The 144,179-nt window shown below is 44.0% G+C and overlaps 1 protein-coding gene across 6 annotated transcripts; it reads left to right on the top strand.

Annotated features, from left to right (window-relative positions):
- The first annotated feature begins 61,519 nt into the window (after nucleotides 1-61,519).
- On the top strand, nucleotides 61,520-135,455 carry FAM107B (family with sequence similarity 107 member B). Of its 6 annotated transcripts, none has more exons than XM_054016886.1 (5): nucleotides 61,520-61,627; nucleotides 97,085-97,224; nucleotides 122,561-122,744; nucleotides 128,808-128,961; nucleotides 132,136-135,455. In XM_054016886.1, exons 3-5 carry the CDS (start codon nucleotides 122,617-122,619, stop codon nucleotides 132,250-132,252), a joined length of 399 nt encoding a protein of 132 aa, XP_053872861.1. In that variant the 5' UTR covers nucleotides 61,520-61,627; nucleotides 97,085-97,224; nucleotides 122,561-122,616; the 3' UTR covers nucleotides 132,253-135,455. The 6 variants fall into 6 exon arrangements, with proteins under 6 accessions (XP_053872861.1, XP_053872851.1, XP_053872842.1 ...); XM_054016876.1 differs by having other exon boundaries at nucleotides 97,082-97,224; XM_054016867.1 differs by having other exon boundaries at nucleotides 97,065-97,224.
- The last annotated feature ends 8,724 nt before the right edge of the window (nucleotides 135,456-144,179 follow it).

Genomic DNA, 144,179 nt, shown 5'->3' with positions numbered 1-144,179 from the left:
GGCATGGGAGGCATGCTCCCCTTTGTGACTCTTAGCCAGGAGCTACAGGTGAAGGAACCTGCTGATGGGATAGGGGGAATGACTGTGTGATGCAAATGCAGGGTGGTAAAACACAACAACGGACCTGGCATGAAAATGAGAGGAGACCCCCAAAACAGAACAAAGCCCTGATCTGGCTGGATTGCACCTGGTGGGGTCTATCTCTTTTGGTGCTTGCCATGTTAAAGTATTATTGAACTGAAAATGCTGTAGAGAAGAAGTGAGGTTTGAAAGAGGAAAAGGTAGATGTTCCAACTGCAGAAAGGGGGTGGGGGGAATACACTGAAGTGGGACTGGGAGAAGGAGACGTGGAGAACCATTGGGAAAAGAACAGCCCAGTGGGGAGTGAATCTCCTGGGGTTTTCCATGTAAGTTCTTGAAGTCATTAACACTTCACCTACTGGCAGGACCCTAATTGATAGAGCAATACATCAAACTTCTTCAATGAATTAAGTACAAAAAAATCAGTCGTGAGCGATGCACAGAATAGTCAGGATTCCTACAACTCATCATGCAGTAAATTTCATCCTGACCATTCAGCTCTCTTGATAAAAGGCTACATATCTTGGCTATCACCAATATATTCTCTCTGCAGCAACATTAACTCCCCTGTTGCTCCCAAAGGGAGCAGAGAAGCACTGTACAGATAAACTGCTTTCTTGTAAGGGAAGTTCAATTGGGGAGTCAATCTCCGTTGTTTATCCAGATTCTGTAGTAGTGACACCTGCTAAAGTACAGTGAAATACATGCAAGTCAAGGGCTCTTTTCTTCTTTGGAGAGAAATTGTCAGCAGTGTAATTAAAAAAGGGAAACTGGTTGCCAGATAAGAGCATCCCAACCAGCCCTTATACAGGCTTTCTCCACCATTTTGCATTAATAGAATTCATTAGCAAATCATCAGCTAGTATCACTTTCCCCAGTGAATAATCAAAGGGACATGCTGCCTGCTGATTGGCTATCCAGCCACTTCTTGCTAGGGAGCTTCAATCAAGGAGAATGAGTCAAAGTTAAAATTCCCCCCAGACCTATTATTTGCTATAATTCTTTAAATACTCTTTTTTCCCCTTGCATGTGCTTAGCATTTGTGAAGCCACAGGGGGTGGATTGGGCTCAAAGGGGGGTTGCCAAGTCTATACATGATTAGGCTGTTGTGTGCACATACAGGCCCAAATCCACTGATCCAGTGCACACCCCATGCATGAAACTGTGCACTGGTTACCACTGCAGGAGTTGGGGAAGAGTGTGTGTGAAGGATGCTCTGTCTCTGCCCCTCTAAGACTATGAATCAGCTGCAAGTTTTCTTGGCTATTAATCAGATACCACAATGATAGGTGCAGAACAAGAACCTTTACATAATCGAGGAGGGGAGGCAGGAGGCTCCCAGTTGCAGCAGATCCTCTGCTCTTTCTCGGATCTACCTATGATTGTTTTGCACAATCAAAGTGTGCAGCTGAGATTTTGCAAGACCCAGACCAAACTTCACAGAGCCAACGTCCCCCTATTAGTTTTGTAAATTCCAACAGTTGGAAAGAAAACTTGGTACAATGCAGCTCTCCCCTTACCCCCTGGACTCTGCCACCTCGACTCTCCTATCCTTTCTCAGTCACCCCTGAGTTGTTTGCATTATTCCCTGCCTGCACAGTTTGCTCCTGCCTCTTGGGAGGCACCTTGCATGCATCATTCTGACAACAGCTTCAGTTTTCTCCCTGGGTTTTGCGTGTTCATTGTCTTTCCTCCACCCTGTGGAGCCAAGAAATGGGTACCAGCTGACGCTGCAGTTGGATCTGGTCCCCAGTGTAAAATTCGGGTACTGAATCAGCCAAAGGAGTTCTGTTTGAGGAACATTATCCCAGTAGTTACAAACACATGCACGTACATTAACAACTGCCACATCTCTCCGCACGTTACCTCTGGGAGCTAGAAAGCTCTTTTAATGGAAGGCACATATGGATTTATGGGATGAAAATGGAGACTTTTTACAACACTTTCCCCAACCCCCCCGCCCCTCCTGGAGAGAACACTTCAGTTGAGCTCCTCTGAGTGTTCTGCCCTATTAATTCTGCAATCTCTGTTTGAATAGATGACAGTCAGAATGTATGACCTCTACTAGGAGCAAAATTTACCATAATGTTGGGGTATGCTTGTGAATGGTGATGTTTATACAGCAATAGAATTACAGCAGGTTGAAAGGTTTCCTAAAACCAGAAGCCAACACTTCCAAATCCAGGTTCCTCAAAGTGAAGCACTTAAATCCATATTTAGGTGCTAACATAAAAGTTTGCTTGATTTTTTTCAGAAGTCCTGAGTAGAGACTTTTATGCATGCTCTGCATTTCTGAAACACCAGCCATATTTATTTAGGTGCTTAAAGGTGTAATTTAGGAGTGTATCTTCAGGTACCCATGTTTGCAGCTTTTGGGCAGGGACCCCTTATTTACACAGATGTAATCCCATAGATTTTGGTGGGTTTGCACCAGCGTAGCTGGGAGGAGAATTTGGTATCTCTGCCCCTTAAAGATCTATGCCAGGGGTCTCAAACTCAATGTACCTTAGGGCCAGTGCTAGTCCTCAAATCCTCCCAGCGGGCCAATAATGTCACTGAAGATGGTTTTCAGAAAATAAAATGTTTATTGTATTTTTTTATTTCAAATTTCTTAGAAAGAATAAAACTGTCATAGAACTTTATACAATTCTTTGCCTGCCAGAGAGTTTTTAGTGTTTGCCAGACACCTAGCAACACTTCAGTTCTGTCAGTTTGTTGATGTTTGGCTGCAGTGAATGAGCAGTTGAAACCTTCAGGATTGCAGGAAGGTGTGCATCAGATAGTTGTGTTCGGTCCACTTTCCCACACTCCATGCTCTGCTGACTGCAGGACCTTGCTGGGCTGGGCCTCCTTGGGCACAAAAGTGGTTGAGGAGGAGGCACAGTCCTGGTCTGTCCTCTGGTCAGATGCAGGGGGTGAGGAGCATGGCTACTACCCTAAAGAGATGGGGCAGTGGGTGGTTCTAACCCTTCCTGTGTGTCTGGGATTATGCTGCTCCTGCTGAGATGGTCCTCTCCTACCAACATTGCATGGGACAGTGGGTAAAAAAGTAAATAAAAAGGCCCCATTTCATTACACAGACCTGCAGTGCCAACAGCTAGAAAGAACCTCTTTCCTTTCATCTTATCTTCACCTTATCTTATCTGCAGGCACCAGCACATTGCCTCCCTGCAGGCGCCGTCCCCGGAGCTCCCATTGACCATGGAGTTAGTGCTCAGGGAGGGGGGATGGAGGTAGCGTGCCCCCTTGCATTGTCATTGGAGCCACCCGAGTCACGTCACCTCCCAGCCCGTTTCCCACCCTTTTCCCTTGCTCCTTTGGCCTCACGCTGCCCCAGCTGACTCTGCCCGGCAACTAGTGATGGTATCTCTGTCCCTCTTCCCCAGCCAATGGGAGCTGTGGTGGAGGGAGGTGGTGGTGCCTGCAGCAGAGAGAGCCGGCAGCGTGGCAGCATCTCTCCTTCCCTCTCCCCTCCTGACCCCCCGCCCATGGCCGGCAGCCACGAGGGCTGGATGAAAGAACTTTTTAAAAAGTTTCCACAGGCCCCAGTGGGGAGGTTCTCATGCCGCAGATGGCCCGCGGGCCAGGACTTTGAGACCCCTGATCTATGCACTAAGACGACACAATAAAAAACACTCTGATACATAAGTGAGGGATCATTCTGCTTGTGTCTTTTTCGTGCGTGTGTCTTTCACAACTTATCTAACATTTCAATTTTCAAAGAGCTTGGGTAAGCTGCTGACAACCCTAGAGAATGAAATCCTCTGTTTGGGCCTGATCCGAGGCCCACTGAAGTCACTGGAAAGTCTCCCATTGACTTCAGTGGGCTTCGGATCAGGTGCATTTATAACACCGACAGACACCGGTCATAGACGGGCGGGATCGAACCTGGGACCTCTGGAGCTAAATGCCTGGCCTCTACTGCATGAGCTAAAAGCCATGTGGCCGTTAGCTAAAACTGTACAGCAGACTCATTAATCTCTCTCTAAGTGGTGTTGGTGCCACTCGATGGGACAGAACACCACACCCCGGAGGTGTGTGGGTTACACTCTATCCACCGTTACAGGAGTCAGCAGCACAAGCTTCCCCAGCACTGTGCCTCCACTCAGTCTTGGAGGGACCACTTCTAGGCATGATAGCGGAATTTGTTCCTGAGTATCTCTTGCTTAGTGTCTCTGCTCAGACTTTAAATGAGTTGCAGTTGCGATGCAGACATTCGGAAATGGACTGAGATAGGGCCGGCTCCAGGTTTTCTGCCGCCCCAAGTGACACAAAAAAAAAAGCAAGCCGCGGCAGCACGATCGCGCCGCTCCACTCTTCGGCAGCAATTCAGCAGCAGGCCCTTCGCTCCGAGAGGGACTCGCCACCGAATTGCCACCGAAGACCCCAGACGTGCTGCCCCTTGGTACTGGCCGCCCAAAGCACCTTCTTCTTTAGCTGGTGCCTGGAGCCGGCCCTGGACTGAGATCACAGTACATTTCCGATAGACTGCTAAGCAAATCTCATGGGAAGGTGCTACTGTCCTGGGCTGACTTTTAAGCTGGCAATCTGAAACGAGAGAGGCTCCATAACCCATTGCCAGACACTTGATTATTCTGAACTATATGCAATAAATAACACATCAAACAGAAATGACACATTAGGTGGTATAATAAATATTGTGTTAATATGAGGAATGCCCCTAAAGGTCATTTGAAATGATTGTTTCCCAAATAACAAAAACAGGACAATGCTATCATGTCTTTTACCTTTGAATCATATTTGTCACTGATGCCAAATACATGCATTTCTAAAAATTATGGGCTAGAAACTTGGCTCACGTAAGTCTGCGTAGCTCCTGTCTGTCCCATAAGGCACATAAGAAGACCTTCTCTTTTATCCCAGAAGTATTAAAATATGGATGAAGTTATGTTTGCCCAATGCACTGTAAATAACCTAATTGTATTGTGATGGGTTGGATCACAGAAACTCCCTTGGGAACTACCAACTGATATGCCAAGACTACTTCTGCCCCTGCTTTCCTTGCCAACCTGGGAATCCAGCACCCTGTCTTGTTGAGCCAGACATGCCAGTCTGCTCCAACACAGACCCAGGGTCTGAACCATGTGCCCCAAAGCTGCAGACTTAACTGAAAGCAACTTACAGAAGTGTTCCTGTCTTTAACACTCAGATGCCCAACTCCCAATGGAGTCCAAACCCCAAATAAATCCGTTTTACCCTGTATAAAGCTTATACAGGATAAACGCTTAAATTTTTCATCCTCTATAACACTGATAGAGAGATATACACAGCTGTTTGCCCCCCGCCCCCGGTATTAATACATACTCTGGGTTAATTAATAAGTAAAAAGTGATTTTATTAAATACAGAAAGTCGGATTTAAGTGGTTCCAAGTAGTGACAGACAGAACAAAGTGAATTACCAAGTAAAATAAAATAAAACACACAAATCTAAGCCTAATACAGTAATAAAACTGAATACAGATAAAATCTCACCCTTTCAATAAATTTCTTTCACAGACTGGATGCCTTCCTAGTCTAGGCACAATCCTTTCCCCTGGTACAGCCCTTGTTCCAGCTCAGGTAGTAGCTAGGGGATTTCTCATGATGGCTCCTTCTTTTCTCTCTTCCACCCACTTATATATCTTTTGCATAAGGCGGGAATCCTTTGTCCCTCTGGGTTCCCACCCCCCATGGAAAAGCACCAGGTTAAAGATGCATTCCAGTTCAGGTGACATGATCACATGTCACTGTAAGACTTCATTACCCACTTGCCAGCACACATGTATACAGGAAGACTTACAGGTAAAACAGAGCCAGCTGCAGACAATTCTCCTGGTTAATGGGAGTCATCAAGATTCCAGACCACCATTAATGGCCCACACTTTGCATAATTACAATGGGCCCTCAGACTTATATTTCATATTTCTAGTTTCAGATACAAGAGTAGTACATTTATACAAATAGGATGATCACACTCAGTAGATTATAAGCTTTGTAATGATCCCTTACAAAAGACCTTTTGCATGAAGCATATTCCAGTTAGATTATATTCATACTCATCAGCATACTTTCATAAAATCATATAGAGTACAACGTCACATGTATCTCATTGTGCTTTCAGTTAAGACATTATTTCATTTGTCTGGCACATCATTAACCACATAGTCCCATGTCAGTCCACTTCTAAGAGGAGGAGTACTCATGATTCTGGGCCTCTTTAATTTCCGTAACCATTTTATCTGATTAAGTCTTGCACATTATGACAGATGCAAGTACAAAAATCACATAGCTTGTGGGAGGAGTGTGGGACGTCAAGGGTTAAAGCAAAAGTTCATCTTTACATTTGGGAAGGATTAGTTGTCATGCTGTCACTGACAAGCTCTGAAAGATTCACTGCATCTGCTTTTGAGAAGTATCAGTTAGCTTTCTCTATTGTATATTTTCCACTTTCCACAATAAACAGTTGTCTCGAGACAAATGCACCAGATGCAGATGTAACCCTTCTGCCCATCTAAGTTGGCAGCAACAAAGGCCGGGCTCTGTATCTAGGGGTTCCGTTTCAATAACGCAATGCAAAACTGGCTCGAGCCCCCACCCAGTGACCTGGGACAATTACATACCACCCCCTGGGCGCCTCTAAGAGGCAATACTTCCCCTCTCGCAAGCACGGAGTCTGAGTGTAGCAGAAAATGTTTAATAACATGAGGTAAACAACATCAGCATTAAATTGGGAAAAAAACCACCACAAACAGGATTCATAACACAAACCATGAGCAAAAGACCCACCCCAGCAAATTGGGCCATGTCCTTTCCCTTTGGTTCTTGAATCCAGCAACCCAAAAATCACCCAGAGTCCCCAAAGTCCAACACACCCAAAGTCTCTTGGGTCCAGCAACCACCGAAAGTCCCAAAAGTCCAAAAACCCCCAAAGTCTCTGTCCCTGGTCAGTGCAGCCCCAGAGTAAAAGGGGGGCATGCAGAGTGTTAAGGGGCACCTTACGTGATCTGAGGCCGACCGGCCATCTCTCCGTGGGGTTCCACCGCAGCCTTCACCACAAGCCAGTCCACTTCCTGCCGTCCCATGAACTGCTCTGCTCTACGAGCCGCTCCAGCCATCCCCGCAAATGGCTCCGCTCCGCTCACCAACCTGTGAGCCGCTGCAACCGTACCCGCAAGGCTCCGCGCCGCTCTTCCAGCCATCCCCGCAAACTGCTTCACCAGCCGCTTAGCAATATAGCTTCAGGCTCCCCCATTAGTTAACACAGCACTCAGTGATCTCAGCTCTTAGTAACTTTAGCTCTTTTGTGATTTCAGATCGTAGTAGGGGAGCCCCAGTGCTGGTGCACCATTGGCCCAAAGTGAATTCAGCTCAGCAACCTGTAACTAGACTCCTAATAGAATCAAAGTTAGCTCTGACATTCAGCAGTGGAGAGAGGAGATGGTACAATTGGTGTTTCAGGCCCTCAAAGAGGGGGGCATACCATCAGGTACATACCTGTTCCCCATCCTCACTCAATGCACTGGGTTGTGGAACCCATGTCCCTTGCCTAGCGAGTGCTACTTAGGTGATGGTGAGACCCTCTATCATAAAACAGTTTCATTGTCCTTGATTCACATAATCAGGGTAACAACACTTTATTCCTCCTGCCCCAATAACAGAGAAACTGGGGATCCCACCCCATCCAAAGTAACCACTATCAGTTGCTGTTGTCTCATGCCGGGTGGGTGGGTGTGCCTATGCAAACAAGATCAGCCCCTGGAGTTCTTTTCCACACTCGCCATAATTCACCACCAGATGTCAGGGTAGAGCTCATCCTGACTCTGCTTACACAGATATGTGATGTAAAGAGAACCACCTTCTTCAAAGACAATGGAATGTAACAGAACAAGTTAAAACCGTACATCTCCACATGGAGACATAAATGGTGTCTAAGAAGTTTCAACCTCAAGACTCTGATGCTAATAAATTAATAGCTTGAGGCTAGAATCTGAGAGGTATTAAATATTCCCAGGGGTTAGGGTTAGGGAGGTATTAAATATTCAATTTCTCCTGAGAGTTTGAGTTTGAGGAGTTGGTAGCTCAGTGGGTTGAGCATTGCCCTGCTAAACCCAGGGTTGTGAATGCAATCCTTGAGGGGGCTACTTAGGGATGTGGGGCAAAAATCAGTACTTGGTCCTGCTAGTGAAGGCAGGGGGCTGGACTCGATGACCTTTCAGGATCCATTCCAGTTCTATGAGATAGGTATATCTCCATATATTCATCAACTGCTTCTAAAGACGCACTGGATCAGACCCATCTTTTTGAGGCTAAAGAGACATTTTGCAACACTGACTAGCAAGAGACTATACGAACATACAGCTTTTCTTCTTAGCCTGCCTTGCCCATCTGGTGCAACCTGTTTTCACATACATACAAGCAAATGGAGGAAAAAGTAGTGGTTGAAATCCTTGGCTTCTCCACTTTCTCAGCAAAAAACCCCCCAAAAATGAAAGATAAACTCCTCTCAGACTCAGCCAGTGGATCTTGACTTTGCTATTCTCCTATCCCACTTTTGCATGTAATTCCCATTGGCAGGGCCGCCCAGAGGATTCAGGGGCCCTGCTCCCCACTGCCGAATTGCCGCCGAAGCCCTGGCACTTCAATGGCGGGTCCCGGAGCAGAAGGACCCCGCTCCAGGGGCCCCGAAAAACTCTCGTGGGGGCCCCTGTGGGGCCCGGGGCAAATTGCCCCACTTGTCCCCCTCTCCCCCCGGGCGGCCCTGCCCATTGGCATCACAATCCCAGAAGATGAATGACATATGAAGTAGCCATGGAAAATACCTAGAGGAAAAACTTCTTCTATCTGAGCCACATGGCACATCACAACTCTGGGATTCTATAATTCCCAGTGAACTGAATGGAAAAAAGTTACACTGAATCAGGCTGTTGGCTCCCAGAAAGGTTGTAAATGGAGCGGGTTGAATAATGGATTTTTCAGTTCTTTGGCAATTTCCAAATAGAATGATTTTATTTTCTGGCTGAAATATTTTGTTTTTTGATTTTTCACCAACTCCCCACCCATTAATTTTCCTTGGGGTGGGGGGGGGGGAATGACAATTTTTTCCCAACTAGTTCTAATTAAAATCACAACCAATCATGTTGTCATTAGGCAAGTGTTACACCCACATTCTCAGCTTTCGGATGGAAGCCAAATAACTGGTTTGGAACTTTAGTGAAGGTGAACAATGGCAGATAAGCATGAAGCTGTTGGAGGGGGATTGGGAGGAGTGTGGTGTAATTTGAGGTACATGGGCTAGCTGCAAGACTACATTTGCTTTGCAGCTACAGTGGCTGCCATCACGACATTTCACATTGGGCCAGATCCTCAGCTGGTGTATGTCGACATCGGTCTATTGAACTCAGTGGAGCTTAGCCAAGTTACAGCAGATGAGGTTCATTCACAACTCAAAACTGAGGATCATATACAGAGGATGGGAACTCAGCAAACAGAAACTCAAGAAAATGTGCCCACAAACCAGAACTGTTCAGTTTAGCACAGCTCTAGTCGTTTCCAAGAGCACATGTATCTCCCCAATGTGTCTCTGTCCTCTACGCACTTCCTGTCTCTTTCCTCAGTTATCCCTATCACCTCGCTTCTTTCTTTTCCCAGTCTCAATACCTCCTCCCCCTACCTCACTCCCCTTCTCCATTGTGTGTCTCTCCCTACATTGTGCTTACGACATAAATACAGGACCTTATTCTCAGTTACACTATGGCCACTTGTCACCACCTTGGCATCGTAAAGATGCTTTAAAATGCATGAATGTGTAAAATGCAAGCCCAAAGTATTGCTTTGTACAGTTTTTCTCCAAACAATGCTGAACCAACCACATACCTGTAATTGAGTGGTATTTTTACAGGTTTTCCCTGTAATTACCTCACCCATCCTCCTCCTCTTTATGGCTATTAGTTTGTAGAAGCACTGTATTTGCTACCTGCAGAACGTTTCCTTAATACATCTCATCTGTCTCAGCTTTTTATGGTAAACGGGTCATTCTGAAGGTGAATCCTAAGGGTATGTCTACACTACCCGCTGGATCGGCGGGCAGCAATCGATCCAGCAGGGATTGATTTATTGCATCTAGTCTAGACGTGATAAATCGACCCCCGAGTGCTCTCCCATTGACTCCTGTACTCCAGCACTGCGAGAGGTGCAGGCAGAGTCGACGGGGGAGCGGCAGCAGTCGACTCATCGCGGTGAAGACACCACGGTAAGTCAATCTAAGTACGTCGACTTCAGCTACGTTATTCACGTAGCTGAAGTCGCGTAACGTAGATCGATTCCCCCCGCCCTCCCAGTGTAGACCAGGGCTAAGTGTGTGCCCTCTCAGAATTTTCCTTTTTTTTGTTCTGTAAACACCAATTTAAAAATTAAATGTGATTTTTCTGACTTCCAAGCAAGCTTTGCACTCTAAGGATGAATTATTTCCTTGTTGGGAGAGGAGTGAATTGGAACAGGTTTAGTTATCCCCATTTTACAGATGGGAAACCAAGGCACAGAGAGACTAACTGACTTAATCAAGGTCACATAGGAGGTATAGAGCAGAGCAGGGAACCAAAGCCAGGTTTCCCTAGGCTAGGTTTCCCTAACCACAGGACCATCCTATGGTTAGCAGAATACTTTGACATAAATATATGAGTGAACTGTGAGAGTCTGTTTATAGATTCCAAGGTCAAAAGGGACCATTGTGATTATCTAATTTGACCTCCTGTATAACACAGGCTAGCAAATTTCCCCAAAATAATTTCTGTTGAGCTAGAGCATATGTTTTAAAAAAATCCAAACTTGATTTAAAAATTGTCAGAGATGAAGAATCCACCACAATCCTTGGTAAATTTTTCCAGTGGTTAATTATGCTCACTATTAAAAATTTACGCCTTATGTCCAGCCTGAATTTGCCTAGCTTCAACTTCCAGCCATTAGATCATGTTATGCCTTTGTCTGCTAGACTGAAGAACCATTTATCAAATATCTGTTCCCCATGTAGGTACTTATAGACTGTCATTAAGTCACCCCTTAACCTTCTGTTTGTTAAGCTAAATAGATTGAGCTCCTATAAGGAACAATGGTCCCCAAACTTTTTCAATCATGCCCCCCTTCTCTGGTCCATGTCCCCCTGGGATCCAGGTATGGGGGGGTGAGTGGAGCAAGATGGGGGAGGGGAAGCTGCACTCCAGAGGTGTGGGGATGCCTGGGGCAGGGTGGGGGAGGGGGAGCCATGCTTGGGGCAGGATGGGGGGCAGCCGGTACCTCTCTCGCTGGAGCTGTTTCTGAGTGCTCCACTGCTCCTCCAGACTCCAGCAGCAACTGCTGCTCTTCCCGCCCCCACCCAGTGGTGGAGGCCGGTTACTGCGGGTAACCGGACATTTAGTGTCTGGTCAGCACTGACCAGACACTGCCAGGTCCTCTTGGCAACCCTAAGCCGGGGCCGGGGCCAAGGCCAGGGGTGGGGGCTGTGGCTGGGAGGTGGAGCTGGGAGAAGAGCCACAGCTGGGGCTGGACCGGAACTGGGAGCAGAGCAGGGCTCCCTCCCCACACCCCAGGGGGCTGGCTTGGGCCCACTGCACCCCCTGGATGTTTCTCTGTGCCGCCCCAGGCGGGCACGCCCCACAGTTTGGGGACCACTGCTATAAGGCATGTTCTGGCTCTTCTCTGAACCCTCTCCAGTTTATCAACATTTTTTTGATGCTGCTTGCTGATAATCTTGCCCCTCTCACCAGGTTACAGGAAACCACACATGCTCGCCTTCCTGCTTAAAACATCCATTTGCCAGCATTTGGTCGAGCCCAACGGTCTGTACCATGTGCTGCACTAGCACAGAAACCTCACTGCCTTCCCTTTGATAAGGGAAAATATGAGTAATGCAGTGGTGCGGCTGGTGGATGTGGTTGTGTATGTTGTGAGCCCTTTAGAATAACATTTGTTCTTCCAAACTTCCGTTACGAAACCAGAAGCTCGCCAGGTTCCATTGCCAACTCTAGGTCCAGGTTTGTCAAAAATGTCACTCTTTTAAATATGCAGTGTGGCGGTAGCCGTGATGGTCCCAGGATATTAGAGAGACAAGGTGGGTGAGGTAAATATCTTTTACTGGACCAACTTTTGTTGATTTGCTTACAGAGATAGGCCTGAAGAAGAGCTCTGTGTTAGCTCGAAAGCATGTGTCTCTCACCAACAGAAGTTGGTCCAATATAAGATATTACCTCATCCACCTTGTCACTCTTATAAATGAAACTTTTCAAGTTTTTTGTAAGTTTTAAATGACTCGGATGATGGCGCTTCCACAGGACACTATCCCCAAGATTTGTAGATTTTGCTGAAAGGATTTTTTGTTGTTGTTGCTCACCTGTTTAAATTTTACCTTGCTAATTTCATTACATCTAGTCTTGTCTTCAGTGGTTTGGCCTAAGTACCAAAGCATCTTAAGTACTTATATGGCACCTCACAGGATAGGTGCAGTCTTTATGAGTTGCCGAGGGTGCTCAACCTCTGCTCCGCCCCCACTCCACCCCTTCCCCCAAGCCCTCACCTCTTCCCGCCCCCACTCTGCCTTACCCTGCCTCTTCCTGCCCCTGCTCTGCCCCATTCTGCCCCCTCCCCAAAGCACGCCCTGCCCTCACTCCTTCCCCTTCCCCCCAGCGCCTCCTGCACGCTGCTGAACAGTGGCAGGGACAAGGCGCTGGGAGAGAGCGGGAGGAGCTGGTCGGCAGGGCTGCCAGCTCGTGGGAGGTGCTGGGGGGAGGAGGAGGAGATGATGGGGGTGCTGAGCACCAACTGAGCACCCATGGAGTTGGCACCTATGCCTCACAGTCTTTAATGTATTCTGCCTGTTAAGTAGGGAAGTGCTATTAGTCTTATTTTACAGGGCATGAGGCAGAGAGACACTGAGTGAATTCCCCCAAGTTACAAAGGAAGTCTGTGGTGGAGCAGGGACTTGAATCCACATCTGGGCTAGGAGTTGGCTAGTGTCCTACCCACTGGACCATCCTTCCTCTCTGCTGCAAAGAGTTTTAATACTACTACTTCCATCCTGTTGAATGTAGCTATGTGTTTACTGTTTCCATCGCTCCATACGTCTAGTTTATCTAATTACTCCTTTTATGAATCCACTCAAAGCCCATATTGAAAGAATGTTAGGAGTCTTTTTCTCAACTCAATTTTGGAAGATGACATTTTAGATCTGGGTGTTGAAAGATTTTGGCCAAAGTGATTTTATTTTCTGAATGCTGAAGCCACACAATTGCAAAAGACAGAGTTCAAGTGCACATTACTTTACTTGCAGAGAAAAATATTGCATTTTATATTTGGTGTTGCTGTCATGTTTAGGTTAACTGCGTTAGTATTTTAATAACTAAAGCTTGAATGAATTTACTAGTATTGTATTTTTGTTTTTTAGACATGGATAAATATACAGAGGCAGTGTATCAAATGGTTAGCTCATGGGACAGGCAGCCAGGAATCCTGGTTTTTGTTCTTAGCTCTGCCATTGACTTACTGTCTGGCTTTTGGCAAGTTACGTAAACTCTATGTTTTTCAATTTCCTGATATGCCATATGGGGATAATAATGTACTTACCTTTCTGACAGGGGAGTTATGAGGCTTGATTTTAATGTTAGTAATGTATTTTGAGATCCTTTGATGGAAGATGCTTTAGAAATACCTTTATTATTATTATTATTATTATTAATAATAACTATTCCACATCTTTCTAATTAACAGTTTATTTGCATTTTCTCTCTTTTCTCTTTTGGGGGATGTAACTTAACAGGAACAGCAAGAAGCAGTGGAGTCACAGAAGGATATAGATTTGCCAGTCTCGGACAGCGAGCCGTTATCAGGTAGAATGCATTAAGTGGCACTTGTAGTTTGTTTCCTGACTGCCATGCACTGTACAAAGCATAGCCTGGCTTTTCTAAATCTGCTTTAGACAATCCCCTAAGAAGTGCTGATTTTCAGATCAGCACACATGACAAATATACCTAAAATAGCAAATCTAAAAATCTGAGAACAGGTCTAATTCAGCTGTCAGTTCCACATCAAGTAACTACATTGGAATTACTCCGGATTTACTCTGATATGAGCAAAAATTGCCCCAAAATTTCCAGGGGTTTTCCCTGGCTGGTCAAAAAAATCCCATTCACCAAACCTTTTTCATGATGACAACTAGGTTTCATATTGGTTAAACTTGAGTCATGTTTAACATATGGGCTAAAGATTTTCTTAACTCCAGTGGATTACTAGATATGCCACATGAATAACAGACCAATTTATTAGTGTTCAGCTGCCATGAGTAAGAAAGATCCTCTTTTATACAATCTGACCTCTCTGAGGCTCATTACTGAACCTTTAAGATTTATCCAGGGTCCTGGCATCTCTTCAATGTAGCGTTACCAGATAGCAACTGTGAAAAAATGGGACAGGGGGTGGGGGGTAATAGGCGCCTATATAAGGAAAAGTCCCCAAAACCATGACTGTCCCTTTAAGAGAGGGACATCTGGTCACCCTACTTCAATAGGGGTAGGACAGATTTGTCTTTTCCTTTTCCTCCCCTGGTGTTTAACAACGTGAACACTATTTAGAACAGTGGTTCCCAGACTATTCAGACCAGTTGTACTCCTCCTAATACCTAAGGCTTTTGTGACTGGTATTCTAGGCTTGCCTTTCTTATCTTAATGGTAAGCCTTCGAACCAGGACTGTGACATGCTGAAGTTGTGTACCGCTTAGCACGAGTTATGGAGCATCGCAAGCATAGTGCATCAGAGTGCTTACATCTGACTAGGAGGTGATGGGCACTGGCTGCTGTGACCAAGGGCTTGTCTATACAAACATTTAGTTCGCAGGAAGCTGGGATGTGAATGTACCCCACACTAGCTGGCTGCCCCTTCTAACTGTCCTGTGGACCCTGCTCACACACACTACCAGTTCATTAATGCGCTTTGATCTTCTAGTTCCATTTCAGCGTGCCCTCACAGGGAATTAGTGTGTCATAGCTAGTGCACTTTAAATTCACACCCTACTGCACACTATTTTCCCTGTGTAGACAAGTCATCTGGTGGTTAGCATACTAGACTAGGAGACCTTGGTTCTATTCCTGTCTCTGCTGCTTACTCACTGTGTGGCCTTGGGCAAGACTTAGCCTCTCTGTATTTCAGTATCTTTAAAATGGGATACCTATGGGAAAAGTATGAGGCTTTATTAATTGATCTTGGTAACATGATGTGAGCTCTTTAGAGAAATGCAAAGCAGGGTTACTCTGACTACCTGACGGAAGGGCGTTTCAAGGCTTATAAAAGGGAAATGCCTGGACATATTTTTCAGATTGCATCTATTATTTGAAAATGCTTTTAAGAGCAATGAAACATACAGTCAGACCTGGTAATGATTCCTGGAACCCAATTTAATCTACAGCCCCACCCATGCTGTGGTTCTAGTATATCTGTTTTAGACACTTCAAAGACTGAAAACTTTTACCACAGTTTTAGGCACTTCAAGCCATGCAAGTATACTGTGGTTTCTTTAGACCCTGTCCAGCTTATGTTGTTGAGATGTTTCTGCCGCACCCAGCTGTGAAGAAATCACACTACTCGAGGAAATGGACTCTTGAGCGTAATTAGACTATTCTGGTGCAGTAATGTGCAGTACACATAAGAAAAGTCCAGTTTGTTGTCTGAAGGCTCAGGTTCCGAGCAGGGTCTCTCAGGAGGCTCAAGAGATGCAACCCTGGGAGCGGGAAGGGAGGTAGAGGTGGCTTTATATCACTCTTTCATTCCCAGATTCTGGGGTGGTATGGAGGCTGGAGGCTGCATAAGCAAGAGCGGCTCTAGAGGCTGTTCTGATTAACAGCTGCTGCCCAGAGCTGCCCATGGACTACTCCACAGCTCAGAATAGCTGGAATATTGAGGAATCTGACCGCTTTCCCTCCCATCCTCAACATGACTCCCCGCCCCCAGCGCGTCCCTGCATTGGGGGCTATGAGGAGAGTGCTATGTAGGGCTGTTGCACTGACGCTAAGCCAGCAGGGGAACCCCTTTGTGCTGGAGGAATTCCCAGCTGGGAGATCTAGTTGCTTTCCAGCCCTTGGTGCCACATGAGTGGCATAAAGGGGCCAGAATGAAGCTGAGAATCTGGGCCAGAGTGTTCAAGATGGTCTGTACTGCAACACCGGCTCAGGGTTACTTCCTCCAATGCGCCAGTGGAATGAGAGCATTAAGCACAAAGGGCCTGATCCAACTTCCACAGAAGTCAGTGGATTTCTTTCCACCAGGGAGAGTTGGATTGAGCCCTATGCTTGGGCCAGGATAGGGTATAGACCAGGGGTGGGCAAACTTTTTGGCTCGAGGGCCACATCGGGGTTGCGAACCTGTATGGAGGGCTGGGTAGGGAAGGCTGTGCCTCCCCAAACAGCCTGGCCCCCTCCCCCTATCCGCCCCCTCCCACTTCCTGTCCCCTGACTGCCCCCCTCAGAACCCGTAACCCATCCAACCCCCCACTGCTCCTCGTCCCCTGACCGCCCCCTCCAGGGATCCCCGCCCCTAACTGCCTCCTGGGACCCCCCTATCCAACCTCCCCATTCCCCATCGCCTGACCGCCCCAACCCCTATCCACACCCCCACCCCCACCCCTGACAGGCCCCCTGGGACTCCCACGCCTATCCAACCGCCCCCTGCTCCCTGTCCCCTGACTGCCCCCTGGGACTCCCTGCCCCTTATCCAACCCCGCCATTGCCCACCCCCTTACCATACTGCTCAGAGCAGCAGGAGCTTGCAGCCCTGCTGCCCGGATGGAGCTAGCCAGGAGATTTTTAAGAGCAGATTGGACAAACACATGTCAGGGATGGTCTAGATAATACTTAGTCCTGCCATGAGTACAGGAGACTGGACTAGATGACTTCTTGAGGTCCCTTCCAGTTCTATGATTCTATGACTCAGCTGGGACTAATAGTTCTGTTACTGAGATCATAAGTACAGGGAGAAAGGTGGTGTGTTGCTTGCTACTTCGAGTGGGGTTGTAGCTAGAAATCGGATTGACACTGTGAGGACCGCTGTGACTGGGAGAAGTTCATTGCCTTCATATGCTATACTCTGGCTGTAGGTAGCTCATTTGTCTTGAATTGTTGAGACAGACTCAGACCTTTAGGGTTGTTTCTCCTTCCCCTGATCTTGTGTCCCTCGACTTGTCAATGCTACAGACTCTCTCTGTCTTTCCCTGTATTCTTAAATTCTTATGGAACACCTGAAACATGGAACAGTGCTAATAGCTCTGGTATAAGCCCAGTGCTGTCAGGGCCGGCTCCAAGCACCAATGCAGCAAGCAGGTGCCTGGGGCGGCCAATGGAAAGGGACGGTACGTCTGGGTCTTTGGCAGCAATTCGGCGGCAGGTCCCTCAGTCCCTCTCGGAGGGAAGGACCTGCCACCGCATTACCGCTGAAGAATGGAGCGGCGGCAGTAGAGCTGCTGCTGAAGTGCCGCCGATCACGGCTTCCCCCTTCCCCCCCCCTGTTTCGGGTGGCAAAAATGCTGGAGCTGGCTCTGAGTGCAGTGCAGACAACACAGTCTGCAGCCTGGGCTACATAAGAACATAAGAACGGCCATACTGGGTGAGACCAAAGGTCCATCTAGCCCAGTATCCTGTCTTCTGACAGTGGCCAATGCCAGGTGCCCCAGAGGGAATGAACAGAACAGGTAATCATCAGGTGCTCCATCCCCTGTCGCCCATTCCCAGCCTCTGGTAAACAGAGGCTAAGGACACCATCCCTGCCCATCCTGGCTAATAGCCATTGATGGATTTATCCTCCATGAATTTATCTGGTTCTTTTTTGAATCCTGTTATAGTCTTGGCCTTCACCACCTTGCCATCTTAACCCTGACTCGAGCAGTCCAGCATTTCTCTTCCTTATGTAGAGGTCAGCAGTGATGCCAGGCTGCATGGGGTGCGTGGTGCCAGAAGAACAAATAATTCCAAGGACAAAGCTAAAATCATCCAACCCGCCTGTACAAAACTTGAAAGCAGATCACAAGAATTGAAAAACCAGTGGAGTAAGCCAACGTTATTTTCTCTGTGCTAAAGAAAATTCATAGGATGGTTCCTCGCCTCGCTGAGATGGTGTGGTTATGCATTACATCAAGAGCAAACCATTCATTACCTGCATAAACCATTCACTGGCTCAGTTTGCAGAACACACAGATTTGGAAAAAAAAAGACAATTCTCAGACTTATTGCAGGTAACTTGCAAACAGAAAAAGGGTCCCAATTCATTGAATAAATTGATCACTGAGAATAGCTTGCTGAGCTCTAGTACCTACCTATTTTGCAGCATGCAGTTATTACTTATCACAGGAGCATCAACCAGGATTTGGGCCCATGGTGCTATCCAAACACACAGTGAGACAGTCCCTGCCCCAAGGCGCTTACAGTCTAAACAGACAAGCAGTGGTTGAGAAACAGAAGCATGGAGAGATGTAATGACTTAACCAAGGTCACACAGCACATCAGTAGCAGAGCCAAGACTAGACCTCAGGTCTCATGATTCCCACTCCAGTGGCCTAGCCACCAAGCTGCTTCTAATGTTAAAGTAAATGTTTACATACCACTTTGTGAAATATAAAGTTCTACATACCATATGTGCAAAATACTATTATTATTGAGTGTTCCAGAATGATTTTTAGATGTTTTATTACTACTCCACTGCTCAAGGGCGTGTTCCTGCCCCCTGTGAAGTCAGTGGCAGTAATTGACTTTGATTTCAGCAGCATTAGGCCCTAAATACTTTCGCATAGCATTGTCCACAGGTAAAAAGAGCTGCAACCATGCTGGCAGTCATGTTTCAATCAGTCTACGTGGGTGCTTACTACCTTATCACTGTTTGGGGAATATCTTAGGCACTGGCTGCATCCAGGAGAAACTGCACTGAGGTACAGCCTCCTGTTTCAGCTAACATGGGGGGGAACTTTCTGTCAGATTGCTGATCGTTCAGGATCTTTGTTTTGTCTAAGATGTAGCAGCTTAACATGAAGAAAGCCGGGAATGTTCAATATGCTTGTTTCTGTGGTGTCACTGTAACTTGAGGTGTGATTGTAGCACGGGTGGGCATGCATGTGCTAGCTTCAATGTAGCCCACACGGGTAACTACAGCAATGAAGATATGGCAGCATGGACCTCAGTATGGGCTAGGAACCTGGATACATAGCCAGAGTTCCCAGCAGGCCTGTGCTCAAGTGGCTAGCCTGAACTAACCCCTGTGCTCCCATGTCTTCACTATTAGTGTTACCTGTGCTAGCTAGATTAAAGCTAGCATGGGTATGCCAACCTGAGCTGCAATTACTCCTTACTTTGCATTGTAGATGTACCCAAATTTGTCTGTGCCAATAATGGATAAGGATCCAGCCGAAGAACAACGGTTGGAATTGGGGCAAAATTCATCCCTGGAGGAGTTTCTCTACAAAGCGCAACATGTATCAAACTGCTTCTTCTTTTCTGCTTTTCATGAAGGCTTGGTTATAGAGTATTGTACGCTCCTTGTGAATGCCCAGGGCAGGGTGGTGACTGACCAGTGTAGTGTTATTGATGTAAGATCCATCCTTTGGGAAAAGGGAAAGAAAGATAGTCTTGTGGTAAAAGCATGAGACTATGACCCTACATCTCTCTCTGCTACGAAATATATGTGCAACTTAGGGCAAGGGCGCGTGTCTATTTTTAATGTCATGTAAAAATGGAAATACATAACTTCCTCTGATTTTCTGTATTGCCAATGTAAAAAGAGCCAGCTAGCGTCATGTGTTTTCTTTTTAAAGGGAACTTGACAAGGTTTATATCCGCATTAACCAAATGGTTTTTTCTTTTTGTTAACACTGAACTTTAACCTGCTGTTCTGCTTTGCGTAAGAGACTACAAGGAGCCTTGCAGAAAAGCAGTCCATTTGTTTGTGATGAAAACAAGACGATTTAGAAAACATTGTTTTTTACAGAAGCATCTACCGCACTCCTTGCATACTGAGTGCTATTAAAACATTATATATAACTTATTTGAAATACAATTGCTATATAACATTTTTATTTTGAGGCTCTGAGAGCATTTTCCTTTCTTTTGCCTGCAGTAGGGCTATCCCAGCGTCTGACCATCCCAAGAGCTAGAGCTCTTACAATAGCTCTTCTGAACGTGAACAGACAGAGGAAGTGGTTTCCCTAGCAACGGAACTATATAGAAGCACTCACAACCTAACAGCTCCTCCTCACTTGGGGTTTCTTTCCATTGTAGTTATTTGCTGTCATGGAGAAAGTGGCAAGCATGGCTTGGCCAGAAGCAAACTGCATTGTGATGATGTCTGTTTTTGGATAGTGGATGGGGGGCAGAGCTCCAAAGGTTTAGCATTTCCCTTCAGTTTGAAGGCTAAGCATCAAGAAGTTGGGGAATCTTATTGGTGCCTCATAAGCTGCCAAACTGGGCTGCAAACTTTGAGAGATTTGTTATTTCCTACTTCTGGTCAGGCTAAAAATAGCACAGGGACAACCTCTGTCATGGCATCTTGTCCCCCTTGCTGCCAGTGCTGGCGTGCAAACTGAAGGGAAGAGCCACACGAAAAACAAAGGATCAAAATGTGCTAACCAACACTTTTCTCATCTCTGTAAAGGGAACCAGATCATTCTGACAGTACAGCCTGGTTATTATTTTATCCATAGGGGTATCTAATTTTAGTCCGTGAACCTTTCCCCACCTCTATCTCCCATTTTGTAAAATGGCCTCACTGTCATTCTTTCCTTTTAGGGATAAATTCTCTACTGGCATAACGCCACTGACTTGCTAACAAAGACCATCCCAAATAAATGGAAATACTAATACCCATGAGACTGAATCGGCAAAACTTCTGATACATTTAAACTTTTTTAAACATACAAAGTTACTTACAAAAAGCAAAGTAAACAGATTTAAGCATGCACTTCAGGTATCTTCCGAACTTTAGCAAAGACCTTTGGTCATTGGACCAACCATATAGAAAGCCTCTCCTGGAAGATGGCCATAGCAGGGAATTTTTTGGTCAAAACATTTTTTTTGTTGGAAAACTCTGATTTGACAAAACCGAAACTTTTGTGGAAATGTACCAGTTTCGACAAAACTTGTGTCACAAAAGTTCAAATAGCCTCAGATCTGGGATGGAATTTCTAGTTAGAGAGAGAAAAACTGTGAAAGATCTTGATTTGTCCTACTGCAGAACAGGAACATTTTTCTAAATATCAAAAATGTTCACAGGAAGGAAAAACCATTTCCCACTCAGCTCTAATGCTCATTTCCATGGACAGTACCATGACTCTGCCACTCTTAGACTGGTTAAAATAACAAAGAAGGTCTACACCCATTAATCTTACCTAAACCTCATTCTTTTCTTCCAGATTTTGGGTCAGTTCCACTCAGCCCAGATGCCCTGCTCCTGGGCTGGCCTTGCAGCATTCTCTGTGTCTCTGTGTCAAAGATTCACCTCTAGTAGCTGTTGCCTGCTCTTTCCTCTCCCTCTCTAGCTGAGGTTTTTAATGGTTTAATGTGCTTTTGAGCCTATGCTGGGGAAAAACAAACTCACTATTTTATCTAGAATGAGGCTGGTGGGTATTTCTCAGTTAATAGTTCCGCCACTGTTCCCTTAAAGACCATAGGTGTTCTTTCTGGAGGTACCACACATCTGTCATTGTTTCATGATCTCCGAACAGTCTTCTTTGATTTAACTCCATGTGGCCAGGCAGAATAACAAGGAGGTAAACTGAGGCACACTCATACATCCCCTGTTTCATTTGGAGGTGTCAGTTTCCTAGACTGGCCAGTGAAGTCTACAACTACCTGGAAAAGCCTCATTTGGGGGTTTTAAAAAATAAACAAGAGTTGTGGAAGGGATATAAACCCTCATGCTTCAGGGCACAAGTCAACATCTAACTACTTGGGTGTAGGAAGAAACTTTCCTTGTGGGTAGAGTATTCCAGAACTGGCTACTACAGAGGGTTTTGCACCATCTTCTGAAGAATCCAGTACTGGCCAAAGTTGGAGATGGGATCCTGAACTAGAGGCACTTTGGGTCTGGCAATTCCTCAGCATGGTGTGTATGTATGTGGACTCTTGAGATTCTCTCCAGCCCCAGGTTTCTGTAATTCCTTTTTTGTTCCTTTCATGGTCCACATACTTATGGTACTTGAGAGCCAAGTTCTCAGCTGGTGCAAATCAACATAGCTCTATTGACAGTAATGGTGCTACATTAATTTATAGCTGCTGAGGATCTGGCCTTATCCGCCTCTAAACATGTGCTCAAGAAGCAGGATAGCTATGTCCTATAAGACTAAAATGTGTAGCTAGTCACTAAGGGAGGAAAGGTGGTTTATTGGATAAGGCACTGAGCTAGCAGTTGGAAGAAAGAGGTTCTATTCCCAGCTGCACTGCTGTGTTACCTTGTGCAAGTCACTTCCTCTCTCTCGTGTTTCCCTTTCTGCTAAGGCTATTTGAACTTTAAGCTCTTCAAGGCAGGGAGTGGTTCTCATGATGTGCATGTACAGTGCGTAGCACAATGAGGCTTCAGTCTTGGTTGGGGCTTTCAGGTGCTACTGTAATACTACTAATAATGAGCTCTATACAGGTAGGCAGAGGACAGTACAGTGAATGTTACTGATGTCAGCATAAAGGGCATTGTCTTCTAGAGTTTCAAAGATTGCTTTCCAAGTGCAAAGTTGTCACTGTTTATATTAGTCAGTGTTTGCTTTATTTCTGAAATGTGAACTGTAAACAGAGCAACAGATGTCTTCTCCGAGGGAGGGAGAAGGGAGGAAGACTGAATTTCCTGCAGATGGGAAAGTCAGACAGGTGGTGGCATCTTTGTAGAGAGATTTGTTTTGCCAACTGTAATGAAGCAAGATACTCCTCAGCCACCCACCGCTAAGTGAGTCTGCTATTTGTCATTTCAGACAGGAGATTAAAACCCAAAGCTTTTCCTGAGCCATAAGCCCAGTACAGTGGCTCCTTTTCTGCCAAAATAATGAATAGTAGAGTAGCTCATCCTTCCATTCAGCTTCTTATACTCTTCACAAAGGGCATCTTCGTAGGAGGGGAATACACTCACTCATATTAAGTCTCTGAGGTAAGAGGAGCCAATAGGAAATGAAAAGGAGTTTAAAAGGAATATTGGAAAACTAGTAAGCAGCAGAGACCAATGAAACAGAAATGATAGGATTGGATATGACATGAGGAGTGCTGAGAGAGCTAAATGTACATACTCTCTGAGTTGTTTCTATACAAACTATCTACATCATAACCAAGTGCTAAGGACTCCATTGTGCATGGTACATATTCTCTGTAGTCTAGTACAACAGAAAGGTGTACAGGCCAAATGTGAGTGAGTGGTGTAGTGACCTGGCACGTGGGGTCTCTGTGCTACTCAGATTTGGCCCAGGTGCCCCTCTGCCATGAATGTTTTTGGACTGGGGGGGTGAGGAGAGACTCAGTTTCAGATTTTGTCCTGGGTCCCAAAAAAACTTCTGTGCAGCCCTGATTAAATCCAGTCCCAGGCTAGTGCCATAACCATTGGACCAACTTTCCTCTCATTGGGGTTAAGTTCAATCTAGCAGAGAATGGTATAATATGATCCAATGCTGGAAGTTGAAGCTAGACAAATTCAGCCTGGAAATAAGGCGTACATTTTTAACAGTGAGAATAATTAACCGCTGGAACAACTTACCAAGAGTTGTGGTGGATGCTCCATAACTGACAATTTTTAAAATCTAGACTGGATGTTTTTCTAAAAGATCTGCCTTGGGAATTATTTTGGGGAAGTTCTCTGGCCCGTGCAATACAGGAGGTCAGATTAGATGATCACAATGGTCCCTTCTGGCCTTGGAATCTATGAATCCAATAATCTATAAGTGTTGGGTTACCCTGTCTCACAGGGGGGTCCAGGATGGATTCTGCTTCAGGCAACCAGAAGTCCTTTTGGAGTTCTGAAGTTGGAAGAAGCAAGTTTTACATCCCGCAGAGGTGAATTCCAAACACAGACTGATGGTGATAGGATTTAGTCTGGCAAACTCAAACAGGGCTGGAGCAGGTGGGTGTTTGCTTATTTTTTCCAACCCCCCTACCCAGCCATAGTGAGGATTGTGGAACAGAACAAAAGGTGATGCTGGGAGAAGGCAGCTGTGAGCTGGTGCCTGGGGTAGTTAGAAAAAGGACTCTGCTCAGTACCTGATGGGATTGGCTGAAGCTAACCATAGTACATCCAGGAGTCCTAGAAATCCTAGGCCTTGTCTAGAGTAGGATAAAAGGTATGTAGACAAGGCAGTGTATACTTCAGCATCATGGTCAAGTTAAAATCTAGGCTCCCTCTTAGGCTTTAAACCAGCTCAGGACATGTTAGAGGTTGTGGGGCTTTTGCTACATTGACTTTTCACATATGCTAGTTAGAAAGTGTTATCAAGTGCATTCTAACAGTATGCATTTTATCGTGCTCTAGTTAAGGTCCCTGTCCACCCAATAAATTTGTCTAGACTGCCAACCTTGTGAGAGCTATCTAATCCTTTGTGGACTTGAAGTAAGTCCCACACCCGACTCACCCTTACACCCAGAGATAATCAAAAAATACCATTCCACAGAGAGGATACCAAGGTGTAAAAACCTAGATGGAGAGACAGAGGCTAAGCAAGGGATCCAAATTCTATTCTATGGGTGATGTGAGATATTATCCCTAGAGAGGTAGCTGAGGCTTTGCTGGCACAAATAGGATGAGGCGCTGCTGGTGTATTTACAAAAGGAAGTGGGTTGGTACCTTAATAAAGTCCTTCAGTGAGAAGCTACAAGTTACAAAGCAAGAGCAAATTGGATCAAGAAGGCCTGCAGAGGCCAAGCACAGAGAAGAAATCCCAGCAATTAGATAACCAGAAGAGTTCTCAGTGGGGAATTCAAGGGTGCATTGTTCAGAATCAGCATAATGTGGCCATAAAGCAGCCATAAGTCACCTCATTGGAGAATTAGCCTGCACAGGGAGCCTTTCTAACCAGGGCATGTCAGGAGCTGACCGGGACCTGGAGGGGATGTGGCCTTATCTCTTCTGCAGTAGAACAATGTCCACAGGAGTCATTGTGGCTAAGGTGCAAATTTGAATCATACTATGGGCTGCTGTGATCTGCATTGGGGGGTGGGGGCTGATTTGGCTCCCAGCGGCCCCAGAATAAGGAGAGCCCCCTTGGTCCATGTACTTAGCATGAGTGCAGGCCTTGGTGTCTAGGATGAGTCTCTGGAGAAACAAATTTCAGAGTGGTAGCCGTGTTATTCTTTATTAGCAAAAACCACGAGGAGTCCTTGTGGCACCTTAGAGACTAACAAATATATTTGGGCATAAGCTTTCGTGGTCTAAAACCCACTTCATCAGATGCATGGAGTGGAAAATACAATAGGAAGATATATAGAGAGCAGTACATGAAAAGATGGGGGTTGCCTTACCAAGTGGGGGGTCGAGACAATTCAATTAAAGTGGGCTATTATCAACAGGACGAAAAATCACTTTTGTAGTGGTAATCAGGGTGACCCATTTCAAACAGTTGACAAGAAGGTGTGAGTAACAGTAGGGGGAAATTAGCATGGGGAAATTAGTTTTTAGTTTTTGTAGTGACCCAACCACTCCCAGTCTTTATTCAGGACTAATTTGATGGTGTCCAGTTTGCAAATTAATTCCAGTTCTGCAGTTTCTCATTGGAGTCTGTTTTTGAAGTTTTTTTGGTTGAAGAATTGCCACTTTTAAGTATGTTATTGAGTGACCAGGGAGATTGAAGTGTTCTCCTACTGGTTTTTGAATGTTATAGTTCTTGACGTCTGATTTGTGTCCATTTATTCTTTTGCGTAGAGACTCTCCAGTTTGGCCAATGTCCATGGCAGAGGGGGATTGCTGGCACATGATGGCATATATCACATTGGTAGATGTGCAGGTGAAACAAAATGAATCTAGACATCCCCAGTCTCTAATTAAGATGAGAATTCCCAGCTCTAGCAGGGTAGGTTGGCATCTTTTTTTTCCTTAAAGCAAGTTACATGCCGAGGCAATAGAAAGAAAGGATGGTCTGGTGGCTAGGGCGCTAGCTGGAGATGTGGGTTCAAGCCCCTGCTCTGCCACAGACTTTGTGTGATCTTGGGTGAGGCACTTAATCTCTCTATCCTCCGTTCCCCATCTGTAAAAACAGGGGTACTAGCACTGCCCCAATGCCTGGAATGTCCACCATTTGGTATCAGGCACAGAGATATAACCCAGGAGATTCCACCAAACAGATTGCAGGGTCCTTGGAGATCAGTCTGTACATACTACAACTGCCTGTGCACCTCTTAGTATTGGACGTCTTACAGGCACAATCCACTATACTGCCACCTTATATCTTTGCTTCAGGAGCTTTAAATCTCTTTAAAACCATATCTGAAAACCTCTTTGCCTCCTTGGAGCAGCTCCTCAACTGGTGGAAATCAGCATAGCTCCATGGAAGCCGACGGAACTGAGGATCTGACCTGCTAATGATCCTTCCCTCTGCTCTTAATATTGCTAAATAAGGCTGTTGTGCGGAATTCTGTGGAGACAGAACAGGCTGTTGCATTTTGCATAATGAAAAGCTTGTTCATGTTTATGCTTAAAGATGTCTATTCTTAATCGGGCTGCAGAACAGGACAGCCCACACGTGTGAGTTTCATAAAGAGTGAAAATGAGTTGAATGGAATCAGGAAGACAACTTATCTGGGCTTCAGGATAAAAGACAAAGGCCAGTCGCCTAAAGGTTGCTGGGAAAAGAGATTTTGAATGACAAATGTTTATCTTCCTTTGCTCACAGGCGCTCTTTTCCATTAGCGGGTGGGTAGGGAAGAACAATATGTTTTTTACATCCAAAGCCTGTGAAAAAGAAATAAATCCTCGTGTATGAAAACAACCCACAAGCCTTTGACTTTGTGCATCAGCATCCAGCAAGGAACATATTATAGAGGAAAGTGCTGGAAAAGAGAATAGACCTATTGGGACCAATCCTCACCTAGTGTGAATTGGCACAGCTGCACTGACTTCAGTGCTGATTCACACCAGCTGAGCATCTGGCTCAGGGGTGAAAGTAACTTAAAGGACTTACCGGTACGCCGGAGTCCTGAGCGGGGGCGTGGCCTCAACCGGAAGAGGCGGGGCCTCAACCGGAAAAGGCAGGGCCTTTCACGATTTAAAGGCCCTGGGGCTCTGGCTGTGGCTGGGAGCCTCAGGGCCTTTAAATTACCCTAGAGCTACCAGCTGCATCGGCGGCTGGGAGCCCTGGGGCTCAGGGGTGAATTAAAGGGCCCGGGGCTCTGGCCGCCACGGAGCTCCGGGCCCCTTAAATCACTGCAGGAACCTGGCTGCCGGAGCTCCAGCGGCACTTTAAAGGGCCCGGGGCTCCCCGCAGCGGCCGGAGCACCGGGCCGTTGAAATCCCCACCCGAGCCTGGCTGCTGGAACTCCGGCAGCGCTTTAAAGGGCCCAGGGCTCCCCGCAGCGGCCATAGCACCGGGCCATTGAAATCCCCGCCCGAGCCCAGCTGCCAGAGCTCCGGTGGCGCTTTAAAGGGCCCGGGGCACCCCGCAGCGGCTGGAGCCCTGGACCCTTTAAATCACCGCCATGGAAGCCAGTCCAGTCCGGCTCTTGCCGGTACGCCGGACCGGACCGGACCGACTTACTTTCACCTCTGATCTGGCTCCAAAAGTCCAAAGAGAGCAAACTCTCAGCGAGATGCTTAGCTGGTGTAAATCAGTTTACCTCTGCTGAAGTTGAAGGAGCTAGGCTGATTTCCACCAGCTAAGGAACTGGCCCCCTTTCTTTATGTCGTTGGGAGTCTAATGGAGAACACATTCCTGAAAGTCATTCTTAACTTAGCCAGGTGACAAACCTTAAGAGACCCTTAAATAGCAAGAATTACTACAGCGTTCTTTTTCTCCCGCAGAGAGGATGTCCCGTAGCAGATTTATGAAGTGGAGAATGCAAGGCAGGCAATAAAGGAACTCTTTGTAGCTGCAATTGTGATTTGTAACCTATGGCGAAAGGACAGTGAGGTCATACCCATGAAAGAATTGAAGTCTCCATATGATGTGCACAGTAATTGAAATAGTTGTGTTAAGAAATGGTTTCCATTGAACATAGCTTTCTTTTTTCCCCTTCACTGGATTTTTTTTATATATATACCTGATGTGAACGTACTCTCAGTTCAGACTCAAACACTGACACAGCAAGTTTAGTTTGGTTTAATAACGATCTCTTTCTAAGGCGCAGTAGAACTATGAAGAACTCTTTGCCATATTTGCAGCACCTCTCCCAGGAGGGTCAGTGACTGGTGCATGGAGCAATGCATTTCCTGTTGTGTGTGGCTGTAAATAAGAGATGAATGAAGGAAACAGATGTGGAAATTTCTCCCTAACTTGTCACTCATATGTAGCCAAAATCAGACTTGGCCTCTTTGTCTTCTGAGTGATCTGTGTCAGCTTCATTTATATTATCTATTTCTGCTAAGGGACAAAGGCTGCTATCCTGATTGTGGCATTATCATGTTACCATTTGAACAGGAGTGAACCAGGGGACCGAAGGACAGAGAAAGCCGAGATTTTGATTATTTAGGTTTCAGAACTGCCATCATTCAGGTAAAACCTGAATGTGATGCCTGACTTGGGGCTCTTGAGTCTTCGTCCTGATCAATGGACCTACTGTACAGCTGTGCCATCGATTGAAGTGTCTCTGCTGAATGTGACTACTGTGCGTTATTTCCTGGCTTCTTATGATGACTGCTAAAAGTCTACCAGCTAGGCCTAGGCCTCTGAAGTTGGCGGAAGCAAGTTTTCTATCCAACAGAGGTGAACATTCATTGCAGTCAGTTTCCATTGTCACCAGCTTAGTTCCCTTGAAGGAAATATATTAATAAAGAAACCATTTACAAATGCAGTAACCATGGAAAACCCAAGACTGTAAATCCTTAATCACTCATTGAAATCAATGGGACTTCCCATGCGTGTAAGGTTTTGCAAGACTGGGCCCATAGAAAGCAGGTTCCCTGAAGAAAGGACTTTGTTTGTGCAACTCTGAGCACAACTCTGCTCAATACATAGCTAGTAATTGCTACAGCTTATATGTATGCAGCCCTTTTCATCATAATGTGTAGCAAAAGATAGGGAAAGTAATTCTATGAAAACCTACAATTATTAGAGATACAAGTGCGGTAATATTTGTTTATTGAGTCATTTTGTATGAGGAATAGAAATCTTATCAGTGTTCTTTTACTGCATTAGCATGTATCAAAAGATACAAAACAAACACTAAGAAAAAATATAGTGTTTCTGTGACTCAGTCATGCTATCAGTGCTAGTAGAATATAATAATGTAATAATAATATATTATTATTATTTTATGGTAATGCATAGAAGGCCCATCAAGATTGGGGCTTCATTGTAAAAGTACATAATTAAGAGACTAACCTGCAGAGCTAACAATCTAAACAGGCGTAAGAAAGGAAGTAGCATTGATCCCATTTTACAGATCAGGAACTCATAGACATTAACGCCAGAAGGGACCATCATGATCATGTAGTCTGACCTACAGCACATTGCAGACCACAGAACCTCACCCACCCACTCCTGTAATAGGCCCATAACCTCTGGCTGAGTTACTGAAGCCCTCAAATCTTGATTTAAAGACTTCAAGTTGCAGAGGCAGCGAGAGATTGTGACTTGTCCAAGGTCACAGAAGACCTTGGGGCGCCCAGGCAGTGTGAATGGAACCCTGATCTCCTGAGTCTGAAGCCAATGCTTTGATCACGAGGGCATCTCTCCCCTCATAGATTTACCCTTTCAGTGGGTAGAACTAGTATCACCAACCAAAATGTCAAGTCCAGAGCCAGATGGAGTTAGAATCCATAGGCATTGCTCTCTGGAATAGGCTGTTGAATCTGATAAATAATGAGAACTGGATGTAAGCTTTGATCTGACTGTTGAAGCCAGTGGGAGTTTTGTCACTGATTCCACAGGAAGCAAGATAGAGTCCTTAATCGGTGTTTCTTTCTTTTTTTTAAAAAAAGATGCCAAAGTGCAGCCTTTGTGTAAGGAAAAAATTGTGCTGATAATATATAGTGGTTTTATCAGGCCCTTAATTGTTGTTGCCAAGAAAATGTATCCTCTTGGGTCAGGGCTAGTCCAATGAATAAAATGCAAAGAGCTTGGTTTGTGTCTAAAGACAGACTGAGACAAATGCATCCCTGGTGTAACTCAGTTGAAATCTGTAGATGAATTTGGTTCATTATCTAGCTAAAATCCTACATTAAAAAACCCTTCTCCTTAGGTGTGTTGCTAACAACACTTAGCTTTTTAAGAAGAAAAGTTTAGAAAATCAAATTTACTTGTCATCCTTTATTGCTGATTAACTGGCCTTTGCTTGGACAAGGATTCAGCCAATCTCTTCATGGTCAATTTCTGTTCTCAGATCCTATGTGCTAAGACAATGCTGCAAGGCTTGGGTTGCAAACTCTGCAGAAGAAATGTTCTAAATAAATAATACTCCTGATTTTCACTGAATTTGTTAAGGTTTCATGTAGGGTGACCAGATGTCCTGATTTTATAGGGACAGTCCCGATTTTGGGGGCTTTTTCTTATATTACCCTATTACCCCCTACCCCCGTCCTGATTTTTTACACTTGCTATCTGGTCACCCTAGTTTCACGTAATCATTTCTATAAACAAGCTGCAGTGGTGGTATACAAACTCCACCCTGGGCAACACAGGGTTAATAAGCTATTGTGGGCTCAGTTGGTCCCACTCTGCCACAACTATGAGAGATGTCAGTCCTGAAGGGAGGAACTTAAAAAAGAAAAATACAGCTCAGTTCATGGCAGACCAGACCTCCAGTTTTCAGCTCCACAGCTGGCTGAAGGCAAGAGCTCCTTGGATGACCACTGCCTGATGACCTCTATTAAGGGAGATGTCAGGGGTCACAGATCTCAGGCCCCAGGGTCCGCAAGTGGTGTCCAGACCACAACTGCCACCTGACAGCTCTTCAGAACCACCAAGGGAGGGGATTAGCAGAACTCTGGACCACCAGAGGCTGCACCTATGAAGCTCCTGATTGGAGCAGCTGTCTGGCCTCTCCGATTGGCCCAGATACACTACTTAAGCCAGAAGGAGGCACAGGAAGTTGTCTGAGCAACTAAGTGAACTCCCGATCTGCTGCTGCAGTGGACTCTAACTCCTCACTCTGGTTTGACCTGTGGTACTGCTATCTGACTCTGACTTCAGCTTGACCCTTGTACGGCTGTCTGACTCCAGTCCTGACCCTTGGCGAGACTCCTGACACTGATTCTGGCTCAGCCTTTTAGGTGACTCCGAACCCTGACTCCAGCCCTGACCCTTGGCATGATCCTGACTCTGACTCCAGCTCTGACGCTGGCTTTGGTTCCTGGCTCTGACCAACAAACATGACCACCCTTGCTCTGGTCCCTACAGCTTGCTTGAATCACTATTCCTCCAACTGGTCCCAGCCGAGTACGGATCCAGCAGAGTTCCCCTTACCCCAAAGAATATCAGCGTCACATGAGAAGGCAGCTTGGCTCCAGGTAGATAACTGAGCAATGGAGGCACAGATTGCACAGCTGGCTGCCGAAAATCAGGTATTGTGGGAGCAAGCCCATCAACTCCAGGCAGAGAATATTGCGCTCCGTGCCCGACCAGCCGCACCGTCACCTGAGCTGGGACTTGTTATCCCCCTCCTGGAGAACTACAATGGACATTGTTCAAAATTTCAGGGCTTCGTGAACCAGTGCCACCTCTTGTTCCTGCTTCGATCACAGATGCACTCTTCCAGCCAGGCCAAGATTATTAGCCTACTTGACTGGGGAGGCATTGGCCTGGGCCTCCCCACTGTAGCAAACCAGCAGTCCAGTGCTGTCTAACTGGGACTCCTTCCAGCAAGTGATCTCAGCCATCTTGGATGACTCCAACCATGCTTGCTCTGCTGGGGCTCTGCTTGACCCTAGGAAATGGGAAGCATGAAGTCGTGTCTCAGTGGTCACAAGCCGGGATAGCAAGGCCATCAGAGCTGACCACTGACCTCAGTTCTCAACTCCCATTCAAATATAGTGACTAAACTGACACTTGAAAAGAAAAACACAGGTGCCTTGCCCCCACACAGCAACTACAATTGCCCAGTTGAGTTACAAATGGGGTGAACTTTCCATTCTGTCACATTGACATCATGGCTGAGCCTGAACTAGTTACTCTCTGCACCTACATGCAGGACTTTATTTGCAAGTCCACCTCGCCCACCGGGGTGCCAGTGGTCTTTGAAAAAAAAAAAAAAAAAAAAATGATGTCAGTTTCTAACTTTGCGTGGACTCTTGGGCCCTAAAATCAAGTCACTAGTAGGTATCAATAACCACTACGCCCAATCCCCAAACTATTGGATCAGGTAGGGGCCTCTCAGATCTACACAAAGTTAGATCTCTGAAGGGCATACAACCTAGTCTGTATTAGACCTGGGGAGGGGTGGAAGACTTCGTTCCAAACCCCATTTTGAGTACTCCCATGATGCCCTTTGGTTTGATGAAAGCACCTGCCATGTTTCAACATTTTATTAATGATGTGCTCTGGGACATTCTGGACCAATATCGGGTAGTATACCTGGATGACACACTTATTTTTTCAGAGAATGCTAAGCAGCACATCCTGCATGTCCATTCCATCCTGAAGAGACTATGTCAACATGACCTTTGCGCTAAAATGGAGAAATGTGTCTTTGACCAGACCTCCACAGAATTCCTAGGGTTCATCTTATCAACCAATGGTATTGAGATGGATCCTTGGAAGGTGAAGGTGGTCCTCGAGTGGGCAGCACCCCATAATGTTCACAAACGATAGCACTTCCTGGAGTTTGGAAATTTTTACAGATGGTTTGTCCTGAGGTTCTTGGAATGTGTCACCTCCCTTCAGTGCCCTGCCTCATAAAAAGTATCTCTGGTCCCCTGAGGCTCAACAGGCCTTTGAGCAATGAAAACCCGCATTTACCACTATTCCCCTACTGGTTCATCCGACACTATGCACGCTTCCAATGTATCAATCGGAGCTGTGCTTTCTCAGAGACACAGTCCCCAACAGATGTTACATCTGTGCACCTTTTATTCCAGGAAACTCACACCCTTGGATCAGAACTAAGAGATTTTGGACAAGGAACTCCTGGTGATTAAAATGGCTCTTGAAGAGTGGTGCCACTATCTAGAAGGGGCCTGGTACCCTGTCCAGGTGTATATAGACCATAAGAACGCAGAATATTTGAATAGGGCCAAGGCCCTGGAACCAGTGACATCCTCGGTGGGCCCTGCTCTTTTCACGTTCAGTTTCCTAATCTGTTGCCGAGGAGCCAAAAATAACAATGCCAATGCACTGTCCCAAAGGGGGAAACTTTACACTGATCTAGAGGATTCAAACCCTGAAATCTCCTGCATCTTAAAGCCTCATAACTTCCTGGGTGCAGTGTCTCGCCAAGACTGGCTTACCTTAATATAAGCAGCCTCAGCCCATGAGGTACCTCCTGATGAAAAGGAGTCCATAAGAACCCCATGATGTCCGAGAAAAGATAATCTATGCGAAAGGGTGTATATATGTTTCCCCTGGACCTCTGAGAACTATGTAAATATGTCACATCTCCCCATGGGAGGACATTTAGGCCAGATAAAAATGCAGTGCCTTCTAGTGGCTTCTCTTGTGACCTATGGTACAGGCCTATGTTGACTTTGTTGTGTGCACCTTCTCTAAGATGTCACAAGAAACCCCTCAGATTGCTGCAATCTCTCTAGTCTCCTTCTAGCCCCCGGCCAGTCATTGTCCTAAATTTTATAGTAGAATTACCCGCATCCAATGGGTTCACAACCATTTTGATGGTGGTGGATAACCTCACAAAAGTGGCATACTTCATCCCCTGTACTGGCCTACTCTTCTCCCAGGAGACCACCCAACTATGGGTCGATTAAGTCATCCATCTCCATGGCCTCCCAGAGCACATCATCTGTGACTGTGGAGTGCAATTCTGGCATGAAGCCCTTTGAATGCTGGGCATTTGCTCTTGTTTCTCTTCTGCATATCACCCTCAGACAAATGATCAAGTGGAAAGAACTAACCTGATTCTGAAGCAGTATCTTCACTGCTATATAAACAACCTTCAGAATGATTGGTCCTCTCTGCTACCTCATGCAGAGTTCACGTACCGCAACGCGGAATATGTCCCTTCTTTTCGAACTATGGATTTCACCCTTCGTTCTACCCAGAGCTACCTGCAACTCCCCCTTCACAGCAGCCCTGGACTGGGCACAACAACTATGTCAAATCCAAGATGACTTAAAGATTCACTTGGAAGATGCCAAAAGGAGCTACAAACAATATGCAGCCCACCGTCGACAGGACAGGCCCGCCCTTTCAGTAGGCCAGATGGTATGGCTCTTGATGAAACACCTACACATGGACAGGACATCTCATAAACTGGACAACTAGTTCCTTAATCCCTACCAAGTTTGCTGCCAAATCAATCCAGTCACCTTTAAACTCCACCTACCTTAATCCCTCTGGATACACCCTTTCCCCCCATATATGACTCCTGAAGCCCCATGTACAGAATCCATTCCCTCACCTCTTCCAACCTCCTCCCCCCCCCCCACACCAGCATGTGTTCAAGATCACGATGAGCATATTGTCCATGAGATCCTCAACTCCACAATGAGATGTGGTAGACTCCTAGATTGGGAAGGTTATGGTCCTGAAGAGCACCCCTGGGATCCAGCAGAGAATGTCCACACTCTTGGCCTGGTAAAAATCCTCCAGGAGCGCCACCCTGGAAAAACCTAGCCCACTGATGCACAGAGGGCACGCTGGGGGGGGGGTGATGTGAGGGATCATATGTCTTGAACCTGAGCCCAAGGGTCCTCAAGTGATGCCCAGACTGTGACCGCCACTCAACAGTTCTCCAGAACCTCCAGGGGAGGGGCTTGCACCACTGTGGCCCACCAGAAGCTCTGCCCATGAAGCCCCTGATTAGAGCAGACATCCGGCCCCACCGATTGGCCCAGACACACTACTTATGCCAGAAGAAGGCACAAAAAGTTGTCTGAGTAACTGAGTGAACTCCCAATCTGCTGCTGCACTGGACCCTAACTCCTGACTGGCTTGACCCTTGCATTGTTCCCTGACTCCAGTTTGATCCTTGGTACTGCTGTCTGACTCTGACTTGACCTCTGGCACTGTTCCTTGATTTCTGGCTTGACCCTTGGCATGGCTGTCTGACTCTAGTCCTGACTTTTGGCATGACTCCTGACACTGGTTCTGGCTCAGCCTCTGACATGACTCCTGACCTCAGCTCTGGACCCAGTGCTTGGTGTGATCCTGACTCCCACTCCAGCTCTGACTCTGGGTTTGGTTCCTGCTTCTGATCCCAGCTCTGAGCACTAGGCTTGACCGCCAACGCCCGGTCCCTAGAGCAGGACCTGATGCTGACCCACCTTGGTTGTGAGCATTTTTCTGTACTAGCCTGTGAACCTAGTTGGGGCTGCAGCTCAGGAGAAGCCCTCTGAAGAGAGCCTTGTCCCACCCGTGGGACAATTAGTTTGTGTTTGTGTTTGCTGGCAATCCTAGAAGGGGCTGATTGTCTGGGGCTCACCTGGAGGTCTGAGCCTCTTACAGCTGGGCATCACAAAGCAGAGGCCTGGATGAGTGCAAGGGCATGGACCAGGGCATAGGGGGCACCCTGGGCAAGAAACCCAGTGACAAAACACACAGGCAAACTTCCCTTCATAATAATATTCTAGTAATGACTCCAAGTATGGTGTTGTTATGATATGCTTGTGGTGTTCCTTGTCATCCCTGTAAAATACTGTAGTGTTTTTTTAAAATAAGAATTTAGGTTTAAACTACTTCACAGCATACCCTGTGCGTGGAACATCTCAATTTCTGTTCATCAAGCCCCTATTCTTGCATGATTAAAATCACTGAGAGCTTGGCCATGGATTTCAGCAAGCATGATTATGCCTGCATAGAACCCGACTGACTTCAGAACTGGTTCTCATTGCCATCATATCCAAATATCTGATACCAAGTACTTGATTTCTTACGTCTAATGTTGCCTTAATGTTAGGTTTCTTTGCATTTCATTTCTCACATTTTTAAAAAAGAGGGAAAATAAATATATCTGTTGCTGCTCACCTTGCAGAGCTCATGGACTCTGCTGGTTTTGCCAGCAGGGCTTGTAATGTCTTGTTCCTGAGCTATTAAGGCCTTATCAGCTCCTCCTGCTTTGCTTGCAGAGTTTAAAAGTAAAGCTGGGGGGAAATTTTCCTTCCCAAAGTTTTCAGTGGAAAATGTCTTTTGCCAAAATGCAAATGTTTACAAAAAGTGTCACTTTCGCATTAAAATACAAATGTTTCAGTGTCTGCAAACAAAAACTAAAAATGGTTGTTTTAAAACTGAATGTTTTGGGTTTTTGATGAAACCCCCAACAATTTTCTACAAAGAAAACAATCATTTCAGCAGTTAAGGGATCAAGCCCCCGCTACGTTAAATATGAAAATTTGTTTTATGACCCACCGAGACACCTATCACAAAGCCCAGTCTGCAGCATGATAGTTGGGGACAAAACATTCTTGGTTGAAGGGATCTGGCTCTGGAATGAACTTCCAGAGCAGAGTAGGTGAATCTGGGGTCTGACCAGCTTTAAGAGATACTATGAAATCTTTATCTTCAAAAAGACCACAGCAAGCATGACTCTCACAGCTGACACTGTATTTGCCCAAACTCACCTCAAAATATATACTACTAACACTACTATCACGAAAAATAATTTAAAATTTTTTTAAATAAAAATTAGGGCTGTCAATTGCAGTTAACTCACATGATTAAATCAAAAAAATTAATCACGATTAATCACAGTTTTAATCGCACTGTTAAATAATAAAATACCAATTGAAATGTATTTAATATTTTTGGATGTTTTTCTATTTGGATGATTTCAATTACAACACAGAATACAAAGTTTAAGTGCTCACTTTATATTTTTCAGAGTACCAGCCGTGTTAGTCTATATCCACAAAAAGAACAGGAGTACTTAGTTTCTAAGGTGCCACAAGTACTCCTGTTCACTTTATATTATTATTTTTATTACAAATATTTGCACTGTAAAAATGATAAACAAAAGAAATAGTATTTTTCAATTCCCCTCATACAATACTGTATTGCAATCTCTTTATTGTGAAAGTGCAACTTACAAATGTAGATTTTTTTTTGTTACATAACTGCACTCAAAAACAAAACAATGTAAAACTTTAGAGCAGGCCTGCACAACTCATAAAGCGGCAAGGGCCATATTACTCCAAAGAAAACAGCTGAGGGCCGAAACCCCCCAAGTGCCACCAACCCCGCCCCCAGCGCCACCCAGCCCCCCCGAAACACAACACACACACCCCAGCGCCGCCTGCCCCACGGAAACAAACCCTCCTTCCCCAGCGCCGCTCCACCAAAACAGCGGTATTGAACCGCGGTAATATGTTATAGCGAGCCCCTAAGGTAGTATAATTAAGGTAAAAGAAAAATGTCTGTTTGCTAGAAGTAGAATAAGATCTTCTCCCCACTTTGTAATCAATTGCCCTGTTGAATGAATGAGGTGTGAATGAGGAAGGCGTGGAAGGCAGCAGCACTTCCAGACAGCTGCAAGCCTTGGAGAGGGCAGGGCCAGCTCTAGGATTTTTGCTGTTCCAAGCAAAAAAAATGTTGGCTTCCCCCCCCATTTTTTTCATGCCTCCCTACCCCTGGCCCCGCCCCCCGCCCCCGCCCCAATTCCACCCCTTCCAAACTCCTTCCCCAAATCCCCAGCCCCACCTCCTCCCCCGGCGTGCCGCTTTTCCCCCCCCTCATTGCTTCCTGTGGGACCCCTGCGACCTCCCGTCCAAGCTCTCCTCCACTCTGCCTGCTCCCCTGGGCGTGCTGCCGCTCCACGTCGCCCTCTCCTTCTCAGGCGAGGGAGGGCAGAGAAGCGGAGCAGCGGCGCGTTCAGGGGAGCAGGCAGAGCAGAGGTGAGCTAGGGTGGGGGGGGGCCGCAGGAAGTAACGGGGGGGTAGAGGAACCGCTCCACGCTCCAGCTCACCTCCGCTCCACCACTGCCACCTCCCCTGAGTGCCCGCCGCTTGGCTTCTCCTCCCTCCCTCCCAGCCTTGCTGCGCAAAATAGCGGTTTCGCACGTGGCAAGCCTGGGAGGGAGGGGGAGAAGCAGAGCGGCAGCACGTTCAGGGGAGCAGGCGGAGCGGAAGTGAGCTAGGGTAGGTGGCACAGGAAGTAATGGGTGGGGGGTGTAGAGGAACCACTCCCCGCTCCAGCTCACCTCTGCCGCCGCTCGGCTTCTCCTCCCTCCCAGCCTTGAGGCGCGAAACAGCTGTTTCGCACGTGACAAGCCTGGGAGGGAGGGGGGAGAAGCGGAGCGGCCGCAGCGCGCTCAGGGGAGCAGGCGGAACGGAGGCGAGCTGGCGTGGCGAGGCCACTTTTTTCCCATGCCCTGGAGTCGGCACCTATGATGACCGGCGCCAGAATGCCACCCCTAGAAATGTGCCGCCTCAAGCACCTTCTTATTTTGCTGGTGCCTGGAGCCAGCCCTGGGAGAGGGGATGGGAGCCAGACCAGATCAGTAGAACAGGTCAGCCACTGATTCGCCGCTCGCCTCCTCAGCCCCCCACCCCTCCGGCTCGCCTAATCACTCCTCGCCACTGCCCGCCCGCCTACTCAGCCCCCTTCCCTCACCCGCCGCTTGCCTACTCACCCCCCCCACGGGCCGCACAGTGAGCCCACGTGGGCTGCATGCGGCCCCCGGGCCGCATGTTGTGCAGGCCTGCTTTAGAGCCTACAAGTCCACTCAGTCCTACTTCTTGTTCAGCCAATCAATAAGACAAACAAGTTTGTTTTCATTTATGGCAGATAATGCTGCTGGCTTTTTATTTACAATGTCACCTGAAAGCAAGAACAGGCGTTCGCATGGCACTTTTGTAGCTGGCATTGCAAGGTCTTCATGTGCCAGATATGCTAAACATTCATATGCCCCTTCATGCTTCAGCCACCACATCAGAGGACATGCTTCCATGCTGATGATGCTCGTTAAAAAAATGCATTAATTAAATTTGTGACTGAACTCCTTGGGGGAGAATACTATGTCTTCTGCTCTGTTTTACCTGCATTCTGCCATATATTTCATGTTATAGCAGTCTCGGATGATGAGCCAGCATGTTGTTCATTTTAAGAACACTTGCACTGCAGATTTGACAAAACGCAAAGAAGGTACCAATGTGAGATTTCTAAAGATAGCTACAGCAATCGACCCAAAGTTTAAGACTCTGAACTGCCTTCGAAAATCTGAGAGGGACAAGGTGTGGAGCATGCTTTCAGAAGTCTTAAAAGAGCAAAACTCTGAGGTGGAAACTACAGAACCTGAACCACCAAAAAAGAAAATCAACCTTCTACTGGTGGCATCTGACTCAGATGATGAAAGTGAACATGTATCGGTATGCACTGCTTTGGATCGTTATTGAGCAGAACCCCTCATTAGCATGGATGCATGTCCTTTGGAATGGTGGTTGAAGCATTAATGGACATATGAATCTTTAACACATCTGACACATAAATATCTTGTGACACCAGCTACAACAGTACCATATGAACACCTGTTCTCACTTTCAGGTGACATTGTAAACAAGAAGCGGGCAGCATTATCTCCTGCAAATATAAACAAACTTGTTTGTTGGAGTGATTGGTTGAACAAGAAGTAGGACTGAGTGGACTTGTAGGCTCTAAAGTTTTACATTGTTTTATTTTTGGATGCAGTTATTTTTTTGTACCTCATTCTACATTTGTAAGTTAAACTTTCATGATAAAAAGATTGCACTACAGTACTCGTATTAGATGAATTGAAAAATACTATTTCTTTTGTTTTGTATAGCACAAATATTTATAATAAAAAATAAATATAAAGTGAGCACTGTCCACTTTGTATTCTGTGCGTAATTGAAATCAATATATTTGAAAATGTAGAAAACATCCAAAAACATTTAAATAAATGATATTCGATTACTGTTTAACAGTGTGATTAATCACACGGTTAATCACAATTAATTTTTTTAACTGCTTGACAGCCCTAATAAAAAAATGTAACAAGTAAACAAATCAACCAACACAAAAACAAAAATCGCTTGAAACAGAGTTTTGGGGTTTGGTTTTGGTTTTTTACCCTCAAAAGTGAGAACTGACAATGACTCCATGAGATCCACTGGGGACTTTGCTATTGCTATTGATTTTATGTGGAAGGTGCTCAGATAATTGAAGATGGGTGGGATTATAAAAGATTAAAATAGGCAGGCATATATCCTGACCAGCACTATTCAAAATACTTTGGGCTGCAGCAGAATTACTGTCCTGCACGGTTTAGGAGCCTGAGTATCACTAGAATCCATTTTTTTTTAGTCTAAAAGCCCCATCCCAGGACACTGACAGAATTCAGATATAACTGAAAGGGGAGAATGCTACTGAAATCACCTACCACTGAGCTGCATTTTTGCTGGAATGCCTTGTAACTGGTTTTTAAGCTACTGTTTAACTATCCCAGTGATACAAGAACACTGGAAATGTCAGTATGCAAAATACTTTGCAGTTTGGCTCCCAATGAGATATTTTATTTCGGCAATTTTGTTTTTGGTTTCAAGACACTCTTAAGTTTCACAGATACTGTCCTACAACATTTTAACAAAAACCACAATCAAATTAGGTTAGTCGTGGGTATATTTAATAAAAGTTCTTGTATTTCTTGTCAGACAAACAGACTCCTTTGCTCATGAATTTGTGTCCTACAGTCCATGCTTAATTTAATTTGCTGCCTGATTTCTTTTTATGATGCACAAAATGATATTATTTACCATTAATGATTTAAACAATGCCAGAAATATGCTGCGATGTGGGCAATACAGGAAAGAGGAGATGACATTCTGAAAATGAGTTAGCCGACTTAATTTTTGTCTTGTTTGGATGCTAACGGAACCACAGCAATGAATTAATAGGGTTCAGTGTTTGCACTGGAGCCTGATAATTCCAGGTTAATAAGGGGTTGTGGAATAAGGGTTCCATTAATCATCCAGTGAAAGGGTGGGTCTCCATTCAGAAGGGGACTTGATTAGCTCTTGACATTCGCAAGGTCCATTCATTGCCCTCAATTCACTGTATCACATGGGGTACATTCACCGCTAGTGGTGCCTCCTGCCGGCCATCCTGGGAATTAGCTCCACCAGGCTTGCACTCTCCCTCCAGTGGTGTCTTCCCCTGTCCTGCCTCGCTCTGCAGCCCCACTCACTCTCAGATCTGCAGTCTCCTCTTTGTGGCTTGGCCTTCCAGCTAGGTCACTAAGGTCCTCCCCTTCCAGGGAATTCAAAGTCCTTCCAGACCCACAGGCTGGCGTCTCTAATAGCCAGTGTCACTTCCCAGTGGCTCGTAGGGGAACCCAGACCTGCCCTCTACACTGGGTTCCAGCCCAGGGACACTGTCACAAGCAGCCAATGTCTCTGCATGGTCTGGCCCCTTGCTGCTGTTTCCTTGGGCTTCTTCCTACTCATCTAGCTTCTCCCCTTTCTGGGCTTGTGAGATTCCCAACTCCCTTCACTTAGGGGGTAACTGCAGCCTGCCTTCCTGCAGCCCCTTTTGTTGATCACTGCTCCTGGGTTTTATACTCAGTCCGCTTGCTCCTACTCAGCTGATCCCACTTCTAATTAGTGGCATGCTCTCTGGCTCCTCCTCCAAGTGTACCGGGTGGAGTTAATTGGCCTGTCTGGCCACCTTAATCACTTTTAACTCTGTGTGGGGCGGACAACCCCATCACACAGTGTTTGGTTCAAACAAATCCAGATCACTGTGCACTACAACAAGGCCTGCTGGGAGGAGGGAAACAGGATATAAAAAACAGGTCCTGTTTCTCAAGTGTGGAGAGGGCAGGGAGTCTCACCCTGAAGGGGAGTACCCAGGGGTGAAAGTAACTTAAAGGACTTACCAGTACACCGGAGTCCTGAGCAGGGGGCGGGGCCTCAACTGGAAGAGGTGGAGCCTTTAAAATCCTTAAATCAAGATTTAAAGGGCCCGGGGCTCCTGCTGCGATAGCAGTGGCTGGAAGCCCCAGGCCCTTTATATCACCCCCGGAGTTACCAGCTGCAGAGGCGGCTGGGAACCACAGGAGTAGGGGGTGATTTAAAGGGCCCGGGGCTCCCAGCCGCTGCTAGTGCAGCAGAGCCCCAGGCCCTTTAAATTGCCAATGGAGCCCCAGGGGCTCCTGGCTGCCACCGCTACCCCGGGCTCAGGACTCTGGAGGAGATTTAAACGGCCCGGGGTTCCGCTGTGGTAGCAGCGGCCGGGAGCCCCTGGCCCTTTAAATCACCGCCGGAGCCCTGCTGCGCTATCCCAGGGCTCCAGCAGCAGGGCTCTGATGGCAATTTAAAGGGCCCAGGGCTCCGGCCGCTGCTGGGAGCCCCAGACTCTTTAAATCACCGGCCTGGGGAAGCTGGTCCGGTCTGGTCCGGCATGGCGTACCGTACCAGGTTACTTTCACCTCTGGGAGTACCAGGAGATGTTAGTTCTCTCCAGGCCAGGGTAGAGACTGCCTGGCGCCCCACCACTAGGGATGAACCCCTGCAACACAGTGCAAGGACTGAGGATCCCCCAGGATAAGGGGAATTAGTCACCCTGTCCTCACGAGTGGGCTGTGGAGGCCTAAGAGACAGTACATAAAGGTTGGTGAATTAAGCCTGAAGAGAAGGTGTGTATGAGAGCAATTTCCAGATATATGCTGTGTGTTGAGACTTTATTAAACCAGAGCCCCGGGGGAGTGGAGGGGGAAGACTCGGTTTTAGAACTTTAGTTGTTTGTGTTTGATTACAGCAGACCCAGGAAGGAAAAAGAGTCATGGCTACACCTGAGTGCTTGAAGGGGAAGTAGCCTCCTCACACTAGGCTTTCATATGTTGTTATTAAAAGATAACCTTGAAAAAAAGAACAGAATGTAACCAGTTTAGAATGGTCTTCCTGAGTCTGCACAAAGCCTGAAAGAATAGCACTAAGAGATGTGAAGTGCCCCGTTCCTGTCATTGTGCTGTTAACTCTGAAACCTAAGGGTAGCAGTATAAATGTAAACATTAACTATTTCTCTGTTGATCATGTTAGGAGGAACATCCAGTGAATGGTTGAAATGTTCAAAGCCAATCAGGGGCTTTAGCCACACACATGCCCTTGAAACCAGTTCCAAACAGCTTCCCAGGAGATGAAAGTCTCAGCTGTTCCTTGGCTAACTGCCAAAACCTCCAGTCTCCCCCTAATAACTTCTGTGATGAAGATATAATGAGTCACAAAAACATGGGACATATTAAAATGTGGGAGAGCACTAAATGAATGGAATTTAGTAGTGTACTGAGTGTATCATTCATTTTCACATTTAAGCATCTCAATTTTAAAAGAATTTAAATGAAACTGCCATAGAATTTGCATTAGGCTGCACTGGAACTCTGCAGAAAAGCCGTTGGTATAATTTTGGATCAGCCATCTAAGTGGCACAAATTATGCCTACATGTAATTGAAGTAAAAAAATGCCCTTGAACAATTATTTGCAGGTGAAAAAAAGGAGCTCGGTTTGAAGCGCCAATAAAAATCAGGATCCAGATTTTCTCTTCATGAGTGGCTGGATCCCACTCTGCCTTCCACACTGCACAATCCTGTTGTGAGTCAGTTGTGTTTCACAGAGTGCAAGTCACTGCAGAGTTTGGCTGTCTGTCTATACCATTAGATCTGAACTGGAAGACACTGACTACACTGAAACTCATGCATGAATAGACTTGAAAGGATTTTTATCAGTAAATATTGGTGCATGGCAATTTCACTGTATATACACACACACAAACTGATGAAAAAATATTTCCATTAACGATGACAGAAATGTACAGAGAGGCGAAGTAAGCAAAACGCTGCTTGAGAACTTACTAGTATTTGATCTAAGATTATTTACTTTGTATATTTTGACATATGATGTTGGCCCCCACATAATTTCACACAACTGTGAATTTACGTTGATAAAAACTAAAAAAAAATGCTTAAAATAAATATCAATATTATGTCAAAATTATAAAAAAAAAAAAATTGAATTTTGCCAAGCCTAAGCATGAAGCACTTCTCTTCCCCCCCACTGCCCCTGCTAATGTTTATTCTGGCACATTGTGTTACAGCTGCATAGCAGGTTTAGTCCCTCATGTCTTCCTGCACTGTTTGCTCCCAGCAGAGTTTGCCAGAACAGAGCTCTAAATGATACAAGACCTTGGCTGGAGCAGTTAAAGACCTTGTCACAGAGCAGAGCCCAATGGCTGCTAGGCCTGCACGTGTTGTCGGAGTGTAAAAGGACACGCTGGAATGAAATGAGACGAGGGTGGGGGAAAAGAAGCAGTTTGGTGGCGGTTGGGAAATTGAGGGGGGGGCATCATTTCCAGACAGGAAGCAGGAGGAGGAAGGCAAGCAGAGAGAATAAAACGTGTGGGAGCAGCGTGCTGATTAATATACCCATTGTCATGATCGCTGCTATTGAAGGGATAGGAGACCACAAGCAGTTCCTACAGCTGATCCTTTATACATACAGTAAATGTATGGCATTTTACTGTCTATATTTTATACTGCATCTGTTGTGTTAATTCAAAATTTCCAGTCCTTTCACTCATTAAATTGTTAACCTGTCAAAGGCCAACACCTGTCAGGCTTGCAAAAGAGCCAATATTCTAGTCAGCAGGACTACCTATGTGTGAGGAACGTATGCAGGATCTGACCCAAAGTGTCTGGACCAAATTCAAAGGTGAGTCTGAGGGCAGGTCTACACTACCGCTTAATTTGACCTAACTTACGTTGCTTCAAGGTGTAAAAAGACACACCACCCTGAGCGATGCTAGTTACAGCGACCTAAGCACCGTCCACCTTGGTGCTATATCGGCAGGAGATGCTTTCCTGCTGACCTAGCTTCCGCCTCTCATGTTGGTGGAGTAATTCTGCCGATGGGAGAGTGCTCTCCCATTGGCATAGAGCGTTTTCACCAGACGTGCTACAGATACGCAACCACATCAGTGCAGCTGCTTCTAGTGTAGACCTGCCCTAAGATAGTGTCATTTATACTGTCTTCCCTTAACATTGACTACAGCCTCTGGGTGAAATTCACCCCGTGTACAGGACAAGCACAAGGGCCTATATACCATTCAATACCCCTGAAGCCTTGAGGCTCTCGATTCACAATGTGTTGGTTAGATACATAGCTCCTCCAATCACAGGTCAGAAACCATACCACACAACTTCTGTATCCAAGCAACATAGTGCATCTTGAGAACTGCAAATAATCCCCCTGAAATGTGATGAATGATTTATGGACCAAGAATTATTCTTAGAAGAAATTCAAATAATGAATAAATTTTTACATTTTGCAAACAGGAAAAATGCAAAATTTACAGATTAAATTAATCATTTCAAGTTTTCTTTACTTGGCTCTGTCTGAAGTGTATTTCCTATTCTTCTTTTAGTTGATTTCGTGGTTCGTTGTGATTTCTTCAGTGTTTCTTGTTATTAGGCACAGCTTTGCCAGAATCCTATGAAACTCAGTGGCTAGCCCTAGCCCTAACAAACAGGTCAACTTGCAACTCCATTTTAAAACACTTTTTGAGAAAAGCATTTGTTTGTTTTACTACAACTAACCGCGCTTTTCTTCCTCTCCCTCCAATCCCAGTTTGCTAACAAGCGGAGCCTATTTCTGATAGCAAAGGAGGTAACCATGAAGCCCTTTCGGTAACCCTTCAGATCTGCTGGGAATGCTACTGCAGATGTATGGAATACTTCTGGCTCCACCCTTTCCTTCTCTCTGCCCCTTTCTTTTCCTCCACTTCAGCACATTCCCATGATCCCAGGGACCCAAGTGAATTCTCAAACCTAAGTGCTGTATCCTGTTTCCTGCAGTAGAACCACATCAGTGGACTTATATTTTCAGTTCTATTTTAGGTGCAGGTTTATGATGCTTTAGTCGTGGGCCATATGAATGTGCATGCTATGCCCTCAGAACCTCTGACATGTTGTTGTAAAATTCTGTTAAGGAAATTAGCTGGGAATAAGTATTGCATCATACATGGAATATACCAAAACATGTAAAGAAGAAAATATAGGGGGGAAATAGGATGCGGCAGAGAAACCGCCAGCCAGCACGGAAGGGGTTAAAGAGACCCTTTGGGCCCAGCTACCCCTCCCTGCGATACCTGCAGCTAAGGCCAGGCCTGGAGGGGAGAGAAAAGAAGGGAACCTGGCTCAGTTTGGGGCTGACTGGCGAAGAGGCAGAAGCTAGCTGCTTCCCTACCTGGGGGAATGAGCACTAGCCTGCCAGCCAAGGTAGCCACCAGGAGACAAGCACTGTCTCCCTGGCCAAAGGAGAGTGTGTGGAAGAGGCCTAGAAGCACCTGGCCTTAGAGAAACCTGGGTGACCAAAGCACAGAGACCTTGGGGGGGTTGTGATCCCGCCAAACCTATGGCTGCCCCACCCAGAGGAAACAGGGGCCTCAACAGGATGCTGTCCAAGGTCCACGAGGGAGCGCTGCTAGAGACAAGCCGCCACAGTGACTTGGACTATGGGGCCATGCTCCAAACTGAAGGGACAGTGGTAGGAAGTAGCCCAGGGCAGTGGATGTAGACTCCCTGCTGGGGGGTCCCATACTCAGGGATTGACTTACACAGAACCCTAAATTGGGACCTGATGGAGAGGGAAGGCCTGGGCCTCAATTCCTTCCCCCCTCCCCCCGCACCTTAAAGGCTGAGGCACCTTGACCAAGCAGGGGGCTGGAAATCAAGTGCTCCAACTACTAGGCCGCCAGGCCCTCCAAGCTCCCTGTTAGACTGACTGATGTTCTGAAGTTGTGAATCACTTATCGGTCAGGTGCACCAGAATTTAATCTAGAGTAGCTTGAATAGCTCAGGATCGTTTTAATTGGGTTATGTATTTAGTCGGAATGATCAAAAGACGACTCTGAGCAGTGATTAAATAATGGGATTAACACTGGAGATGGGTTGAAACCAGAACCATTTCTCTAAACTCCCTACAATCCAGGAAAGTAGACAAAATGAGAATTGCAGCCGCACCATCCTCAGTTTGGGTAATATGGAACAAAAACCAGCTGATAAGGTTTTTGCAAAACCCAAACACACACACTCACCCGGCTCCCTGTTTTGTGCACTCATGCAGCACGGGGTCAGGATTTGGGTTTGCCTGTCTGTAGGTCTCTTTTCTGGCACTTTCTTCCAGTTATCTTCTCAACGTTCTGTCTTACCAAACGGGCACACACATTTACTGCCCTTTGCCAGTGTCCCAGAGGATTTCCAGGGCAAGGCTCAAACATATCCACCAGCTGGGCCTCTTCAGCATTCAGGGGGACCCTCCCATTCAATGCTAAGCATACAGCCTAGTTCCCTTCCCAGACGGAGCTTTCAAATGACAACTGAAAGCAATCGACATCATCTGCCTTGCCATCGCCGCTCAGGGCTATCCCAACATATTTTCAGGATCCAGTCCACCTTTGTCCCCACCTGTAATGGCTCCCACCAAGATTTGCTCACTCCACTCCTCCCAGGCATCTCTGGCTTGCCTGCAACTTTGCCTCATGCTTTGCCAGTTCATGTGGATGCATGGCCACTGGCAACCTCCTTCCCCATTTATGAATTGATAGGCTGAGCCAAAGCACAATTTATAGACTGAGGGAGCAGGTCAGAGTGGGGATTCACTACCTGCTTTCTGGCAGGCCACAGACAGGGCTACAGCTGGGGAGCTGAGAATGCACCTTGACTGGCGAATCAGGCATGTGTGAGATGTGGGGGATTTCTAGAAGAGCAGGACCCCATGTGACTGCATGGCTCACCCACTATAAACCTTAGGCTGCCCACCTGCCTTCTTGTTGTCACAGTCAGTGACATGAAATCAGTGTTCAGTGTGCAAAGTCTTTGCCAAATTTACTCCATCTACTTTATTGCTAACACAACTTATGACTTTGCTTGGCATGCCACGGGTCAGGTCGATGACATCAATGGAAGTAAGCAATGTGTTTTGACTAGATATTATCAGACTTATTTCCCCACCATCACCTGCAACTGATATATGTTTATTTTCCATAGTCTCCCTTGTACTAAGGAATATGGAGGGAAATCCTATAGTTATCTGTTCAGAATTTAAGAAGGGAAATATCCCTCCTTGCCCCAAACACCAGGAATACAGATGATGGTGTAGTCACTGGCGCTGTCCCGTGAGTAGAGTTGCCAGTTTTGGTTGGACGTATTCCTGGAGGTTTTCTCACATGACATTTAATTAAAGATTAATCTTTAATTCCTGGAGACTCCAGGATAATCCTGGAGGGCTGGCAACCCTACTCGTGAGTGACAGAATCAGAAGAGCTGGTGTAAAATTGCTTTTTCAACCAAAGATGTTGAAAGATATTGTCGATAAAAGAAAAAAACAGAAATGTTTGGTTTTAAACTGGAAAAAAAAATCAGATTTTCGGGTTTTCATTCACACTTTTTTGGCAGGAAAAAATATCATGTCCCAACCAACTCTAATAGTAAGACTAGAATTTGGCCTGAGAGTAAATGAAAGGAGAATTGTGTTCCTCTGTAAAGAAGAGCAGAACAGTTTATAAGTGATACTGACAGAAAATCATCCCATGACCTCACGTATCCAGTCACTTCACCCGTTGTTTTCACATGGAAGTCAAGGGGAGTTTTGTCTTAGCAGGTCAGTGTTCCCTTCTTCTGCAAGTTGTGGAGGGGACCAAAGATATGGAAATGCATTAGGAAGACTCTATTATTCTACAAAACTGAGATGCTAAATATTTCAACCATAACATTGTATTCGTGCTAGGATAATTTTTTGGTGTTTTATAACTATGTTGTATTTCCATAGGACACTCCAGGAATGAATTATTTCACTGATATCCCTCCAGGAAAAGCGAGCAGGAAGCTTTTTGTTTCCTTTTTCTCTCTGTGATTACAGGGATTTATTTATTACAATTGAGAGGCAGAGCTCCCTGGTGAGAGTAGGAATGAGGGCCCCCGGGGCTCGATTTCTAGCTCTGCAACTGACTCAACATAATAAAACAATATGAATGCAAAGCATACTGAATATGTATGGTGGATCTAGTGGGGGTGTATGTAACCTAGGAAAAGACTGAGGGGTTATATCCATAAATAATACACATACAATACAGTACCTTACTTTTCAGTCTAGCTCTGTACTTGTTGTTAGCACAATAAAGAATAGCTGATTTAAAAGATGATATAAATGTGAAGTAACTCCAGTGAGACCATCTGGCTTTACATCCAACATTGTAAAGGCCCAGAATGTAGCTGGATGGGAGCTGCGCCCGCGTCAATGAGGACAGAGCATTATATTGAAACTATTTGTTTCTGTAATTGCTCACAGCCTGGGCTGACCTGATTCACTATTCATTAGCATTTGTCATTCCTTGAGATATCTGTATGAATAAGATCCAGTTTCCAGGTGATATGAATATCATGGTGCTTTCTTTTAGACTGAGAAAGTATTACAAATCTAAAACACAGGGGAGCGTAAACCTTGCTTTGAGTAGTCACATTAAACTTTAGAGTCTCTATAAATATTCAGGATAATCTTATATGGCAGTGAAGAATATGGGCTTGATCCAAAGCCCATTGAAGTCAATGGAAAGGCTCCAGTTAACTTGGATGGGCTTTGTATTAGGCCTTATGGTCTAGCTCCTTCATCATTGAAGTCAATGAGCGGTTTCTCTTCCATGGCTGTAGGATCAAGATTTCCATGAGGAAATTTGTACTAAGTATTAGTATTTATTTATAAAAGCTCATTTCCTATCAGTAGTGGCAGATCATCTCCTCCCGTGGGAAAACCTGTAGAAGGAGATTATGACAGAAGAAATCTCCAGGAGGATTTCCTTTTGGAGATCCTGACCTCCCACACTATCTAATTGGGAGGAAATGCGGGGCAGGCAGGGGTATGCACAGGAATAAAAAATTGGCCGCTTTTGGAAGGGCGCTTTCTCTGGCCCCCACAGCCGGAGGAGCTGTCTTCCCCACTGCCCTGTGGCTGGAGGAGCTGCCTTTCCCCACCGTGGCCCTGGGGCCAGTGGAACTGGCTCTCTGTCTGTCCCCCAGTGGTTCCGGGGTCGGTGGAGCTCACTCTCCCCCTGGCAGCCGCAGGAGCTGGATCTCCTCTTACGGCCCCAGGGCTGGAGGAGCTGTCATCTCCTGCCCGGGCCGGGTCAGAGGAGTTCACTCTCACGGCCCCGGCCACAAAGGAGCTCTGTGCTCCTGCTGATTTTTTGGGGGGGAGAGCTGTGGCCCTGCTTGTCCCCCTTTGTGCATGCCCCTGGGGGCAGGGTTTTCTTCTTTGCAGAATAGGCTGTGGTGCTGAACCTGAAGGATCCACGGAGACCACAGCCATTTGGGCACAGTGGGTCCTACACAATTTCTTTGCCCCTGGTACACTGCTTCACTCCCTAGTGGGGTGAATCCATTACAACCATGCTACCAGGGTGTCTCTGGCCACAGCTTCCCCTAAGTGATCTGTGGGAAAGAAAATACTTGCCTTAGGCTGCATTTATTTTTTCTCAGAATCTATGCAGGGTAGGTGGAATTTGGAAGGATGACCCCTCCAAATCTCAGCCCTCCAATTCCTGTCCTCAGCCTGTCCCATCTCTGTCCCCTTCCTCAGTGCCAATCCTGGACCGACTGAATACCTTACACAAGGGATGGTGTCATGGAAGCAACTGAGCCTCTACTTCCCTAGGAGATGAAAGAGTCCACTCCATGTGTGGATCTAGGGGAGGGGGGGGGCATAATTCGATGGAAGAAGTTCTATGAAAATAAATATGTATTTAGGATTGTAATTTATGGTTGGAGTAACTTTTATCAATCATACATTGCATTAAACTCCTGTGGAACCCTGGTTTGGAAGAGTTCAGTCATGAACTTCATTAATTTGATTGCCAGAAGCAACTATCTCTAGTGTAGGATGCAAAAACCAAAAAACACATCATCCACCCACACGCACACACAACCAGGCAAACCCAAAAGCCCTCTCTACATTCTACACTTCTAACTGTACAGATAAAAAAGTTTAATCCTGCATAAGAAATACACCATGTACTAGAGCCGAAATATACATGATTGATTTGCAATAAAAGACAGCATAAAACTCCACACAGTCATAATTTGAAGGCTGTCTGAAAAAAGAGGTGAGTCTTAATAAAAGCTACAATACAAATGAAGAATCAGGGAAGTTTTATAGTGCTGACTCTGCTAATGAGTGTGGAAGGCAACAGAAATGAAAATGTTCCATCATATTGTTAGATTTTTTCAGGGAGTTATAAACTGGACCAATGGATTCTCCTCAGCATTGATACAGTTTCATCTCTTCTTGGATCAGAACGTTCCCTATACATTGCCGCCTGGGGTGCTATAATGTCAAAGAAGCTCTTTCTTTTTCCAGTTCCCTTCTGACATTCATTTGTCTCATAAATTAAATGCATTACTTGTAATTTGGACTGAATGTCAGGCATCTCTCAAGGCTTTATCCTGCCTGTGGTAGAGCAAAGAAGAAACAAACTGACCTTTGGAAGAGAGCAGCCTATCTAGTATTTTTTCCCTTGAGTTATCATTAGGGTATTGATTTGTCACACCCAGGATTCCTAGGAGCGGGAGTATTTGTTTGTGGGCAGCCCTATTGCTAGGCAGAAAGGCATCTTGTTTTTAACTCACTTTTGTGGTGACATAGCAGTCAGCGTGAATGGCACTGGTGATGTGTTATTTAACTGAAAGCTGCACCCGACTGTCTGTGATGGAGACCGGGTTGGAAGTGTTAACCCATACTCCTGAGCATTTGTGTTTACCATACTTAGTAATGTACCTCACTTGTGCTCATTGGGGATGCCACTTCTGAAATTGTAATCTTTGAAATAGCACAAACCATGCAGGATTTGATCAGGTTATATAATGAGGGGAGAACAGCCATGGGGCAGATGCTTGTAGGCAGAGGATATATTATTTACCAGCAACGTCAGCTGTGATATGCTCAGTCAATAGTAAAGCCTCAAAGGACCTAAGGATAGCCACAATATTGCTCAGCCTGCTGATTTCTTTATAAGGAATGTCAGCTGGTTACTAAAATGGTGGGAGGAGAGATAGAAACCAGGCAAACTGGGTATGATGATGATTAATTTCAAGGGGAAACCAGGAATGCATATTTAAAAACTGTTTAAAAATTTAGAATTTCTCATAGCTTCTATTATTATGGTGGCGCCGAGATCAACTGAGATCAGGGCCCAGTTTTGCTAAGTACTGTGCAAACACAGAGTATGAGACAGTCCATGCCAGAAGCATAGTTCATGGGTGAAATTCCCATGGAGTTCAGTGGAGCCAGGAGTAAAGCATTAGATCTCAAAGTGCTTTACTCAAGAGGTCATGTTCAAGTATATTTCACTGAGAACTATAAGGAAAGAAAAATGAAAACACACTGTGAAATATTTGTAAATATTATATGTGAGCACACAGTGAGTGGGGTGTGTGTCTTGTAGTTAGACTATGGAAGGGGTTCTCAAACTGTGGGTCTGGACCCCAATGTGGGTCGCGACCCCATTTTAATGGGGTGACCAGGGCTGTTGTTAGACTTGCTGGCGCCTGGGGCCGAAGCCCAAGCCCCACTGCCCAGGGCAGAAGCTGAAGCCCGAGGGCTAAAGCCTTGGGTGGTGGGGCTCAGACTTTGGCTTTAGCTCTGGGTGGCAGGGCTCAGGTTACAGGCCCCCTGCCTAGGGCTGAAGCACTTGGGCTTGTCTCCCTCCCCCGCCCTGGGGTGGTGGGGATCAGGCGGGTTCAGGGTTCAGTCCCCCCCTCCTGGAGTCATGCAATAGTTGTAGTTGTCAGAAGAAGTGCAATGAAGTTTGAGAACTGCTGGACTGTGGGACTGGGAGTCAGGAGTTCTGCGTTCTATTCCCAGCACTGTCACCAACTTACTGTAGGTAAACAAAACCACTTAGGGCCTAATTTCCACATGGACAGAGCTGTACAGCTCCCACTGATATCAAGTGGAGTTGAGTGTTCAGCCCCTCAAACATCAGGCCCTTAACCTCAGTTTCCCCATCTGTAAAACCATTGTTCAGATGCTGTGACGATGGGCACACTGGAAAGAAGTTAGATAGAAGTTATATACCTGCTTCGTATGAGTGCTGAGGTTTAACCAAGGTTTGTAAAGTATTTTGAGAGCATTAGATGAAAGATGCTACAGAGTCCTAATCCATCAAAGCACTGAAGTGAATGTTTAACTTTAAGCATGTGAATGATCCCATTGAAGTCATGGAAGCGTAATGGTTACACTGAGGAAAGGTGGGAGGAAGGGGACTCAAACTGTTTGACAGATGTTGTTACATTTTTTAAAACTGTGTTTTTAGGAGCGTTGTGGAGGGGGATGTTTGTTTATTTTCCCCTCCCTGATGGACTGAGCTGTTGATTGTTTGTTTTAGTGGGAAATTATATGAAATTGTCAATTTTAATTGCTGTAAAGGCACCCACAGCACATAGTTAATGAAGTAACATTTTTAATAAATAAAATAACCAGGAAAACTAACACAACCCCACGCCCCCACCCCGCCTGCATTACAGCCCAGATGTTTAATGACTAGATGTACAGATTGGAATTTCTCAGAGGCTACAGTGGAATATTAACATTTATTATTTAATATTTTATATTTTGATAGTACATAAAGGCCAATCAAGTGAAAGCCCTATCGTGCTATGCATTGTACAAACATTTAGTAAATGACAGTCTCAAATTGTAATGCATTGCAATTTACATATTACAGGTCTGGTTATAATGGGCACTCCCTTACCACATATTACAGTTCTGTTGAAGAACTTGATTTCATGATTTTATGAGTGTTCCACAGTACCATACCATTTATCGGATATGCATTGTGTCTATAGAGAGATCACTCATACATTCAGTACCAAACCTATATATAGTCTCAGAAATATAGACTTTCTTTATAAGAGTCTATCTCCATTTGTCATGCACAGTGTTACAATGTATGGTGCTATAACAATTTTAAATAATGACAACAAGAGAAGGCAAACATTAAAATGATTGTGTTAATGGGCAGTAACTAGATATGTACAAGTAACAAATACAAGATAAGAAGGAAGGTGCAGAAAAAAATTCACAGTCTAGATGGTATACAGGACCTAATCCTATGAATCGTAATACCCATCGCCTATATTGCACTCTTCAATATTAGATCTCAAAGTGCTTTACTCAAGAGGTCAGTATCATTATTCCCATTTTATCCCCCATCTAGTGGGGTCCTGCAGGTGTCTGTCCTGAGTCTAGTATTAGTTAATATTTTCATTAATGACTTGGATAATGGAGTGGAGAGTATGCTTATAAAATTTGCAAATGACATCAAGCTGGGAGGGTTTGCTAGCACTTTGGAGGACAAGATTACCGTTCAAAATGACCTTGACAAATAGAAGAATTGGTCCAAAATCAACAAGATGAAATTCAATAAAGACAAGTGCAAAGTACTACATTTAGGAAGGAAAACTCAAACGCACAGATACAAAATGGGGAATAACTGTCTAGGCAGTGGTACTGCTGAAAAGGATCTGAGGATTATAATAGATCACAAACTGAATAAATCAACAATGTGATGCAGTTGCCAAAAAGGCTAATATTATTCTGGTGTATTAAGAGGAGTGTTATATTTAAGACACAAGAGGTAATTGTCTCACTCTGCTTGGCACTTGTGAGGCCTCATATGGAGTGCTGTGTCCAGCTTTGAGGGCTACATTCAAAAAAGATGTGGACAAATTGTAGAGAGTCCAGAACAGGGCATCAAAAATGATAAAAACAATTTAGAAAACTTGACTATGAGGAAAGGCAAAAAGTCTGGGCATGTTTAAGTCTCAAGAAAAGAAGACTGAGGGGGGACTTGATAACAGTCTTCAAATATGCTAAGGGCTGTTATAAAGATGATGGTGATCAATTGTTCTCCATGTCCACTGAAGGTAGAACAAGAAGTAATTTGCTTAATCTGCACCAAGAGAGATTGAGGTTAGATATGAGGAAAAACTAACTATAAGGATAGTTATGAACTGGACTGGGCTTCCAAGGGAGGTTGTGCAATTATTGGAGGTTTTTAATAACAGGTTAGACAAACAGGGATGATCTAGATATAGTTGGTCCTGCCTCTGCTTGGGAGGATGACTAATAGACCTCTCGAGGTCCCTTCCAGTCCTACATTTCTATGATTCTGTGATTTTACAGATGGGGAAACTGAAGCACAGAAAGTGACTTGCCGAACATCACCCAGCAGGCTAATAGCAATGCCAGGAACAGACCCTACATCTTCTAAGTCCCAGTTGAAGGAGTACTGACCGAGTAGCTGTTAAGGTTCTCAGCATAATAGAGCCCAACATGTAGGTAGTGGTCAGAATGATTTCTAAAACAGTTATCAAATAAAATTCTGCTGTCAGAAGGGTAAATAGTATCTCCCTTTGTCCTGCAGCCTGTGGAACAAACATATTTTGTATCTAGCTGTGTAGCATTAATCACAATATGGATTATTTGAGCTGTAGGTCAACCACAGGGTCCAACTATTAACATATGGGATGTAGCTGTTATCCCTCCTACATAAAGATACAGTATAATAGATAATTAAGCTTCTGAATGACTGCATGTGCAGTACTCTGGTTTTTCCAGTTCTCTTTGTGATTTGATCCAGAATCATTTCCTTTCACTGAATGCTTAGAAAAAGAGGAAACCAAGGTGGCATCCTGATCTTAATTTCAAATACACAGGAAAACTCTGAGGAAATCCTTTTATGCCCCAGGCTTTATGTAAAGAAAAAAGAGAAAACTAAAATTTCATGTTGTTCATATCCTGTATATATGTGTATAGCAGATGTTTGTTCAGATACATCACTGATGTCTCTGCTAAGTTGTAGCACAGAAAAATGACCATAGAAACCTACAGTCGTCTTGTTTTAGTTTATTAAAAGTCTAAACAACCATTTTAAAAATAAACAAATTTGAACACAGAAGACTAGATCCTCATCTGATGTAAATCAGGGTTGCTCCTTTGAATTCAATGGAATGACACTGGTTGACGCCAGCAGAGTCTGTTGCAAAAACACGGGGCAGATAAAATACAGTATGATTATTTAATATCTTATTACAGTAGCATCTAGAGACCCCAACTGAAACCAGGGCCCCATTGTTCTGGGCACTAGGCAGACATCCAGTAAGAGACAGTCCCTGCTCCAAAGAGCTTACAGTCTAAATAATATAATTTTTTTATTGTTTCTTTTTAACAAAATATAAACACAAACAGATAAGAAAAATCAAGATATTTAATAGAAACCATTTGATTTATAAGGTAACAAGCATGCCCAGTGGTCATATGACATGATATTTATAAAATGAAATGACTGTGTACTTTTGGCCATAAAAGTTAATAAAAAAGAAGGCATATCTTGTTAAATATTTCCAGTGTATCTTTCAGTCTGAGAGATGCTCTGAAGTGCAGCCAGCTCATTCATGGCTGGGATTCCAATAAACTATTTTTGGTAAAAAATGATCTCTTACGTTTATATAGTGCCTTTTATCCAGAAGGATCCCTAAGAATATTGCCAGTGCTGTGTAGAGTTCACTACACATTACTTCAAGAGGCAGTGTAATTTAGTGGAAAAGGCACTGGACTAGGAGTTACGACAGTAGGGCTCTGTTCCTGACAGCTGCAGATGTGCAACCTTGGGCAAGTCATTTCACCTCCTTGCACCTCTCCCACCCTTTGCCTGTCTTGTCTGTATAGACAGTGAGAGCTTCAGGGAAGGAACTCTCTCTCACTATGTGTTTGTGCAGTGCCTAGCACAATGCAGACCCAATCTTGGGCCTCTAAGTGCTACTGAAATACTAACAATTATATACAAAAATTATGTGAAAAGGATATTAAGGTTGCAAGTCAAGTGCTCAAAAGTTAGGAAATGCCACGGTTAGGGTTGCTTGTGCAGCCTTAATTTATTACCCTTGTGCATATGCATTACAAGAGTCTTAATTACATGATCACATACTATTTTTCCACAGATATCTGCTTCATTCAGTGCTCCTCATTCAGTGCATCCAAAGAAGTGGGCTGTAGTCCATGAAAGCTTATGCTCTAATAAATTTGTTAGTCTCTAAGGTGCCACAAGTACTCCTGTTCTTTTTGCGGATACAGACTAACACGGCTGCTACTCTGAAACCTGTCATTCAGTGTGTGGTCCCATGCCATGTTTACTGCATACTATTCAAACCCTGCACTCAATATAGAATTGTTAATTTCCTCCTAGACATTTCTATGGTGCTCTCTCTGTAGTGTATGAGTGCTCCAGAAACATTAACAAATTTATCTTCACAATGCATTGGTCATGGTATTATCAGCCCCCTTTTACAGATGGGGAGCTGAGACATTGAATGACTGAGACTAAAATTGTCAAAATTGTCCACTCATTTTGGGTACCCAACCTGAGATTCCTGTGGGCTGATATTTCAGAGGGCATAGTATTTTATAGTACTTTGTTCACAGCACAGCTCCAGTTGACTTCAGTTGTAGTTGTGAGCATTCAGCACATCTGCAAATCTGAGCTTTCATGTCCTAAGTTCAGAAAATAAAGAACACGCAAGTCATGGCCTCACACAAAAAATGTTTTCAGTGACTTGCCCAGCATCACAGCCTTTTCTCCGAGTGAAGACATGGCCTCACAGAAAGTGCCAAGCAATCCTTAATAACCACAAGTGGTCAGGGCTGCAGCTTTACATCTTACCCTTGAAAAAACAATACTTCCAACCACACACTAATGCCCATAACCATGTTGGGGCATTGGGTTCACTGTGTTGGGGCACTGACTCAGTGAAAAGAATGCCTTGCCTCCTTCTGAACCCCTGGAACCTTTTATTGTTGGTTTTGTTCTAGAAGGTCTCCCATATTCAAGTACTGTATTGCTTATTGCCCATCCCTGCTTAGCTCATGAGGTGCAAGCCTGAGGTGGCATGGCTGAGTGCCATAAAGGAGATGTCCATCATTTGTATGATTCAAGAGTCTGCTGTCATTGCAACCATCCTTCACTGCAATCCAAGTCATTTGCTAAAGAAAAGTTTCCTAGTAATAAATATACAGAGTGACTGGGTGAATCCAAATATGTAAAACATGTATTCCAATTAACTCTTCATCCAAGAAGGCTCATTTATGATTTGTGTGTTCTCAAAGTATCCGTACCATTGTTCCAAATTGTCTTTCACTTCTCCAGCATGTATTACTTGTACTGAAACAGATTTCCATCTTATCTTCTGCAGTTTCAGATACACTAAAATTATCAGTTACACCCTCATGCTACAGTTGGATCCACACGGATGTATAGGTCTGTCCGCAGGGATCCAATGGCAAAATTAGGGTCTCAGTTTACATTTAGTGATTGGCAGAAATATAAATGTGGGATGGGATGGAGTTGTTATGTTTTTGGATAAAGAAAAGAGAAGAAATAAAAGGGGGGGGGAAGGGAAATTAAAACAAAAATACAGTTAGGGATTACCCTCTGACAAAGAACGGAATGAGTCACTTTCTTGGGTGAATGAGGTCACCCAAAGGATTTAATGCCTTGACATCTTTAGAAAATATCTACAGTTAAAGCAAGCCCTGTTTCCCCCCACCCACCCCCAATTTGATTTGTTTCCTCTTTTAAGAGAGCAACAACCACAATATTAAGGAAGGAGCCCTAAATCACAGCACTTACCCGGTGTGTAAAACTGGAAAGCCTGGGAATTATACAATTGACATGAAAAGAACAGGAGTACTTGTGGCACCTTAGAGACTAACAAATTTATTTGAGCATAAGCTTTTGTGGGCTACAGCCCACTTCATCGGATGCATAGAATGGAACATATAGCAAGCAGATATATATACATACAGAGAACGTGAAAAGGTGGGGGTTGTCCTACCCACTCTAAGAGGCTAATTAATTAAGATGAGCTATAATCAGCAGGAGAAAAAAAAACGTTTGAAGTGATAATCGAGATAGCCCATTTCAGATACCTTGACAACAAGATGTGAGGATACTTAACATGGGGAAATAGATTCAATGTGTTTAATGGCTCAGCCATTCCCAGTCTCTATTCAAACTTGAGTTGATGGTGTCTAATTTGCATATTAATTCAGTTCAGCAGTTTCTCATTGGAGTCTGTTTTTGAAGCTTTTCTGTTGCAATATTGCCACCTTTAAGTCTGTTACTGAGTGAACAGAGAGGTTGAAGTGTTCTCCTACAGGTTTTTGAATGTTATGATTCCTGATGTCAGATTTGTGTCCATTTATTCTTTTTCGTAGAGACTGTTCGGTTTGGCCAATGTACATGGCAGAGGGGCATTGCTGGCACATGATGGCATATATCACATTGGTAGATGTGCAGGTGAATGAGCCCCTGATGGCGTGGCTGATGTGATTAGGTCCTATGATGGTGTCAGCTGAATAGATATGTGGACAGAGTTGGCATCAGGCTTTGTTGCAAGGATAGGTTCCTAGGTTAGTGTTTTTGTTGTGTGGTGTGAGGTTGCTGGTGAGTATTTGCTTCAAGTTATAGAACAGCTTATAGAATATCAGGGTTGGAAGGGACCTCAGGAGGTCATCTAGTCCAACTCCCTGCTCAAAGCAGGACCAATCCCCAGACAGATTTTTGCCCCAAATGACCCCCTCAAGGATTGAACTCACAACCCTGGGTTTAGCTGGGGGGTTGTCTGTAAGCGAGGACAGGTCTGTCTCCCAAGACATGAAATCCTTTCATCCATAGCCTCCTCTTTTCCCACTCGTCCTCCTTACCCTTTTTGTTGTGTATTATGGTTCTGCCTAGAGCAGTGATCCCCAAACTTTTTACCTTATGCCCCCCTTATCGCTGTCCATGCTCCCCCTACCCCTGAGCTGGGGCCAGGAGCAGGGCTGTGGCTCCTGGAGGGGGATGGGTGGAAGGAAACGCGGACAGGAGTAAGGGATATGGGAGCCGGGGCCAGTAGCTGAGCTGGGTGGTGCTCCCTCCCTGCCCCCTAGGGGGGGCTGGCCCAGGCCCCAGCTGTGCCCCCTCAAACATTCCTCCACGCCTCCCTAGGAGGGCGTGCCCCACAGTTTGGGGACCTAGAGACTTGGGCCCTACTGTGCTAGGACACCATACAAATACATATTAAGAGACTGCCCCGGCCCTGTCTAAATAGACAAGATAGACAAAGGATGGGAGGGAAAAAAATTAATCCCCATTTTACAGCTGGAGAAACGGAAGCACAAAGAGAGGAAGGGTATGTCTACATTGCCATGGCAGAGCTACAGTGCTTCAGCAGTATTGCTGTAGCACTGTACTGGAGATGCTTCTTACATCTTTCCTTCACTGTAGTTAATTTGCCTCGCCATAGGGTGAGAGGTAGGTCTGCGGAAGAATTCTTCCATCTAGCTGCATCTACAGTGCGGGATAGGTAGGTCGACCTAACCATGTTGCAGAGGGTGTGACATTTTTCTAGGTGGATCTAATTTTGAGGCATAAGTGATTTGTCCAAGGTCACCAGAGGGTCTGTGGCAGAGCCATGACGTGATCCCTTATCTCCTGAGTCCCAGTCCAAGACTTTAACCATGCAACAAGCCCTCTCCTGGCCTAACACCAACACAACACATCTCCTCTGAGCCACAGGGGCAGCCCCAGTCACACAAGGGCAGTGTGGTGTGGGACAGATGGGCACACAGGTTTTTTTCTCTTAGGGGGCATTGTGTAGGGTGACCAGATGTCCTGATTTTATAGGGACAGTCCCGATTTTTGGGTCTTTTTCTTATATAGGCTCCTATTACCCCCCCACCCCATCCCGATGTTTCACACTTGCTGTCTGGTCACCCTAGCATTGTGTGTTGGGCTCAGGCTCCTAGTCACAACTCCCTCCCTCCCAAACACAACCCTCTCTCACCCCCACTAGCCCCCTCCTTGGGAAACTCCCAGCAGCGAGTGAGCCCCCCCCCCTCTCTCTGCAGACCCCTTCCCCTCCTCCCAGGGACCGTGACAACAAAGGAGGCGCTGGCTGGCTAGGTGCAGAGCCACAGCACAGCCCGCTGGGCGGGGAGCCGAGGGGGAGGAGCTGTGTGACTCAGCAGCCAGCCCCCGCCCCGTGCAGCCGGGAGTCGGGGCTTGCCTGTGTGTGCGGGCAAGGCAGCACGAGCCGGAGGGGCTGCGCGAGCGCGTGTGGAAGCCCCTCTCCCGGGGCGGCGGGGCGCAGGGCGGAGCGCGGCAGCGGCTGGGGAGGAAGGTTCCTTTGTGGCAGCTCAGGGGCAGAGCCGCCCAGGGGGGCGAGGTAGGTGTTTGTGTCTGGGTCTCGCGCTCTCCTTTGCATTGCACACAAAGACGCTCTGCTGGGGGCTGGTTGGTTGGGGGGGTGGGTGTGCGCGTTTGCTGGGGGAATTGGGGGGGAAATAAAACGCAGGGTTTTGTTCTCTAAAGAGAGGCTCAGGGCGGCGGGGGGAGGGAACCACCCCCCTTCCCAAATTGTTCTAACTTAATGAAGAGCAAAGACAGATATTTAAACCGCCCCCCCACCCCCGCCGCCTTGTGCTGGAAATCGGCTCGTGTGAGTCAGGGAAGCGGCAGCTCCAGGGCTTTCATTGAGGAAAAGTTCCCTCTGGCAGCCCCATGTGGGGTGCAGATGCCGTAGGGTTCAATCAGAGGAGCTGGGCAGGGGGAAGAGAGACTGCCCCGTCTCTGCTCCCGGAGAGAAAACGAAGGGGTCTGTGTGCCTCGGTTGTAGGGGTTTTCTTAAGTGCCATTAAAAGAAAACAACCCCACGGAGAGTGAATTGTTCCTTTAAAAGGAAGGATGCATCGTGCTCGGTGAATCATGTGCTTCCCTGGACAGATACTGCGCTAAATCTGGGTCTGAAATCAGGGTTCTTGGCCATGAGGCGTTTTAATCTGGAGCAGAACAGTTGTGTTTTTCCAGATAATGGTAGGGTTTCCCTGCTTTTGGCTTCCACGCTTTTTTTGAGCTTGTGGGGTATCTTTGTTCGCCAGCATGTGTCTCCGAAGTAACTTCTCCTCCTCGTGACTATTTCCTGAGTCTCTTTCCAGCGTCTCTTTTCTGTGTTAACAGTTCATTGCTGTGCCATACAACTTCTGCCTGCTAAAAAGGAAGGTGTGTGCTGCTTGCATCCTCTTTCCATTATTCACAGACGTCTAACATGTCTAGGAATGTATGTATGTGTCCTTGGGTAGACAATCGGAGATACTGTAGGGTGGCAAGACCTATTAGATCATCTTAGGGAATAATTCTGCAATGCTATATTGTCTACCTTTTAAAATATGAAAATTGTGTTCAGCCTTGAAATTCTGATGGGTAGGGGGATGGGCTGTGAATGTCCTGGGCCAGTCATACCAAACCTCCGGTAAAAATTGTGTAGCAAACCACAGAGATTTGTTCTTTCTTTTTCTCTCTCCTTGGTTCCAACTCTTACAGCTTATGATTTTGTCAAAATTTCCCTTAGTGGCCTTGAGGCTGTAATTTACTAGATTTTCATAGTGCTTTGGGTTAAAACCCTGTACAAAAGTTACAGCCCAGATGTATGTTTGCTAATAAAATCTGTGTGTTCATTTGATTTAGAGATGGTGGGGGAAGGATATATATAACTTCACATGTAAAGTTTTTACTTCTGTTACATCATTTGATATTGTGTCATCAGATATATGTAGTCTGACTAGTCTACTGTACATGTGTTTTTGACTGGATTGTTAGGGTTTGTGGGACAAGGCACAGGATCTATTCTGCGTAATGAATCTCATGCCTGAAGTTTAGTATCCGTATACATGCATGTATGTTTGTAGCAAACTCTCAGCTATGGGACAGGAACACATGAACATTGGGTTTCATTGAGACTTTGAATAGTAAAATTAAAACACAATAAAGAGAGAGGTATTTCTGAATGATATAGCTAGATCCCTACCGAATTCACGGCCATGAAAAACGCGTCACGGGCCATGAAATCTGGTCTTTTTTGTGCTTTTACCCTACAGTATACAGATTTCATGAGGGAGACCAGCATTTCTCAAATTGGGAGTCCTGACCAAAAGGGAGTTCCAGGGGGGTTACAAGGTTATTGGGGCGGGGGAAGGGTCATGGTATTGCCACCCTTACTTCTGCACTGGGCAGCCGGAGAGCAGCAGATACTGAGTGGGCACTCAGCTGTGAAGGCAGTGTCCCGCCAGCAGCAGCATAGAAGTAAGGGTGGCAATACCATACCTTGCCACCCTTACTTCTGCACTGCTGCCTTCGGAGCTGGGTGGCCGGAGAGTGGCGACTGCTGAATAAGGGCCCAGCTCTGCAGGCAGCAGCGCAGAAGTAAGGATGACAATACCATACCATCCTTACTTCTGTGCTGTTGCTAGCAGCGGGCTTGGCAGAGTCACATTGGCATGGAAGAACATTGTGTTAACTTGAATAGTTGCTCGTGGATCTCATGGGATACTGTGAAGGCAGTTGGAGCAGCAGTCTAACTCGTTAGTTTTTAAAAAGTCCCACCACAGATGATTTGAGCATGTTAAGTCTGACTTTCATTTACATGATCCAAAAAATTCAGAGATAAATTTTTTTGTATTATCCTTAGTGTTCAGGTATTATTAATGATTTGTATTATGGTAATGCCTAATAAACAGTAAAGTAGTGAACCGTGATGGAGAGTCATCTGATGAGACGTGCTAATTCTCTTCACTTTCTTTCCCTTATTTTTCTTTACTTGCTATCTCACTTTTCCAGTCTTGGCATCTTTCTTAATTCAGAAAAAGTAGTGGAGCGTGGTTCCTCTGAAAACCAGCTTACCTTGAACGCTTACAATTTTTGAGGTTGCTGACTGTACTGAAGCACCTGCTGGTAACAGTCCACGCTTTGGTAAGTTAAGAACTTAATGCCAGCTGAAGTTCTGAATGTCTTTTGCTGTCCCAAGAAAACACATATACAACTTATTTTTACAAGCTGATTCACGTGATAGCAAAATCTGTGTACATTTGCTAAGGTGGCAGATTTTTTTAAATAAAATTGCCTAATGTAACAGATTATTCCAGGCTTAGAATAGTTTGGGTGAGTAAGTCAAAGGTGCAATTCAGTGTATTTTTGTATAGCATGATGCATATAAGGTATCGATGCTTCTCAGCAAGGTCAAGGAGCAGTATTGGTTTACAGAGTTGGGTACAGTACAGTGTTCTTCATAAGAGCAGAGGCAGAAAAGCGATATACAAAGATAGAGCAGAGGAAGAAACAGTCAGCAGGTATTTTTGTATGTTAGCTACAGGAAGGGAAAGATGGAAGCATGTAACAGTGTGGCTGAGAATCAATCCTAAGCAAAATGGAAAAGGCCTACTTATATGGCCTCCCCGTAGTGAAGTATTTGAGCACCTCACAATCTTTTAATTTATTGATCCTCACAACATCCCTGTGGAATAGGAAAGTGCTATTTTTCCCCATGGGGAACTGAAATGCAAAGAAACTAAATGACTTACCCAATGTCACAGAGGAAATTGGTGGCGGAGCAGGTCTCCGAAGTCTTAGGCTGATGTCCTAACCACTGGACCATACTTTTCTCTCTCTGCACACCATGAGGAGTGAAGCAAAGAGACATGGCCAAGACTGACTGAGCAGAGGCGCACTTTTTCATTGGGATTTGGTGCCAGTTAATTCTGGTGTATGTAGTTGTTATGTAAGGTACAAATTTATGTGGGTCTTTGGTAGAGAGGCCATAAAACCAGGAGAGACCTCTAGAGTATGAAATGGGTTTATAGATGGGGGAGACACCCTAATATCAACACAGAAACCTGATTCTGTTCAAAATCTTAGGAAAGGAGCCACTCCACTGCCTGGCACTGTGTGTGTTCACTACCTGGGTGCAAAACACTACCACTCTCATTGGGTTTTGCACCTGCTTTGCGTCAGTGTTAACGAACATGCAAAGTGAGTGGTAGTGGGGAACTGAGTCAGTGACCTCCAACACGAGGGAAATAGCATGAAGATTAACTCAGCTTGACAGCAGAAAGTCCTGACATCTGTGGGAGGGGAAGGACCTGGTTTGACCAAACCAATACTTCCTCTCTAACTGTAATCTTAAAACCTCTTGGAATCTCCTATCCAGGCTCTTTGCTTGCTTAATGACTAGAAATTTTATTAAAGCTGTTAAAAAATTATATAATACACTGGTTAAGAAAAGAGTATCTGTGCATCTGGGTATAGTGCTTAGATTATCCACAAATTACTAAAGTCCAAAACAACATTTTCTTGCAACATCGAGATTGGTAGTTGGCAGTTCTCTGGGCAAAATTCATGTAATCCTGAATGTATTGTTTTGCACAACCCTACAATAACAAGTCTGTGTGTAAATGCAATGCAGAAAAGACTTCTTGATGAGGGAGCAGATTTTTAGTTTCAGGCTTCCAGCTGATGATGATAAATGAATAATCCAAAAGGGGTTTGGCTGCTGTGCGTGTAGAATCCCCACTGGGCCTTATACTTTTTTTTTTTTTTTTTTTTTTTTTAAAGAACATCTCAAATAGGCTGTCACAAATCCAGAGTAGGGTAAAGAAAATAGTAAGCATACCAGTGTTTCTGATGTTCTAGTGGAGTTTACATTCTAATACAGAGCCGAATCTGGCTTGCTTTACATTCAGAATGAGGGTTGTAGTCCATCATAAGCCTAGGCAGATGTGTCCAGAATTGTAGTTTCACAACCAGACCAAGGACTATTACAGGAAACTGTATGTCTCATTTCTTGGTTTTTCATATATTGTTTTCTAACATTTCTGGTTTCATGGTGTTAAAGAATGCACAGGTGCATGCTCTCAATGAAAGGGAGAAACAAGGCAGTCAGGAATTGAGGGTGAAATTCATTTTACCCACATAGCCCAAGAAACCAGGGTTCATGGAGTTGAGGAAGAGAAATTCCTCCCCTCTCCTTCCCATGTCCTTATTCCAACCTATAGGAAGCACCTTTGCTTCCATGATGTATCGCAGATTCGGTATTTCCCTCCCTTGGGATATCCTAGCTAGCTACCATTGCTGGCCTTTGGCACAATCCACATGGGAAACCGCTCTGTGGCATGAAAGGGTGTGGAAGAGGTTCTAACTATTGGGAGGGTTCAGTGGTTTCACCAGTGGCTACTCCCCTATCCCACACTCAGCCTCAAAGTGGAGAGATGGGAATTGTTTTGGTCCTCTGTGCCTGGGTGAATTTCACCCTTAGACAATACAAGAAGTTAAGAATCTGAAATCTACAGGACAGCTCTGGGGGGAGTATACTCAATGGGTGAGTGTGGAATGATTGGTCCCTCAGCTTCGCGGTCAAAGTACATTTGTTTCCGTGATATATTTGATCCTTGAAACAGCTTAATATAATCATGGGTTTCCCTTCATGCCCATAAGTTTGTTTGAATATTAAGGGGTTTCCCCCTCTGGTGAAGGACACTGCGTCACCACCCCTGTGCCAGCTGGGACTAGCTAATGCATGGAGTCCAGTTGCATCTGCCTCCAGAAGGAGGCTGTGCCAGTCAGAGGCAGCTTATAGTGATAACATCCACTAAAGTATTTTTTGATGAGAGGGAGGGTTCTGGGGAGAGTGTGTTTCTCTGAGGGGGAGATAATGGAATGATTCTTTCAATGCCTTGTGTGTACAGTGAATAGGCATTCATGTGACCTCATGTATATACACTGTCCTTTGTTCTACTGAAAATAATAAAATAGAATTAACATCCCTGGGTATTTAAGAGGACGTGACAAGAAGTGGGTCAAGAATGTTCTGCTGTACATAAACACAACCTAGATCTAGGCTGGCATGTATGTGTGATATTTCTATACACACTTAAATGATTCTAAGGCGCGAATTTACACTTTCTGATGTGCTGTTGGACCCCTGCCAAGCAAAGCACTTAAACACGGGGATCAAAATTGTTTAGTTACCTTTGAATTCAGATTCAAAGTAAAGTGGAAATCTTATTGTCAGGTAGCTCAGGAAGGCAAGGAACCTGTTTTGGACCAAGCGAAATTTTATTACTTACTTGCAGGTCAGGGGGCATGGATCAGCATTCATGTTGTACTCCCCATCGGTACCCGGCACGGGCTGGGAAAGCTAATGATCCAACCAGTGGACCAAATTCATTGATGAATCCTGGTCACGTGCCGCCTGAGGCACATTGCGCATATGGTAAGAAAAAGACTGGTAGGTTAGGTTGCTGAGCAGCACTTAAAAATAAATCCTATATAGATTGACTTGCTATTTAAATTGAAAATGGGCAACGGGATGGATGCCTTGACGATTACCTGTTCTGTACATTCCCTCTGGGGCACCCGGCATTGGCCACTGTCGGAAGACAGAATACTGGGCTACATGGACCTTTGGTCTGACCCAGTAGGGCCATTCTTATGTAAAAATTTTTTTGCTGCCTCAGTTTCCTTGTAAGTGCCACCAGGGAAATGGACGATTTACTGAACAGTCCTGTTAACTTGCTAAAGTCCTCTTCTAGGTTTTCTCCCTTAGTTGTGCCCAATAAGGCACTACAAGGAAGAGTGTACGTGGTTAATCACGTCTGTGCTTTCCCTGAGATGCAGGATGGGATACAGTTGTCTCTTGGAGGTCAGTTCATGAGGTAACTGAGACAGGAGACCAATGTTCACTTGCAGCATCAGGATTTTATTTTTTTATTTTGGGTCAGTTTGAGTATGATCATTTTGCATTATATGCTGCCTTTCATTCAGAAGGTTTCCAAGGCAACTTGTCCTTGAAGGAGGCTATACTGAATAATGGACTGAAAACAACTTATATTTTTTTAAAAAAACCCTGCTTGCTACCCTCCCATTCCAACACACATAATTGCCCAGCAAGAACTGTCAGAAATTTGAAATTCAGTTTTTCTTCTGACCGTTCCAAATACGGGAACACAGAAGAGGGGGAAAATTGGTTTTGTTTGCACCTTTTGGTTTGCTTCATTATGATGTATAAGGAGGCCTGAAAGATATTTTCAAGGGTGTTTTAAAAATGTTCAGTTTTAGAAATATCAGTAATGTCAAATCTGGTCATCTCCCATCATGCTGGAAGTGTCTGGATTCTCCAGACATACTCCTTGCGAGCAATTCTTAGGGTCCGATCCTGCATGCTTGTGCATGAGGATCTTTGTAAGATGAGTCCTAAATCCTGTTGGACTACATGCATATGAAAAGTTACTTACATGTTTTTGTGTTTCAAGGATTGGGCCCTATGGCCTTAAGTGAAGGAGTGAAAGTGACCATCCTTTAACAAAAATGCTTTTCTTCTAACTGTTTCTCGGGCCTTTGAGTCAAATGGACGTTAACAGGAATGCAAAATCCTAATAAAAATTGCTTCCCTTCTCAATTAACCACGTTTCACCTTCCTTTGGTGCTTGTGATGTCATAGTCTTACTAGTTCTCCAGTTGTCCCTGTATTTCAAGAAAAACAGGCTAGATAAGAGCTAGATTTCTAATGTAAAAGATGACCAATTCTCTTCCCCCCTCCCCTCCCAACCCCAAAAATTTCAGGCTGCCTTAATAGTAGCAAAAAAAAGTACAAATCTATTGTTCCCCTTTTGTATGTCACTTTTGTAAAGGTTGATTTTTTTTTTTTTTTTTTTTTTTTAAACAAATGGCTTACCTAAAATTGTAGAGTGGTAGTAGTCACTTCATAGGTAAAGCTGAAAGTGAAGTTGTCAAGCTGAACACACATGCTTCTTTAAGACCATTCAGAGCATACTACACTGTTGCAACTGAGCTGGGGCTGTGGTTTGTTTGGGTGTGACTGGCTTTTTGTAGAAGTGCAACCTTAACTCTAAAAAGAACAGGAGTACTTGTGGCACCTTAGAGACTAACAAATTTATTAGAGCATAAGCTTTCGTGGACTACAGCCCACTTCTTCGGATGTCTGACATCCGAAGAAGTGGGCTGTAGTCCACGAAAGCTTATGCTCTAATAAATTTGTTAGTCTCTAAGGTGCCACAAGTACTCCTGTTCTTTTTGCGGATACAGACTAACACGGCTGCTACTCTGAAACCTTAACTCTGAATTTCTTAGGTTTCAGTTTTCCTTTCTTACTTTTTAAAGGATATTAGTTTAACATACACCCCAAAAACGGAGATGCCTGAAGCTATAGCACCAGGTTTTGTGCAGTAAATTATAGTCATTTAATCATTTCTTTAATGTGTGTTATTTATTATTCACTAATTTACTGCTGTAAACTTATATGATGCTTTACAAACACAAAGCAAGACATAGTGCCTGATCTACCAAGGAGCCTGCAATCTACCATTGTAGAAGATGAGTAATAAGATGATGATTGTGGCCCTACTTATTTTCTTACAGTTTAGTCGTGTGTTATTCATATATAATCTTTTTTTTTTCTTCAGTTGAATATACAGTTAGCTCATCCCTAGTAGCTTTGAATTTCTTGATATACGTAGAGCTCAGGGGTCAGATAATCTCAGATTGATATTTGCTCATTTGTAGCTCTGAATGAATGGCATTTATTTTGGTGTCCAAGGATAACAAGAATGGGAACATACGAACTACCATACCAGATCCGAGTATCTAGTTCAGTATAATGTTGGTGCAGTACATTGTGTCCTAAAATGTAGTCGGGTTGCACAGAATTCCCTAATTCCTATTTCTCTGACAGAATAATTTTAATTCTCAGTATTTTTTCCAGTCTGTTCTTGAGCAGTTATACAAGTTGAAACTATATAGTGGGACATGCAGTTAGCTTCCCACTGTTGTTATAGAGATGAAAATTAAGAAGCCTAGCATACATTTATTTTGGTTCACCCATTCCATACATGCTTTCCTCTCATTTCCTTGTGGGGATCATTGTCAGTGCACCCGTTCTTTCATTGTAATTATATTTTTCAGCAAATACCTTTTTATATATATTAAAAAAAAGTGATTGCTGGAACTAAAGAATCCCCACTCTCTGAAAAGCAACAACTTGGTGCTCTATAGATAGGGGAATGTTTCCTTATGCATAGTTGAATTGGAAGGATGTACAAAGATACTTCTGTAAATTTCCAGCAACTAAAAGCAACACTGTCATTGGTTGTAAAATGAAAGAACTAGCTAGATACCACTTTCAGAGTAACAGCCGTGTTAGTCTGTATCCGCAAAAAGAAGAACAGGAGTACTTGTGGCACCTTAGAGACTAAATTTGTTAGTCTCTAAGGTGCCACAAGTACTCCTGTTCTTCTTTTTGCTAGATACCACTGAGCTTAGATTCTGGAGGGAATGTCACTTAAGATTTCATGCCAACTTTGTGTGTGTGAGGTTTTTTTTAAAAACAGCATTGTTTCCTATCATTCATAATACTCCTGCAGATCTTCATAACAAGGTTTTAGGGATGCCACTAGCTGCATTGTGTTATGAGGAACATCCAGCTGAGAAGTGTTCTGGTAAGGTGTGTGTTTCCTCTCTCTGCAATGCACTTGGTGTGTGTGATCAGTCCCTCCTTGTGAGTGATTGAATGAATGCATCTACAGAATGCCAATAATTTCCCAATTAAATGTGGGGATTGGTGAGCTGCTGGAACCCTGTAATGATTCTGAAAATGAAATGTTGTAGCTTAGTAACATGCCAAGTATGTAATACACTTGTATTATACATAATACCTTGGTAAGCTATTTTAATACATTGTCTCGTCTATCTTAAACCTTGCAGTCTTTTGAAAAACTTGTAAAGGTCCATGTAAATCATTTTTATGTGGAAGGTTTTATAAAAGGGCTATTATGCAACAAATCACACATTTGAGATGAGCCTGATCGCCCTCCCTCCCCCCTTCAGTTTTGGGAAAGTTCAGACCCAAGTCTCCACTCTTCAGCTTGAGCCAATTTCGACTTTCTTACTACATGTGTGGAATAGTGGCTTATCAACAAAAGTGACTTTTGCTGAAATTAAAAGGCAGCCTGTAAGTTCAGGCTGGATGTGTTTTTTACTTTCTGTGATCCCTTTTTCACTATGGCCGCATAATCCAAAGATTCATACCTCATAAATCCAGGAATTTACTGAGCATTAACTAGACTGTGCTTACTACTGGAATTGTCAGTATGTCAGAATACATAGTAAAAGAGATCGCTCTTGCTTTGAGGAAGGTAAAATCAACCAATGTCTTTGACTAAAAAATTTACATGCCAACTGTTAATAGTTATTTGCCTTACAGTATCGCTTAGAGGCTTTACCAGCCATCAGGGCCCCATTGTGCAAGATGCTGTGCAAACGCCGATAAGAGACAGTCCCTGTCCCAAAGAGTTTACAGTGTAACTACACAAGAGAGACGATGAGTGGAGGGAAATCGGAGGCGCAGAGAGGTGAAGTGACATGCACATGGTAAAAAAGTAGATAAGTGGCAGAGCCAGACATTGAACCCATCTCTCTTGCATCCTAGGCCTGGTCTATATAGTCTTTCTGTTGATTTAACTGTTTTGGTGTGGGCTGTGATTTTTTTTTTTCTCTACACCAAAATAGTTAAAGTAGTACAGGCGGAAGTAGTTACATTCGAATAAAGGTGCCTTGTATCGGTTTAGCTCGTTCACCATTCCTCACAGGAATAAGCTATACCTATAGTAAAGCACCTTTATACCAGAGTTACTATGTTCACACTAGGGAGTTGCATAGCTTGAACTATGCTGGTACAATTTTTTATGTGTAAACAAGCCCCTATTCTAGCACCCTCTCCGCTGAATGATGCTTATCACCGCCTCCCCATCACCTGCAACATTCTTGTTACCAACTTTGAAAATCTGGTACGAGATTTTAATAGAGCTCAGTACCCAGCAACTGCTGTGCCTTTCATTGGGCACTTCCGGGAGCTGAGTTTCTTTGAAAATCTAGCCCCTGTTGTGGATTCTATCCACTTGTGCCAAAGCTTAATGAGTAACGTTGTACAGTCCTCCTCAGAACTTAATGAGAATAGTTCAGAAGTGCTGGGTCTTCTAGATGAAGTATAATGAAGGTGCCAATCACTGGTTGTCTTTAAAGAGGCAGTTGCACTGTATGCAATAGTACAGGTGTTAGAATCCATATCCTGTGAGAGAAAAAGGGTTATGTTCAGTAGTTAGGGCATTGTTCTGGGACTCCGGAGACCGGGGTTCAATTTTACTGCTTCACCACAGACTCCTTGCATGACCTGGGGCATGTCACTTAATTTCTCTATTTCACAGTTCTTCATCTGTGAAATGGGAATAGCAGTATTTCCCTACCTCACAAGGGAAGTTGAGGATAAAATACATTAAAGGATGGTGAGACGCCCAGATTCTATGGTGATGGGCCATAGGAGCATGTCGCAGAGAGAGACAGAGGGATCCTGGCCGAATTGTAATTCAGGTATTTACATTGTGCCTCTCCAAAATCTGCTGCTTATGGTTTCCTATTGCTAAGTTATTCTTCCCTCCCTAAAAGCTGTCCTGGGTGTTGCTGGCACGGAATTGCTTCTGGGTGGAAAGTGCTAAATAAGTAAGAAAATGCCAACCTAATGAAGTGCTTCATGTCACCAATCTGAGAATCCCAATCAGATACGTATTTTAGTATTCAGTTGTGGGTGTGGTTTTCTGAGCTGTTTCTCTTGTTGTGCGGAAAACTCTACAATTGAAACTCTTTTTTGCAGCTGAAGCACAGCTTAACTCAGGGGTGGCCAACCTGCGCCTGAGAAGGAGCCAGAATTTACCAATGTGCATTGCCAAAGAGACACAGTAACATGTCAGCAGCCCCCTGTCAGCTCCCTCGCCGCCCCCAGTGTCTCCCACCTGCCAGCAGCACTGCTAATCAGCACCTAACCCCCTATTCCTGCGCCTCCCGCCTGCTGTTTTGTGGTGTGCAGGAGGCTCTGGGGGGGGGGGGGAGGCGGAGGAGGAGCAAGGGTTCAGCAGACTCGGGGGAGGTCGGGGGGGGGGGGAGTGGGGCTGGGGCAGAACCAGGGATTGAACCGTGAGCACCCTGTAGCACATTGGAAAGTTGGCACCTGTAACTCCAGCCCCGGAGTTGGTGCCTGTGCAAGGAGCCGCATATTAACCTCTGAAGAGCCGCATGTGGCTCCAGAGCCACAGGTTGGCCACCCCTCTCCAGAGCCACAGGTTGGCCACCCCTGGCTTAATTTATCATGTGTGAATGTCGTTTTTCATTTCATCCTGCAGTAATGGAAAGCTTTGTTATGACTTTACAACAAACTAAGTGTCAAAACTGAATAACACCCACTTGAAAGAAGTAGATGCAGATTTAAAGTACTATTCTGTGCATAAAAACACAGATTATTGTTAAACTTAGTTTTAAGTGTATATTTCTTTAAAGGGTTTATTTTTCCAAATGCTTAGAGAAATTGAACTGATAAAAGAGCGCTGTCAAACAGAACACATGATCTGTTTAACAAACCATGTTTTGTGAAATGATAGTTTTTAAGGAGATGATCCAACTCTCACTGAAATGTAAGTAAAGGTCCATCTGTATGCTGGTGCCCCTTTAGATGTACTATTAGGGTGACCAGATGTCCCGATTTTATAGAGACAGTCCCGATTTTTGGGTCTCTTTCTTATAAAGGCTCCTATTACCCCCCCACCCTCTGTCCTGATTTTTCACAATTGCTGTCTGGTCACCCTATGTACTATTCATGTTTGAAAACACTATAGATTTCAGAGTTCTTCTTGTTTTACTTAAAGAATCAGTCATTGATATAGCATTTTTTCTTTTTTAAAGAAACCTGGCTAGCTTTCTGCCAAAATGACTACAAACATGCAACATTTACTTTCTAAACCCAGACACTGAAAATGAATGTTGTTATATCAGGCAAAGATTGCACTTGGGAACAGTGGCGTAGCCAGGTCCTAAGTGCAGGGGGAGCAAACCTAAAAAAGTGCCCCCCCTTGGCTCCTCCTCTGGCCACGCCCCCCTTGGCTCCTCCTCCGGCCGCGCCGCGTCAGCCTCCCCCCCTCCCCCCCGGCTCCTCCAGCCACGCTGCGGCCATGCTGCTCCCTCCACCCCCCCCCACCCCGGCAGAGCAGCAGGCACAGCCTTCGGGGAGGCCGGAGGGCTCCTCATGGCAGAGGTGGGGGGGAAAGCCACACGGCTCCGTCCGCGTTCCGGGAACTGGAGCCGCCGCCCTGGGGCCGGAGACGTTGGGGCTGGGGGTGCTCGGCCGGCACCGCTCGGCCAGGGCCGGAACTGGGGCCTGCAACCCCAGGGCCTGAACCGGGCTGGAGCCACCAGGGGTGCTCGGCTGGCGCCGCTGGGGCTGGGACTGAGCCGGGCCGGAGCCTCCAAGGCCGGGAGCAGGTCGGCGCCGCAGGGCCCGGGCCGGAGCCGCTGGGGCTGGAGCCGCCAGGGGTGCTCGGCTGGCGCCGCCGGGAGTGGGCCGGTGCCTCCGGGGCCTGGAGCCACCGGGGTGCTCGGCTGGGGCCGAGACGGGCCAGAGCTGCCAGGGCCGGGGTGCTTGGCCAGCGCCGCTGGGGCCGAGCTGGGCCGGGAGCCGCCAAGGCCGGGAGCGGGCCGGCGCCACGGGGCCCGGGTCGAGCCGAAGCTGCTGGGGCCGGAGCCGCCGGAGGAGGGGGAAGTGAGCTAGGGAAGGGGTGGACAGCTGCGGGGCCTGTTTAGGCGCCGCTTTTCAAAAATGTGATGAGGGGAAGCGGCTGCTTCCCCTGCATCCCACTAGCTATGCTAGTGCTTGGTAAGTACCGCACTACCAATACTAGTCAAATCCTGTCGTGTGTGGATAATTAGGCATCGGTATAAAAGGAATGAAATAAAGAATTCCCATTAGCATTCTGTTGACCAAAAGGGGGACAAAAGTTACATGCTGCCAAGTACAATGATTCAGCATATGTTTAAGATTGAACTTCTCTGTAATCAATGCACAGATTTTCTAATGCACCCTAATTAAGATGTGCAAACTCAATTTAAAACAACATGGTTGGCTCAAATGAGAGACTCGGAAATGTAGTGTTGGAAACCATATATACAGAAAGAAAACAAAAAGATATTCAAGGTTTACAAACACCAAATAACTTTATTAACAGAAAAGAATGTAGACCAGAGTATTCATTACTTCGGACTTACATAGAGCTTTGCATATGTTGAAAGCTATTCAAATACAAATTAATCCCCCCAACATCCCTCTGAAGTAGAGAAGTATTGTTTTTATTTTGCAGATGGAGAAACGAAGGCAGAGAGCTTGCCCAAGGCCATATATAATTGGGGGCAGAGCTAACTAGAATTTGAACCCTGGACTTTGTGAATTTAGTAGGATTTTTTTAAAGGATTAGACCATTATATGGAAACAGAATGAGATAATATACAAGTAAGATAAAATCTTACGTTTCAGGGCATAAACCAACTGCTAACTGGCAAAGTGAGGTAGAAACTTATCTAATGGTCAGTTTAGGCAATTATGTGTTTGGAGATCTATCAGTTAGCATATATTAAATGCATTAAAAACTCACTATTTTGATTTTTATGTAGTACTAATTTTTAAAATAAGAATGTCAGGTTAGTAGAACATAACGACCATACTGGGTCAGACCAGTGATCTATCTTGCACCTTATTTTGAAACATCTGGTACCGACCACAGGCTGCTGGACTAGATGGATAACTGGTCTGACACAATTTAGTGATTCCGCTGTCAACTCTCTGCTTCTTACTCTAGATCATGTCACGCCTACACTGCTTATTGCTGAGTTGAATGCCCAGAAGGGAAAGTTAGTTTGTGCCATTCCTAAATTGCCTCGTTTGCTTTTATCACTTATACTCAAGTAAAGGAGAAAATCCCTGGAAATAGACATTTTTAGGAGGGGGTTCGCAAGACTTGACATTTTAGTTCACAGGCTGTAAAAGTTTGGGAACCACTGGCTTAGTAGATGCTAGTCAACACTTCACTAATGGAAAATCTAAGGTACAAAGTATATATATGTTGCATCATAAACTGTAGAGCAGTGTTTTTCAAACCGTGGATGGTGACCCACAACAGACAGAATGTAAGGTACTGGATCGCAGCGGCTCTGGTCAGCACTGCTGACAGGGCCGTTAAAAGTCCTGTTGGTGTTGCTGCAGAGCTAAGGTAGGCTGGTTCTTACCTGTTCTGACACTGTGTTGGACCTTGGAAGTGGCCAGCAGGTCCGTCTCCTAAGCGGAGGAGGGAGTACCACGGGGCTCCACGTGCTGCCCCCGCCTTGAGCACCGGCTCCGCACTCCCATTGGCCAGTTCGTGGCCAGTGGGAGCTGTGGGGGGCAGTGCCTGTGGGCGAGAGCTGCGCAGAGCTGATTGCGTGCCTCTGCCTAGGAGGCGGACCTGCTGCTGGCCGCTTCCAGGGTGCAGCACGCAACTGGAAGCCTGCCTCTGCACCCCGGCTGTGCCGCTGACTGGGAGCCACTGGAGGTAACCCTGAGTGCCTCCCCCCCCTCCCAAACCCAGGGCCCCTTCCTGCACCCAAACCCCTCATTCCTGGCCCCAGCCCAGAGCCCTGACCCCTGCCCACACCCCACTCCCTGCCCCAGCCATGAGCCCCCCCCCACATCCCCTGAACCCCTCATTCCTGGCCTCACCCCTGCACCATAACCCTCTGTCCCAGCTCTGAGCCCCTGCCACATCCCAGACCCCCACATCCGCAGCTCCGTTGGGTTGCGGGCATCGACAATTTTCTTCAACTGAGTCACCAGAAAAAAAGTTTGAAAATCACTGCTGTAGAGGACTAAAAGATCCTACAGTGATGGTGCAAGACTTTTAAAACATTGCATTAAATTCTTCGAAGAAATAGTTTGTTAGTTAGTAGAAATTTGGATAATTGGAATTTCTTGGCAATAACACCCAAAAGTTGGAATCATTAAAACTTTGGACATTTAGAACTCAACTCGTTTTGCATGTAAGGACTTTGAAGCTTATAATGGAGGGGGCAGAGAGTGGAAGGAAAGTATTTTTGTAAAGTGTATTATTGATCTCAATTTAGTTTTTTATAATGGATTGATTGATCGTGCTTGTGAAGGGTTAAAGGATGATCTTGGCATCTAGAGCACTAATACATAGGCCAAGTGTAGTGCAGACAGCTCAAATGATAGGATTTTTGTGCTGGGTTTCTTTTTTTTTTTTTAATATATTTTTTTTGGTGACACCCATGTGTTTTCAAGTTCTGCTATATGGTGGATTTTGCTTAATTGAGTACTTCCCCCCCTCCCCCTCCCCGAGTCATTTTTTGAAAGCATATCGTTCTTTTTATACTGGGGCAACACTTTTGAAGCTTAAACCCAAGTTTCAAAAGTTGAAGGCTCTGGGCCAAAATCTGGGTAGGTGTATATATGTATAGACAACACACCTTAAAAGCAAACAAAAATTTGCCTTGCAGCTGTTGCCCCGCCCCATTCTGGACTCCATATGTTGTCTTCGATAGGCAAAGCATAAAGCAGCATAGCCAAGGGCTGCATGTTATGGGGCAACATGTATGCATCTTCCAGGACCAAGCAATAGTTCTTATGAACAGACCCCTCTGCATTCTGAGCCTACCATCCACGTCAATAGACTAAACAAGGGGGCTAGCAGTAGTGGAATTTGTCAGGTCTTTTGCAACATAGATATGCATGCTTTTGGGGATTGGGCTGGATTTAAATCATTCTCTTTTCAGCGATCAGAATTTGACCTTGTTTGATCCAGTGGAAAGCAATTTTTTATATTTATTCACACAAAAATAAAATGTAAAATATATTTCACAGTAATGGTATTGTGTAGCTATGGGTCAAGGTTCAGAAATGTAGAATGATCAAAACCATTCTGGCAAAATCTGAATTAAGTTAATTGATGTAGCATTTAATCAAGGCAGATGAATATTAACAGTTTTAAACCAAAGTCTCCGTAATGGCAATATCTCTCTTCTTGTCAGCCTGACTTTGAGCATTTTCGGTGTCCTAGCTTCAAATACAAAAGAAGCCATAAAATCACATACAGGAAAAATGTTTTTGGCTGGATGGCAAGTAGATACAGGAAAGGATATATTACTACTGCTTAGTAAAGAAATGTCAGTGGCTTAAGACTCCCTCTTGTGAGTTCAGAAGGAGCATGGTTATAACAGTATGACTGAAATGTGCAACCTTAAAAAAAAAAAAAATTGCTATCTTTGTGGTGTGTCTGTATTTCCTCTTCCAGCTGATACTTGTACAAGCATGATCTGATAGCCCGGTGAGACGGGTGTGTGCGCACGCCCTTCCCACATCAGTTTAATCCCTTTTAAAAGTACACAACTAAAAACGTAGATCCTGTTTACACACACACTCGTGTGCCTCTGAGTGAAATGATTCTCCAGTCCTGCTCCCCCAAAATAGCAATGAGCTCCTAGGAGTTTTTGCTAACATTTAGCCTCCAAATTGACCATAGCACTGGCCACGATTTACCTGCTTCTGAAGAATCTTGCCCCTGCTTTCTTGTTACACGATCATTCCCCGTCAGAGATAGTTTATTCCTGGGTGAAGTTCATAAAAATAACTCTGTAGAGCAAACTTTTTGCATTTGGAATGCACCGAATCACCAAGTGTCAAGTAAATTTCTCAGGCGAGTTTATATTTGGAATCCCCTATAAAGTCTGCACAGGCCCTCCAGCCAATTCTCAACCCACTGTTCCAAGCTATGCAAGCTGAACATGGAGCTATCCTATTAATGTGGTCAGTATATTTCACCGGAAGGAAGTAAAAACAGTTCCAAGGAAGCACACTTAATATATGGTAAATTTGTTTGCCAAGTGGTCTTGCCTTCTCCCATTGGTGCCTACTCCTGCAAGGTGCTGAATGCCCTCCGCTCCCATTGGTGTCAGGAGGGCTTCAGAATACTCAGCACCTTGCAGAGCGGGCAGAATAGGAGAATGGGTCTTCATTAAAAAGAAAAATGAATTCATACATTCTCAGTACCTCATCTTTCTCTTCTGCAAGCAGATACACTCCCCATATGTGGGGTTTATCCCAGACTAAAGGGGACAATGTAGGAATCCTTGATTGAAATATTAGCAGCACGTTGTTTAGAAAATGTTCCTTTATTTGAATGCATGATTATATCAAACCTCACATTTGCTTCTTTGTTATGAAATTCTCTTTGTTTGCTCCTTCTCAGTGTTTGCGTTATGCTATATGTTTTATATATACTATATTAGGCCACCCAGAGGACTGCCTAATGTGGTTCTGCAATGAACCCTTTAAAGCCCAATCTGTACTACAACTAGGCAGGTTTAACTGAAATGTGTGCAGCTGAACAGTACTCCAGATTCCTTCTCTTCAGTCCCTAAACACTTTTCAACATGGTTGCTAACTTTTAAAAAATTGATTGTGAAAGCAAACCACATTAATTTCCTTAACACAGTTTAACTGCCACATGGTGGGTATCTGAGATGGGGAAATAACGACTACACTTTCATTTTAGCTAACTTTCTAATCTGTAAACCACACACAGAGGTCATGAGGCTGAGAGAAAAAAAATGTGTGTACACTTCCACTCCTCTCACACTCATTACTTATTAAGGTACATTGCTCATTTATCATTGTCCTTTATAAACGTTGTGTTTATCTGCATGTCTTATTCCTGTACTTCATTGACCTCAGATATCAAAGTCCTGAAACTTAAATGTTAGAAAACTTAGTAGGAAATGCACATTGTTTCAAACTGCCATGTGTGAGAGTGTAAGTGCACCTCATTTTGGTTCTTTGGCTTTTTAAAAAACTAACTACCAAACTAACTAGGTTGCCAGATGTTAGCATGATGAACAGTACAACAGTTTTAGCATAGGGTCTGTCATGGTATGTGGAATTGCAGTCCTTTCTTAAACTGAAGATATTGATTACAGAAAACTGCTACAACTACAGACACGAACAAAACGATTTCCCCATAGCTTGAATTCCAGCTTGGTCATTTCTGCTTACCAGGAACAATACCAAAAAGATACCTGGTAGCTGAATAATATATTGCAAGTAAAGATATCATCACAGGATCTGGGTACACTTGGCCGAGATGGTTACAATTGACATATTCCTATAAAATAGAGGAATCTAACTTTCCCACCCTCCTCATCCCTTTGAGTCTTATATTTTAAGTTGATCCATTTCTTCCCCCCTCCACCGCCAGTCACCAACTTTGGTCTTTTAGTGACCAACTCTGAGGTTCTAAGCACCCTCAACTTGTGTTGTGTCGGTTTCAGTATAAGCATAAGATGCTTCCCAATTTTCAGGCATAGTCTGCACAGTTTTTCTACTGGTATAACTATGTTAGTTAGCCGTATGACATTTTTATCAGTAAAGTAAAACTCCTAGTGTGGATGAGGTTATACTTGTAAAAAGGTGTGTTATACTGGCATAAGGGAATGGGGACCGAGTGGCTAGGCAGCAGTTCTGCAGAAAAGGATCTAGAGGTTACAGTGGATGAGAAGCTGGATATGAGTCAACAGTGTGCCCTTGTTGCCAAGAAGGCTAACAGCATTGTGGGCTGTATAAGTGGGGGCATTGCCAGCAGATCAAGGGACGTGCTCGTTCCCCTCTATTCGACATTGGTGAGGCCTCATCTGGAGTACTGTGTCCAGTTTTGGACCCCACACTAGAAGAAGGATGTGGAAAGATTGGAAAGAGTTCAGCAGAGGGCAGCAAAAATGCTTAGGGGGCTGGAGCACATGACTTATGAGGAGAGGCTGAGGGAACTGGTATTGTTTAGTCTGCAGAAAAGAAGGATGAGGGGGGATTTAATAACTGCTTTCAACTACCTGAAAGGGGATTCCAAAGAGGATGGATCTAGACTGTTCTCAGTGGTAGCAGATGACAGAACAAGGAGTAATGGTCTCAAGTTGCAGTGGGGGAGGTTTAGGTTGGATATTAGGAAAAACTTTTTCACTAGGAGGATGATGAAGCACTGGAATGGTTTACCTAGGGAGGTGGTGGAATCTCCTTCCTTAGAGATTTTTAAGGTCAGGCTTGACAAAGCCCTGGCTGGGATGATTTAGTTAGGGAATTGGTCCTGCTTTGAGCAGGCGGTTGGACTAGATGACCTCCTAAGGTCCCTTCCAACCCTTATACTCTATGATTCTATGAATAAGCTATAAAAATATAACCAGAGTTATACCAGTGTAACGATGCCCACTCTAGGGGTTGTACTGCTTTAACTCTATCAGTCTAGTTAAAATGGCACAATTCTTGTGAGTAAACGAGATCTCAGAGAGTCCTCATAGGCCTGGGTCTTAATCTGACTGATGCGTACGTGTATCTTTCAGGATTGAGAGTTAGGCGGATTTATTTATTTATTTATTTATTTTTAGTACATATACAGAGGTCTTAGGGCAATGTTCTCCCAGGAAGAATGGAGCAGTTATACCACTTCAGACTGTTTCTGATATTGCTTTCAATAAAACTTGATTTAACTAAATGCACTGTCTGGCTCCCTGCCCATGTAGTAAATAAAAATAGATGTATTTTATTAAGCTGTTACGGCCCTTTTTTAAAAAAAAATAGTGGAATGATAGCTGCTTTCTGAGAATTAAACACTTGGGTGGGGGACATTATACAACAAGGCAAAGATGGTTAGCAAATATTCTCTGTTCAAACAAATCGTGGCTATTCATGTTACATTGGTCCTTATTTTGTTGCTTTTTAAAAAGGGTTCCTCTCTTTCCAAATCCGATGAACATTAAACTTTCATGTGCCTACATATGATAAAACATTCTAGGATATTTGCATGGAATTCATTTCAGAGGACTTGGGCACTGTGTATTGTATGTGATGCCATCTTCAGAGTCTGAAAGCAACTTTTTTCTCTCCTGGTTTTGGCCTTCTTTACATTTGGCAAACCTTGAACCTTCCTCCTCCTAGTCCTGTGCAATGAACGTGGCTATTATTGATGCAAAGTCTTCCTCAACATTACTGGGGCCCTACTGGATTTAAAATATCTGAGCTGGTATTGGACAGCTGGAATCCCTCTAGCCAGAACAGGCAGACATCTGTTTACTCCAGGAAGAAACATCTCCTTGGTCAACATCTCCTGAAACTCTTCTGTGGGTGTGAGCCTCCTGTTATACACTGAAGTGGTCCTAGGAAAGTGCTTACACAGCTCAGGTTCAGCCTTCTGTTGCTTGGAGAATCGACCCTAATGCCATCTGTCAGATTATTTTTTCCAGAGCACAGAGTGAAGATGATGAATTAACGAAGGGGGAAAGTAATAACTCTCACTTCCCTCCCTGATCCCCTTCCACTGCATCTTGGTTCTATCTTATCTTCAGGCCCGTGGTGTAGCCACAGATCCAAGTACTGAACATCTTCCTCATGACTGTTGCAGAGATCTTGGAGAGATGAAATGGATAGAAGTCCGCAAAGGAAGCGGGTGAGGCTTGTGCCTGGTCTCTGCTTGAAATGGAGTGGCATTTGTTTCACTCCTCCAGTGGTTTCTTTTTTTAGGGTGATAATACACTACAATGATGTTGCTGCCTCAGGCTCGCCAACAGCAATTATGGGCCCCAGGGCCATGGCTGTGCCTGGGGGGGCAGGGCCCGGGACGCTGTCACTTCTGGGACCGATCACTGCCGTGCCTTTTAAATTGCCTGGGTCCCGGGGCAATTGCCCCCTTTGCGTCTCCTCCCCTTTCTCCCCCCCCCCCAATTGGTGGGCCTGTGCTGCCTGGATTCAGAATGAACGGTACCAAACCACTCCAGGGGATACTTCAGAGTGGCAAAGATGAAGAAAAGATGGCCAAGAATTGGAAGCATGTGAGGTATTTCCCATGTTATGTATAAGGGGCCCCATTGTCACACAGGTGCACAAGGCTATGGCACAGCGTCCCCCTCTTCTGCCCTAATCTATATTCTCCAACACAACCCTCCCCACCACTGCTCCACCCCATCCTTCTGATATTGAATTGGGGCTGGCAGAGCTCCACTCCTGGCTGGGTACCTGCAGTCACCTGTGCACGGGAACCCGGGCTGCATTCTTTTCCTACCGTCTTCCCCATGTGGGATGCCATGAAGAATGGCAGAGTGAACCTGAATGGCTATGGGAGTTGAGGTTGAAGGAGCCCCTCGGATCACCCAGTGTACCATCACCTAGACTCTGAAGAAGTGGGTGCTTAGTGCACAATGAGTGTCTATCTTGCAGCTCCAACCGCGGAACACACCTGCAGCAGCCATTGATGGTTGCTGGCTGCAATGGGAGCCGCAGGTTCCTGTTGTGCAAAGTCCAGAGTTCTAGCAACTGCCCAGGTAGTACATGAAGAACGCTATGCTCCCACTGGCATCTAGCTCCCTTCTCTCTGTAGTGACTCACTTCCATCAGCGTGCAGTCGTCCTCAACCTTTGAAGATGAGCATGATACGATACAGAATCCCTGCTGGCTTGTCTTTAAAGGAAAAGTCGTGTCTCTAATTCTTTGAGCATGTCAGCAAAGCTGTGCATAAAGGAGAACTAGATTATAATTTAATTGGACTTTCAGAGAACTTTTGTCAGAGACCACGTGGCATCTGTGAGCGGCAAAATGGCTGTTGTGCAGTGAAATCTATGATGGTTAGACTTAAGAGGCAGGGAAGGAAGAAAGGAAACACCAAATGGAAGTCCCAGTGTACAATATAGCAATCCTTCACCCAGCCCCTGGCAACTGAAATTTAATTGGGACTCTCTACTTTTAACTTTATCACACCATAGAAAGTGGGAACTTCAGCTGAGCTGTCAGCCCAGGGTCAGAGGAAATATCCATTTTTTTGCTCAAGCTCACTTTTTAATTTCCTGGCTTGCCTCTGAGTTAATTTTTATTTAAATATTGTTTTGATTTGTAGCCTTTAAAATGAGGAAATGCTTTTTTCAAGAGAGGCTGTTCTGAAAAAACAAAAGTCTGTGATTATTTAAGGAGTGGCCACTATGTCTCCTTTTGTTTTCTCATCCCCTTGACCCACCCTGGTCTGAGTAAATTGTTGTCTAGTTGCAAATTGCCATTCCTTTGCTGCAGTCATTTGCTAATTGTGGCATGGCAAGCAGTGAGCTCATACAGAGTTACTGGGCTCAAATTACAGTTGAACCAGTTCAGACCTCTTTAATGAAAACCTTCCTCCTTCAATCCCTTTTTGCAGTTGTCCTACACAAGCAATAAAATTTCTTGCATTTGAGACTTTTTGAAATAAAATCTTCACTGTTAATTTCATTGCCTACTGCTTTTGATCCCTTACCTGTTTTTATTTAATATTGTTACCTTAGTTCTGGAGGGATAGTTTCTGAGGAGGAAAAAACTTCTACTTAGCTAAACCATTTAAATTTTTCATAAAGGGAGACTTTATTTATAACTTAACTCATTTTACAATGAGTTAAATGTCCATTTCAGCTCAAGATTTAATGTGGAAGCATGGATCATTCCAAAAGCCAGCAAAGTTTTCTGGATGTAATAGAATATGGATGGGATAATATTTTATAGTGGGTGTGTAATAAAGGAACACATCAGACTGGCTATGGCAAAACTTGCATAATTTATCTAGGGGTGTATACACCTGATCTCATGACACAGAGTAAACTCCCACAACCACATATAACAATGAGTGGTGTGTGAGAACTTTGAGATAAAATGTCAACCAGTGCTCACAAAATTACATGACCAGTGTCACTTCACCACCATTTTTTCAAATGTGACTTTTTTTCCCCCTCAGGTTGAGATGTCAGGATCTACTGTAGACTTCGTTAACGTTAAATCGAACCTTTGTTTGGCTTTGCATGATATTGAAAGATCTATTAACTGTATTCTATTTATGGAGTGCCTTTGTTGCGTAAGTACTCATATGGACATTTTTCTGGGCCTTTATTCATATTGGTTGCCCATTTCTTGGTGACCTTATATTTCTGCTATCTTTTGCGTTGGGGTGGTGTCATTCTAGGGCATTGCTGTCAAAATGAGATTTTTTTTCCTTAGGGTGACCACACCCAAAACCGTACATTTTGGTGTCATCTGATGTCTCTTCTCTTCAGAACTTCAGTGAAAATCCCAGTGTCATGATACTGTAATTTGAGAAGAAAACATTCTTTCTGGCTGTTTTGTTTGACTTTTCCCATAAGCAACCTTACTGCCTTAAAAAAAAACAAAACAAAAAAAACTTACTGCCTTTATAATAATTTCAGTTCTAAAAAACTCCAGTACACTCTGTACTGCTTACACTTAACAAGCAGATATTTGATTTTGTTGTTGTTGTCTTGTTGCTTTTTCCACTCTCCGTTTTCAGGTGACTTTATATTCTTGCATTTCCTTGCATTCCTTAGGACAGGTCTGGGAGAAGTAACTATTTAATAGGGGACAGAGCCCAAAGAAACCAGTTCAATTTTCTCTTAATGTAGTAAAGCTGGCAGACTTGTCTAGGCTTTTGTTTGTTTTGCTTATGTAAACTGCTCACTTATGAATTTGTGCCTCAAGACACTGCCAGGCTTCTGTACCTGGCTTTTTTTGTTTGTTTTGTTATGTAAGTGCTCTTTTAGATTCTCTCTACCTTATTCTCTCTACATCATCTGTGTGTATGTGGAGAATTTTTATAGAGAGCTTACCAAATTGGAATCTTTGAAAAATCCATCCCATAGTTTTGACAACATTGCCGTAGTGACAGTTTTGGGGTGAATCTTCCTGGGAGGCAGCCACAAATGGGTGTACTTCATATCCCTGTGTCTGTGATAACTTTAAATTTGTCCCTGTAGGTGTGAAATACCCATCCTTAGGCTGGATTGCTCAGTAAGTCAGTCAGTCAGTCTCTTCACACTGCCCTACCTACTTCTAAAGCCCTTTGTAAGATATTTTAGTGCATGAACGCAATGGGTTCGTCTCTAGAATGTAAAGTAATGCCAGCTACAACTCCAGTGATGTATCTACTTGCTTCCTTTTTAATTGAGATTGAATAATGAGGGTGGGAGGGAATTAAATACCGTCAAATCATTTGCTTGTGATGTAAAACATTGAAACTTTCAGAGCTTGGGGAACCTCGATATACAGAAGTTCCTTCTAGGCCTGTATCAAGATATTTGTACGTACAGTCGGTAAACTGCTTCGACTTTCTCCCAAGGAAGAGTCACACAGCCTAAAGTGCAATATGAAAGCTCATTGTGACTCCTTCAGATGAGCTGAGTGCTTTGGTCTAATAGATGCTTAGATAAAAGACATCAATGGTCATCACAAGTAAGGTTTAAAACTGTGGTCTGGGTCAAATTTCAGAGGTAACTAAAGAATATTTTAATGCTTTAAAATCTTAACTCTGCTGGTGGAGACAAATCCAATAAGTTATACTGTAATTTATGATTCTGATAGATTTCCTTTAATTCATGACTTGATTTACAAGTTACAGCATCTGTATTGTTGAAGCATTTTAGGTGCATATTTGGAAGCTTTTTAATAGGTGTACCAATGGCAGGTGAAGGAATAATAGAAGTCAAAGATAGAAATAACCTGACAGGTCATTTCTATCTAGTCTGTCCCTATTACTAATGCAGGATTGTTTTTGTACCACACTATATCCTTCAGTTCCTTTTTAAGTGACTGGCCAAGATCCATATGTGCAATGGTTCGAATGCCTCCTGATCTTGTCCTGTTAGCCTTCTTTCTCCAGTCCCTCTGCGACACAGCGTGGTTACTGTCAGATTGCCATTAACTGAACTCCAGGGCCTCTCGCCTACATCTTTAGTTTGAAAGAGTCCCTCTGAGATCTTCTACCACTTTATAAGTCCGTCAGCCATGGATTCCCTGGCTGCTTCTGGGAGTTGCAGACCTTTAATCCTCTTTGTCATTTGTTAGCTCAAGGCAGCAGTGCAAAAATTATCATAAACTATGGCTGCCCTGAGAGGAGAGCATGCAGTGTAGAACAGTTGTTTCCTTGACTCTTCTCTCCACTGTAATCCTTGCCAGGTAAGGTCCTACGCTGCAGCCATGGATGGACTAGAGGTGGATAAAGCTCTTCTGCTCACATTAGCACAGTGGAGATGAATTTACGCCCTTTGGCATGTGTTTATTCTCCAGTATAGAACTGTTGGAAATATGTTTCTAGTAGATTTTTTCCCCCTTTGAAATAGTTGAAGGATTTTTTCCCCACTTTTTATGTATCTAAATATCAGATATGAAGTAAAAGTGTGTGTGTGTGTGTGTGGGGGGGTGTTTTACAGTGCTTGTATTTAGTGCATTGTACTATTCTTTGTAAGTTTGCTTCTCTAGTCACTGCCGGGCAGTGTTCTGAATCCAAGGCATTTCTACTTCAATAGAAAATCCAACCAGTGAGAGAGAGTGAATGTTAATGAGATAATGGAAAATATTAACAAATGGAAAGGTCTGGTATTGAACGGGGAGGAAAAGGGAGATACTCAAAGGCAACAAAAGCAAGGCCTTAGTTTGCATGTTAATTATGGATTAAAAATTTACAATTTAAATTATGAGATTTAATCTGGTAGCTAAATAACAGTTTTATAACCAAGTGTAGGAAATAAAAAACAGCGCCAAGACGATGCTAGAGGGCCTGATTCTGAAAGGCCTCAAGCCTCCAACTCCCATTGCAGAATTGGGCTTATGTTGTTGGATTTCTAAGATAATTCTCTCCCCACCCCCAAATATGTAGTAGGAAAGATGATCTGAGAAGGCTGTAATGCAGGTATTGAAAAGTGCTGGATTCAAAAACTGAGGCCTAGATTGCATTGAAATGCCAGTGGAATTCAGGTAAACATGTAAAAAACAGAGGAGGTTGAGGAGAAATATCCTGTTTGTCCATAAGACCTGTTGACTCTATGCACAGGTAATGAATATGGATTACTGCTTAAAGTTATTAGTAAGAATGTACATTTACTGTCCATTCAAAAAAAATGTACAGCACCAGAAAGAAATACAGGGCCAGAACCTCAGCTGTTTAGAATTGACATAGACCTATGAAAATTCATGGGAATTAAACATGTACTTAAAGTAAAATTATATCTTTTGATTATCTTCCTGTTTTTCATGCCTTCTGTATACTGAACATTTTCATTACAAAGCTAAGGGAAATATGAATTAAAACAAGAGAGGGAGAGTTATGACACAAAGTACTATATATATATAGAATGAATTGACCAGGACAAACCAAGAGGAAAACTGTAAATACTGTATTATGAATCTGCATTTACATTTCAGAAGCACTCGGCTTGTGATAAATGCAGTGAAGACCTGGGGTCTTGTCTACATCTTATCTGATGAAATTAACCACACGTGTATGTACGATATTAAATCTATAAGCCAACATAAAAATTGCTGTTAGGAAGTCTAAAAGTAACATGCATGGAAATGTAATTTCTTTATTATTCAAATAATAATAATTACATGTATTTTTGGATACAGAGATTAAAAAATGAATGTACAAAAGATAAACCTCACATTTGCAGATGCAAGTTCCAGAGATAGCAAGTCTCTGGAAATATGTAAGCAGATCAAATATGCTGGTGGTTCTTTTGTAACAAGAGGGGTAAAGTCAGAAAGAGAACCTTGGGTTCATATGGTCATCTAAAACCAAAGACAAGCTTGAACCAAAGGCAGTAGTGGGAATGTATCAGCCATGGGTCTACGTTTAATGGAGCCCTCTCAGACCATGGCATTGAGCATGCTCTCTGGAAACACCACTTGCATGATTTGAGAGTCGGTGGGATTTTCAACCTGTGGTCTGTGGACCGCGAGGGGTCCACAAACTGTCGAAGGGGTCCGCAAAAGACAGCTATGAAAATAAAGTTTGAGATCCCAGCAAAGGCATTCCTGTTTTCTGATCAATCAAAAGTATGTGAATACCCCTACCTACATGTCAAAGCCTGCAAGTGTAGTCATTACAACAAAAGCCCCATTTAGCACTCTTGCTCAGCACAGCATCTGACGTATCCTGAGAATGTGAGTTTTCAGTCTAAGTGGTAGGGGTCCGCGGACCACAGGTTCAATTTTCAAAGCGGTCTGCACCTCCTTTGAAATTTTTTTAAGGCTCCGCAGGCGAAAAAAGGTTGAAAACCACTGGCCTAAACTAAGCCACATATAATGCAGTCTAATAGAATAGTGATGTGCTCTATATGGACACAATATGATAAATAAACAAACAAACCTTGACGACCGCAGACATAACTCATAAGGGAACTGTGCAAACCTGTTATTACTGGTTTTTATTGGATAGACCACCTAATGTGGTTCCTAAGCACCAGAAATGTGAGGAGGGGATCTGCCAATGCTGAATGTGAAATGGCTTAACCAGTAAGTCTTCTACATGGGTATTGAATCAACAGACATGCAAGATGCATGGCTTTCTAATCTCCATAGCCTAGAACCACCATCAGCATCAAGATTTGCACTAGCTTTTCTGCACCTAGTGTCCAGAGACCTTCCCTTCAGACTGGCTGTCTTCTCAAGGATCTATATGACAGCAGGGAAGGGTCATTAGAGCAGCCCTACAGAACAACTGTTCATGGTTATGCTGGATGTAGGAGTTCCTGTTAGTTTCTTCAATCAGTATAAAGGCTTAAATTTGGTTGCCAAGTCTGATTTTTAGACCTGGAATCTTGCAAAAATACATGATCGATTTTAACTTTTTGAAATATGAATTTATTTCTAGCCTGGGATTGCTTCAATACAGCCAGCGTTTGGTGTTTGTCTTTACAGTGAGTTAATACAGAAGATAAAGGGTCTGATCCAAAGCCCAAAGAAGTCAGTGGAAAGATGCCTGTTGATTTGAGTGGACTGTAGATTGGGCCCATAGGTACGCTTGGTGAACAACTCATCCAGGAAACTCTTTTGTTGTCTTTGGAAGTCCCTGGAAGGATGATTAATAATGTTCATGCTTACTCCTTTGAATTTCAGGCTCATTGATGCAAAAATAACACTGCTAATCAACTGAGAAACTGCTCTAATTTTGTTTGCAATTAAATTGGCATACTACTCCAGCATCTGTAGTACCTAACTCCCATTAATGGCTTTGAAAATAAAAGGACTTTCTGTGGATTGGCTCCTTTTGTTACATGTGATCATAGTTTTTCTGTAGTTTTCGATCTTGTGTTCTACGTTTAGCTGTAGCCTGTGATGACTCTCTATCACAAAGGACCTATGCATGCTTCTGTTGTTTCTTATCCATACATTTATAATCATGCTAGTGTCTCTGTGACTCCAAGTGGTTTTAAGAATCTCTCTCCCTGCCAGGGTTCGGGTGTGAGAAGAGATGTTTTGGTTTTTTCCATCCTTAAGAGGCTCCTAAGCAGCCAATAGCCTTGGAAATGTTTTGCATTTATACACAATTCTCATATTTCTTCCATGTATTTCTGGCAACCAATCTTGAATAGATTCTTTTAGTCTTTTGGAACATTATATGGATGAGATATGCAGGTGCTCCTCCTGTCACATATGAAGAAGCTCATTCAGTGTAAAAAATACTTCTTCCATCTATAGGCAGGTAAAAATTTGAACAGTGAAATAAAATGCTATTATCGATACCAGCTTGACTGTCCACTTTCACCATAAGCACCTTATTGTTTTTTTTCCATAACCTCTTTTACATGGGGTGGAGGGCAAAACTCCCAGTCAAAATCTGTAAAGTTGCCGTATTATAGTCCTTCCAAGTCCATCTATAAAACTCATCTCTGCTGTAATTACTATAGTAAATGTCATCCGATGAAGGCCACATGAGTAGTGAATTGTGGTTATAACTACTAATTTTGCAAGAACTGTGCACCCAGCTAGTCTGTGCTAAAACATTCAATTTTTTTTTTTTTTTATTACCCTGTCCTCTCTTCCAATCTGCCCACCCCACCTGCTTGTTTGTTTTAGCCTCTTGCAGTCTTTGGGGCAGGGACTGTCATGTACTGTATGTTTGCATTGTGTAGCCCTGACTGGTTGAAGCCTTCAGTTACTGCAGTGTAAACATTAAATATCTATTTAATAGATTAAGCTTTACATGCAATCTTTAAAGTACAGTTTTAATAATAAATTCCATCTTGCATGAACGAAGTAATTTGGAAACCTCCTGGAGACACATCTCTGTAATAGCATACCTAGTAACAGGACACATCTTGCTCGTGCAAGTAGCTTCATTAACTTTAAGGCAATGTCTACACTACAGACCTTACAATGGCACAGCTGTACCCATGCAGCTGTGCTGTTGTAAGGTCTCCTGTGTAGCGCTCTATGCCAATGGGATAGAGCTCTCCCGTCAGCATAATTAAACCACCTCCAACAAGCAGCGGTAGCTATGTCAGCGGGAGAGCATCTCCCGCCGACAGTGCTGTCTACACCAGCGCTTCTGTTGGTGAAACTTATGTTGGTCAGGGGTGTGTTTTACCAACAAAAGTGCTAGTGTAGACATAACCTAAAGTTTACTAAGATGAACAAAATTTAGTCTGTCTACAATAATTCCTTGATATTTGCAATGGAATATATAAATCATATTCTTACAGTGCTTTTAAACCTGTCCTGTGGGTACAGATATGGTTGTAGTTAGATTTCTGTTTTTTAAGATGAAAAGAAACTCTTGCAAACTTAACGTACTCTATGTTCGTTCAAAAACAACTGCATCGTTCGCAAAAAGCTGTGGCTGGTGTTCATTAAATGCTGTGGGGCCCGCTTCGGAGCCCACTGAAGTCAAGGCAAAGCCTTTCATTGACTGCAATCCCTAAATCTAGAACAGGATCCATAAATTGTCTGTAAAATGTTGCTATGACGCAGTCTAAACCAACAGAAACCTATGGTGCTCAGCAGCGTGCATGTTGAACCCTTAGTTTCCAGAATGTGATGGTCTTTCCACAACACGTGTAGCTAGAATTTTCAGGAAATGGCCATGAAGAAAGAATAACTGATAGCATGACAAAGACAAAAGGGGGTGGGGGATGAGAAAGCGCTAGTTTTCAGAGGAAGTGTAGGTTGCAAAAGTAAGCAATGGGTAATTGTGTGTGCAATAGACTGAGGCAAGAAACACTCAACTCTGTCTGAACTGGTAAGTAACATTAAAGAATGTTTCTATTGCTATAGATTCTGCTGACCTAATATGTTCAGTGGGGAAAATCAAGGCTAATTTAGAGCAGATTCTTTTATTTTCCCACCATGCCAGCTCACATCTCACTTCGTTATTATCTTGGTGACGGACACAGCTGCAGATGATAAAGGGACCACATACTGTACTGGTGTCTTTTGAAAAAAGACCAGGAGTATTTGTGGCACCTTAGAGACTAACAAATTTATTTCAGCATAAGCTTTCGTGGACTACAGCTCACTTCTTCAGATGCATAGAGTGAAACACACAGAAGATATTTATACAAACAGAGAACATGAAAAGGTGGAAGTACGCATACCAATTGTAAGAGGCCAATCAATTGAGATGAGCTATCAGTAGCAGCAGAAGAAAAAACTTTGCAGTGATAATCGAGATGACCCATAGAAGGTATGAGGAGAACTTAACATGGGGGGGGGGGGGGGGGAATTCAATTAGTGTAATGACCCAACCATTCCCAGTCTCTGTTTAGACCTAAGTTAATTGTGTCTAATTTGCATATTAATTAGAGTTCAGCAGTCTCTCTTTGGAGTCTGTTTTTGAAGTTTTTTTGTTGCAAAACTGACACCTTCAAGTCTTTTGAGACACTAGTTCATTGACACCATACAAAGTTCCACTTAAGGAAGATCTCCCTAAGAGTACATAGGTAATCCATGTTGTTATTATTTATTATTTTGTACAGACTAATCAGTTTGAAACCCATTTTTCTTCCATTAGAATGACAGCAAAGTGTTTTCACCCAGCTGTATGCTGTAGCTAAGGTTACATCAACATTTCTACTATAAACCCCTCATTTCCTGTAACTCTGCTGTATAACGCTGAGACATTCGAGTTCTTAGTGTAAAATGGTTTTATTCAGACTAAAGATTGGTCTGCTTTTTTCTTTCTTTTTTCCAAACCACTCCCTGACCCTCTGCATCTGATTAACATGGGCTTAAATGTAGCTTAAGGCCCCTTTATGCTGCCAGAGCAGTGTAAAAGGGACATCATGTAAATGAGAAGCAGGTGCCTTGTGTTGTAGTTGGAATGTAGGGATGGCTGAATGTAAACAGAACAGTGTTTTCCAGGAATTGGGAGCTGTTGAAGGTTAAGAGTATTAACCTACAGTAGTAGATGTTAACATTCACAGGGTTTGCACACTAAAGAGGGAAGCTTCTGGGAGTGACTGCAGAAGAAACACAGGGCTGTTTTCCTGGCGGGTGTAAATTGGCACAGTGCCATGTCTTCACTGGCGCTGCACCAGTTTATGCTAGTGGAGAATTCTGACCCACATCAGGGAAGAATCAATGGACAGGATTTGCATGACGAAAATAACAGAACCCAAGCGATATATGACTTGAAATAGACAAGCTGTTCTGCTTTCCAAACCCACAGTGGTAGGTGGTGGTACATTTCGGGGAGCTGGGAGGATGGATGGATAACCATTTACTTCCCTTAGGACAGAAGCAAATAGCTGCTGCTTATTATCCTTAAATTTGATGGTTTAAGGATACACGGTTTGTAGACCGTGAGGAAACGTGCGAGCTGCCATTCTTAAAACTGGTGCTGACACAGATGCATGTTGTTTTGGGTTTTGTTTTATTAACTGCTCCATGGGTCAGTCATCTCTAGCATCCACTTGTTCGGCAGTTGAACTCTGAGTTTGTACCGCCTACATGTGATCTGTGATAGATTTTCTGTGACCTTGGATCACATAATTCAGGGAGCATCAGAGGAAATTAACAGAATCGATGAACCTGCTCTTTAAAGGTCAAACTTATATTTTTAAACAAAGTTTTCAGGACCTCTGAGTATTAATCCCAGTGGCCGTGACTCTTGGATGAAAGTGAAATGTTAACTTTTTATTTTTTTCCAATTTTAAAATGTTTCCATGACACACATGTAATTCATTGATGCTGTGTACTATAGTCTTTGGTTCCTCATTGACTCAGATTTGCATTTATAAAAGTTGTGAACAGCTTTCTATGTGGAGTTTATTGGTTGTGGAAGCCTCTAGGAATCAGCTATGTTATCTTTAGTGAACAGAAACTTAAGTGTTACATAAAATCTTTTAGGGCTGGACATATGGACTATGTCATTGAGAACTGCTGAACCACTAAAAGGCCATTCATAGATGACGGTGTAGTTAAAAGTTAATTGCTGTCTTCACATAAGTTCAGTTCTGTGTTTTATTACTTTCCAGTTTCATATTTTTTTTAACACAAGTGAAATTAAATGAATAATTGGGTGAGGATTTATAAAGGAAATGGAATATTAGACTTCACAGCACATGAGGGAGGAAAAGGTGATCTCATGATGTAAATGTTGAGTTAGGAGTCTCATGGTATTGTAGCAGGCCTACTAATTTTATTCTTAAATTCTGACCTGAAAAGAATAAATTCACATCTTATATTATTAGGAGGGGTATAATTTTTTTACAGTAGAGTAATTACTGAAAATCCTAATGGAAGGCAATCATCGCAAACTGAAGAGAAATGAACTCTTTCAGTTAATAGAGTCTTAAAAAAATAGCCTTCAGTCCTTCAGGATTTAAGTAGCTGCACAATTTACTCACACAGGTTGTCCCAATGACTAGTTGCCATGAGTACAACTGTACTGGATGTGGAAGGAGAGGAAAAATAGTGATCTAAAATAGTTTTATTGCACATGAAACTGAAATAACATAATTAGGGCCCTACCAAATTCATGGCCATGAAAAATGTGTCACGGACCATGAAATCTGGTCTCACCCATGAAATCTGGCTAGTGTAGGGGAGGGGCAGGGCTGGGGACTCTTATTGTGCGCTGGTCTCCAGATGCTAGTCCCGGCTGGACTAGAGAGAGACGGGACTTCCTCGTCCCCTGCAGGGGCTGCTCCCAGGGCTAGGTCAGACCCATTTCTGGGAACCTCCCCCAGCTGCAGGTAGCTCCCCCTTCAATAGCCTTGCAGTCCCCCTACTGCTCCCTTTTGGGTCAGGACCCCCACGGTTACAACAACGTGAAATTTCAGATTTAAATACATGAAATCATGAAATTTATGATTTAAAAAATCCTATGACATGAAATTGACCAAAATGGTAGGGCCCTAAACGTAATTGCCCAAAATATCTAGGTGCTTCAGGACTACAAACAAGTGTTGTACATAGACTGCAAAATTAGTAATTTCCTTTTTTCCCCAATAGCCTAAAATACTTGGAAAAATTGCAAGATATTGGACTTTAAACCTGTGACAGGTCCAGGATTGGATATTGCCCATCCTGGGCCTTAGGTCAGTATAATTATTTTAGGCCAGTATAAATTCCTTGTTTGGTGGAAAAGAAGGAAATATTTCCCTGGCGGGTTGATTTAAAATTTAACAAAAAGATGGCATGTGTAGCTTTCTTCAAGGCTTGGAATGTTATAAGTCAACTCTTATAGATGTGTTGGTGGGCAGGGTGTAGGTGATGTGATTAAATGCAAGGACGATGACATTATGGTAGTGGACTGGGGCTTGGGAGATCCGGCTACAGTTCCTGGCTCCGTCACAAATTCTTATGTACCTTTGGGCAAGTAGCTTAATTTCTCTGGCCCTCTCACTTCTCAACCTGTGAAATGGTGATCATACTTCTCAACTTTACAGGAGTGCTGTCAAGCGAAATTGAATGTTAATTAGGCACTCGGATACTATGGCAATGGGAGTCACACAAGTAACTAGACAGGCGCTGCATTTATCCTGTGTGATGGTAATATCTATGTGATCTGCCTAATCTAAAATATTTCTACTAAAGTTTTCTGTATTGATAGCAGGTAACCTACTCATTTTTATTTGAGGAATTTTAGTTTCTAATGTCTTGGCATTTAGATACTGTACTTTAACATTTAAAACGAAATTTATCAGTGTTTCAGTATTTTGGAAGTGACACGTGTTTAAAAAGTCTAGGCAGAACTTTGTAAAGAAGTAAGGGCAATCAAGTTTTATCTGTACTCCAACCTTCAGATAGGATGTTGTGGGACTAGTATTATCCTGTAATATGCAGAAGAATGTTGGGCAGCAACTTGGTATTATCAGGAACAGGTCAAATGCTGACCGGTTGGACAAGTTTTTTCCCCCTCTCTTTATGGCTATGTGATGGAGTGTGTGTACCATACACGTGCCCTGAATGGATTAATGTGAGCCCGAGAGGCCAGTTATGTTATCTGGCGGCATCTGGAGGGAGTGCCAGGCTTAACTGATCTTGTAGGCCAGTGGGGCAGGAGCAGCTGGCTAGCATAAAGAGAGGAAGCTTGTCACAGAAGGGGGTTGCAGACTGCCGTCATTCTCTGGGAATAGAGGTGGTGTGGAAGAAGCCCTGGGATCTTTGCTTGGCTAGAGAAGGCTGGCAAGCAGCTGGGAAGGCATAAAGTAGCTACTGGAGTGGAACAGGCCCTGGTTGTCACCCTGAGAGAAGGGCAGGATTTGGACTGCCAGGGAGAGAGATCCTTGTGAGGTGTTCTGCGGAGGAACAGAGTAAGGGGAACTTAAGAGGCTTAAAAGGGCAAGCCTGAGAGAGGCTGGGTAGGAAGGAGCCCAGGGAAACAGAGGCAAGAAGCTGGAGTGCCAAGACCTTGGCTGCTGGTTATAGGGTCCCTGGGCTGGAACGTGGTGAAGTGGGGATGGCCTTGGTTCCCTAATCAGCCACTGGCAAGGTGGCATGAGCCTGGAGAAGAGGACAGGAACATTAGAAAGCCCTGAGGCAGTGCTGCAAGGACCAGGGGCCAGGAGTTGGGACCAAAGACCCTCTTGTGAGGACACTGGACTGTTTTTTATATTAGGCTTTCTGTTACCCCAGAAGAGGTGGGCTAAATCACGACCAGGCCAGAGGGCTGAGTTACTGGAAGAGAGACACTGCAGTGACAGAGCGACTGTCGGCAGCGGGCGCCAGAACAAAAAACAGCTGCTTTGCTGCACCTGTCCAGAAGGGGTACCCTACTGGTGAGTAAACACCCTTCTCAGGCCAAAGTTCTCACAGTTAGGCCCCTGAGTCTGTATTTTAGCCACTTTTGAAAATCTGACCCTTAGGCTCTTAAACATAAGCTCCTATTTCTGAAAATTTTCCCCGCATCTCTACTGTATGCAGCATATCTACTTAAAATTGATTTATATTGAATAGGTATTATGAGCGGTACCTCATAATTTATTTTAAATTTATTTTAACTTAAGGCTTTTCTACAAAATATTCAACAGACAAGTCTTTGGGGACCAGAGTGACAAGGCTGTAGTCCAGGGCGCACTTACTGCAATTCTGTCAACAACCTTTATATCTCACCTAGTTCGTACCTTAAAAATCACAACTAGAACTTGGTTTCATACTGCATTTTTAATATTTTATGCAGCAGATAACCCAGGGTTACAACCTCAAGTGGGATCGTACCATCAGCAGAGGGGGGTTGTGGCACTCGATAATGTGAGGACGACGCCATTTTGCTTTGCACAGCGTGACCTTGCATGCATGGTGTGAGCAAGGTCACAATGCATGGAAGTTGCCATTTGAGCAAAATGGTGCCCCCCCCCCATGTGGTGTGACCTCACTCTCATGGTACGTGCAAGGTCAGATTGTACAGAGGATGCCATTTTGTTCTCCCCCCCCCCCCCCCCCCAGGCTATCAAAAAGGGGAGTAAATAATGTACTTCTCAGGCCTCAAACACTCCCTACTTCCCTTCCTCTCTGTGCAAATGCCTACCTGCTCTGTCTTCAGTTTCAGCATTGCTGCTGGTAAACAGCCAGAATGTGCACATGAAAAGTAGTGTGCAGAATAACTCCTGCCAGGGCAGTGCATAAGAGATGTCATCCTTCTAGTGCATAAGACAGGAAGTGTAACTGAGCTTCAACAAAACAGTGAAATTGACTGTATTCTGAGTTATCAGTGCACAAAGTAAACAGAAACAATCTAAATATAAATATATACTCTCTCTAATCTTTCAAAAACAATGAGGAGTACTTGTGGCACCTTAGAGATTAACAAATTTATTTGGGCATAAGCTTGCGTGGGCTAAAACCCACTTCATCAGATGCATGGAGTGGAAAATACGGTAGGCGGATATATATATACACAGTACATGAAAAGATGGGAGTTGCCTTACCAAGTGGGGGGGGGGGTGTCAACACTGTAAACTATAGAGTTTCTTGCACCTTCCTCTTAAGCACCTGGTGCCGGCCACTGGTTGAGATAGGATACTGAACAAGATAGAACTCTGGTCTTATACAGTATGGTCATTTCTGTCTGTCTTCCTGCTTTCCTTATTGGACGTTTTGTTCCTATGATGGATTTTGGGGGGAAAGGTTGAGCTTGTCTTCTACATAGCATTTGTTTCATATGTGCATTACGTGTAAAAGCACAGATCTGACAAATCATTGTTTTTGAAATAATTTGTAGTCCGTATGTGTAGTTTTTTCTTCTTCTTCAAATAAATTGAATTTATCAAATTTTTTTGCTTAACTATTTCAGTTGAAATGGGGTATTGTATTGGGAATTTTTCTTTTACATTTCATGGACCAAATAAAATGGTTTAACATAATGTTGAAACATGAGGGGAAATGTCACTATTTGGGAATTAGAGATCTGCTGTTCAGTGCTATCCAGCAAGACAACTGGCAGATGAGTGTCCAGCAAACCTGGTATCAGTATAATGCAGGTCATTTGAATTATCTGTAGATATTGTAGTCTGATAGCATGGGCAAACTTTGCAGTGCGTATCTCCACTATACAATTCACTTGCTGCTATTCTGAAGACATAGTCTTCTTCGTTTTATTGACAGCTCTATTTTGTGCTTCTTTCTAACAAAAATGACACGTTAGTGGTTAGTCATAAAACATCCTTAAAGTAATATTGCTTTGCCAAATGTAACTTGCATTGTCTTGTGCCATTTTGTACACTCATTTTACATTCCTACAAAGCAATAGCTTAAAGATGCGCCTTTCAGTGAAAATTAGAACAGTAGCTCGTCCGAGTTATACTACCAACGCTGTGGTGCTATTAATAATACCAAGCAATTACTTTAGAGCCAGCTTTCCTGCTAATTCCCAGTATATTGTTTATGGTAGCTGTAATTGCATTAGAATTTCCTCCTACCTTGCTTTGGCTATCATAATGGTTTTAAATAGTGTAGGTCACTAGTAGACTCTGATGCCTTACCGCTTTATTTTTAAGCCAATGGCACACTATGACTGTGTTTTTAAGTGTATTCTATCATTTTCATTATGCACCTTAATGTAAGTTCTTCTCCAGAAATGAGGCTATCAAACAGATATTTGACTTATTCATAAACATATGCCAACTTTTTCCTGATTGTTTTCATCAGATATTTGGCAACTTAGCTGCTTTGACTGCCGCTATGCAGTTACACTGACTTATGCCATCTGAAGATCTGGCCCACAATTTTCATCTTTCTATGGATTTTGATTTACTCAGAACGTGGACAATAAGCGTCTAAACCAATATGGAAAATGATTGTCACCATGTTAAAAATTTGTACTCACTTCCCTTCATTTTTTAACCTAAATGCGTATAGCTAGCAAAATTATTTTTTAACTTTTTCTTTGGGGGGAGGCAATCTGGGCATGACCATGCATTTATTGGTTGGCGGAATTAGAGAAATGTGGGAAAATAATCACACCTGAGGTGAAGCGGGGAATTTTACCTGTACACTAGCTGTATTTGGATGAGAAAAGTAACTTTTGTGGTTGAATACTTTGCTTTCTGGCCTGGAATACCTTGAGGGACTCAGTCCTGAAGCAAATAACCTGAAGAAGGGCAAGCCCTTTCTTGTTATTTTGCTCAATAGGAAGTCTGGGCACAAATAAGATATCCACAGGCACTTTTTTCCAGCGTGTGGTTCCAACACCAATGGCTGACGAGACTTGGATTTTACAACTCTGCCTGGAAAAGCTTCTGACTAGAAGGACATGATGTCCAACTCTGTGATGCGGAGCAATGTGAGTAAAGGATGCATACAATAATTATACCTGGGTGTACACAGTACAATGTCCCAAATCCCTAGATTTCCCCCCCCCTCAATTAGCATTAGATGTTTTTGTAAATGGGCAGAGTTGCGACTCTGTAGTTAACTGGCAAAGAAATATAGTTAAAACTAGAAAAGTTGTATACATGGAACATGCCTCTATAGTCTCTGTTCAGTACTGTACATCCATGGTTGTCCAGGCTTCTCACACTTGCAGAACTTGGCCATATCCATCAGGAATGTTTGTCTGTGAAAATCCATTCTGAAGTAGACACTAACATATGATCTGCTGTCTGAGAGGTGAACTCAAGCAACTGAACTTTCCTACAACTCTGATCCTATTAGCTTGAATATATGCAACCCATCTTCTTTTGTGATTGTAACACTGAACCTCTGCGTGGGCGGTTGACCCAGAGATTGAATCTGGGATCTCCTGTCTCTAAAAGTGCAGTCTGCTGCCTAAGCTAAAGGACCCACCTCTCTGAGCTAGGGCTGTAGCAGGCTTATCCTCTGCCCAGCCACCACTTGAGGGGGATGTGTATCACACTGAGTGAGTGTGAGTTACATGCAAGGGCGCCACAACAGGTGGGGTGGAGAGGGTCAAAGTCCCCCTACCCCCACCCCCACTGCATTTGGTAAAATTTTGTCCCCTGGCTGGTAGTTCTGTTGCTGTGGCCTCAGAAGCAACGTGGTACTGAGCTGGCGGGTCTCCTTCCCCTGCCCATAGGGAACGGCAGTGACGGAGGAACTCAGGCTGCTGCTGGCTGGCAAGGTCGGCACTGCCTCTGCAGGGCTCCCCACACACTACCCATGGGAAGGGAGGATGCTGAGGAGCTGGAGGTGCTGATTCTGGGGAGGGGACGCTGGTTGCCTGGTGACTGGTGGTGCTGCTGTGAGGCCTCTTTTACTGCGCAGCCTGTGGAGGCCCCACCCAACAGCTTGAACTCCCCTGCTGTCTCCTAGTCATGCCTGAGTCTGGTCTGGGCTGGACTGGCTCAGTCCCAGGCATCGGCCGGAGAAAAGGGTCCAGCTTCTGGGGGGATGCTAGCGCGGAAAAGCACCGACCCCACTCAGCAATTCAACTCCGTGGCTCAGATCACATCTGCTAAGGTCCATCCTCCCTCACCCACCCAGTTCCAGCATTCCCCATCCAGGGCGGTCTACCCCAATCTCCTCCCTCCACTGCTGTTAGTATGGGGTAAATTTTTGGGAAGTGTTCGGTAAATTATTTTTTTTAGGCTTCACTCTTCTCCTGCTTGAGGCCTCAACAAACTAGTAGTTACTCCAGCTCTAAGTCTCAGCTTTCCTATCAGGCTGTACGGAAACAGAGGAACATGGCGGACACATCTACTTAGCTAACCAGTCACCCAGGAAAGAGCTCACCAGTGAAATGACAGCAATGGCCCCTTTTTAAGACTTCTCTAACTAACATAAGGACATGCCACCATCACTCTCTTTCATCAGTTGGGGAAGAACTAGTTGTCATAGCAGCACTCTTGGGCACTCTCATTCTGCAAGTGGAAAACTCCCAATTCACCTCGATTTCATGATCTCCGCTGCCCTGTTAGGCTGGTTGGAGTCAGTGATTCCTTTCTAAAGAGGAGAGGTGATAAGTGGCAGTGCTACTGTCTTGCAAAGAATGCCAATGGAGACCAGGAAGCTCATTGACTCATGGGCTAGCAGCTGTGGGAACAAATTCTCAGTGAACTTTAACCCTAAACTATCTGGAAACTAACTGGAAAACTGCCAGCCTATAAACTCTCTCACCATAATCACTTCAGCATCTCTAATATGGTTCACGGAAAGAAACCCCTGTTTATCATGGGAAATATTTTACATGTCAGTGGTTCATAAAGGAATAAAATAATTAGGCTAAACCAACCAGTACGGAGTATTTTTCTCGTACTGAGGGACATGGTTACTGAGGAGTTTTAGTACAGAGAACAAAGAGGTTCCCAGAAGACTTGACTTTTATTTTTCAAAACAACTATTTTGCATCTCAGAGCTAAACCATTTTAATTTCCTTAATTAAAAGCGATGATTGGCGCATACAGACTAATAATAGAATTTAATTCTATTACACTTAATATGAGAGTTACAATAATGGATTTATACCTTATTAAAATGGTTATTTCTTAGTGTGTCATTTGCTGTAGCTCGAAATTTTCTTAACAAATTACATTAATTTTCATACAGTGTTGGAAAAAGGGAGAGAAACCAGATATGTATTTATAATTGCTACCAGTAAGGAATAAGGCATCTCTTTAATCCAGGATAGATTGAGAGAGTTATTATGAGATTAAATTAAAATGTCAGAGCACAACAATAAGCAATAAAGTGGTTGGGGGAAGAGAAGTTTTTCCATAATTGAAAAAGGGAAAATTCCGCAAAATAACTTTGCCTCGAAAACAGTAAAATCCGATCAAAAGTTCAGTTATCAGGATAAACTGGGACCCATACATGTTGAGTTGGGTGATTTGTTTGCATAATTGCATATATGGAAAAATACAAGAAATATGTTCTATACCATTAAGAATCTAGATAAGTGTGAGTATGTGTTTCACACACTTAACGTGGCCCAGATAGTCCACTCCATAGCACTGTGGGCTGGTTGATCCAATGGCCCGGGGCTGTGGGAGAGTGCTGCCTTTGCAGCATCATGTCCTGCCTCTCTAGGGCCTTGGCTACACTGGCGCTGTACAGCGCTGCAACTTGCTGCGCTCGGGGGTGTGAAAACGTCCCCCCCTCGCCCCCAGCGCAGCTCTGTAAAGCGACAGTGTAATCCGCGCCTGCAGCGCTGCACGCTCGCTCGCAGCGCTGCAAACTACTCCCCTGGCGCCGCGACTACATTCACTGTGAATTGCCAAGAGTAGCCAAGGCCTTTATCCCATGAGTGCTTCCCCTCTGGATCTGTGCTTCCTGAAATTTTGGAGGTAGAGCTGGAGGAAGGAAATGATGGAGCAGGGGAACTAGCTGCTGTCTGTGGTGTCTTCCTCTTCTGTACCCATGGATTTCTGGTGGGAAATCTGAGTGGGAGTTACTGCGTCTTGAAGTCGCATTAATTCCTGCCGGTCTCATCAGTGACTGCAACTGTGCAGTTGCAAGAGGACTCTGGTAAGATCATTTAAAGGCCAGGAAAGAGCCCTACTCTCTGCGGGGAGTAGATTTGACTGGAACATCAGCGTGGAGGGAATGACCCTGCATGGGAACTGAGTGTCCCCTTACCTCTGTATTCTGGGATGTGGTGGATTTGGGAGAATGCACATCCTGCTTCCTCTGTCAGCTCCCCAACACCTTCCCTTGAAGAGGCTGATTTGAGAGGAACTCTGTGGAAGGAAACTTTGCAAGTTTCTCGTGGCCTCTGTATTTTCATCTGGGTATCCCATAAAAAATTTTAAACTTAAACAATATCCACTGAGAATACATATCAGTTGGAGGTTTTTTTGTATCCTGTTTAACTCTAGTTCTCTAAAGAAGAAAGTTCCTGCCCCTCATCTCCTGCAAATTTAGCAATGGCACAGCTCTGAGTTAAGCACTGTTCATGTGCCATTGTAACCCACACACCTCCTGGGTGTTGTGCTCTGTCGCATCTAGTGGCACCTGGACTACTTAGAGATGAATGGGTCTGCTCTACAGCCTTCACTAAGAGCCAGTTGGCTTTTAGCTCATGCAGTAGAGCAGGGGTCGGCAATCTTTCAGAAGTGCTGTGCCGAGTCTTCATTTATTCACTCTAATTTAAGGTTTCGCGTGCCAGTAATACATTTAACATTTTTGGAAGGTCTCTTTCTATAAGTCTATAATATATAACTAAACTATTGTTGTATGTAAAGTAAATAAGGTTTTTAAAATGTTTAAGAAGCTTCATTTAAAATTAAATTAAAATGCAGAGCCCCCCCCCAGACCGGTGGCCAGGACGCAGGCAGTGTGAGTGCCACTGAAAATCAGCTCGCGTGCCGCCTTTGGCATGCGTGCCATAGGTTGCCTACCCCTGCAGTAGAGGCTTATGCACTAAGCTCCAGAGGTCTTAGGTTCTCTCCCACCCTCCGATGACCAGGGTCTGTCAGTGTTACACAAGGATTCAACAGCTTTTAGTTGTCATCATTAAAAGCACAATACCCGGCAGTTAGGACAAGCTGGGGTTTTCCCACACAGTCTCCTAATCCTGAAAAGGCTGAATAACAGTTTTGGGGTGTTTTTGTTAATTTTTTTCCCATTTGGATGGAGACCAAGCATGAAACATTTCTACCCAAAACCTTCTGGGGATTGCAGTAGACATTAGTTGTGCAAATTTATCTGTAGCAGTCACATAGGCAATAGCTATAACAGAAACGTTTTTATGACTTTTAAAAAATTCAACAGATGGATCCATATGGGCAAAGGGGTGGGGCGGCTGTGGGTGCATTTTTTTTAAAAAAGGAAGATACACCTGTGTGACATCGTGCTACTGCAGCACATGCTAACTAGAGTCCCCAGTCCTCCAAGCACTTACGTATGTGCTTATCTTTACATATGTGAGTCCATGGGGAATTACAGTATTAGAAAACAGAGGTCAGATCTTCAGCTGGTGTAAATTGAGGAAGATCCATTCATTTTAATGGTCCTACGCCAATTTATATTAGCTGAGGATCCCGTCCTGTAGTATTTTAAGTGTGTGCCAGAAATCTTGATCATGTAATCAGAGTCTGAATTTCACGCTTCTTGAATTTAAGAATATATGTCCAAGATACAAATACAACTGGTGCTTTTCTTTTTTTTTTGAGTGCCTTGCCCAATTGAGCCACATTAAAGGGGCCTGATTTTAAGAAGGCAGTTGCTTGGCACATGCTAAAAGTCAGACTCTTAAAGGGTTTCAGTTTAGGCAGCCAGAAATTGAGGTGTCCAAAATCATTAGTCTCTTTTGAAAATCTTGACTATAATGTGATTAAGTGGAATGTTCAAATTTCTTGTCAACAGTTACAATTGGACCTCTGGAAGGATCAGTGAAGACACTATCGTTTTTCAGACAACCACATCTGTGTCAAATTTAGTGTGGTAGAAACTAAACATATAGAGAATACTTTTGAGCCAGATTTATCCCTAATGTAATTCCGTTGACTTCAGTGGCATTACATCAGGGTTGAGTTTGGCTCATTATATTTTATTTATAATCCAGGATGTGTATGTAGCTACAGCACATCCTCGCCCAGGGTCTGGTACCCAAGAGGAAAACATGCATGATTCCATCAGTACTTTGTTAATTTAATTATAACAACAGATGCAGCATTTAATCTATTTGACTTCTGTTATTGGGTTACTAAATCTTACTCAGAGAACACTGTCATTTAATTACCCCGAACTATCGCACTGAGTAATAAGCCTTACAGCTTTTCAAAATGTTAAGCAGCTTTGTAACTTCCCCTATACTCTACTACATCAATAAACTAATATTTTTGCTGATAATACTTTTTGAAATGGGAGATGTAAATCTATCTTCCGCTTAGCAATACCTATTTCCTGCTGTAGTGGTTTAAAAAATAGATGTATTTTTCTCTCTCACATTCCTTCCCGCACCTCGCCCCGGGCAAATGAGCTCAAATTTTTTAATGAAAATGTAAGTCCTCTTCAGGACAGCACTTAAGCACTTGCTTAAAGTTAACATGTGCTACTTGAGGCAGTGGCTTGAAAACAACAGCAGCGTTTCCACTTGTATTTCCAGTGGTGCAATTTTTATGGCCTTTTTAAAAAGAAATGTGTGCATTCCACTAACCATGATATGATTACATGGGAGGTTTCCTAGTGAAATGCTTAAGCCCAGCTGCTAATGGGGACAGTAATTCCACTCTAGAGATGTCTGCAGTTGGTTTAGTGGTTCTTAGGTCTGTGTGTGTCTCGGTTCCATGTTGGTTTTGTCTCCTTTGATTCTTACAGCTGAGATATGTGCAATAAGTGTCTTGCCTTCTCGTGATTGCGGACTTGCTCTTTCCATTCCAGTGATGCACTTTTGGCCACTGCGCCAGGTATCTCACAGCTGTCCTGGTTACTGGTCTCAGCCTGGGTAGTGGTGCCTCTGAAGTCCATGGGCCTGACCTGTAACTGTGTGGGCAGTCAGCTGTAAAGCAGTGTTACTACAGAAAGAGGAATTCTGCATCCTTGTAGAACATTTACAGTGTACTAATTTAACATAAATAATACTTTGTCTTTTCATTTGGTTTCAGGTGAACAGAGTCTTTGCTTTTAAACTTCATATCCTTTTGCTCTGTTCCTGTTAATTTTAAATATTTCTTCCCTCTAAATATGTAGGTGTATTTCTCCCGTCTCTCCCTCCTACACATTGGAACTTCGTATAATTGCATGAGTGCTTATTTCACCTATTTACATAATGTTTCTGCAATATCAGGAAAGAGGCTTTGCAACATATGCCATATTTGGTAGGACATTCTGGTGCAAGAAAATTGAACTGAGGAAGTACCCCATCTGTTTTGACAAAGTGTTCATAACAGATAACAGGAACGTGTAGCTTCCGATTCTTTAACTGATTACTACAGACAGAAAATAATAATGCTACTTGCATTCATTTTATTATCGTGTGATTAGTGTAAAACAGTGGCTCTCAATCTTTTCAGACTGCTGTACCCCTTTCGGGAGTCTAATTTGTCTTGCGTACCCCCAAGTTTCATCTCACTTAAAAACGACTTGCCTACAAAATCAGACACTTTTATATTTTTATATCAGAGCACACTATTACTGAACAATTGCTGACTTTCTCATTTTTACCATATAATTATAAAATAAATCAACTGGAATATAAATGTTGTACTTACTTTTCAGTCTATAGTATATAAAGCAGGATAAACAAGTCATCTGTGAAATTTTAGTTTGTACTGACTTCGCTAGTGCTTTTTATGTAACCTGTTGTAAAACTAGGCAAATATCTAGATGAGTTGATGTACTCCCTGGAAGACCCCTGCATACCCCCAGAACTATGTGTACCACTGGTTGAGAACCACTGGTGTAAAAAGTACAGTAGACAATGTGGCGAGTAATACAGGAAATACATGATTCAAAGGATACTTTCCATGATTTCCTGTTCCCTGGTGTATGACACTGGAAGCAGCTGGCACACTGGAAATATTGTTTAAAACATGGGCAGGTTATACTTAGGTGCAAGTAATTTAAGAAACTTGGGGTGAAATTCTGACACTACTGAAGTCTAGACCCTATTGAAATCCCACAAGGTGCCTATTTCCATCATTAGGCACCTAAATACCTTTAAATATTTGGCCCCCTAAGTGACTATCTCACTCTTGAACAGGGGACCTAGGCATTTCTGAAAATTTGAACCCAAGTCCGTGAGTTATTTTCAGTTAGTCAAATGGCAGGTAAATGTATCAAAAAATATACACTCTTATCTAAATTCTGATTATTCTTGAAGGTTTTAACAAGGTAATGTAAAGTTATGTGGTGACTGATATGAGGCTTAGCCCTACCTTCTGTAAGTTCATTTTACCTTTCCTCTGCCGTCATCAGCACATATTCCACATTAAAAGGGCACCCATTGTGTTGCTACAGATGCTCACAGTCCCGTAGAGTTCTGAATGGCTAACAGCAGTGGTCTCCACTGAGCCAGTGACCTAGCAGTCCAAAGCTCTGTATCCCATGAGCCATCTTTTTTTTTAGCAATAATTTAATGTTTAAGACTTAATAATCAAGAGGTGGGATATATCACGAATAACAACATGTTGGGAGGAACTGATTGTCATTCGCTTGGCTTCAGGCTGTTGGTCCCAGCTGCTCTTCGGTGCCCAAAGAATCCTTGCCATGCTATCGTCATTGCTAATATAATGGAAACTTTGTTTTAAAGATTCTGTGAGAGCTGTTGCATTGTGCACAGTATAGGCTATTACTACCCAGCCCCCCCAACCAGTCAGGTCTTTGGGATAATTTTCAATCTTTCAGAGTGAATTTTTTTTTATGAATCAAGAAATCCAGCAAGTGGCGGGAAGATATTGAGCATTTCTATTATCTCAACAATTCTCTTTGGCAGAGAGGAGACGATGGTCAGGAATCTCTCTCTCTCTCATACTCACACACGCACTTGTATGGATGTTCTATATTTGTATTTTTCAATATCCTCAGAAAAATGCTAGTTTTAGTAGTAGACGTTATTTCTCCATTAAAACTAATAGGCATGATCCCTCTATTTTCCTATATGCAAAACACTTGTTGGAGTTGCTGGAAATACTGTGTCCACCTTTACTTCCTTATATAGCACCCAAAATGCACTAAGTAGAATAGCAGAAATACTAGGATGTGGTGGTCTACAGCAGTAACTTAATTCCTTGAAAGGAAATTTCAGACTCAGCAAGTCCAGGTTCACTTCCTAGCTTTGCTGCAAATGTGTGTAATGTAGGGTGTCACTTAATCTCTGTGTGTCGTGTGTATTTAGATTCAGTTCTTGGGGCAGGGACACTACTCTTCCTGTGTGTGTCTGCATGGTGCCTAACACAGTAGAATCACTATCTCAGTTGGGACACTAGGCACTATTGTAATACAAAATAATATATCTTACATGGCTTTCATTTGAGTTTTTTGTATTGTATATTTCAATCGGCCTGCTAGAATTCTTTACTCATGAGTTGTCATAAAAGACAAGCAAAGCAGCAGTTTCCTTCCTAAAGTTTTCTTTAGAAGAAATCTTTTTGGTTTTTCTCTCTGGCACACTCCAATTTAATCCTGAAGTGTTGCCATAATTTACTTTGATCTTGTCTGCACTAAAAAGTTGTACCACCTTACACCAGTATGGTTAAAGCGGTACAATCCACACAGTGTGGACACAGTTATATTGGTATAAAGGTACTCTATACTAGTAAAGCAATTCCCATACAGGAAGGGGAATAAGCTATAATGGGATAAGGCACCTTTATACTGGCATAACAATGTCCACATGAGGACTTTTTGTGGTATATTTGTGTAAAAAAAAAAAAAAAAAAAAAAATCACAACTCCGACTGACATGGTGGGACTGTAATGCTGCAGGTGAGGAGAAGACACAAAGAGTAATGAACACTGAAGGGCTGTCAATGCTGGGAAAATGTTCTGTGTGGCTTCTGATGGCCTGATCCCTTTTTACTGAATGGTTTTCAAAACCTCAGGTCAGGCTGCCTTAAACCACGTAACACCACATCTTTGCTGTGTTTGTATCCAGTTTTTAAATTGCTTTAACTAGACCAGTTTTAAAAAGGGTTAGTAAATGTCCCTTGTGTAGATAGGGTCTTAGATGGTGCGTGGTGGAATGGTAGGGAGGGCTTAGTCAAGTTGGTATTTGAAATTGTCTCTAGAAAATATACAGAACAAAAAACAAACACGAAGGAGAAACTTGTTAATATTTCATATAAAATTATAGGATTACTACACATTTTTTTTGATGGAATGGAGAATTAGCCGTTCCTAATAATTGATGCAGTCTAAAAAAATCTAACTTGTGTTTTAAAAAAAAAAAAAGTCACACTGAGGCAATGTCTGAAATGGACATATTTTCTTCCTTTTGTGCTTTGAGACATTTGAAGAGCTCATGCTGTTTTAGGGGAGGACCGTTTTTTGATAAATGATTGTTATTGCTAACGACAGTGCTATATGCACTAGAAAGGGCTTAAACCCTCAGGCTTTTGGCCTTTTATTGATGTTTTTTCAATGTGGACCTTAATCTCTAAGGAGCTGAGTTTTCTTTAATTTTATATATTTATTAGTGCAGCTCGATGGATACCTTTTTTGTTGTGTCTGTATTTCTGAGTGAAAAGTCATGGACAAAATATAAAAATCAGAGAAGAATAAGAGTGCTATAATGACCGAAATAAAGAAAATGCATAAAAATACATGAAAAGCAAAATATTGGCATCCCCAGACTTTCAGGCTTTCAAGCCATAAAACCAAGGTATTTTATTCCTCCAACACTGAAAAGAGATTTCACAGCCATTATGATGATGTCAATCCATTTTCTTAAATTTCCACTGTTATTTTATTAACCCCTATTTTTTAGCTTGCTTTTCAGCCCTACCAATACTGTTTCTCTCTAATGTAATATACAAGTGAAAATTATTTACTGGTTTAGTAGAATTTGGGTTTTGCCTTTTGAACAGAACATTTGTTTTTAGAAGTAATAATATTGCTTGTTTAAAAAACAAGATATTCATAATGAAATTGTTCTGTATCTCTTCCAGAAGTTTAGTCAAGGTGCTGCTTATCCTAAAATAAAGTGTAAGATTGTTATAATGAATTTGTATGCCTTCTGTAGAGGCTTTCATCCAAAGATATCAATGCACTTTAATAAATTAGGCTTCACTGCTCCTATAAGGAAAGGAGTGGTGTTCCCATTTTATTAATAGGGCAGTTGAGCTCAAAGGGTTTGATGCCTGTATTTTCAAAAGTGACCACTATTTTTTGCTATCTCAATTTTCAGGTGCCCAACTTGGTGTCTCATGTTAGGCACCCAAAAACTGAGGCACTCAAAATTAATGGACACTTTCTAAAAACATAGAGCTCACTGACTTGCCCAGAGTCACAAAGCAAGTCTGTGGTATAGTAGAGTAGAATCTCTCTTGACTCTTGGCCCTACATTCTAATTACTAGGCCACACACTAGCCACATGATAGAATTTGTGTGGTTGTGTCTATTGGAATGTACAGATCCAATTTTGTATAAGTTTTACTTAATTCATGGAAAATGTGCCCTTTTCTCAGTGCTGCAGGCAGTTTACTCTGCAAGTAAATTTTAAAACACGGTCAAATGAAGTGTCTGAGTGTGACCTAAAAGGGAAGTGTTAGGTTTCTGTTTGGCAATCCTTTGTTGCTTGGTGCTGTTACAATACCTTTAAGCAAATGGGTTGGGAAACTATTGATATTGCAAGTAGAAAGTTGAATGTGTCAGATTGGAACTTGAGCAATTTTGGTGGAAATGTTTGCAGGGGCTGGGGAGAACTAGTTCCTCTTATTTGGATTAATGGGATTGGTACTAAGCCAGAAACTTGACAAAGAGTAAAGACCTACCCCCGCATCCACTCTTTAAAATTACTCTGATTGCATTTCAGGGTCATGGAGCAACTTCAATAGCTGAAGGATGTTTTAGGCCAGGGATTTCACAGAGTGAGCGACATCTACAGAGAGAGAGGTGTGACTCAGTACCCTCTTCCATTCACAATTTCATAGATCACATCCACTCTGTCTTGATTGCAAGGACCAGTTCTCTCCCTTTCAAAATTGTGTAACATCCCTGTGGCATTTACAGCAATTGCTTATGTGAAAAATTAGTAGCCAGGAAGTATTTAGAGTGGGATTTTCTAAATCTCTTAGCAATGGCCGGTCTCTGATCCTGTTGAAGTCAATGGAAGTTTACCATTGATTTCAAGGGAAGCAAAGTTGGGCCATCTCTGAAAATCCCTGCCTTAATGTATATGTTTAGTTCTTTTAATGCAGTTTAGCATCTGGAAGAGAGGGGCCAGTATCATGTGACCATCCACCTAAACAGGGGCTGCCAGCTTAGGCTCCACAGACCACCAGTGGTCCATGAACAATAGTTTAAATACAGTGTTTTAGGCTCCGAGAGGGAATCCATAGTGCCTCTGTTTGGTAAAGAGAGGGCTCTGTAAGAAGCGCTTCAGAGGATGAGGAATTTAGATGAGAATTCATTTCAGATGAGATTTATTTCAGGGGGTGAAATAAATTTGTTACAGGATCTTAATTAAATGCATCAACCCATTCTTTCTGCATTATCATCCCTTTGCTTTTTTAAAAAACAAATGGGCTATTTTTACCATTAAGAGTGTAGGCATCAGATCACAGACGCTTCCTCTCCTTTTCTTCCTGCCTCCTACAAATAACTGGAAGGTAACACTGCGGTCTCATTCCAGGTGGCCTCAATATGGTAACTCTCCCCATACCTCCTTAGCAGCTGCTTGCTGCCCGGCTGGGGAGCAGGGATATCCCTTGGCTTGCAAGTTTCTCCTTGAGGGTAGCAGAAGCTGGGCCTAACAGACAGCCCACTGAGCTGCCAATTCATCTGGTGAATAAAGAACAGAGATGACTTCAGAAATGAAGTGGTTCAGCTGGCAACTGGCCGTTACTGTTACACATGAATAGCTATTTATCCTATTAATTAGGGAGCTGTTGTCAAAATCTGAGATAGGGACATCTTTTCAGCCTGTCTTAAAGATAATCTGGGGCACACAGACAGTGTTTGCAAGGGGACTCCAATGTAAGGCGAATGGAAGTGGGGAAGGGTTTCTTCAGATTCCCCTTCTCTTTTCCTCTGTCCTGAGTGTAGGCTGTAGAAGAGCTGGCTGTAACCTCTTTCAGAGCCACTTGTTGGCTGGCCATATACGAGTACTTTAGGGCAGCAGCTCTCAACCAGGAGGAGTACACAGAAGTCTTCCAGCGGGTACATGAACTCATCTAGATATTTGCCTAGCTTTACAACAGGCTACATAAAAAGCACTAGTGAAGTCAGTACAAACTAAAATTTCATCCAGACAATGACTTGTTTATACTGCTTTATATACAGTACACTGAAATGTCATTACAATATTTACATTCTGATTGATTTATTTTATAATGATACGGTAAAATAAGAGTCAGCAATTGTTCAGGAATAGTGTGCTGTGACACTTTTTTGTATTTTTATGTCTGATTTTGTAAGCAAGTAGTTTTTAAGGGAGGTGAAACTTGGGGGTACGCAAGACAAATCAGACTCCTGAAAGAGGTATGGTAGTCTGGAAAGATTGAGAACCACTGCTTTAGGGTACCTCTGCACAGCAGCTGGGAGGTGTAATTCCCAGTTTGAGTAGATGAACACATGCTAGCTCCATTCGAGCTAGCTCCTAAAACAGCCGTGTGTCTAGCCACCCCTATATGTGCCCAGGGGGTCGGGCAGAATGTTCTTGGGCAGCTATCCTGAGCTCCTGTGGTCACACCGCTATTTTTAGGTGCTAGCTCAAGAAGAGCTAGCATGTGTATGTCTACCCACACTGGGAATTACACCTCCCAGCTTCTGTGTGACCAATGGCACTCGCTTCTTTGTAGCTGCGTGGGCTGCTTCCTCCCAGTCTGACTAGCAAGGAACCAGACACTGACCTGGGCACTGATTTCCCTTCTGCTGCTGCAGTCTGGCTAGTCAGCAAGAGGCTAGAAGCCCAAGAACTCCCACATCCCATTCCTGTCTTTGCCCAGGGCTTGGTATGTGGCCTTGAAGTCACCTAATGCCTCAGTATCTTTTTTTGAAAGATTGAGAGGACTGTGATACTTTTTTTCCTTGGAGGAAGACCATGAAGATTGATTAGGTTATGTGTGTAATATGCTGAAAGCCCCCCCCAGTGCACTGGGGGGAACTTAAAATCCCAGAATTGGCTGGCCCAGTTGGAGCAGAGGTAGACAAAGAGTAGCTTTTAAGTTCACTTCTTTAGAGCAGAGCGCAAGTGATCTGTCCCTTGAAGGCTCCAGGAAAGGGGAACTGGGAGGAGGAGTGGGGGCTGGGGGCTCTACCACTTCTGGGGGCCTGCTGGTCACCCCCTTAATATTTGAGAGTGGACAGTCTCTGGATTATTGCCCTGATCCCTTGCTCTCCAAGGGCTTGACAGCAGATAAGCTGTGTAGGGGAATGACAACTCTAATATACCCGTACATGCCTCCTCACCCCCAAGCTATCTCAGCCGTCCTCTGGTACAGAGATTGTAACTAGGCTATAGCAGTGGCCCCTTCATTTTCCCTCCAACTATCTCTAATGAAAAGCAGAATCCTGTTTTGCACACTACATCCGGAAAGTAGACCAACATATTCATGTAGCTTCTAATCTGTGCTCCTGGAGGATAAATTTTATCTGTGTGTGCGCAAAGCTTTGAGTATGTTTTGGTTTTTATTTTAAAATCATGCCATTCTAACTCCTCTGTGAAAGGGAGATGAAAGGTCCAAAGGATGCTCAACTTTGTGAGGAAAAGCTCTAGAGGTTGTTCAGTCAGAGAGGTATTTCTTTAGAAAACGACGCCCTTCCGTCTGGGGAGAGGTGCAGGCTCCGTTGCCTTTATCCCCTGTAGGCGGGCTGCTGCTTACTCTTGCTCTGTTGTCTTTACTTCCTGATTTGTGAGGCTGTGATGGGATCTGCTCATCGTAACTGTTCATAGAGCGGAAAAAGGGCCATAGCTATCAAGGCTGGCAGCTTGGAAACTGACCTATCTGAAGGATACTGTTATCTGTTAATTTCTTGTTTCGGAGCTATTCCTGCTGCTAGACAAAATAAAAAAAAAAATGCATCTTTTGACTCTCAGGGCTGATCTACATTACAGGGGGATCGATCTAAGTTACGCCCTTCAGCTACGTGAATAATGTAGCGGAAGTTGACATACTTAGATCTACTTACCGCCATGTCTTCACTGCCGTGTGTCGACGGGCGACACTCTCCCGTCGATTCCCCTTGCGCTTCTCCTTGAGGTGGAGTACCGGAGCTGACGCTAGAGCGATCGGCGGTCGATTTATCACATCTATACTAGACACAATAAATCGACCCCTGCTGGATTGATCGCTGCCCGTCGATCCGGCCGGTAATGTAGACAAGCCCTCAGTAAATGCACTAGTGCACGCAGGCATCTCTACTGTATCTTGCCAGACCTCATATAACTATTGTTTACAAGCTTTGCAGACTTATTCATCTTGACTGTCCTTATGCCCCTAATGGCATAGGCCCTAGTTTTATTAGAGATTTCTCTGAGCCTTGCTGTGACTAGTATCTGTGCTCACCCCACCTGTCAGGGATCCCACAGTTGCAGTTTAAATCTACAGGGCCCTGTGCCTTTGCTATCGTGAGCCCCTGGGGCTGAGGGGCTCAGAAGGTGGGAGGGGGGATCAGGGCTGGGACAGGGGCTTGGGGCCCGGGAGGAGGTCGGGGTGCAGGCTCCAGGCAATGCTTACCTTAAGCAGCTCATGGAAGCATTGGCATGTCCCCCCTCCAGCTCCTGTGCAGCCAGGCGGCTCTGCGCGCTGCCCCGACTGCAGGCGCTGCCGCTGCAGCTCCCATTGGTCGCAGTTCCCGGCCAATTGGAGCTGCGGAAGTGGTGCTTGTGGGGGGGCAGCATGCAGAGCCCCCTGGCTGCCCCTACGTGTATGAGCCTGAGAGTGGACATGCCACTGCTTCCAGGAGCCATGCGGAACCACAGCACACGCGGAGCAGGGCAAGCCTCCAACCCCACTCCCCTGCTGGAGCAGGACAAACCCCAGACCCCACTCCCCGGCGGAACTCGAGGGCTGGATTAAAATGGCTGATGGGCCAGTCGCGGCCCATGGGCCGTAAGTTGTCCACCCCTGTTCTAGTGTCTGGATGTTTTGATCCAACAAGTTTGTTCCCAAAGAGAAGAAAATCCTGCAAATTCAAAAGCCGAGGCGCCAAAGAGTTTATGGGACCTAAACTTTGGCCTCAGTTAAAAGGCATGGGCAGAGTTTTCTTTTCTCAGTGAGCTGGATTGCCAGGATGCAAACACCTGGAGGAGATGCTGATAGAACTAAGAAGACATGAATGGAAGGAAGTGTGGCTGAGTCCCACCAGGCTGGCCTGAAGATGCATACAAGTACTCTATTTTAATATGGCTACATTGAGTATTTTTAAGAAACTGGTAGGCTGGCTAAACTTGCACTATATGTCACTCTAAAATTTTTTTTTAAATTGGAGGGTTCTTCTGTGGAGAGTAGAGGTTGAATTTCCCTAATATTCACTGCCCACAAAAAGCTAGGTCCCGTGGTTCTTTGTTGGGGTGTGATGTCTCCCTCGTGAATTCCACTTTGTTGTAATTCTCAGTGGGAGTCTGGGATGCTCCAGAGCCTAGAGCACAACAGATGGCAAGGGGCAAGCTTGCAACGTTCCCATCTCCACTGTGTTCGAGCCTGCAGGAGTCTGTGATCTATAGCTTTATTGCAACTTGACTTAGGCAGCCGTACAAATGACTGTAGTTGGCTGTCCACATGTTTTTCTGCTGTACCTGCTTAGTGGGTTACAGAGTATTTGTTGTGATTTTTTTTTTCATCTTCAAAGCACATTTAATTAAATCTCTCTGTAACAAATGTAAAAATAACTGTGTATCCATCTCTCTCTCCCTCATCCCCTCCCCCTCCCCCAGGCCATCCTGCCAAAGAATTGTGAACCAGATTTTCAAAAGAGCTCAAGATTCATCAGCTTCTGTTTAGGCACCTAAACGAAGTGGTCACGTTTTTAAAAGCTCTCTGTGCTTCCCAACTCCATTTGTTCTTAATAAGAACTGCTGAGTGCTAAACACTCGTACAAAATCTGGTCCTAGTTGTGCATGCTTTTAGCAATGTTGAAAATGTTGCCCTGTATTAAAAAAGAAAAGAAAATGATATGTGCCCTATTTCAATAAAGTAGACATTATGAAGTGTGTTAAACTGAAGAACCGCTGGGGCATGGTTTTTTAGTAAAAAAAAAAACCCCAAACAAACTGGATTTGGGATCATGAGTAAGATTTCCAATGCCATAATTTTTTAAATTGTAACAAATTTGTATAAAACCCTCTTTGTCAAGGTTTTTTTTCTTCTGCTCTTTTCCATGGCAATTTCTGCTACTGTCTGTAGGAAGTCCTTTACCACTGGGTGACACTGTTTGACAGTATTCTTGATGTTCACTACAGTAAAGCCTGAAGAAGCTGTCCTTGAACTTCTGATTTTCATACTAAAATACCTAGAATTTATATTAGGTGTGCTGTCTCCATTCAAAGTCCCAAAATATGATTTATCCGGTTCTGCCATAATCTGTCCAGTGTCCAAATTCATTCCTGGTGAAACACCGTTGATGTCAATGGAGTTACATGCAGGACAAATCAGGTCTGATTCTCCCTTCCTCCCTCCCCCGGACCACCCCATAATCACATTTTAAGGTAATCTAAAGATCGAAGAAAATTTACTGTTGCTCTGTATGGATTAATGTTGAACTGAATATTAATGAATTGTTAATTCCTTTTTGGGGGAGCAATATTAATGCAAATTATTCTGTCACGTTTATTTCCCAGGAGGCAATCGTTTGAATGATCTGATTCTACTAAAAGTCAAACTTGCTGCAGTATGCACAGATTAAAATTATTATTCTTCAGTGAGAACCAGATTTCATATACTTGGTTACATATTTTTAGTAAATCTTGCTTAATCCCTGTAAAATGAATTGTGTGTGTATACCCCTACACAATATTTCTTTTATTACTGCAGAAGCAAATGTGGTTCATCCATATGCAATGAGTTCTTTGGACCAAGCTCAGGGTAGGATCAGATTGTTCTCTTGTCCCTAGCGTGTGTGCTCTCTCTCTCCCCTCCCGCCCCCAAGGGTGTCCCATATATAGGTATGAACACCAACAAGACCTTAATAGAAAGGATGTAGAGAAATTGATAAACATATTTCTAAAGAAGCAGAAAATGAAGGCAAAAGACGTACCGGAGCCTTTCTAGCCTGATTTGATTCTCATCCGTATCTTTTGAGAGGCAGCATGGTTTAGTGGATAGGTCACTAGACTGGGAATTAGGAGAGCTGGGTTCTGTTCCCAGCTGTGCCATTGATGTATGTGGGGAATCACAGAATATCAGGGTTGGAAGGGACCTCAGGATGTCATCTAGTCCAACCCCCTGCTCAAAGCAGGACCAATCCCCAGACAGATTTTTGCTCCAGATCCCTAAATGGCCCCCTCAAGGATTGAACTCCCAACCCTGGGTTTAGCAGGCCAATGCTCAAACCACTGAGCTACCCCTCCCCCCTAAACCTTGGGCAAGTCGCATCCTTTCCCCGTGCCTTAGTTTCCCCATATGTAAAATGGAGCTAATGATACTTATCTTCTTTACTCAAGTGTTTTGAGGGCTACTGATGAAAAGCTCTATATAAGAGCTAGGTGGTATTATCATTGACCTGCAGGGAGGTCTTGGGCAAGTCTCTTTTCCTTTCTGTGCCTCCCCTTCCCCCCACCTTTTTATCTATCTTGTCAATTTGGATATTTGCTCTTTGGGGCAGGGCCTGTCTCTTACTATGTGTATGTTCAGTGCCTGGTATGCACAATATGACCCCCAGGAGTCTGCAAGTGCTACTGTAATATGTCTGTATTCATGGTTCTAGTGTCTCTTCTGCACCTTTGATTCCACCTCAGTCTACCCTATGGTTTGAACAACTCCTCTAGTATGGAAATCTGTGTCATAACTTCCTGGAAGGGATATTCTTCTTTCTTCCATTCCCTGCCCCCTAATTAAACAATGGTATTTGTGACTGCAGCTTTTCACCATTTTAATCTAGCAGCTTCCTTTAACTATAATTCTAAGCAGCAATGCAACTATGTAGATCTTATCATTCATCTCTTCACCTTCTGAAGCAGCGATTTTGAGTTTTCCATAGGATCTTGCAGCCACAATGAGAAACCAGTGTCTTTGGAAAGTGTAAAAATTCTCAGAGCCATTTCGTCTGTTGCTGCCCATTCTTATTCCATGCAGATTACAGAACCGTGGTTCACTCCTCAGCATAGCTGCTCTGTTTGGGATTGTTCAGATCCAAGGAGGTTCATTTATCCAGCATATCCCTTAATATATGTGATTGATTTTGCTTGGAAGCACTGGGATGTAGAATGTGTCTGGTGGTGGTCGAAAAAGAGATGCTAGCTTATAAATATGAAGCGAGAAGCAACAATGTGGTGGTAATTGAAGAAGTGAACACTGCCACGTTTATTCTGTTCTTCTTTTGGGTGTCCATAAACATTCCAGTGCAAAAATCTTTAAGCAGATATTGCCTATTCTGGCTGCTCCATCTGTGTTCAGTTGATGTTACAGTCACTGTAGTATTTTGAGCAGGGTTGGGGAAACAAACTTTAAATATTTAATTGAATTTCCTGGAGGTTTTGAGTGGTTTAACAAGTTACAACAGAAATAGTTGTAGCTAGCAATGCCTGCTGCTTTCTGATTCTAAATCCCCAAAATTATTGCAGTATCTTAGGCTATGTCTACACTACAGCCCGGATCGATGCTCTGAGATCGATCCACCGGCAGTTGGTCTAGCGGGTCTAGTGAATCTTGCAGATCGCTCTCCAATCGACCCCTGTGCTCTACCCCCGATGAGATGAGTAGGGTAAGTCAACGGGAGAAACTCTCCTGTCGACCCCTCATGGTGTAAACCCCGCGGTAACTCGACCTAAGGTACATCCACTCCAGCTACGTTATTCACGAAGCTAGAGTTGCGTAGCGTAGGTCGACTTACCGTGGTAGTGTAGACATAGCCTTAGGACTGGATCCTGCACCACTTAAATCACTGGTAGCCTTGCTGTTGTCACCAATAGGAATAGGATCAGGTTTGTAATCTCTTGGCAGCCAGGTGATTAATGAATCCATTAAATGCTGGTAATAGTACCTTATTTCTTAGGTTTAAGACTGATCTCCAGCTAACCCCATTCAGTACCATTCTAATCAACAAAACATTCCAAGATAATGTTGTGGAGTTCGTCTCAGGCATGGCTGGCCTAATTGCACATCATTTATCAGGCTCATAACTTTCAAGTTCATACTTCCTATCTCCCATTATCACATAGCTTGCGGTTCCAGGGGGAAAGGCTGCAGCTGTCCTGGAGACGGGATTAACAATAATTAACCATAACCATTTGCATTTAAACATGGTGTTAAAACAATGGGCTCTTTATTACTGCCTTCTCTCAACGCAGTAATCCCGGGCTTTCAAATCTGTATGCCATGGATGAGGAGTTAGGTGGTTACAAATGTAAGCCTCCTAGTCTAAGGGAAGTTTTGTTTATGTTGGGCTGCTCTAGATAGGGTAGACATCCAGATATTCCAGATTTGCTACCTTTGCTGCCCTCGGCATTGAAAACCACTTACTTTCTGACACTAAATAAAGTCTTTGGGCTTAATATAGGGGAATCTTATTGAAAATTAATGGCTTGTGATAACAGACTAGATGATGTAACGGTCCCCTTCTGGCTTTAAACTCTATATGCTGCCCTGCTGGGCTCACCTTGTACCCGTTCCCTCCTTTCCCTGATGTTAGATTCACCATAAACTATCTCTTATCCTAGATCAGAGATTTTCAAACTGTGGTCCGCGAGCTCCATTCAGGTGGTCCGCGGATAATTCCCTCTAAGGTGCGCGCCTGGGCAGCCGCACACGAGAGAGTGAAGCACCACCCACCTAATTAGTGGAGCCGCGCAGGCCTGGCTCCACTAATTAGGTACCTGGACCCTGGAGAAGACGCACATGTAAGGTGAGGTGGTGACCTTGGGAGAAATAGGTGGTAGGTGGGAGGGGGCAGTGGGGTGAGAAGAAGGGGTGAGGGGAATTTGGGACGTTCAGGGCTGTGGTGGCCAGAGAAAGAAGCAACTTTCCCCAGCTCCAGGGCTGTGGCTGCTGGGGAGAGACCCCCTCCCTCTCAGCCCCAGCTTGGGGGGCTGCCGCGGCGGGGGACACCTACCTTCCTCCCAGACCCAGCTTTGGGGCTGCCATGGCAGGGGAGAGAGGGCACATCCATCGCATTAGATTATTAAAACGGGAGACGCCAAAGGGCCTGATCTGTTTCAGACGTGGAAATCCAGAGTAATTCCACCAACCCCATTGGGAAAAAAATGGCAATACTCTGGATCTGTGGTCTCCATCTATACAACATTCACCTCTATGCTTTGGGAATGTTACTGGCATAACAAAAAGACCTGCTCATTAAAGCCAACGGATCTGGGAATCTTTCCATTGACTCCAGAGGGCTTTGGATTGGGCCCGTAGAACAGATGTGGGACCCAAGCTCTGAGCTCTTTTATATGGGAGTAAGTAAACAGTCCCTGTCTAATGATTAACTGGAGTGAAACTGCTGGTTTTGTACTCCATTGAGTAGCAAAGTGAAGGAGATCACAGTTCAGATTTGGTTAAAGCGTGGATTCAGTTTTCGCTCTGGAAAAAAAGAGGTCTTTGAGTTTCTCTCAGTAGCTCTATATTAAAAGGTCTGCAATGTTCAGCTGTTCCATCAACCATGAGGATCGAGGTCTGTATTTTTTTTATGCAACGTCACATCAGTTTATCTCTGATACACCGCATGCTGTGAGGCGGTTTTTGTCTTTGAAATGAGTCGGTGGTTGTCTCGTGTGAGTGTTTAGTTGCAGTGTGCCACCTTCTACTGGTGGGGCTCTGTGATAGTAAATGAAGGCAGAATTTGGCCCAAGATGTTTAATTTCAGATGCAGGAGTTCTGTGTGCTGTGACTAATGCTGTTAAACGTAACTAGGTATTAAATGCCGCAAACAGATAACTTCAAAGCTAATTTGCGGATTAGCTGCTAATAAAAAGCTCTTTTATTGTGACTTATGTATGATAAGAGTACACTTTTTACCTGCTGATTTACACCAGCTAAAAATATGGTCCTTAATTGTTAAAGTTCCCAGATAGGGTGACCAGAAGTCCCGATTTTGGGCCTTTTTCTTATATAGGCTCCTATTTACTCCCCTCCCACCCCCTGTCCCGATTTTTCACATTTTCTGTCTGGTCACCCTAGTCCCAGGTCAAAGTTTCGATGTTTTATTCAAAATCTAACTGTAATCAAGATGTGAATTCTCATTGTGCATTTTGGGAATTTTTTTCCAAATTAAATTATTCTTTTTTCTAAGTAACAACAAACAAAAAAAAGAGGGTAAAATGATTTGTTTGAAACACATGAATCTGTTGCTTGGTAGTGCTGCATTACAATACCGGATGTACCTAAGAGAGATCATATTTTCCACTGTATTTATTAAATGGGGTTACTGGTAGTGGGAAATGAAGTCCCAATGGACTCCACATATACACCCAGTACTCAATGTATTAATTGTTTTTTCAGACCTCAGTATCTTGTAGTTTATGCTCTTAGGCCCCAATGAAGCAAAACAGACTTAAGCATATGAGTAGTCTCGTTAAAGTCAATGGGACAATTCACGTACTTGAGTATAGGCATGTGCTTAGTTATTTTGCTGAACTTAGTCCTCGGTGTTAAGATTTGATAACTAAGAAGGTCTAGTTTATTGAAGTCCACAGCCTGAAGAATTTTGAGGAGGAAATTGTTCCTCAGTCTCCCCCCATCCTCCCAAGAATACTGTGACTTTTTGCAAAATTTAAGAAGCTAAAGTAAACTGCTCTAGAGCCTTATGTCTACCTACTGTCAAATGTATCTATATCTATCTATAAAAAGGTAAGTGTTACCCACATAACATATTTTAGCTGTATGGATGCAGCCACCAATTCTGTATTTCTTTGCGAAACAAGGTCTTTAAATCTTTTAGCGTGATTGTTTCTTGTGTTTTACAGATAACTTGAGTGAGGACACTGAACTCAAAGATCCATATCTTACTCCAAGAAATATCATGGCTGAACCAGACTACATAGATGAAGACAACCCTGAACTAATTAGACCTCAGAAACTAATCAATCCTGTGAAATCATCCCGGAATCATCAGGACCTTCACAGAGAGCTCCTTATGAACCAGAAAAGGTGAATTCAACGGAACTTTTACTCTGTAATCAACGGGCTCATCTTCATGTACAGTGCTACAGCTGCACCGATGTAGCTGTGCTGTGGTGAAGACGCTATTACGCAGAGGGGAGAGCTTCCCGAGATGTGGTAGCTTCTCCCATCAACAGCATTGTCTACACCAGAGGTGAAGTTGGTATAACTATATTGTTTGGGGTGTGGATTTTTCATACCGCTGAGCAACGTAGTTGTACAGATTTAGGTCTGTAGTGTAGAGTGGGGCAAAGTGTCGTGCTACCCAAAACCTGATTAACATTTTGTGTAACTTTAAAGATTCAGTGTTGGGAGGGCTTCGGGCTGCACAAACATTAAATTTGCAGAAAGCTGGGGTGTGAATCTACACCTTTGAAGTGGGACTAGAGCAAAGTGAACCTAATGACCTTTTAATGCACAGCTGCAGAGTCCACAGGGAACAATGAGTCTGCAGCAGGCTAGTGCAGGGTAGATTCACACTCCAGCTTGCTTCAAACTAAAGTTTGTGTTGACAAACCCTAAATTACAATGGCTACCCATAGCATTTAATTCTATTTCAAGTGTGTGCTGGATTGAGTTGACTGATTCTTTTTCCTTGGTAGCTGTATCTTGTGTTCCAGAATCTAATCTTGTGGGTTTTTTAAAATATTATTAATTAATATTTATATTGCAGTAGCACCTAAAAACCTCAACCAGGTTGCGTCTTGTTGTGCTAGGTGGTGTGAAAATGTGTATGAGGGACCCCGCCCAAAAATATTTCTTAGTCTAGATCTATGCTAGGCACCTTTTTAGTTTGTGCTTCCTGCGTTCCCACTGGGGAGTTACAATGCAGCACACTGGTGTGCGTTGCAATTCACACTGCTGTAGTCTGAACCATGGGGCCATTTATACAAGCCCTTAGTTAATCTTCAGAATCTGAATTGTATATACATAAACTGATACAGTCTACAAACAGCCCAGAACAATATCTCTGGAAAAAGTGAAAGCTTGCCCTGTTTATCTCAATGGGATGAAGACTTGGAACGTAGTGATGAGAATTCATTAGCAGTCTCCCGGCTGATCAGAGAGCACAGTAAAGAAGAAGGTCATGAAGCGCTGCAAAATCTGCTGTAAATAGCATTTCATTTGGCCTCACAAGTAGGCAGAGTTTGAGTTGTGGGCAGGGTTGGGAAAACGCTACTGCTGGTTTTTGCCACCCTCTAGCCTGACTCCTTATTTACAAAGACACCTTTAGGTCACATTTATTATTGAAGATAAAATTTCTCTTCAGTTCTATAGTCTTCTTTACAACTAAGTTAGGTGTATATTTGGCATCTGCTTTCCTGATGCATGTGCATTACTATACATTATGCAAGTGCTACTTCCTTCATGCTGGTAGATGATACATAGCACACTGCTTTCTTTATATACTGCTTAAGAGCTAAGGGCCCAGATCCTGATTCTGTTGACATCTGTGGGCCCAGGACTCAGCCCATAGTTAGCTGGGTTTCTGTTTTAAATTAGTTAGCAATGGAGGTGAATAATTTTTGAAAAATTTAAAAATAATCCACACAACCAGACTGTAAAATGAGCCAGATTACTGGAAAGAATTTTCAATTTAAATGGTATTAAAGATTTGACTGATTGCAGATGATATCCCTTTGCCAATACTTTGCTGAGAAACTTGGTATCCTCTTGTGCTTTTCAGTCCATACTGTGTCAGATTTAATGTTTCCAACTTGACTTCCTTCTTTTTCATTAATCTATTAGTAAAATCCCTGGTCTGAGCTCTAACACAGAGACCTGGGAACTGGTATATTCTTAACAAGGACACTTATTAGCTCTGCAGCCTTGGGCAAGCTATTTAACCTCAGTTTTCACATCTGTTAATTGGAAATGATATGTACCGACCTTGCAGGAGTGTTCGTGAAAGTTTCAGTATATTACTCCTGGGGAATTCTGCACCAAAAAAAATTAAAAATTCTGTGCACAATATTTTAAAATTCTGTATATTTTATTTGTCAATAAATAAAGGTGAAGGTTCCAGCATGGCGGTGGGGAGCACAGGCCACTGGCTGCGCAGGAGGTGGGAGATCACCCTGCAATTTTGCTGCCCCCTCCCCCCCCACCACCACGACATGGACTTGGCAGTGAGTCTGCATCCGACCCTGACGCAGGGCAAGGGCTGGGCCTGCCCCAGAAATACTCTGGGGCCCTGTTCCTCCATGCCAGATGCACTAAAATAGCAAGCAAGAGGGACAGTGTCTCGGATGCATACCCAGCCCTGGCCCCGATCCAGGTGTGGGGCAGGCAGGCTCAGCCCAGCAGGATCCAAGTGTCGGGTGAGAGGGTTCTGTGTGACGCAATCTGGGTGCGGGCGGCTTAATGGGGGATCTGGGTGTGGAGAGGATCTGGATGTACAGGGGCTCATTGAGGAGTTCCGGGTGCAGGGGAGTGGGATTCCACAGGGGGGTTCAGATGAAGGTGGTTGGGGCTTGCGGAAGGGGGTTGGTGGAGAGGCCTGGGTGTCGGAGGCTCCGTGGGGGGTTCAGGTGCTGGGGGAATGGGGCTTGATTGGGGTCGGGTCTGGGTCCAGCTGGTTGGGGCTCAATAGGGTGGGGATCTGGGTGTGGGCGGCTTGTCGGGGTGGTCCAGGTGCAGCAGGGGTGGGGATTCGAGTGCAGAGGCCTTAAACGGGGAGAGGGGGGTGGTCTGGGTGCAGGGGTGGGGGCTCAGATGCAAGGGAGGGGTCCAGGTGCGGGGGGCGGTGTCTGGATGCAAGGGGGCTTTGGATGCAGGGAGTTAGGCTCGGTGGGCAGGGGTTTGGGTGCGGGGGCTTTGATGTGGGGGTTCTTGGTGCAGGGTGAATGGGGCTTGGCTGGGAAGGTCCGGGTATGGTGGGATCCAGATGCACAGGTGTTGGACAAACGGGGACACAGCTCCCCGGACAGTGGCCCCCTCCCCCCTGCAGCTGAGGAGCAATGGGGGCAGAAAGCAGTGGAGGGGGTGCAGAGCTTCTTGCAGCCAGGGGAGGTTTCTGGAGATAGGTCTGACCTGGCCCCAGTCCTGTCACCTCCTGCTCCCAGTCCAGACAGGGCATCCCCTGCTCTGCGCCCCCCCCGCCCCCGGGGTGATTTACCTCTCCGGCGACTGCTCCAGGTGCCTGAAACGACGTGCTTGTGCTGCTGGGGAGGAGTGCATGACCGCTTTTGCGGCTTCCCTATGCTTCCACATCAGAAGTCATTTTTCTGTGAGAAAGCAAAGAAATCTGTGGGGGACGTGAATTCTGCACTTGCTCAGTGGTGTAGAATTCCCCCAGGAGTAAGTATGTACAAGCAGGTGAAAGATCATTGCTATACATAATTAAAGATTGGCCTGCTCTTACAAGCTATAGTCATGCAACGCCTTGGATTTCAGTGGGGCTACTTGGGTCAATAAGAACTATTCGCATAAGTAAAGGCTTGTAGACTTGGACCCCAACTCCTTGAGAGATTAAAAAAGGATTGTTTTATAGTTGTGTCAGAATATACCCAACCCACACTGTTGTATTAATGTTTGTACAAGGTATGCCTTGTGAGGCATCTATTTATCATAATTTGCTGATCAATAATAATATGGCAAAATGCAGGTCGCAGGATTGGATGTGACGTTATAAACATAAGCTGAAATCATGACTAAAAGAATGTTTTCCAAATCAGTCTGGGGAGTGGCCAAACCAGTTCCTCGGAGACCGAGGGCAAGCTGATGCCTCGGCCAGGTGTCAACAAGGCCAATGGACCATTACCTGCTAAGTGGCTGTTCACTGGCAGGAAAGGTGACGGGGCAAAAAAAAATCTACATCTTAGCAAGAAACAGCATGGAGTTTTTTCTCCACATCTTGCTCCCAGCTGGAAATGTTTTTTCAAGAGGGGAACTGAAACTATAAAAACAGGGGCAAATGCACCAAGACTCCCCTCTCTCTCCCTGCCCATTCTCCCTCATTCTCTGCACCTGAAAAGACAAAGGAAGCAGCTGTTGGATTCTAGGGGGAGGGATCCTGACTGCTGAAAGCACGTGGTGAGAAAACTTTGCTTTCAACCGAATATAGTTAGTTAAATTAGGCACCAGTAAGCGTTTTATCTTTATTTTTCTTGCAACCATTTCTGACTTTTATGCCTCGTTACTTGTACTCACTCAAGATCTATCTCTTTGTAGTTAATAAACTTGTTTTACTGTTTTATCTAATCCAGTGTGTTTAAGTTGGAGTGTCTGGGTACTCCATTTAAAATAATAAACAGGCACATTCTTCCCTTAAAGGAATAACAGACTTATTATATTTGTACTGTCCAGGAAAGGGCTGGGGAGTACAGGACCTAAATTATGGGGAGAAGATCTAGGGTGGGGATGGGGGAGGGTCACCCTGCAGCATAACCAAGTCCGGTAAGAGCCACTATGTGGCTGGTTGGCTGCAGCACACATAGACCGAGCTGGGAATGACTTGCATGCAGGAGGTTTTTTGTAAGCAGTCCAGGTTGGAGGCTACAGGGAACCCCGGTTATAGGGCAGGCCTGACACAGCTACTCATTAGTCTGGATTGTGCCCCAGTATGTCACAGTTATATATAATCCATGGTCAGGTAAATTGACATGGTTACAGACAGCTAGGATTTTTCTCTGATAATTTGTTCTTCATTCTTGTGTTTATGTCAATGACATTCATGGATATGTCAACTCCAGAGGATCTGGAATGGGTTCAAGTAGATTATTTTAGATTATAGGACTGCTGTGGTACTATTGCCTGGGGTCTATGGCCAGTGTTGGTGTGACTCTCTGATTATAAACATCTTCCACTTTAGAGTATTGTCCAACTCCCAGACAAGTTTTGGATTAAAATCCTTAGTTTGAGAGTTTTTTAATTATTTTCTGGGACTGGGAGGAAGGGGGTAAACACCAAAATCCTTTGGCAGGTTTTAAACATTCAAATCCCTATATATTTTCCTTTTCGTTTGTAATGAGTAAATATCTCAGTTGGCTTTGCCTGGGAGAATGGATTTTTAAATAAAATCAGAAATGTATTCTCACAATTGCAGAAGACTACATGCTTTGGAGTATGGTTTTTAGTGTGTGTGTGTGTGTGCACACTTTAAATAATTTTAATGTTAATTACAAATGTTACATATATACCCACTATATCAATATAAAATTAGCATGATGAAATGACAATTTTTTTATTTTTATTTTTGAAATGATCGGTTTTTAGAAGTAGTGGAAAAAACCTGAACATGAATGGGTATCCTCAGTCATTTTAGAACACAGTATATAAGGGTTTTTCAGTGGATCGGCCCTATTCATTTAAATATTATCTTAATATTTTGCATTTGTCCAGTACATTCCATCTGATCACAGTGCATTTTATAAACACTATTTTAGCTTCACAGTACTCCTGTGAGCTTGTCTAAAGTAGACAAGCTTTTAAAAGAGGTTATATTTGGCTGCCCTTCTAACATACATGCATATTTTACAGGCTGGCCTTTTCATGAAAAGCATAGTTCAGCAAACACTACTATATAAGCTTTGTATAGTGCTAAAACGTCAGTGTCCTGAGGTTTAATGAGTGTGATATTTGAAATCCTGCTCCTTCCACAGCAAGGTCACATTGATAGAGGGGAGGCTCTTCACCCCGCAACCATTGCTCAGAAACATTTAACTTTTGTCTTTAGTGTTATAAGAAATTGAGGGGGGATATGATGAGGGAAGGGTCCTTTTGCATATCTAATGCTGAAATTCTCCCAAATGCCCAGGGTCAGCTAACTAAATCTAAATGAATCCTCTGCACAGTATAATAGCTCTCCAATGACAATGAAATGGACACATTACACAGTCCAAGCGGATCAGAGAAAGTTGGCAGTTAGGTGTGTGTGCGTCTTATTTTGTGTTAATGGGATTAAACATCAAAGACTAACTTCTAGCACCAAAACAGAGAGATTTATCTTTAAAAATGGTAGTTATCGGTTAACTTGAGGGAGACGTGCATACATTTCTGTGTGAATATACAATTGATTAAAAGCTCTATCTCTATTTTTTTTTTCCAAAGGGGTCTTGCACCTCAGAATAAACCAGAGCTGCAAAAGGTGATGGAGAAAAGGAAAAGAGATCAAGTTATTAAACAACAAAAGGAAGAGGAAGCACAAAAGAAGAAATCAGATCTGGAAATAGAGCTAATGAAACGACAGCAGAAGCTGGAGCAGGTGAGAAGGGAAATGGCATAAAGAATAGGTAGAGAAGATCACTGGGCTAGACATTAGAATGGACTGGGATTGATGGGGAAATTACAGGAGCCTTCTGTCTATGTAAGTATTTGTGTTCTCTGTGTGCACCTAAACAGTCCTTAATGGATTTTATCCTTGCAGCATTCCTGTGAGGTAGGGAAGTATTATCCCCATTGTATAGACTCAGGATAGGTTGAGGCCTGCCTACCCCAGGAGGATTCATAACTGTAGTATGGTATATAGACGCAGCACAGAAGTGATTTTGCTGGTATAATCTATACCAGTTAAACAAGTACAGACACTTCCTGACTTATGCAAGCGTAAGTCGAATTTTGCCTTGCGTAACTCGAATTTTGCATAAGTCGGAAACGTATCTCCAACCATTCTCTCCCCCCGCCCCCCCCGCGCGAAAAAAACCCTTCCTATTTCTATCTTACAGAACTTTTTCCGTAAACTCAGATTTGCATATGCCGGGTTTACGTAACTTGGGGTGCGTCTGTAGGCTATACCAGCATATGCACTTTTATACCAGTTTAACTTCATTTACGCTAGGGGTTTTGCTGGCATAGCTATGCTGCAAAAAATCACACCCCTAACCAATATAGCTGTGCCAGCAAAACTTTTGAGTGTACACAAAGCCTAAGTATCTTGCTTAGGGAAGTGCATGACCAAGCCTGGAACTGAACCCAGAGTCCTGATTCTCAATCCTGTACTCTATCCACTAGACCATTCTTCCTACCCCTCCCTTAAAGAACTTTTGTTTTAAAGGCATGCAGTGTTGTTGTGTATTCTCTTTTAACACAGCCAAATACAAGGTCACACATCTAGGAACAAAGAATGTAGGTCACATTTCTAAGATGGAGGAATGTCTCCTGGACAGCAGTGACTCCGAAAAGGACTTAGGGAACATGGTAGAAAACCAGTTGAACATGAGCTCCCAATGCAGTGATGTAACTAAAGGGATTCTTGGATGTATTAACAAGAGTAGCTCGAGTAGGAGAGTGGTATTGCCTGTGTATACATTGTAATCTGACCATTACTGGAATCCTGTGTCCAGTTCTGGTGCTCACGCTTCAAAATGGAATGTTGAAAAATTGGAAAGGTTCAGAAAACAGCTACAAGAGTGATTTGAAGTCTGGAAAATATGCCTTAAAGTGAGCTGCTCTCAATCTATTTAGTTTATCCAAGAAAAGGTTAAGAGGTGATTTAATCATGGTTTACATGTACCTACATGGGGAAGAGATTTCCAATTGTAGACAGCTCTTTTAACCTAGCAAAAAAAGTCATAATGAGATCCAATAGTTGGATGCCGAAGCTAGACAAATTCAGACTAGCAATAAGGTGCCAGTTTTTAGCAGTGAGGGTAATTAACCATTGGAACAACATACCTAGGGATGTAGTGGATTCTTCATCCATTGCAGTTTTTAAATCAGGTTTGGCTCTCTTGCTAAAAGAAATGCTGTAGCTCAAACCAAAGTTATGGCCTTGATGCAGAATTTAAAAATCTATGACTCTATTGCCAGGCCTTTAATAAACAAACAACCAACCCTAAATACAGAGATTATGTGACTTGCAATCTATTGGGGTGAAATTTTACTCGAATGCAGAGGGCCAGCCAAAGGTCTGTGTGTTCCTTAACAAGCTTTTTTGTTTGTTTGCATTAAGATAATCCAACACACACCAAAGTGCGTTCAAACAACAAAACAACTTACTCGAAAGCATTATTATTTTAATTTAAAAAATCAATTTAAAAATAATCATAATTAAAATACAGTTAACCCAGCTAGTTTTCTAACTAAATATTAATTAATTACATTCCAAGCTACACAAAGAAAGTTTAGAAGTTAAGAAATTTTGGGGGGTGAGAGATGGTTTTTTAAAATCCTCACCCCAACAAAGAGCCCAGTCTCAAAACATGTCACCACTTGGAAGCTCCCTGAAATGTCCTTGATTGGCTCAAGTTCAAATCTGGAAAAATAAATCCTGTTGCAACAGGGAAAACCTGCCCATAGCAAATAGTGTTGCAACTCTGCATGTGTGGCAGGACTGACCTCAATTGACAAAATGATTCATTGTGGAATAGAGCCATTCTTTATTATAATCAGATGTTGTCCCTTGTCACAGAGCCAGAACAAGGAGAGCTTGTGAGCTTGTTTGAGTGGTATGTGGTCCCCATTAATTATCAGGAAGACCCTGCTATATTCAAATGAACAGTTGCTTTCAGGATAGTATTTACTGTTTGCTTTCCAGAGAGTTGCTTCTTCCTGCCTATTGGCTCATAGATTTGCACTCAGGACTTCCAGGTTAATTGTTATTCAAAGCAATTCATAAATAGCATTCTTTACTAGCAATATATGACCACGCCTCATGGTGCATAGTAAGCAACTACATGCCCTAATGTTTTTTGATGGCTGCCATGTATGGGCAGGAACGCCACATGCTTTAAAAATGTTAGTAATTGGACACTCAAAATGTCGGCAACAGATGGGATTGGTTTCAGAGTAGCAGCCGTGTTAGTCTGTATCCGCAAAAAGAACAGGAGTACTTGTGGCACCTTAGAGACTAACAAATTTATATTTGTTAAATTTATATCTAATAAATTTGTTAGTCTCTAAGGTGCCACAAGTACTCCTGTTCTTTTAGATGGGATTGGGAGAACTGTTGTTTTACTCTTCTTCTGCTCAAGATAGGCAAAGCAATTGGAGATGTCTCCATTAGACACCTAAATCCATGTTGAGATCCTACAACCATGCATATTAATAACTTTGATCTCCTGTATTTTTTCTTTGGGCACGATTGTTCCCCTCCTGCACTGGAAGCCAGAGGAGAAGATTTTATTTATTTTTAAATTGCAAGGAAATTCTCATGGATCTCTCCAAAGACTTAATCTGATTGTCCCGTCATGTGAGTACGGTTTGCCCCAAAGCTATTTCCAAGCTGGGTGGATCTTCCAGGAGAGACTGGTTAGAGGAGATTGTGATACTCTTGTCTAAATGCCACTTCACCTCTTTTCGTTAAAGTACGTTCTGGTACTTCTAAGTCTTTGAGGCTACATTTCCTTCTGGATGAAATCATAGCTTTAATTTTGGCCTGGGACTTTTCATTTGTTAATACAGGTATTTAATCTTTTTATAAACGTGACTCTCATTTCAGCTGGAACTTGAGAAACAGAAGCTCCAAGAGGAGCAGGAAAATGCACCTGAATTTGTTAAAGTCAAAGGCAACTTGAGGAGGACAGCCCAGGAATTGGCAGACGCTCCAGACTCCTAGAGGAAATACCTGCTAAGACTTTCAACGTTCCAGCAGTGGCTGCAGAGAGAGGCTTCTGCAAGTTGTCTGACTCCTTTGCCCTGGACAGGGAAGCTATACGGCATTCCGGTGACGTTTACCGAAGATGGGTTTTGAATTCCTGGAACCTGTGTGGATTAAAAGTCTGCAACATAAACAGATTAAACTCGCCAAACACAGTACTGAGACCAGGGGATCAGCAGCCCGTTTTCATGTCCGGATTATGGACATGTCTGAAGTGCTTAATGAGAGACTTAAACCAGGGACACTAGAGAAACCCTTTGAGTGTTGCACTGCTTGGTTTCTTCTGATCCCAGTTTAGTGGAGACATCAAGCTTATATTCTACCTTTTTTTTTTTTTTTTTTTTAAATTCTCTGGTCATATTTTATGGAACTTTGCTGTGCAGGGAAGTTCTCTCTTTCTGTCCCTTCAGTCTGTGTAAACTCCATTTTGAAAATGTGGGTTCCTGCATTTAATTTTAATGGGGGTTAAATGTAGAGTGGAGTGGTGTGTCCTGGTCATTGCTGGGCATCTGCACTGGCTGTTACCACTGGGAAAATTGGTGCAAAGATATAGGAATGTTGAAAATTCCAGGGCACTGAAAAAGCTAAAAAAGTTTTTAGGACCAAATTCTGTCTTTGGAGGTGCATGTAGAATTTGGCTCTTGGGAGTGCAAAAATTGGAATATTTCCTCACCTGGGCAAAAATCAAAGGCTGATTTCCCCTCTCATCTCAAACGCTTCCCTTGCTCCCACCCCAGTAGAGCAATTACACTGTACAGGCCCATGTACGAGCGTACCTTTTTCCTTCAACTCTTAGTGGAAAATGATGCATCCTCTAGTTTTTATGTTCTTAAAGACTGCTTGGTTTGCTGGCGTGGTCTTTCTCCTCTGGGACCTACAGATCTAAACTCAGTGTTAACAGATCAGTAGCATTAAACTCACAGGACTGACTACGATCATTTGAACTAAGGGGCTTGCTCAGAGCACCTTGAAGATAATGGGAATGCTGTGCACGGATCAGCTACAGAATCAGATTTAAATGAGACCAAACTAGCCCTCCAAGGCCACTGAAATGAGAAACTTTCCCTAATGTTAGATAAGCTCTGACTTCTCTCCCATCTTTTCTCTTGTCTCATGAAATAAGGGAATCAAGTTATCACGGAGTCTTAGGGCCATATTCTGTCCCCTACACGTAGCCCTATTGACTTGCCACCGAGTAAGATGGAACTCGGTCTGAGTAAGGGTGACAGAATCTGACCCTTAGTGCTCATGACAACTACTCATCCCCTGTCAGGAAAGCCTGGAGTTGGGGAGGAGACTGCTTATGAAGGACCAGAGCCCCCGCTCAGTTACGTGTGCACACTACCAATGCCTTCATGGGAGGGATGCCTATCCAACTCGCTCATCGTCTTTGCCCTAGAGCGCTAAACAGAAATAAATGCTCCTTTGTAATTACATCTGAGCTAACTGCTTGAGAATATTTTCTCTTAACCTCAGCAGTGTGTGCGCAAGATGCTGTTTTTCTCTCTTGTTTTTCCCAGGGTACTGGAAATTTAAATACAATTTCAGTATTGGACTTGGGACATAGCATTCACAATTAACAGGGTTTCTTAGGCATATCCTTCAAGTTGTCAAGATCAAGTTTTTTTTTTTTATGAGGACACAATTAGATTAGAAGTAAATTAAATTTTGGGAAACTTGTTACCATTGACTTAGCTTGACATTGCAGTTCACATTTAGAAGATTAAATGTTACAAGTGGTTTACAGAGCTGTTCAGGCTGTGGTCATACAAAAGTCAAAGGCAAAATGTAAGTCGTTTTGTAAACTCTACCATATTGTATTTTTTGGGAAACAGGACCGTAACTGCTGCAGGTTTTTTTCCCTGTGCCTTTCTTGCTTTGGAAGAAGGTCTTTCTTTCTAGCAGCCAGTCATTCAAACACACACTCTGACTGGATTTGCCTCTTGTCTTTTGTTCAGACAGCCCTATGCTCCAGTTTTCTGTTCTGCGTCCCCCCCGTACAAGGGCAGTGGAAAATACTCCTTTAGAAATGGTACCTTGATGCTGAGCCACTGCTGTTTATCTTTCTCACCCTCTCCCTGCCTTGTGACCTCCTTCAGGTCTGCTGGATTCCACTTCCACAGCCAGCCTGAAGTCTTCAGAAATTGAGGCAACAACCTCATTTTGCTTGGCCAGCACATTGCTTCAGACGAAGCTCAGCCTCTCCCATTTCACCTCAACGTATGTGGCAACCCAAACTCAGATCTAAAACAAATAGGGCCTAATCCAAAGCGTGCTGAAGTCCGTGGAGAAGGCTTCCCATTGACTTCAGTGGACTTTGGCTCAGACCTTATTGGGAATATAGGATGGACATTTTCCACTTCCCATTCGTGTTGGTGTAACCAGTTGACTTGTGGTTAAAGGTAGAGCTTCTCTTTCTAAAAGACGGAAGGTCTGAATACGTCTTGCACATACAGCGTGAAGTAATTTAAAAAAAAAAATCAAATTCTGCATTACTAGACTAAATATCAGTAGAATGACAATGTTTTGTTTTAAATACCTTAGAATTCTGCTGCACTTTGTCTAGGAACCCAAAAGTCAATTTCATGTGGCTCTGGCAGGCAAAACTCTGGGTTTTTTTAAATCAGGTTCAACGTTGGTTTAGATGATGCAGCCCTTAGATAGGTGACCAGTTTGTCACACCAGAAATCCCATTGAGTCCAGAGGCTACTTATGTGAATATCTGCTCACCAGTGTGAGGAAAGGGATTTGTGATCTGGTCCTTAGTTACATGAAATTTTAAGCAATCCTCTGTGTTTTCATTGAGCTATTTTCTTGAATTAAAGGTGGCTCACTTTTACCAATTTCTGTCTGTAATAGGGCAGGACAGTTTGGTGATTTTTTTAAAAACCCTTGCTTTTTGTTAGTAAACGTAGGATTTCTTTCTAGCTCTGAAAGCTGGCTTTAACCTTCTGTTAATATCTGTTCTTGTTTGAGTGTACATATATAAATATATATAAATATAAAAAGGGAGCCTTAATAAGTGTGTTTTCATAATTTAATATTTTTTGTATTTGCTCTTGTATAATTGTTTTTAATTAAAGGTATTACAAAAATGAGGGTGGAATACTTAGAACCAAAGTTATGCTTAATAAAATCTACTACATGCTTGGAATATGCAACTGTCTCTGTCTTTACCTACTGAAAATGGAGCTTTGGAGCTGCGCTGAAAGTTATCCAGGTCATTTTAAAATTATATTTTGTCTTTATTTTTGCAAGGAACAATTTCAAGGCCACACTGACTTGATTCCTGTAACTTGCCTTCATATTTATATGCATGTAACATAGTCGGCAGATTAGTTTGGCAGAGGCAGCTAAATCTTGCTGTCTTTTTGCATCTTATTTTCACTGAGAATTTTTTAAAGACACTTAAAATCTAGGCAGCATGGAGAAGTGATTTAAGAAAGAAAAGGAATGTTGAGCTATTCGGCTAGTACAAGTGAACCAGGGAGTGGAAAGTATTAGGCAAGTTTTTGATGGGATTAAATAATTCCTGGAAGCTATTGTATATAACTTTGCTGACCTTATTAAAGCACATGGGGCAAAATTAATTGCAGAAATCAATTGATTGACAACCAGGCTACATTTGTCCCATTTAAAAAAAAAAAAAAAGTAGTATCGAGCCTGGTCCTGGGCTCAATCCTGCAATGTGTTTAAGCATATTGATTCCCACGGGGACTACTTGTGTTGAAAGTAAAGCACATGCTTAAATAATCTGCTGGCTTGGGATCAGTGTGCTCAGCACCTTCAAGGATTGAGGCCTCTAAGAGCAAGATAATGATCTCTAAAGGCAGACTGGAAAAATACAGAGGGAAGAAGATGGGCCAGGGGAAAATGTTGGTGTCCAATTCACTCCTCCCCTCCTAAGTCCTTAATTGGGATGAAAATGTCAACCTGGGTGCTAGCATAGTACAGATGGTGATAGGAGATTCAAAGGCCAATAATGGGGTGGAGTTTAGGGGAGGAGAAGAGCTGTGAATTCAGACCAGATGTCAGGAAATGCTTTTTTTCTTCAGAAAATACTCAGCATGTGGAATGGATCCTGGCAATGCTGCTGAAGCAGAAACTGGAGCTGCTCCAGGAGCCATCAGATGTGGGGGAGGTAGGAGGGAATGGAGTGTTTTAATAAGGGATAAGTTTCTATGGCCTGTTGGAAGCATTGCCGCTTCCCATCCCCCCCACCCCACCCCAAACATATAGAAATGTGTTTCAAATTATCCTCTAGATATTTCATTCCATTTTCAGAAAGAAATAAAACAAAGAACGTGGATGTTTGATCTGCTTATGTAGCAAGTCCAGCAAAAACAAAAACAAAAATAGTCTTCCTTTGTATTTATGTAGGTTGCATCCTGTTAAATGGCTTTACACTTAGGGTATGTCTACACTACGAGAGTAGTTCGATTTTACTTAAAGCGAATTTGTGGAACCGATATTACAAAGTCGAATGTGCGTATCCACACTAAGAACAGTAATTGGACTTTGTGAGCCCACACTAACGGGGCAAGCGTCGACATTGGAAGCGGTGCACTGTGGGCAGCTATCCCACAGTTCCCGCAGTCCCCGCTGCCCATTGGAATTCTGGGTCGAGCCCCCAATGCCTGCTGGGGCCAAAAATGTGTCGAGGGTGGTTTTGGGTAACTGTTGTCATTCAACTCTCACTCCCGCCTTCCCTCCGTGAAAGCACCAGCGGTCAATCAGTTCGCGCACTTTTCTGGTGATTGACAGCGCGGACGCCACAGCACTGCAAGCATGGAGCCCGCTGCGATCATCGCTGCAGTTATGGCCGTTGTCAACACCTCACACCTTATCATCCACATTTTTCAGAGGCAGATGCTGAGAAATCGGGCGAGGAGGCTACGGCAGCGTGGTGAGGACATTAAGTCTGAGAGGGGCACAGACCTCTCACAAAGCACGGGACCCCGCGCCGTGGACATCATGGTGGCAATGGGTCATGATGATGTGGAACGGCGATTCTGGGCCCAGGAAACAAGCACGGACTGGTGGGACCGCATAGTGCTGCAGGTCTGGGATGAATCACAGTGGCTGCGAAACTTTCGGATGCGTAAGGGAACTTTCCTGGAACTTTGTGAGTTGCTGTCCCCTGCCCTGAAGTGCAAGGACACCCAGATGCGAGCAGCCCTGACTGTCCAGAAGCGAGTGGCCATAGCCCTCTGGAAGCTTGCAACAGCAGACAGCTACCGGTCAGTCGCAAATCACTTTGGAGTGGGCAAATCTACCGCGGGGGTTGCTGTGATGCAAGTAGCCAACGCAATCGTTGAGCTATTGCTCTCAAAGGTAGTGACCCTGGGAAACGTGCAGGTGATCGTAGATGGCTTCGCTGCGATGGGATTCCTTAAACTGCGGTGGGGCTATAGATGGAACTCACATCGCTATCCTGGGACTGGCCCACCAGGCCAGCCAGTACATTAACCGAAAGGGCTACTTTTCAATGGTGCTGCAAGTACTGGTGGACCATAGGGGACGTTTTACCAACATCGACGTCGGATGGCCGGGCAAGGTTCATGATGCTCGCGTTTTCAGGAACTCTGGTCTGTTTAGACGGCTGCAGGAAGGTGTTTACTTCCCGGACCACAAAATAACTGTTGGGGATGTGGAGATGCCTATAGTCATCCTCGGGGACCCAGCCTACCTGCTAATGCCCTGGCTCATGAAGCCCTATACAGGCGCCCTGGACAGTGAAAAAGAACTCTTCAACTACCGGCTGAGCAAGTGCAGAATGGTGGTGGAGTGTGCTTTTGGACGTCTCAAGGGGAGATGGAGAAGCTTACTGACTCGCTCTGATCTCAGCAAAACCAATATCCCCATTGTTATTGCAGCTTGCTGTGTGCTCCACAATCTCTGTGAGAGCAAGGGGGAGACGTTTATGGCGGGGTGGGAGGTTGAGGCAAATCGCCTGGCTGCTGATTACGCCCAGCCAGACAGCCGGGCAATTAGAAGAGCCCAGCGGGATGCGCTGTGCATCCGGGAAGCTTTGAAAGCTAGGTTCCACAGTGAGCAGGGTAACCTGTGACTATTAAGTTTGTTTAAACAGAAGCTGAACCTGCCCCCGTTTCTTTACCCAGTTAATGTTGACTATCCTCTCCAGTTACCAACCCCTTTCCCCTCCTTCCAACACACCTTTAACAATAAAATAAATGAAACTTTGTTCATTAACACAGTTTTCTTTATTAAGGATTTTGTGGTAAAGTGTTGAAACTGGGACGCAGACTGTGGTGGGGAGCGGGTGTAGTGATGGAAAGGACGCTTCTGAACTCGAGGAATGACAGGCTCCTACTCCTAGAGAGGTCCGCAGTGGTGGACTGGTTGTTTCAACGGAGCCTGCCACCCCTCCTTTTTGGGACTCTGTGTGTGGGGGGGCTTTGTGACTTTGTGGCGGGGGAGGGCGGTTACAGATCCCCTGCTGCGTGACTCTGTCATCCAGACTAAGGACCGCTGCATAAGATCTGTAACCGCCCTCCCCCGCCACAAACTCACATCGCCCCCTCCCCCCCCCAGAACAGGAAAACCACCTCCCAGACTGACCAGGGTGCCTAGTGACTGCAATGTGTGTGTGACCTGCTGAACCTGCCCCCGTGTCTGTACCCTGGTAAAGGTGACTGTCCTCTCCAATTAACAACTCCCTTCTCTCCCTTCAAACACACTCTCCTTTAAAAGAACATGACGGAAACAGTAATTAACAGAAACGTATTTTTTATTAACAACTACACAGGGGATGAAACTGGGATGGGGGCTTGGGTGAGGTGCTTTTGGAGTGAAGGAAAGGACTTATCAAATCTTTGGGAATGAGAGCCTTCTGTTACTTGAGCAGCCTGCAGGGGTGGAGTGACTGTTTTCACGGCCCCTGCCGCCCCTCCTTCTTGGGACTTTGGGTGAGGGGGGGATGGGACTTTGTGGCAGGGGAGGGCGGTTAGAGATAGAATGCAGCGGGGCTCTGTCCTCCTGCCTCTGGTCCTGCAGAACATCTACAAGGCGCCAGAGCGTGTCCGTTTGCTCCCTCATTAGTCCAAGCAGCGTTTGAGTCGCCTGCTGGTCTTCCTGCCACCACCTGTCCTCCCGTTCGCTGTGTGATCCCTGATATTGCGACATGTTCTCCCTCCACTGGGTCTGCTGTGCCGCCTCGGCTCGGGAGCAGCCCATAAGTTCTGAGAACATCTCGTCCCGTGTCCTTCTCTTTCGTCGCCTGATCTGCGCCAGCCTCTGGGAGGGGGATGCCGGGGTAGCTCGGGAGACACTCGCAGCTGTGTGATGGGAAAAAGGGAGTGAATTCCTCAGAAAGATACAGTTTTGCGAACATGAATATAGTCTTTCTGTGAACAAGACCATGCACAGCACCTATCACATGCGCACTCAGTACAAGGTCGAATTTTCGGCCTTCCCATTGAGTGCCTGGGGTCTTGCTGTACAGATCACACAAGCAGGGCCGGACAACGGAATTCGGCTAGCAGGCGGACATGGTAAGCCGTAGACTTTTGGCTGCTTAAAGCTTAATTTATAGCAGTGCCCTCCTTTCACGTTCCAAGCAATGCTCCTAGTGTTGGCCAGTTCCTGCTGCCGGCAATCCGGCCAGCATGAACTCTGCCCCTGTCCCACCCCCCTCGCAGCTGTCCCCGGGAAAGATCCCTGCATGCTGCCCCGTCACGCCTCTACCGCGTGGCTGTACAGTTATGTAAAGGAACGGGCAATCAGTCCCAATACTAACATTCCCCTAATTCAAAGCAGGTCACCATGAGTGATATCACTCTGAGTGATATTCCTATTCTGTTCAAAATAAATGTTTAAAACACTTACCTACTGATGTTTCCCCTGATTCACGGTCCGGGTTACTGCCTTGGGAGGGTTGGTAGGGGATCTCCGTGTGGGTGATGAAGAGATCCTGGCTGTCGGGGACATCAGCGTTGAAAGCGCTGTTGAATGCCTCATCCTCCTCATCTTCCTCATCTTCCCCATCCGCGAATATCTCTGAGGAAGCGGCCGTCGACAATACCCCATCGTCAGAATCCACGGACAGCGGTGGGGTAGTGGTGGCGGCCGCACCTAGAATGGAATGCAGTGCCTCGTAGAAACGGCATGTCTGGGGCTGGGATCCGGAGCGCCCATTTGACTCTTTGGTCTTCTGGAACCCTTGTCTCAGCTCCTTGATTTTCACACAGCACTGCAAGGCCATCGGGGGGCCGGCCCGCCGATGGCCGGTTTTGTAAAAATGTTGTTTAAAATGGAGGAAGGTAGCTAGAACATTTTGAAATTGGCGAAAAGGTGTCCCTTCCTTTGTCTGTCTGTTCTCGCAACTGGAGAGGCGGAGAAGGTAGCAGTTATGCTGTATCAAGCTTGGGTCCAGGTGTCTAAAATCATCAGTTTATTAGCTAGAAACTACTCATTTGAAACCCCAGATATGTAAGTAAATCAAGAAGCATGTAGCAAGACACGATTAGGTTTTTCTCATTTTATTTCTTTAATAAAATTTACCTTTTTTAAGAACAGGATTGTATTTTTGTTTCTTAAGTTGTTTGTGCACGTTTTTTAGTTAGCTGGTGGCAACAGCTAATTTCTCTTTTTTCCCCTTTCCTTTCTCAGCTCTTCCCCAGAGCGGGAGCGAAAGGGCTTTATCATTTTTTGGTTAAATAGGTATTTAATACAAGCCACTACCACTATAGGTTGCCATTTTGTATAAAATACTACTTTATTTATAAATAATAGATATCTATGTAAAATACATAAATGAGAGCAATAAATAAATAATAAACTTCCATAAATATCCTGTTACAAATGAAAAGTTGCAACATCTTTTAAAATTCCACATCATCTCATTTCACATGAAGTATAAAATATTAACAGCTGATCTATTGTTTGAGGAAAGTTAGTTACAAACTGTTCAGAGCCTGCTGCAGAGGATCCGTACAGGGATAGAGCCATCTGCATGTGTCTCTTACCTGTTCCACATGGAAGTGAGATAAGGAGCCAGGGAGTAAGAGGTTCATGTATCAGTGGTGGCACATGGAGGACCTGATGGTGGTCTTCAGAGAACTGGCTGATCCCACATTCCTAGTACTGAAATTACTATAAATGCGTTCCTAGTACTGCTTTTTTTTGTTAAGCATTTGCTGTACCTGTCACGAAGGTGTTACCTGATCTCGAATAGGTGGGGAAATGGTCCACAGAACAATTTTTGTAAGAGTAGGCCCACATCATAAACTGTTTTAGAACCCCAGAGGGAAAATAAGTAGAGGGAGGGATAGCTCAGTGATTTGAGCATTGGCTTGCTAAACCGAGGGTTGTGAGTTCAATCCTTGAGGGTGCCACTTAGGCATCTGGGCCAAAATCAGTACGTGGTCCTGCTAGTGAAGGTAGGGGACTGAACTCAATGATCTTTCAAGGTCCCTTCCACTTCTAGGAGATAGGATGTATCCATAATCTTAATTTTAAAGGCTTCTGCAGTGGCACCATCTGTTGACTTTGAATGTACAGATGCTCCTATTTTTTGGTTGCATTATAAAAGGGATTTCCAGTAGGGAATATGTTCCTGTTTTTCCCCCTCAAGGCAAATTGACAATCATTGTGAGAATTCACACATGATTTGTTTTTATCCCAGCTGTATCCTCTCTCCATCATGGCTTTTGAGATATTCTCATAGATCTTCGCATTCTGTTTTTTTGATCGCAGCTCCGAAAGCACGGACTCATCGCCCCACACAACGATCAGATCCAAGACTTCCCGATCAGTCCATGCTGGGGCCCTCTTTCTATTCTGCGATTGCATGGTCACCTCTGCTAGAGAGCTCTGCATCGTTGCCAGTGCTGCTGAGCTCACCACGATGTCCAAACAGGAAATGAGATTCAAACTGGCCAGACAGGAAAAGGAATTCAAATTTTCCCGGGGCTTTTTCTGTGTGGCTGGTCAGAGCATCCGAGCTCGGACTGCTGTCCAGAGCGTCAACAGAGTGGTGCACTGTGGGATACCTCCCGGAGCTATTAGCGTCGAATTCCATCCACACCTACCCTAATTCGACATGGCCATGTCGAATTTAGCGCTACGCCCTTCGTCGGGGAGGAGTACAGAAATCGATTTAAAGAGACTCTGTCGAAATAAATAGCTTCGTTGTGTGGACGGGTGCAGGGTTAATTCGAGTTAACGCTGCTAAATTTGACATAACCTCCTAGTGTAGACTAGGTCTTACATATCTGTTGTAAGCTCACTACAGGGTGAAAGCCTCTTCAGCTTTGCTCCTGCTGTCATGTACAAACTGGTGATGGCATGACATACTGTGTGGGGAGACAGCTTGGTCACTGCAAAGGTTGAGCAGACCGTAGATTTTCATCCCTGATTAAAAATTACTTCATTAGACTTGATGCCATAAATTCAACAGCTGTAATGATTTCTGTCCTGGAGTGGGGAGGAAGCAGACTAGGCAGTGCAACTTTTGATGGGTCAAAACCAGTATCATCAGGATTGGTGAGGGGAGGGAGTCAGATTAGGTGTGATTCCCAAGCAGTCTTACTACTGAGGATCCTCAAAGGCAAGGTCTGTCCTACTAGTGGCAAGCCAATGTGCCCAGATAATGGACAAGATCTGGAAACCTGAAGCTTGTTTGCTTTAAGTTCTTTTCACTTTAACAACCTTTCATCTGAGGAGCTCAAGACTTGCCACCCCCTTGTGATGCAGGTAAGTTTTATTAATTCACCTCACTGATGTGGGGGAACCGTGGTGCAGAGAAGGGAAGAGAATTGTCCGAGGTCACGCAACAAGTAGGTAGCAGCGATGCTAACAGAACAGGGAACTCATGATCTCCATTACCATGCTCCAGCCACTGGACCATGCTCCCTCCCCCAAATTTTTGGCATTGCTTTAGGCCAAGTTAAAAGCCAGGGGTAGGTTACAGGGAAGGGAATGCAAAGAGCAGACAGTAAACCACTGGTGGGGTTTGTGACAGGTTCCCCCCGGGGTGCCACCTGAAACTGGGGTACCGCTGAGCCCTCTGACCCACCAGCCTGGGCTCCCACTCACACTGTACTGCTGTGACAAGCTGCAAAGCTCTCCAGCCTGCACTTGCACCAGCATTCACACAGGGACACACGCAGCTGCAGTTACACACAGGCTCTTTAACCACCAGCTTCCCAGCCTAGGACCCTAGAGCAGTACCATCCTGCGCTGGTTAAATCTGGCCAGTATATGGGTTTAATACCCAGTCCACCTCTCCTTCAACATGAAGAGAACAATGCACACCTGTGGTACCCAAGCAGAGATTTTCCCCAAGCACTCCAGTCAAAGCTCACTGGTTTAGAGTCAAACAAAACAAATTTATTAACTATAAAAGATAAAGTGATTATAAGTGATAGCAAACAGAGCAAAGCAGATTACCTAGCAAATAAACAAGATTAGTTACGAATAGGCAGATTCTCACCCTAAGAGATGATACAAGCAGGCTGCAGATTAAGGGGCTGCACTTGCTTTACAGTTTGGAATCCCCAGGTGTTTCACTGACAAGCTAGAAATCCCTTTAGCCTGGGCCCAGCACTTCCCCCAGTTCAGTCTTTGATCCTCAGGTGTTTCCAGGAGTCATCTTGTGTGGGGAGTGAAGAACCCCATATGATGTCACTCCCTGCTTGATATAGCTTTAGCATATGGTAGGAACCCTTTGTTTCAAAGCTTAGTTCCCAGACCAGTTTGTGGAAAAATACTGGCATCTCAAGATGGAGTCCAGCATCATGTGGCCTGGTCACATGTCCTTGTATGTGTCATAGCAGCCATTATTTACAGGCTGTCTGTAGCGTTCTCAGGAAGGCTTACTCGGTGGGGGATAAGCTTCTCCTATGGCCTATTATTTTTCCTGA

This window comes from Malaclemys terrapin, chromosome 1 (genome assembly GCF_027887155.1).
Source record: "Malaclemys terrapin pileata isolate rMalTer1 chromosome 1, rMalTer1.hap1, whole genome shotgun sequence".
Lineage (NCBI taxonomy): Eukaryota > Metazoa > Chordata > Testudines > Emydidae > Malaclemys > Malaclemys terrapin.
Note: the sequence above shows the minus strand (reverse complement) of the source record. Positions and strands in the feature narration are given on the sequence as shown.

Coding starts and splice junctions, on each gene's coding strand:
- FAM107B (XM_054016839.1), top strand. CDS start 121,236: ATGTTCAGCTGTTCCATCAACCATGAGGATCGAG. Junction 121,270..122,560: donor CATCAACCATGAGGATCGAG/GTCTGTATTTTT, acceptor TGTGTTTTACAG/ATAACTTGAGTGAGGACACT. Junction 122,745..128,807: donor CTCCTTATGAACCAGAAAAG/GTGAATTCAACG, acceptor TTTTTTCCAAAG/GGGTCTTGCACCTCAGAATA.